Consider the following 121,896-nt stretch of genomic DNA (forward strand, 5'->3'; position numbering starts at 1 on the left):
CACAGTTGCACTTCATGGTTATCAAAAGGCATTCTGCTATTAAGCCAAACACTAACCCTGACCGATATACCGAATGTTACCACCTCAGTGGGTGCTGCACTCCACTCTGCAGCTGCTCCTGAGAGTAACATAATGACACTGATCTCGAGTGCCCAGCTGATATTTACGTGGATTTTTTTTACACGATTTGACAAAAGTGCATATTTAATAGATTCAGTGTGGACAGAGAGCTCTGATGGTATGTGATACTATGTGATAGTCTGAAGCTCGAATTCTTTTAGGATATGGTAACCACTCAAAAGATCGGCGAGTAGCTTACTTGCTATCTTCCTAAGCTTGTAACTTTACTTTATAAAAAAGAAAACACGTCTTATAAATGACACATAATGAAGCCAACAGCAAGTAGCCTAGCTTGTTATTAGCGATGGTCATTTACCAGACACTTTCAGCTCCCTGGCGATCTGTCTCCAGCCAGCCTTCACTTGATGTAGGTTGTAGTGAAATAAGGCGGCATTGTGTGGATAATTCTCTTTATTTCAACTTCATGATTCAGTCGTTACGCATTTATTGCAGCTCTTTCAAAGCAAGCGACAGGAGTTAATATAAACACATGACAAAACTTAAGCTCTAGGCCATGTCTTTCATCAGCTTCGAATCCAAAATGTTGCCAAATTGGTGCCATTTTAGTTTTCTTGAGAGACTAACTCTGCCATGTCTTCTCTTGTCACCCCAAAAAACACATAAACTTTCAAGTAAACAAACATAGCTTGAATTGCTCTGCCTTTCCCACCTCTACTGAAATTTCATCTCCATGTTGCTGTGCTCGGTTCACAGCCGGTCATACACTTTGGTCTCTATACGTTTCTTTATGAACAAACACACTGTCAGAATTTGTCATAATGACAAAGGTTGGTTAAGCCGGTATGCAAAAAATCAAGCAGGTTTGAATTCATACACTGGACTGGACCGGCAAAATGGGAAATTCTGGTTGCAAATCATAAATGCAGTTGAGGAGCTTGAGGCTCGTTGAGGCAGAGCAGGTTGTGTGTTACAGTAAAATATAAGACAAACTAAAGTGTGTGTAAATGTTTGTGTTCATCAGCCGGGACCCCAGAAGACAAAATGAGACTTTTCCTCATCTATTACATCACTGCTCCACAGGCTCCTTCAGAGGTAACACACACACACACACACACACTCACACACACACACAGAGATAACTACAATAACAAGCCAACATTATAAAATGTGTTACAGACAAAAACAACAACAAAAAAACAGTAATTTGAACAAAACAGTCCATAAACAGGTTGAACCACAACTTTTGGTGCAAATTATTAAAAACAAGACGATGTAAAATTAGAAACAGCGACAGATTCGATTTTGAAAAAAAAACAAAGCGTAAAAACTACAAAATCACAGCTTCTTCAGTGCGTACAGTCTTAAAGACATCCATCTCAAAAAGTTCTTGAACCTTTTCAGCGCATGGCTACTAGCAGGATTTATGACAAATAGCTTTTAGCCCTTGAAGCCCTCTGGAGTTACACATAAGCACGACCTTCTCCAACAAATCTTTGAAGCTGTGAAGTGCTGACACATTACGTAGAGAAAGTTGTTCCCATGTGTATCCGACCTCAACATATTCTGTGAAAGAGCTGCAGAGTGTTTCGGGTTTTTTGTGCAGCCATAACAATGAAGTCTTTGACAACAAGCTAAGTGTAACTAATAATATCCATGAGTAAAGTCTGGCTCTTTGAGAACGCAGAACAACAAATATTTTCCATGTTAAGAAACGTGTTTTTATTTTAAATCAGTTCCTCTTTGTATTCACCAAAATGCGAGTGCGTCCAAACCGCTGCTGTGATGGATGTGGACGGTCTGACCTCAGAAGTGTATTATTGGAACTGTCATCGTATTTGACGCTGAGTGAAGTGAACTGGGACCACAGACCAGCGTGAGTCACCAAACCGCCCCTGCACCAGCTTAACCAGAACGTCACACTTGGCTCTGATGTCTCAATTGTTCTCTGAGAGTTAAGTCACATCAGTAATGGACGTTCGGCAAAAGTTCACCTTTTAACATGACGACACAACAACACACAGTTCAGGGGTCGCTTAAGTTGAAGTGGATTTTTACATTATCACAGCGAAGGTATGTTGCTGTAGCTAATTTAATATATGGCCAACGTAAATGCACAGCCTTCTCTACATACTGGAGTGTACCTCATCTCGGGCTGTTTTTCCTAGGGCTGCCCCCGACTAAGTATTTTCCTAGTTGACCAAAAGTCGTCATTACGGTCCATCAGTGGACTAGTCTCCTGCATGTTTCTGATATGACTGTAATGATTAAATGATATATATTGGTGGTTTGAGTTGAAGGTGTGAGAAAGAATAGTATCAGTAACATTGTTAACACTGTGCTACATTACAGAGAAATACAAACTGTACTAATGAACCTTCATTAATATAGGCCTATATTTTATCTACAAGTGCACGTCACACACTGAGCGAGCCGCCTGTTAATGACGCTGTGGGCTAATGGGCATGTAGCTGCTTCCATGTTTCAGATGATACGTCATGTTTGTAGTCGACCAATGAAGATGAGTTTACATATCACCTTGGGTTCGTCCTTCACCTTCTCAAAATGATCCCACACTTTGGATTTCCTGCCTGACATGTTATTAACTAGCCTGTGGAATAACCGCAGGTACCAGCCCTGGAAATTAGGGGCCGTACACATGCTGTATCTTTAACCACCTGGAAGATGTGAGGTCGGGCACTGTGCGCTACTCTTGTAGCTTTTTTGTGCCAGCTTTCGGAGCATGGTGGCAGGTTGTGGCAGCATCGTATAGACTATTTACCTGTCCACATGACTTTCATTTTACAAAATATCTCCATTGGCATGAGAGCTCATTTATGCTCAATGGTAGGTATGGATGGAGCCTTTTGTCTGTACTCTGTTTTCATGTCGTCCGTATTTGTGCACATTTTTTGAAAGCTTACAGAAAAGGACAAATTTGAGCTGTTACCACTGGAGATCGTGGAGGCAGTGTAGTGTAGTTCAATCCAGACACGACCGTAGGAGATGACAAAAACATTTTAAAAATGGGAGAAGGGAACAAATCATTAATACAGTGAAGAGAATTCTCCGTCCACGTCACAATGTAAACTAAGCACAAAAAGTAAGGACATTTGTGTTTAGTAGATTATCTCTTTGTTGTAACAATGCTTCTTGGCAATAATCTTATACCGTTGAAAAGCCGTTTATCTCCCTTTTAAATGGTGCCACATTTGTAAGGAACATGAATTTGTGGGATGAGCAGCAGAGCTGAGAATGTGGGTTGCGCCCATGAAAAATTCACCAAATCTCTGCCTGATTGGCACCTGATTGTCAGCACCTGTGGGCATGGGCCCTGCTACACTGGTCAGTTGTCACTACCAGTGGTGACTACCCTCTAGTGCCATCTGTTGGCTGTATTGGTTAGTGGAGCTGCCAGGGGTGCAGATCTTGGTGGTAGTAGCACATATTCAAACGAGAACTTTGAGGGCGGAAGTGGAGAAGGGTTCAGTGTGAACAGCAGCTGAACATGAGTCAGTCGGTTTTAAGAGCACTTGGAAGTATGAAGGCAGTCACGCTTACATTACACATTACAACATTTGAAACCTACATATATATTTTCGTACATAAAGGGCGTATAATCTCCTAATGCATTAGTCTACTACTAATTCTCTCTACTATTACTCTAGTACGCCACCAAAAGTTAAATTTGTATTTGCAATATTAATTATTTATATAATATAAAATCAATACTATTGATAAAATATTGTGATATTATGCTGTATCATTTTTCCCCCACCCCTACTGATAATAATAATAATAATAATAATGCCGCATACCGTGTAACCAAATAGTGATATTTTCTGAAATGGTGATTGTGACGTGGGAATCTCACCATTCTAACCCTTAAATGAACAGTAACTCAGCACGGCCCTGGTGCAGCTTCAGGAAGCCTGATTTTTCCAAACTACCAACAATAATTTGACTGAAATTTAAATTTTTCTGCAGGACAAACAAGCTTCAAATAATTTCCAGTGCAGATGTTTAATAGGACCTTACTGGTGATGTTGTATGCCTCAGCACATCAGCTACGCAGGGTATAAAGTTTCCTTTCCTCTTGATTGAATCATCTGTTTTCAGATCAATATCCCTTCTTCCAGGCAGCCATTGGTTTCACTTCATTTTGTCGAAAATCAGTTTAAGAGACTTAAAATTTTCTTGGACTTTGCGAGCATTTAAAAAACCTTGCTTGGTAGGTCCGTGTTGGACTGCTCACACATCCAGTAAATGAAAAGTATCGTGGTGTAAAACTGGTGTCAGAAAATTGAACTGAAGACGAACATAGATGTTGTGAAACGAATCTTGTAAATGTCGTCATTTCTTGCATTAAAACAGTGCATCTTAAACTTTGTGCTGCTTTATGACGTCAGTTCAACCCCATCAGCGTAAACATGGGAGAGAGGTACAACATAAATGAGTTAGCATCAGTAGGAAGAGCAGTAGAAGGTGTTTTTGTGGGGATAATAAGCGTTTTATGGGATGTATTAGAAGTTGTATAAGATCAGAGATGATTCACAGTGTGACGTGAGGGTTGTGGTTTGGTGTATCATCCCACTGGCATTTTGTTCTGACAAAATCAAACCTCACACTGAAGAAGAAGAAGAAGACAGTGACTCTTGGGAGAACTTTGTGTGACCGTCCTGTGGTTCAGTATTTACTTCCAAGAACAAAACAGAGACTCTGAGGAACGTAAGAGATCTGAGGAGACTGGGAAATTAAAAACACAGCACAACAATGCTCCTCATTCTTCTCTCTTAGACCTTGAGCTGCGTCAGGGTCAAAGGTCAGGACTCTGTGTTTTATCCCCACATGTGTTTTTGTTAAGATTTAATGTCACAATGAGGGACATGCATACCTTCAAATGGTGTTGCTTTTGTACTGCAGTCTTCCCTGGGTCATGGAAAACCTGGAAGAGTCATAGAATTTCACAGTCTAATTTTCAAGGCCTTTCCAGGCCCCAACAGAGAGGGGACCAAAAAATGGGAACAGTATGGAACACAAAAAATGCGCACTGAACTGAACTGAACCCTGCTGCTCGGAGGAAACGAGGCTTTTGAGACTGACACGTCAACCTTTTTTTAAATAGATAGATACAAAGGGTTTTTGTTGAGCGAACTTTTCTGGGGGACCTGATTCCCCACATCACTAGATAAGCAGGATGTGTGTGTGTTGTCTTCGACTCAATGTCCAAAAAACTAAAATGTCAAACTTCAGCCATGGGGGTTTTTCTGGAGTTTGTTGGAGGGGCGAGTTGTCTCAGTTTTGTATGAGAGGGTTCCACAGTGTCTGACTTTGTAAACCACCGGTCCAAAATAAACACATCATTTCTTCATCGTTGATGGAACAACAAAAATAAAAGCGCTAGGTTTCAGGTCAGGTCTGATCAGGTTTTAGTGAGTTTGGGTCTTAAAAACGTGGGTGCTGGTGGGGGATCCAGAACTCTGCTCAAATTGTTGATCATTTTTCAGGTATTGAACAATCGACCCTGAACTGGCACAGCAGCTCTGTTTAGTTAACTCTAGAACTGGAGCTCCTCATGTCAGTACATTATGTTTATCTCCACTGTTTTTCACTAACAATCTGACAAACAAACAGTGTCTGACTGTGGTTACAGACGTAACTGATACAATAAACTGTGTCTATGATTTCAGGAACATCAGTAACTCGAGGCTGCTGCTGCCTCATCCGTCAGTGAGATTTAAACAAGCTTACATCAGCATTCGCCAGGTGTTTACTGAATTTGCAGGATGACGTTTAATCCCACAAATCTTTGATTAAAGGACCTCCTCACCAAAGTGACTCAACTTCTCTTTAGTCTGAGGCAATGTTAAAAAAAAGAGAACTATTAAAAAATCTTGAAAAAATGTTTGATAGGTGGTTATTAAAAATTATGAATTTGCCTCTTTAGGTAACAGGAGAAATGAATTCCTGTCAGTTATGATCTATTCTAATCGTCTCCAACGGGTTCTGCAGCTTAACCCACTCCTTCTCTGTCCATCTGTATGAGCAGAACTTTTAATGCTAAATACCCAATTTAGCAAAATTTTAATAGCATAAAAGCATTTTTAACTTTGTGTTCATTGTGGCAACGAAGTAATTTCAGGTCAAAAGTTAAAGTCAAGTTGCAACACAGTCATCAGATTTGCAACTTGAGTCTGATTCAAGCCACAAATGGTGATAAATGTATTTCACAATGGCCGTCATTTATCAATGTAACGTACAAACCAGCACAGGTCTGAGTGCAGAAATCATCCAAAGGCAAATTTATACTTGTGTGTCAGCTCTATGCAGACCCTACGCATGTGCCTACACCTCTGTGAGCATTTATACTTGTGTGGTGGTGTTGCTGTGTCACTCTGCAGTTACACCTCCAAAACACTAGCTGAGGGTGGAGGTTTCTGTGAGGTGCTGTAGAGTTTATTTGATTCAGAACACACATTAAACACACATTAAACATGGCTTAATAGAGACAATTTCAAACACAAGTACACAAATCAGCTTCACTATAACTCGCAGCATTCACAGACAAACACTTGTCTTTATCTGGACACATTTTCCCCACAAATACAACATGCTAACATTATTAGCACAAGCCTATGGCATTTTACATTGTATAAATTAGCCTAGCAGCTAGCTGACTTTTCCTCTTCTCATATGAAGCCAGGGACAACAGCAACATTTAACAAATGTTACAAAATTCGTCTCCATTACAGCTCACAAGGTTCACTGACAAAACAACTGTCTTATACTAAACATGTTTTCCAAACAAAGATAACATGCTAATGTTATTAGCACAAGCCTATGGTATTTTACATTGTATAAATAAGCCTAGCAACCAGCAAAGATTTCCCCCCACTCATATGAGAGTTTATTGATCAGATCTGATCTGGTCAGAGTTGATCAGATCAGATCGATGGATGAGAGGAACGGCTGCTGTAAAGGCGAGTGAAGGCAGACTTTTTGACCCTGCACAATGAACAACTAAGTTTTACTTTCACTGCACCTGGAGTTCTGCTGCCCTGTCTGTGCCCAGAGTATGCTCTGCGCTCCAGGAATGTGTTGCAATGACTAACATAACTGCATATACACCGAACAAAAATATAAACGCAACACTTTTGTTTTTGCTCCCATTTTTCATAAGATGAACTCAAAGATCTAAAACATTTTCTATATACACAAAAGACCATTTCCCTCAAATATTGTTCACAAATCTGTCTAAATCTGTGTTAGTGAGCACTTCTCCTTTGCCGAGATAATCCATCCCACCTCACAGGTGTGGCATATCAAGATGCTGATTAAACAGCATGATTGTTGCACAGGTGTGCCTTAGGCTGGCCACAATAAAAGGCCACTCTAAAATGTGCAGTTTTGCTTTATTGGGGGGGTCTGGGGGGGTCAGAAAACCAGTCAGTATCTGGTGTGACCACCATTTGCCTCGCGCAGTGCAACACATCTCCTTCGCATAGAGTTGATCAGGTTGTTGATTGTGGCCTGTGGAATGTTGGTCCACTCCTCTTCAATGGCTGTGCGAAGTTGCTGGATATTGGCAGGAACTGGAACACGCTGTCGTATACGCCGATCCAGAGCATCCCAAACATACTCAATGGGTGACATGTCTGGTGAGTATGCTGGCCATGCAAGAACTGGGATGTTTTCAGCTTCCAGGACTTGTGTACAGATCCTTGCAACATGGGGCCGTGCATTATCATGCTGCAACATGAGGTGATGGTCGTGGATGAATGGCACAACAATGGGCCTCAGGATCTCGTCACGGTATCTCTGTGCATTCAAAATGCCATCAATAAAATGCACCTGTGTTCATTGTCCATAACATATGCCCATACCATAACCCCACCGCCACCATGGGCCACTCAATCCACAACGTTGATATCATCACAACGCCACACACGCTGTCTGCCATCTGCCCTGAACAGTGAAAACCGGGATTCATCTGTGAAGAGAACACCTCTCCAACGTGCCAGACGCCATCGAATGTGAGCATTTGCCCACTCAAGTCGGTTACGACGATGAACTGCAGTCAGGTCAAGACCCCGATGAGGACGACGAGCACGCAGATGAGCTTCCCTGAGACGGTTTCTGACAGTTTGTGCAGAAATTCTTTGGTTATGCAAACCGATTGTTGCAGCAGCTGTCCGGGAGGCTGGTCTCAGATGATCTTGGAGGTGAACATGCTGGATGTGGAGGTCCTGGGCTGGTGTGGTTACACGTGGTCTGCGGTTGTGAGGCCGGTGGGATGTACTGCCAAATTGTCTGAAACACCTTTGGAGACGGCTTATGGTAGAGAAATGAATATTCAATTCACGGGCAACAGCTCTGGTGGACATTCCTGCAGTCAGCATGCCAATTGCACGCTCCCTCAAAACTTGTGACATCTGTGGCATTGTGCTGTGTCATAAAACTGCACATTTTAGAGTGGCCTTTTATTGTGGTCAGCCTAAGGCACACCTGTGCAATAATCATGCTGTCTAATCAGCATCTTGATATGCCACACCTGTGAGGTGGGATGGATTATCTCGGCAAAGGAGAAGTGCTCACTAACACAGATTTAGACAGATTTGTGAACAACATTTGAGGGAAATGGTCTTTTGTGTATATAGACAATGTTTTAGATCTTTGAGTTCATCTTATGAAAAATGGGAGCAAAAACAAAAGTGTTGCGTTTATATTTTTGTTCAATGTATATTCCAGCAGCACTCCTAATGAATGGTCAAGCTCCAAAAATAGGAAATCAATAAATGGTGGCATACAGTGTTATCGTGGTGGGCCACCACAATTAAATGAATGTGTGGGAAACCCTGAACTCTTCGCTCCCAATTAGAAATCGGCCAACATGAACTCAGTTGTCAGTATCTCTGAACAAAGTGAACTGAAATGTTGGGTCAGATGGTTACTCAGGCGAGAGCGTGTTTGCAGCATCTTGCTAAGACCGGTGAAGCATTCGACTCTGGTGGTTTCTCCTAAGTGGATGTAGAGAAGCTGTTTGTTTCTGAGGTTGCAGAAATTCCTCTTGAGATTTGCTTCACTGAACAAAATCAAACAAACAAAAATTCACTTGGCGTCTCAGATGACAGATTCTCAGTTCTTCCCGTCGTCCCGGGCCTGGCTTCTTCACCGTAACTCAGGGGACGCTTACATCACCAGCTGTGGATTGGCAAACAGTAGAAATGGTTTAGACAGATGGTTTCAAGTCAGCTGTGCCCTAATGTCCCCAAAACATCACTATACTAATCAGTAGCCACATTTTGGAAGGCTTTATGAGAAGCATTTTCTTGGCTTTATCATATTCATGATTTCATTTTTAGCCATGATGATAAAAAAAAAGATGATTGAGATGAAGCACCAAGTTCTTCTCAGAAAACAGACCTGGTTAGAGTCAGTGTAAAAGGAGCACAGCTGGATCAGGTTTAGTTTGGCAGAAACCATCTCTCATCCTTTATGAAATGACAGGACTGTGATTGTTATTAGTTTCTTTTTGCTGTTAAAGATCTAATGCACCAGGAGTTCAGTCTTTTTATTCGCCAGTGTATTTTGACAATGTTTACACTTACTCCACAAAGAAGCCCACAAGGTTTCAGAACTCCCTGAACGCCACTAAGTGTTTGAATCAAAACTTTTTTTCTCGCCTCTGAAATTTCCCCAAACCTTGAGAGACAGTCAGTCAGTGGTCCAGGTCCAGGACTCCAGCGGCTGCTGTGGGCAGAGAGCTTTGCTTGTACACCTGCAGAAATAATTTAAAAAATCAGTCTCAATTATTCAGTCACTGATCATTCAGCATCCGTAAAACAGCCAAGATTTGAAAGCACAAGTCATCGTTATTCATCAATAAAGCTGTTGGGCCTCTCCAATAAAAACTCTTGGTTGGGTTATTGATCGTCAGTGACATAAGTGTTGGGACAGAGAGGTTTTCATACAGGTACATATTTCTCAGCTTTTCCTCTATTTTGAAGGTCTTTTTATGTAAACAACACATACTTGGCTGTTTAAGTTGATTATGACTTTATGAGGTTTGGTGAAGTGGAAAACATTTCTGCGCTTCGGTTTCACAAGGAAATGAAAACAAGCATCATTAATTGTCTCCAGGTTGTCGTGCCAGGATGTCAGAGGACATTTTAACCTCCGTTTCCCCACATAGCGCCCAGAGATGATGAATATTGTCACATAATATTGATGAAACATTACTTTAGTTAGTGGAAGATTTTGATGGTTGACAGAAGCTGCAGCCGCGCACATTACTCTTATTTTTTATTGTAAATTTTCGTTTTATATTTATGATTCTTGACTTTGGCAGGAATTGTCCACTTGGACTCAACGATGAACTCATTAGATTTTGGTGGTCATACGTCAAGATTATTATGACTTTGCGTCCGTCTCATTTTCGTGACAGTGATATGTTAAGAGGGCCTTGGGGGAGTTTCTTCAAGTTTGGCACAAACGTCCACTTGGACTCAACGATGAACTGACTACATTTTGTTGGCCGTAGATCAAGATCCTTGTGACCTTGCATCCATCCTATTCTTGTGAACCAGATATCTCAAGAACATTTTTCAGGGAATTTCTATTTTCGTAAACGTCCACTTGAACTGAACGCTGAACTTATTAGATTTTGGTGGTCATAGGTCAAGATCACTATGACCTTGCGTCTGTCTCATTCTCATGACCACGATACCTCAAGATGGCCCCAAGGAAAGTTCTTCAAGTTTGGCACAAACATCCATTTGGAGTCAATGATGAACGAATTACGTTTTGGTGATCGCTGTGACCTTGCATCCGTCTATTCAAATATGGTGGTCATAGGTCAAGAGCACTGTGACTTTGCGTCTGTCTCATTCTCAGGACAGTGTATCTCAAGAAGGCCTTAGGGGAATTTCTTCAGGTTTGGCACAAACGTCCACTTGGACATAATGATAAACTGATTAGTTGATTAGGCAAAGCTTTTGATTTACTGGTCCATCTAAGTCCCAACCCTCACCTATGGTCATGAGCTCTGGGTAGTGACCGGATGAATGAGATCGCGCATACAAGCAGCCGAAATGAGTTTCCTCTGTAGGGTGTCTGGGCTCAGCCTTAGAGATAGGGTGAGGAGCTCGGAGTAGAGCCGCTTCGAAAGGGGTCAGTTGAGGTGGTTCAGGCATCTGATCAGGATCCTCCTGGGCGCCTCCTGTTAGAGGTGTTTTGGGTATGTCCCACTGGTAGGAGGCCCTGGGACAGACCCAGAACCAACAGCCAACATAAGTACCCACTGGTGAATGAAGTAATTCGAGCTTTGCTGTTTCTGAAAACATTGAGGTTAGAAATAGTAAATACATCCACGGAGTCTTAGTTCGTGGTATATTAGACATGCTCTTCTGCAGACGTGGTGTGGCAAACATGTCATGCTGCGTTCGTGCCCCTTGTATTTTGTCCGTGAGGCCTTCGCAGCGTTGCCGTGATTCTCAGCATCTTTTCAGACTTGTCCTCTGCTGACGGATGGTGTGACAGCTTTCTCCTCTGCCAAGAAATGATCCTCCCTTTTTCTTTTATCCCTATTTCACCCACCTGAGAGATGGATCACCTCGGGATTACTCCCCTCACCCTCCATCACCACCCCCTCTTTCCTCTTCCTGTCATCTGTGGCCATCCCTCTCCCTCTGTGACCAGCTCTTGGCCTCCTGTCTGTTTCTTTTTGTCTCCTCTTCCTCTCCCTCCTTTGATCTCTCTCCCCCTCTCAGCCCTCTCTTTCTCTCACCCCTTTCTCCCTCCCTCTATCTGCTGCAGAGGCTTCAGAGTGCTGCTCGAGTTTCTCACTGATGTGGTGGGATTGCATTCCTACAAAAACAGCCTCACACACTGTCTCACAGACACACTATCACGTGGCTCAGCAGTTGTGTAATCCCTCCTGCTGAGGTGCCAGTCAGGAGCTTATTAAAGTGGGCGATACACTCGACGTCACCTTCACTAGCTGCACATAGGAAATAGGAATGTTTTCATAACGTGCAGATCGATGATAGGATATTTTCCTCTGCAAGGCAGAGAGGCCTCTGAAACAACAGATTCAAGCTGGTGTGATGATGAACTCATGACTGAAACCAGTGTTGCTGACACCGTTTGAGGTGGTGTGGCTGCTGCGGTTGCCTCTGTGTGTAGGTGCATGATGGTCAAAAAATCAATTCACAAAACTGAAATCAAGAAAAATCAAGAATCATAAATTTAATATTTGCAGCGGTGTGAACTGGCCGGTCTGAGCTTGACTCAAGTCGGCTGATGGTGTTACCTGACACTCAGCTGGTCAAATCATGTCACCTGTTTCAACAGCCAATCAGCTTGTAGTGAAGTCCGCTGGTCAAGTCAAAATGACCACAGCCAGCGTGTTGGCTTTCTGCGGCAGGTGCTCTGTCCCCACCGAGCCCTCTGTGTCCGCCCTCGCGGTGTGTCGTGTTGGATGGTGGGTTGCTGTTGGTGCTCACTGAATGTGCTTGTGTGCCCTCACATACCCACATTCCCTGGCTTTTCTTGTTGGTATCTGACACGAAAGTCACTGCCCAAGCGGCGGTAATGCACGACTTCAGAATGAGATTAGGTTTTTGAGGTACCTGTTAACTCTGTCTGAGGCTTTAGGGTTTGTTGAGCCAGCTCAGACAAAGAATGCCTGGCTGTGTTGAACGTCTTCGTGTTTCAGCCCTCGGGTTAACTTTCTTGTTTTTTTCTCTTTTATCCCATCTTGTTATTTAAAAGTTTATTGTCTGATGTTGTTGTGTGTTTCAGACGGACCTGGAGCAGTATAAGACGGCTCTGTTGGACGCAGGCTGCGACCTTTCACCTCTCAACTACATCAAACAGTGGAAGTAAGTCTGTCTAATGTAATAAACTTCAAAGGTCTTTGTAGCATCGTCAGACCACAGCTTTGGTTTTGAACAGTTTTGGTGTGCTTCGAGCCTCGACAGTTTTTGTCTGTTGACATGTTTAATTTTAGATTAGAATTCACTGGAACGATTTGATTTATGTCCTATAGTCATGTTTCATTTTGTTCCAACACCACAACCTTGTGTCATTTTTGGGAACACCCTGAAGAGAGCACGCTATAATAACGAAACTGTCACTGTATCAACAAAAAATTTCAAAACATATTGAGACTATCTGTCTCATATACTTTATACTGTTGAGAATATAGTGACAGTGTCAGCAAATGTGACACTGTCACTATATTCTCAACAGTATAAAGTATATGAGAATATAGTGACAGTGTCAGCAAATGTGACACAAAGTTAAAATCACAAAAACCACCAGCTGTAGCTTTAAGTAACAATATTTTGGCTCTATTGTCAGGATAATAAAACTGATGGAGCAGAGTGTAACTCTTTCACGTTTCCTCTCATCTTTTCCAGGGCCTTTACCAAGATGGCCGCCACCCCGGCCAACTATGGCAACAGTGGAGTCAAACCCATGGGGTAAGTTAGAAACATTAGAGGTAATTTTACGACACATGGTGCTCAAAACTTCTTAAATCACCAAATAAACACACACCCAAAATTCTAGAAATTTTGTTAAAATGCAAAAGAGAAAATATTGTGCAGAAAACCTTTTTGTTGAAGATATGAAATGAACCCAGCTCTGTGAGAGGGAGTAATAATTAGTGATTTAAACCCTGAGAAGTGTGTTTATTGGAAAAGTTTCTGTTGTGAATCAGCAGCAGTCGACGTCAGCTGGAAATACGACGTATTACCTCATTAATCTCTCCAACAGCTGAGAAATACGTCTGGAGGCGATAAATACAAAACACTCTGTCTTACTAATATTACTTTTAAAGCAACCTGTGAGCAAGGCACTTGAAAGAATTTCCAAAACTCCTCATGTAGGAAAAATAAAAAATCTACTGTTTAACGTTGAATGGGGTTAAACTGATTTTTAGATAATTAGATTTTGGAAACTCTTTCTTTGTTTTATTTTAGTTCTAGACAGAAGCAGCAAACTCACCATCATCTTATAAATCACATTGTACCTTCTGTTATAAGTCTCATTTGAATTTGTTTTCATCACTTTAATTTAATTAATGTTGTGACTCTTTTAATTCAAAGCAGTTTTAGAAATTCAGCTTTTAGATAACTCCGTTTACTTATAAACACATAAACACATAAACCCACAGGGCTGGGACGATATACTTATCTCCTGATTCAACACTATCATGATACCTAGGTGCTGATTCAATATGTCCTGTGATTTTTATTAAGTAAAAATTCTGCTTTTTATGCCTCCAGCTGGTGATAGCTGTGGGAGGAGGCATTATGTTTTCGTGTTGTCCGTCCATCCTGTTGTCCGTCTGTCCTGTCATTGTGAACACAATATCTTAAGAACGCCTCAAGGGAATTTCTTCAAATTTGGCACAAATGCCTACTACTTGGTGTTTAGGGGTCAAAGTCACTGTGACCTTGCATCCATCTCATTCTCATAAATGTGATATCTCAAGAACGGCTTGAGTGAATTTCCTCAAATTTGGCACAAATGTTCACTTGGACTCAACGATGAACTGATCAATTTTTGGCGGTCAAAGGTCAAATTGCACCTTAAGGGAATTTCTTTAAATTTGACACAAACATCCACTTGGACTGAAGAATTAACTGATTAGAATTTTGTGGTCAAAGGTCACTGTGACCTCACAAAATATGTTTTTGGCCATAACTCAAAAATTCTTACATTAATTATGACATGAAAATTTCACACAAATGACTAACAGGATAAAATAATCAAATTATGACATTTTATATCCAAAAGGTCAAAGGTCAACTTCACTGTGACATCATCATGTTCTGCATAAAACACTTTTCTGTCCATTACGCAGCGTGATAACTCAGGAACAGAAGGGGAGACATTTGGTCAGATACTGAATTGGTGACTCTAATCTTGAAACTGTGCTGATTGTATAGATCTTCTGTGTGTGAAGCATCCATGTTTTCACTGACATGGAAGCTGAGCTCAATTCATTGATTCACACAGCCTCATGTTATCAGGCCATGAATGAGACAAGAATTGGCGAGCTAGCCAACCCTGCACTGGCTGAACTTGAGTTGGTGTTCGAGCAGCTGAAGGTCTGTTTCATAGGACCGTCCGCCATGCCGACTTTCTTGTTTCTGCTTTCTTTTTCTTGAAACACAAATGACGTCACATTACTTAAAGCTTACCACAATAAAAGGAGCAACTTCTTTCCACCCCTGTATTTGAATTATATCGATTCAGGCATTTACAAAATTGTAAGAAGAAAAATGGTGATACTTGGGTGAACCCATTTTTCTTTTCCACTAGTAATAAATAGTCAGTCACCTGTTTATTATTAAAACAGTCATGTGATAAACCCCTTCATTAAGGTTATAATGTTCAGTTACTGTTCTGTTTTAGAGTTCAACAAATACTGTTACCTCGAAATCCACTCACTCACATTTTCTCCGTTTCTTTCACGTGTCACAGTCTTTAATGTCGTGTTGCTTTTGTTCATTGAAGGATTCCTAATTGTGAAATCAGTCCGTCCAGGAAATATATTAGTATTTCCTTTGGAGTCCCGTGTGTTCTCGCCACAAATGAAATTTTATTCATGTCAATATCATAGTGAGCCATGAAAGCACTTAAATGAAAGTTAAAGCTTGAGCACTGAGGGTCGTTGAACTAACAGCTGAAAACTGAGAGGTGAAGACAGCTGAACTGTCTGTTGAAGTGTGTAAGATAAAAGCATTTCAACTACAGCAGTGGAAAGGCCTGCTGAAGTATTTCAGCTGTCAGTAAAAGTAGCAGAAGTGTCAGTTAAAGTGTGACTCCTCTCTAACACAGTTGAAATAAAAACAATAAATCATCATTTCAGTTGACACCAGTAGTTTTTGCATTACAGTTGCAGTAGCAGTAGTAGTCGTAGTATTCACTGTAGCACCAGCAGTACAAAGTGTGGTATCAGCAGTATTATTAGTATCAGTAACAGTATTTTTATTCATTCAGTTGAAACAGGGTTGTGTTCAGACTACCAGTCTAACCCTGTCCTCCTCCTCCTGCTCCTCCTCTCTGTCTTACCTCTTCCTCCTCCTCCCCTCCTACTCTCCCCCCTCCTTTCCTCCCTACTCTCCCCCTCCTCCTTGGTCCTCCGCAGCCTGTTTTCCAGAGTGATGAACACCGGCTCCCAGTTTGTCATGGAGGGAGTGAAGAACCTGGTGGTCAAACAACATGTGAGTAAAATCAGCACAAGTTCATACAAACATCATCTGAACCCGACAAACCTGCATCTATTGAAGCACTTGTACAGGTAAGATGTGACAGGTGGTCTTTGTGGTAGGCTTTTTGTCCTGCTCCTCCTCCACTGTGATTGGATGGGCGCGGGATACGGTGATATTACGATACTTGAGTCGTGAAACAATATATTATGATTACTTGGCGTCCGTGTATTTGATACAAAATTGCCATTACAAAGTTTGTCATACCATGCCATATTAATTATTTCTTCCACCCCAAGTAAAAAGTGACAGTGATGAGTGCAAAGTTTGACTAAAAGTTGAACATTTTTTAACTTTTGGCTACTAGGAAAGAAAAGAAAAGCGTGCAGCACTCTTAGCAGAATAGACGCTCAAGGCGTTGTCACGCTGCTGCTGTTTGTAGCAGAGTGTAAATATGCGGCACTCTCATTACAAAGACTTAAAAAAATAGGTTGTCCTATTAAAAAAAGCACTTTAATTTTTGACGAGTCGAGGAGGAGCTGTCGCTGCAGCTGCACTCGTTACTGTCTTCTACGTGTTGCTGTTCTTCAATGCTGTTAGGCGTTCGACTTCTTTTTGCTGCCCCGTCATGTCTGGAAGAATTACCTAAAGCCCTGTTTCCACCAACTGGTCCCCCCTCTGTTGGGGTACCTAGCACACAGATCTGGTACTAAAAGGTGGAGCTAGAAACCCTGCAGTCTAATTGGTCAGTAGAGGACGCTCACTCTGGTTTTATGTAACCTCTGTTCATACATCAGTAAACTACAACTATAAAAGGAAAGAGAAAAAATAACTTCATTCACTGGGCCGACTGCCGGCAACTTTTAAGGTGGAACGTTAACTTGTAATGTTACTCAATGCATGAGTTGATGACGTGAATCCATCAGCACACCTTAAATTTCACTGTGACAACTTTGACCATCACTTTAGTTTTTATATGACACACACTTTTAGTAATGACTTTAAAAATATAGATTAATTTGGAGCGGATTATGTGAAGGTCATATATTCTAATCCTCACTTCCTGTGGGCTACAGCAACACTAAACCCCTGAGCTTGCCTGAGAAGGACTAAATGCACAAAGCTGCTATTTTTAAATATCCCATGGAGAGAGACTCTCACTGCAGCCTGTTCTATTTTGTTGTGAAAATGTGGGCGTGCAGCCTCGTTCTGTGGACGATAAACCAGGTGCAGACTGATAAAGGAGGAAATACAGTGAATGCTGGATGGAGCAGTGAGTGACAACAACCCCGCCTACATTTAAGAGTGTGGTCTGCAGTGGAAACTTCTAGGTACCATGTCTGAAGGTACCATACTGAAAGTGTTTGGTGGAAACAGGCCTTATGGTACAAGAGAAAAACAAGAACGGTCATGTTTTTAGAATTTCGGCATCGACTTGGTACAGGTGTATCTGTTGTCATGACATCCCTCCTGCAGGCTGTTTTTACATCACAATAATTTGGAAAACACTTTAATCACATGCAAATTCAAACATATACTGTATGAAACATTAAATGACTGAAAAATCTTTCTTCTGTACATAAAGAAAAAATATCTTGTAAATCTAATACTGTCATGAGGCTGTCTGTTCAACCAAATATAGAGAGATAGAGATAATTATATACAGTATATGCTGCATACGTCGTCACTTTGCCCAGCCCTAAATTCAGTCTAAATCTTTTGGCACAAGTCTTTCCCTTCTCTCACTAACTGGTGGTTCTCTTTTCTTTTTTCATCATCAAACTTCTAAACCAAACAAACCCTCAACATCATGAGCAGTAGCTGGAGTGAAAGTTGGGCTGTAATGGTTCATATATTCGTACTGAACCGTCACAGCCCGCTGCATGCAGCCGCACACAGAATACACAGTTTGTAGATTGATGGACATAATGTGGAACCAAACTTCACACAGGCGAGTGACGCCTGGAAACTTTTAGCCGTTAGCAACATGTGCTGAGGTTAACACAACAAGCTGTTTGACTGCGACTCAGTCACACTATGGCGATGAAATGAAACAGTGGACCCGCCTGCAGGTTCCCACTCAGCTACAAAAACAACAGAGAAAGAGAGATGTGTGTAAGATGCGGACGATGTGTGTGTCGCTCTACCATTGTGAATAGAAACACATCCAACATGCTAACGCACATTCAACAGCATCACTCAGATGAGCCAGTCACTGAGACGAGGAAAATGTTCATACAGTTTCTAATGTTCCACTTTTAGAATGAAAATAGTTCCCCAAATTCTTCCCTCAGTCCCCAGCAGGAGGGTTGTGTCTTCTGACGACTGTCTGTTCTGAATAAACCAAAACAAACGGACCTTTGTGCGTTTTGGGTCCCCCCCCCCCCCCCCACTTTACTGAACTCACACCAAGCCGCGACTCCTGTGTACCGTTACACTCCTGAGTGAGAGCTTTTGTGACCAGCCGCCATGTTGGAGGACAAAGACTGTAATCCTCATCTCTTCTCCCTGCTCATAATTTACGGGACATTTTCTTTCTTTTTTCTTCGAGTCATTTTCCCTCGTCTCTGTGTCTTCTCTTCTCCTGTTGACACTTCTCCAACATGGCGGCATGTCCCCACGTAACCGTTGGCAACCAGCCTCGAAACATTCCTCCGTCCCTCAGCTGTACGTCGTCACCTGAGAACAGCAGATCATGCTTTTATTTGACCTGATTTCACCTCCAAAGCATCACCACTCCCACCCGTCTGCGTCTGGCAGGAGGTTAAATCAAGCGTACCTAATGTGACGGACTCTTCCTTCCTGGACAGCAGCAGGGATGATGACAACAAGGATGATGATGGGGTGTTTCAGGGTGAAACTGGCACTAACATGAAGTCATTTATAATCATTACACACACACACACACACACAGAGGGAGGTGGTGTCTGTTTTCTACATACAGGAGCTGAACTGGGACCAGCTGAAGTCGGAGCTCGATGCTCTGCCGAGCTGCCAGAACATTACCGACTCTTGCAGTCTGGATGGAGCTGTTGACACTCTGTCACAGAGGATATTTACAGACTTCTTCCACATTCACGTCTCCAATATTTTGAAAATAGCTGCTTGCTAAATTTTTGAGAACAGAATCCAAATGAAATAAAACAAAGATTCCTGCAGATTAAAACTGAAACTTACAGTTCATCTGAATTTTTTAAACCAACCTGGAGAAGAAAGAGCAAAGACGAGATGACTGTGAGCTTTCACTGTTAAAACCTGGAGCGCAACGGGTGTAAATAAATTAATTACATTATAAACTTGGACATTAAATACTCATATCTGTGGTCGACAGACTGACAGAACTGCAATACCTGTGTGAAGCATCTGCTTTCGTTATGTTTCTCCACTCAACTCAGGTGTTCCTGTAGTTTGTTACCTGCCTGTATATATTTCTAATTGATTCATAAATGCATTGGAGAAACAGATGGCCCTACATTAATTCCCTCCTGGAGACAGGACTGTTTCAATGTGTACACAGATTAAATGTCACACCAAAATAAACAATGTGATGATGATGTATCTTCCAGAACCTTCCAGTCACTCGGATCCTGGACAACCTGATGGAGATGAAGTCAAACCCTGTGAGTCTGTTCATTTTTTCTTTTAGTTGTCATAATATCTCTGAATTTGATAAACATTAGGTAGAGAGTTTGTCTACAGGCCACTGAACATGATTATTTTTACTGTTTACTTCTGCAGTCGTTCCTCCTGAAATCTGCAGTTGTATAAAAATCTGCCTCCTTAATTTGTGCCATGATTGTAGGGCTGACCCAAATGTGTCAAAGCTGCAAACGCTGCGATGGTTATCGACCTCCAAATCATTATTTAAATAGTCCATTGGTGTTTTGGTGGGTGGAGCACGTCAATCAGCGTCCACATGAATCCCAGGACCAAAAGTTTCCCAGCAGACCATCAGGTTGTAACGAGATAATTAATGTTATTCACGTCATCAGTCAGCCAGTATTTTAAATGTTTTGGCTGATCGGTGTATTTATAAATAAGCCCAACAAAAACACAGCCCATAAACTGAGAAACAGTGATCTGACATTATTCAGTCTACAGCAACATTGATTATTATAAGTTATTCTCAGAAAGGATATTTAAACTTAGGGATAGCTTTGTAACTCTGACGCGCTCTCATCTAACGTGAGTCACCAGCAGCACTGAAACTGGGACAATTTGACCACGAGTGATACGCTAGCAAGATGTTGGAAAAAGTGTTGAAATATCTGTGCCAGATATTCCAAAGGAAACTGGCATACTCACAAATCTACAGCCAACTTGGCAAATCACTCGAAAACCATGAGTACAGCTCAGGGCCTGTGTCCACATGGTGTCTTTTCTCAGCACCAGCATCTTTTTTTCACTTGTTCCTCCCAGTGAGGAGAAGCGTATGTGGCCTCCTAAAGAAAAAGGGCTGTGGTCAGCGTGTTTTTCAGAGCATCCGCCTTTGTTGTGCAGCAGCTCTGTCGGCTTCCAGTTGAAAATCTCTCAACTTTTCAGAAAAGAGCTGGTGACGTCACTGCTGCTTCTTTAGCTAAGTTAATGTCTGCTGTCACAACAGAGACAGAAAGGGTCATTTTTTTTGGAGCAAATAAGCCAGCATACACTGGATGTTGCTGGTGAATGTTGAGCTTTTATCACCCTTCACTCTGTAAGCATGTTGCTGACTGTGTAGTCAACCCTCAGTTAGTGTAGCTTGTTGTTACAGAAACATACCCATGCAGAGCACGTAATTAAAGAAGCAGTAAGTAAAACATTACGTCATTAAAAAAGCATTCTTGGAACCCATCGGCTGTATTCAGCGTCTGACTTCTGGCAGACGGCGATACAGCCTCTGGGGGCAGACCCCCGATTTTTTGGCATTCCGGTTTGATTTTGGCGGAGGAGGCGAAGTAAATATACTGAACCATTGCGATGGATTCAGAGTTCGCAGTGACGCCATTTATGTTCCGCCTCGTTATTTCACCGCACGGAGTGTTTAACCTGGCAACAACTGCAGCCGGCTCAAACGTGATTGGTCAATATCATGCGGACTACAAACAGCCTACAACCGGAAACCAGGGCTCTTCTGCTCTTCTTCCAGAGGCAAGATCTCCAGGGTTTGCCTACAGACTCTACATTCACTGAATGTAGAGTCTGTATATAGAGACTATTAAAAAAGTGGCTGAAACGCTGAAGAAAAATGTGGACACAGGCCCTCAGACCTCTTGCAAATTATTTTTTATTACTGATAATGTTATAAAAAATAATCTATAACATTATCAGTAATAAAAAATAATTTATTATTTATTACTGATAATGTTACTGCAACCTGCGTGCTGACAAAGTTGACATTATTTTAGGTCTATTAAATGAAAACTCGTGTTTTAAAAAGTCCTACTTTGGTACTCGTCTGTCATTACCCCCCCACTCAAAGCTTTGATTAATCAGGGATGTTTCTCACTGAAGCTTTGATGTGCAGAAAATGACTTGGGACAGCTCAACATGACTGTCTGTCACTGAGTGGATTCTGATGTAAATATGTTCAATTATTTCAGAAATTTTAGAATGTGTTAGGGATGCACAGTAATGTCAGCAAGTCATAGGTATCAGCCGATATTGGCTTTAAAATTAATTATCAGAATCAGCCAATGTGCTTTTTCTTATTTTGCACTATGTATAAATATTACACACACACATTGAAAAGGATTGTATATTTCTCCATCTGCTGGTGGGCCGTCATGATGTTGATTCCACTACAGAAGAGACTTGATGACCAACCAAAATTAGTGAATTGATTTTGGTTATCGGTCAAATGAGTCGTTATATATCAGCATATCGGATACCGACAAAAAATCCAACATCATGCATCCGTAGAGCTTGTGTCAAGACATGTCGACTGGCATTAAAAATACAACTAAAGAACAAGTCTGGTTTTATTCTAGATTTTCTTCTCATCAAATACCATGTTCAGACTCAACCGACACCATGTTCGTCCATCTCTTGACACTCCCTGACATCCTGTCTGTGTCTCTCAGCTCCGAGCTCATTGGTTCCTACTGAAGATCTTTAAAAACACAAATAGTTCCATCAGTAATTTATTCAAACAGCTGCTCACTGCAGGTTTTATCAAACGAACAGGAGGAAATAGTGACTTTGTTGGGGACTATTTTCAGTGGCGGATTAATCCACATGTGGTGCTCTGGTGACAGCAGGACGGTGTGTGTGGGATTGAGTCAAAATAAACTACAATGTGTGTGTGTGTGTAAGAGAGATAATATCACCAACGCACACACACATAATTGAACTCACTTGTGACCACACATGAACCCATCGACACACAGTTTAACACACACACACACACACGCAGTTTGATGATGATGATGATGATGAAGATGAATGAGTGAAATTTTTTGATTCAGCTTCTTAGCTCATGTAGCCATTTGACCCTGCACACACACACACACACACACACACACACACTGCAGGTTTCTCAGCGTCTGCAGTTACAGACGACCAACAAAGATCTTGTTGTTGTGAATCTGACGGAGGGAGAGAGGAGGAGGAGGAGGAGGGAAACAGGATTGGGATGAAGATGAAAGAAATAGAGGAGCACATTCTCCCTCTATCAGATTATCCTCAGTGTGTGTGTCTGTGTGTGTGTTGTGTTGAGCTAATGTTGAATGCAATAAGAAAAGCGCTGCTGTAGAATATTAAAGGAACAGTTCAACATTGTGACGTGTTAGCTGAGCTTAGCGTAAAGAGTGGACACGGGCAAACAGCTAGCCTTGCTCTGTCCGGAAAACATTCCTGGTTATGTCACACACTTTGTGTTCTCATTTGATTATGTTTTGTAACCTCATGTGTATTTATTCACGTTTGATCCCCTCGGGGCTCCAGACTGAGTCACTTTGTGTCAGATAAACTGTGATGAAGATGAAGCTGCAGGTCAGAGGTTTATCTCTCAGCAGAAACATGTAGCAGATTAAAGACAAATAAATATGGATGAGGGGAAGCAGAGCTGCAGCTGATCCAGTTTAACTCTGTCAGGTTTTATATAAACTCAGAACTGAAGAATTTTACTGCATCATCGTCTTCAGTGAAAAAACACAACACAGACACAACACACAGACAGTTATGGGGCGTTTATATCCGTTCAGTGAATGTTAAAGTATTTCAGGTTCATCCAAAACAAACTCAGATGATCCTGGTGGACGTGACCCCCTGATGAATCAGCTGTTAGCTCCTCTGACTGATGTTTGTCTCTCTGATCTTCCAGGAAACAGATGACTATCGATACTTCGACCCAAAGATGCTGCGAGGCAGCGAGAGGTACCGCTCTGACATGTTTTTAATCCCTGCTCATCACTTCATTTACCTCAAGTGTTCAGGTTCAGTAAAACTGGTATAAAACTCAGGAATGTCTCATCATCGTCTCTCCTCTTCCTCCTCTTCAGCTCCATTCCCAGGAACAAGAACCCGTTTCAGGAGGTGAGTTTCTGTTTCTGGACTAAAGTTTGATTGATGAGATTCAGTTGGAGTTATTTCCAGGACAAACACAGGATGAAAAGGGAATACAAGACGGACTGGAAATGATGCTGTGCGTTAGAAATCTGTCTCTTGAGTTAATTCCTTTTAGGCAGGACTGTGAATCTACCAGAGGTCTGAAACAACCATAGAGAACCGCACAATAAAAGCCATTGTCAGTTCTCTTTGTTTTAGGGCTTTTATTATGAAAAACCACACAAGAGACAGACAACGCTCTGTTTTTTGTTTGTTATTCTGTATTTTTTCAGCTCTGAATGAACAAACCTATGAAAGTGTTTCTGTGCTCCTGCAGACAGAAGCATGATGCTGTTGATGTCTTTGTTTCAGGCCATCGTGTTCGTGGTGGGAGGAGGAAACTACATTGAGTACCAGAACCTGGTGGACTACGCCAAGGTACAGTAACACTGCGAGCACTACTGCAACTACCAAACTGCCACAGAAATCTGCATTATTAAAAAATTAACTGAACTGTTTTAAAGTCATTCAGTCCTCCATGACACCACCTTTGAATGAGTGAAATTCAGAATACAAATGTATGAAGAAACCTTTAATATAACCTTCTTTCACATGAAAAACATCTTTTAAAAGTAACTGTTTCATACGTCTTTTTACTATATATAATATATATATTTATAATTCCCCACCAAAAGCTACGTTTTACAAGATTACATTTGAACATGAGATCTTTATAATTTACCTTCACCCATGCTCACTTTTACTGAAGAGAGTATAAACACATCACAACTTAGCTCAATGCGACCTCTGTTAGTTCATAGTTCCGGCCACCAGCTGCTAACTGCTAACAGCTAACAGCTAACATTAACTAGCTCTCCTCTTGCTGATGTCATCACGGATTTGTCGTTAAACACTAAAACAATAGGGTGCGTCCTGTAAGGGGTCGATAGCGAGTTTACTGTGTTCAGCCGTCCCGACGGTGTCCCACGAAGATGTATGTTTGTCCAAAACACATTTTACATTTTCGTGGGTGGCTGTGGCTCAGAGGGCAGAGCAAGTCGTCCACTAATCAAAATCTTGGCATTTTGATCCCGGCTCCTCTAGTCAGCATGTCGAAGCATCCCTGGGCAAGACACTGAACCCCAAACTGCTCCAGATGGCTGTTCCATCTGTGTGTGGTAGCCTCGGCCACCAGTGTGTCAATGTGTGTGTGACTTGTGATGTAAAAAGCGCTATGCAAGTGCAGTCCATTTACCATTTCTGTTGTCCCGGGACGTTGTTAGGCTGGAGTCCTGCTTTTTAGCCTGCTCAGTATTGATGTGACACAACAGAAAAACAATAACCACTGCTATCAGTGAATGTCACCTTATTTGCCGAGAGGCCAGTGGAGGTCAACAAAGCGAATATCTGCTGATAAATTGGTGCATTCTTATTATTCGGTGTACAATTTATTTTAAATTTGTCACATGAAAATGTCATTGTAAAGTGCATAGATGCACATATCATTTTCATGGATGTTTTCTGTTATGTCTGCTTTTACTGTCACACTTTGGTTAAATATAATAATATTTCATAAACCTGACTTAAGTAAAAGTATGTGGGTTGTATCAGCTAAAATATGTATGTTGCAGTAAAATGTTTTCCTCTTCTGTCTGATGTTTTTGGATGGATATTACTGCTGCATACATGTGTCATTTTACTGCTGTAGATATTTAAGGTTGAGTTCATTTTTACTCCTTAACATTCTGTTGGGTCGTTTAATCTCCAGTGATGCATCATATTCTGTAAGATCATTACATGTCTGTCCTGTGAGAACCGCATATCTCTAAACAGCTTTGTGACGACGACTTTTCCAGCTGATCCAAGACGGTTTTTAAAGAGTTTATTTAGCTTCAGAAGGAGAATTCTCTTCATCCTTCAGTTTATCACAAACATTCAACCTCAACACGTGGAGATACATGGATTTCACTGGACAGGAAGTAACTAAAGCTGCCAGACAAATGTAGTGCAGTAAAAAGTACAATATTTGCCTCAAATGTACTTAGTTACTTTCTGCCGCTGACTTTCTGTGTGTCCTCAGGTCAAACAGGGGAAGAAGGTTGTTTACGGCTGCAGTGAACTCTCCAACGCTGCTCAGTTTGTCAAACAGGTGAGACACAAACACACCTGTCCTCCTGTTGCTCATTAAAGGAGCAGTCTGTCACTTCTTTAACGTGTCTGTTGACCTTCTCCTTTCCTGTCCACAGCTCTCCCAACTCGGCCAAAAGTAAAGCGGACGCCAACGACATGTGAATCTCTCTGTCTCTCGAGGTCCCCTCTGACCTCTTTATTCCAGTTGTTTTATATTAAACTCTTCTTCTGTAAATGGACTAAACATTTCCTGTCTTCACTGTAATTTCTGTCTCTTCCACCCGGCACTAATAAAGCTAATAAACCTGTCTCAACTCACGGCGGCTGCACTCTTTATTTGTATGTTGTCCTGGTGAAGCACCAGTTCTCTGAGTCCTGTTTCAGTTCAACACTAAAGAACTGATTCTCAGGGATCGGACGGAGCTTCAAGGTGATTCAGATTCAACATGAAGTCCATTTTCTTTTTTGTCTGCACATTTCACATGCAGCCAGAAGAGGAGCTGTGGCTGATTTCAACAACAGTACGACTCCTCCAAATGGGGTAAGTGCATGTTTATTACTTAGGAAACAAGCATCGTATAACCTGAAATCTTTTCACCTGAAATCCTGAGTGCAGAGCAGGAGCTGTCCGTGTGACAGATGTGAAGCTCTGGGTAGCCCTGCACTAACATGATCAACTTTCCCGTGTTTATCAGACTGAATATTTACAGAAGAAGGGAAAGATATCTGTTGGCTGTGATTGGTTGGTCTTCGTCACATGGCATGCTGTGCACGCTGCTGCGTTCCAAAAGCTGAACTCTGTTTATCTCAGGGCGCAGCTGTTGCACCCTGAAAAATATGCCTCACAACCCCTCTTTCTCTTTCTCTTGTTTTCTGACCCTCTCTCATATGCGCTCTCTGTCTCTCCCCTTGTTCTCCAATATGGTCATCTCTTCTGTCACTTTCCTTCTCTCTCTCTCTCTCTCTCTGGAAAAGTCATGGAATTTGTATCTTTCTATATAATGACGAAAACTCTCTCTGTGTCTGTGTTCCATGTTTTTCTCCTCACTGACTTGGTCAGTCCATGTGAAATTTGGCACAGTGGTAGAGGGTCATGGGAGGATGTGAATGAAGCAATATTACATCAATCTGGAAATCCATCGGTAAAAAAAAAAAAAGAAAATTTTTTTTTTCCTTCCTTTACCTCTGGAGGCACAGCCCGGATTTTTTCGACTAACAGAAGTGCAGGAGCCTCGGCGATCGCTCACGCTCTTCACTTCCGGCGGTGCCCCCAGGGAATCGTCGTGTTGTTTACAAATACTTCAGGTAGAAAACCAGCAGAGTTTAGCTATACATCACATTTTTCACGTCACTGTTTCACCGTATAGACTATTCTGATGTTTGTTAAGTCTATAAACACAATGATTGAACAAACGTTACTGTTTCTGTGTGTTTTGTAATTAACATGGTTATCGTAGATTAGCTGGGCTAACCGTTAGCTGTTAACGTTAGCCGTTAGCCGTGTCTGTAATAACTATAGACTGTATAAAAATAAGGTAATAACTCAATAAACGGTCCGTGAATAAAAAAAAAATTCCAGCGGATATCTTAGTTACATCATGATTGAGCTAGCAAAGCAGTTTTGTGTTGCTATGTGTGGTATTTATTCAGTTATGGGAAATCACAATGTCTAGAAAGCATCAGTGGCTGCAGCTGACAGGGACAGTTAGCAAAGCTAACATCAGGACGTCATCTGTTAAAAACCTCCCGTTGTCGGATACGACATGAAATAACTCCAGTTAGCTCAATCATGTTGTAAAAAAAAAAAAATTCACATTGATGAGACGGCGTTTTGGGTGGAGCAGTCGCTATGGACGCGGAGCCTGCTGTTTCTGTAGGTATACATTTCCTGGGGACACCTGCACGTCTCAGCCACGCCCCCTCCATTGTGATTGGCTAAAGCGCAGCATCGTTCAAACTCAAAGCCCCGCCCTCCCCCCTGTCTAGTCGTCTTTCACACAGGGCTGCGGACAGATTCTACAATGTAAATTGCAGAATCTGTCTTGAGAGATTAGTCTTCCATCAATTGGTCAAAGGGGGGCGCTATGGCAACCGATTGAAATGTCAAACTTTGAATGGGCATATCTCATGCCCCGTATGTCGTAGAGACATGAAACTTTGCACAGAGATGCCTCTCCTCATGAGGAACACATTTGCCTCAAGAACCCATAACTTCCGCTTATATAGATTTTCCGCCATTTTGAATTTTTTGAAAAACACTTCAAATGGATCTCTTCCAAGGAAGTTTGAGCGATCTGCATGAAACTGGGTGAACATAATCTAGGGACCAATATCTAAAGTTCCCTCTTGGCAAAAGTTGGAAAACTTACTAAAACTGAGCTTCTATAAGGCAATGAATATTGCGGAGGGCGTGGCTCATCACATAAAGGTGTATAACATCTCAAGGGTTTCACCCATCACCACGCAACTTTGTAGGCATATGACCACACATAATCTGAGGGGACCCCTCCATTATTGACCCCATCAAACAAAATGGGGGCGCTAGAGAGCTCATTTCTTATCTAGGCCTAACCGCCATATGGATTTTTACTAAACTTGGTAGATATGTAGAACAGGACGCCTCAAGGTGACTGGAAAAATGTAACTCTAATTGGCAACTGGGTGGCGCTATAACAACAGAAAAATGCTTCAAAATGGCTAAAATGCGACCAATCGCTGTGGCTCCCCCTGTGGACCAATGTTGTTGGGTTTTTTCTAATGTTTGGTATGACTAAGTCATGGTATGGTATGCTGCTGCAACAAGGGCTAGCTGGACCTTTCCCATGTGAACTACCAGTGCGCCCCACTTTTAAGTCAACACAACATATAAACACTTTAACTATCTGCCTTTCAACGTGCTACCTCAACTACTAATGTACAGTTTTAGCCCACTAACTATCCCACTACTGGCAATGGTACTACTGTACTTTCAATAAAGCAATCGTACTATCAAATTCACAAACACTCTGTCTGAATACATTGCTCTTCTTAATGGGTTCAGTTGACTATTTAATCTGCAGTTTCCTATGACCTGTATCCCAAACACACACCATGTCAAACTGTACGTGTGCAACTGTGCACTCAATGGGTATGGACTAGTAATGAAATTATTACAGTAATCTTCTGTGGATAATCTTCCACGTGATGAAACATAATGGCAAATTCATTTTCTGTACCTGTCAACAAGTACGACGTAGCTCGTACATGTATATAAAAGGCATCGATGTGTGACAACATTTTTTTTAGCCTCATGTACATTTTGTCATACTCTCCCTCTCATACTTTCCCGGCAGCTAGCTGAAATAACTTTTGAAGTTTGAAGTGAGTTTGAAAAACGCAGGCAAATGGGGCAAGAAAATAAAATCTTTATTTATGGGTCCTTAGAAACAAAATCATGGAAAAGTTTGGAAATTTTTGTCCATGAAAATGTGTGGGAACCCTGGACGTGGAAGATCTGAGTAATTTTATTGGCGGGAAGCTGAACTTTTTGGCTTCATGTGCTACTGAGCAACTTTGACAGGTGTGAAGGCTGTATCCAGTTCTCTGTATACATCCATAAAGAAAACTGGACACAGAAACAATTCCTGCTCAGGATGTCTTGTGAGCAGATCAGGACATCATTAGACAGTATGATTGACAGAGATTTAAATTGTTCTGTGTCAGTGCTGGACAGACAAATGGACCACTCATCATCATTATTTAGGCTCCCATTTAAAACATATCACAACCTGAACTTCATAATAAAATAAATAAATGATATTACTGGAAAAACTAAAGTTAAGTGCAGCTCTGTTTGGCAGAGACGCTGTTTGTATCATCAGAGAAAATCGAATGCATTTTCATCTGCAGCAGCTTTGCCTCATTTAACTCTCATCAACTGTTTCCTCCTGCAGACTGGAAAGTTTCTCAACTCTGAGGAGGAGCAGGACAACTGTGTGGTATTACACACACACACGCACACACACACGCACACACACACACACACATCATCCATCACTTTAAAGGCAGCCTGGCACAGTGTGGTTCAGCTCTGCTGCTGCGGCCATGTTCCTCCAACACCACACAACCAAAAACAAAGAGATCAATCTGAGGATTATGTCACCATGGCATTTTAATCTGTGTGTGTGTGTGTATGTGTGTGTGTGTGTGTGTGTGTGTGTGTGTGTTTGCGTGTCGTGACTAGTCTGGGAAACAAAAACTTCCAGTAGTCGTGTTGTAAACATCGACGCAGCTGATAAATTGTGAACAAACAAAACTTTTTGGAAACAAGGAAACACTTTGAGTGCGTGGTTCCTATGAAGGTAGGAGTCGTATTTTAATTTTATAGAACACAAAAAAATATTTAGGGTACAAACGTCTGTTTGAAGTGACGATGATGGCACTTAATGAACTCTGTATGTTGTGGACTTTCCCGTGAAAAGAAGCTGAGATATCACACTAGCGGCTGCCGACTCCTGACCAACACAAACATGTTGAACAATAAATCATTTATTGTTCTATTTTTACCAAAAGACATAAACCTGATGTTTCCTCTGAAGGAAACGTGACAGATTCACATTTTAGTTTCTGAAACATTTGCTTGAAATTTGCTGGAGTTCAGCTCAGCGTGACGGCACGATGAAACCCCACGTGTTTCTGTTTCCATTGTTTCCACTGCAGAGACCACCCGCCCACACACACACACACACACACACACATACACACACACACACACACACACAGAGGTAATCCCAGCTCAGTGTCAGTGATGTCGACTCTGTTATGTTGACTTATTGACCCAGGAGCTGAAATAATGAGGAGGAGGAGGAAAGTTAGAAGAGGAGAAGTGGAGGACGGGGAGAGTTTTATGAGGAAGTGACAAAGCTTGGTTAAAAGGAGAAACGTGCAAGAATAGTAGACGAAGGGAAGAATAGATGACTAAATGATCAAAGTGAAAATACAGAGATCATGAACTGGAGTCAAACTTAAAACATCAAACTAAAAAGAGTGCCTCCTCGACAATTCTGACATGTAACACAACAGCGTCGACCTCCAGAGTGACGTATACTTGTTGGCAATGCTTTGTAAACAATAACAATGGCATTACATAGCAACAGCTGCCTTCGCATACTTGGCGTAAAGTCAAACACGTTCTCAGTGGGTGTTGGCCTCCGCCATGGTTGTCCCTTGTCACCGATCCTGTTTGTGATATTCATGGACAGGATCTCTAGGTGCAGCCAGGAGGAGGAAGGGGTCTGGTTTGGGAACCTCAGAATTGCATCTCTGCTTTTTGCAGATGATGTGGTTCTGTTGGCTTCATCACACCGTGACCTCCAGCATGACCTGAGGCGGTTTGGGTGTCAAGTGTTCGGGATGAGAGTCAGCACCTTCAAATCTGAGGCTGTGGTTCTCTGCCGGTAACCGATGGATTGCCCCCTCCGGGTTTGGGGAGAGTTACTGCCTCGAGCAAGGGAGTTCAAGTATCTCGGGGTCTTGTTCATGAGTGAGGGTAGAATGGAGCGTGAGATGGATCGGTGGTTTGGTGCGGCTTCTGCAGTGATGCTGTTCTGTCCATTGTGGTGAAGAGGGAATTGAGCCGGAAAGCGAAGCTTTCAATTTACTGGTCCATCTACGTCCCAACCCTTACCTATGGTCATGAGCTCTGGGTAGTGACCGAAAGAATGAGATCGTGAATACAAGCTGCTGCAATGAGTTTCCTCTGTGGGGTGTCTGGGCTCAGCCTTAGAGATATAGGGTAAGGAGGAGCTCAAACATCCGGAGGGAGCTCGGAGTAGAGCCGCTGCTCATTCGCGTCAAAAGGGGTCAGTTGAGGTGGTTCGGGCATCTGATCAGGATCCTCCTGGGCGCCTCCCATTAGAGGTGTTTTGGGCACGTCCCACTGGTAGGAGGCCCCGGGGCAGACCCAGAACACACTGGAGGGATTATATATCTCATTTGTCCTGGGAACACCTTGGGGTCTTCCAGGAGGAGCTGGAAAGCGTTGCTGGGGAGAGGGACGTCTGGGGTGCTTTGCTCGGGCTGCTGCCCCTGCGACTTTGCCCTGGATAAGCAAACGAAAATGGATGCATGTCAAAGCAACCATTTACTGTCCATGTTATATGGCGACTGATCTCGTCTTCTGCTTGGATGGCAAGGAGCTCCTGGACATCTTTTTTTTTTTTTCACAGTTGGCGAACATTTTTTACCATTGTTCGTCTTCTTTGAGTTAGCTGCTAACTGCTATCAGCTACTTTTTAAATCTCCCGTGGTGGGTCACACACGTAACAGGGTGTTACTTGTCTTTGTGACTCTGTAATAAAGTTAATGATAAATAAAAATTTCCATGATGAGATTTTGAAGCTGATCTCTTGGTTGTGTTTACAGACTCTGAGACAGCTGAAGTGAGAGCACATGTGCCTCAGTCTGACATCACCGTCAGTTTATGTGTTCAAAGGATCAGAGAGTTTCTCCTCTGATCATGATAGTGGAGGTTCAGGACGGAGGATTTCCTCCTGCTGAGTTCTTAGAAAGAGGCCTGAGACTTGTTTCTGCTTCAGTGGAGCCACGCTAACAGTTTCCACCTGCTCCCAGTCTTTGTGCTAAGCTAAGCTAACCACATCCTGGACTCAGAGACGAAACTGATCTCCATCTTCCCTTTAAACACACTGGGATGTTTTTATATAGACACGTGGTCATTTAGGCCTCTTTACACACACACACACGTATCTGCACGTGTAGAGGCACACTTCCAAGGGCAATCATGCACACACACACACACACACATTATTCCTCGTGACTGTCAGCAGCTGCTGATCAACGTGGGAGTTCAGGTTTTATCTGCTGGATGAGAGGAAACACTGTGATGTTCTTATTCCAGCCCGTCAAACCCGCCGAGGAAACCATTAAAACCACTTTAATACTCTGTTAATACCACCAGTGTTCCCAGTTAATTCACTGGAATCATAATAATGTTACGTAAAAAGGTCTTCATCAGGTTAAAGTCAGAAAGAGTCACATCAAAACTCTGAAGTCTCAGCAGCGCCTCCTGGAGGATGTTGCCTGTTTCCTCTCTTCTTGTTTCCTCCCTTCATTTCCCTTTCCTTTTGTTTCCTCTCCTCTTGTTTCCTCTCATTTTTTTCTCGCTCCTTGTTTCCTCTCCTCTTGTTTCTTCTTGTCTCCTCTCCTCTTGTTTTCTCTCATTCCCTCTCCTCTTGTCTTCTCTTCTCCTGTCTCCTCTCTTGTTTTCTGTGGTCTTGTTTCCTCTCTTGTCTCCTCTCCTTGTCTCCTCCTCTCCTCTCCTCTCCTCTCCTCTCCTCTCAGGTGATGTTCTGAGATAAAGACGAGGAGGACAGGAAGAAAGACAAGAGACCAGGTGAGGACAGGTAAGTGGAACCTGACCTGTCCTCTTTTGTTCGTCGGCCGTCAGCTGGACGCCACTTTGTCCCGACAGAAAACTAAAAACACGTTCGAGCCAACAATGAAAACACAACAGAAACAGATCACGTATTTATGTATTGTAACACGACAGAATCACCAAACTCTTATTAATCAGCACAGGAGGAGGAAGCAGTCACACAGCTGCCTCGTCAAAATAAAAGTAGTGCTGCTGCTTTAGCTCAGTTATGATGTGCTCTGATCAGTTGTTTCAGATTGATTTAGATGATTCATCACTGATTCAGCCTATATAAAGCAATACTGGGCAAACTTCCAGACGACCTCTGCACCCGTCTGTGTGTCAGCTCTGGTAGTTTCCAGCTACGCTCCTCCATGTGGTTGCTTTTTAATGAACCCTGGGTTTTAACAGATCTGTGGAAACTGCATTTTCCTACTCTGCACCATGGGTGTGGAACAATCTTCAAAAAGATCTAAAATTAGAAACACTTATATCCATCAATGAATTCAAGGGCATCATGAAGAATGTGGTGATAGAGATAATTCCCTATTGACTGAGTTGCTGCCACCCCAGCTGACAGCGCTGACATCTGATCATACAACCACGAAAGGATGACTGTTTGTCATCGGTGTCTGACGTGGAAATCAGTGACCAAGCGGCGCTATTTGATGACTTCGGAATGAAGTTATTTTTTCTCAGACTCCAGCTGCTGTGAGAGGCAGCAAAACATCCTTTCATTTTATAGTTACAGTTTACTAATAAAACTCTCCACAGTATGAACAGTGGTTACATGAGCCTCAAAACCAGACACAACTCAGCCCTGAGCAGAGTGACCGTCCTCTACTGACCAATCAGACTGCAGTGTTCACAGCTCCACCTTTTAGTACCAGATCTGTGTGCTAGGTACCCCAACAGAGGGGGGACCAAACATGGGGACGGTTAGGAACGGTTCTATTGGTACCATCCACAACTTTTCACTGTGGAAACGGAAAAAAGCGCACCGCCAGTGTTTGGTTTGTCCATTCTGGGCCACTGTAGAAACATGGCGGTGCACCACGGTGATCTCTGTAGCTGAAGACCTGCTCCCTGTGTAGATATAAACAGCTCATTCTAAGGTAACAAAAACACAAAGATTCTTATATTCAGGTGATTATACACTAAAGAAAAAAAAACTTTTTATATTTAAAGCCCCTACAAGGAACTTTCATTTTGAGTTGATTTTGGCGACCCTGTGGACAAAAGCGGTAGTGTTTTGCTGGAATGAAGCCTACATTTCCCATGAGCTCTAGCGTGTATTGTCATAAAGACGCTTACCTGGCTCGCACATGTGTTTGTTTTGGGGATGAATGAAACAACAAGATGGGAAAACTTTGCCCTCGCTCCTATCGGGGATCCCAGCTCACCTCTGCCGCGCCCCAGCTCCACCTCTCCGGCATAAGCGCCACCACCGTCGGGGTAAACGCAGCGGTCGGCTGGTAAGGCTGAAGGTCTCTTTGGCGAGCACTTCCACGGCTTCTTGGACTGAGTATGGAGCGGTGCCTCGCCTCTTTATTTCTCGGCACTCGCTGGACCCTGTCGACGCCTGGCTGGTACCTGTTGTCGGCCCAGATGAGGTGTTCCAGCCCCGCGGCCCCTGCTCTCCTCGTCCCCGCTGGCGCAGGGTGAATCTGTGCAACCTGCGGCCTCTGTGTGTGGCTCCCCGGACAGCTAACGCCGTGGACCCGCCGGCTCCTGCCAGGATTGGGCTGGTAAATGCTAGATCGCTAGCGAACAAAACGTTTATCCTGAAGGATTTCCTGACTTCCCGAGGATTGGATTTTCTCTGTGTGACTGAGACGTGGCTGACTGTTGCTGAGTCCACATGGAACTTGTAACACTGTGGCATTACTACTTTAGGAATACCTTCTCGCTGTTTTCTGTTTTCGTACACTTTGAAATATCTGCCTGGAGAAATCAACTAAATTCGTATAACTCAGGACTGTTTTTAGTGACAGCTGTCGGGTCAGACGTACAGATTTTGTGTTCATTTGCTGAAACGACAGCAAGAAAAAGAAATGAAAACCAAAGATGTGTTTAGATGAGACTATAAAGAAATATTTATCCTCCCAGAAGTCAGAGCAGGAGAAATAAATGAGGAGCAGCGTCAGTAAACACTGTTCGCTGTCTCGCACATTTTGATTCACTTTGTTCTACGACCTCATCCTGACCCATTTTTCATCTCCTTGTATCATCCTGCTGACAACAGCAGCACAGATCCTGGGTCAGCGGTCAGCCTCATAGCGCCACCCCTTTCTTTTATGTAAAACCCTGATTGGCCGGCGTCCTGCTGTGACCTCAGCTGACCATCCACCGTATTATGAAGCATGTAAACACTTGAATGTGTCGTCCTGATCTGATGTCTCACAATGAGCAGCCCAGGCCTGTCGATACAAGGTTTCTACGGGACAGAGATAACATGGTGGTTGACACAAAGAGCTGTTTGTTCAGTGAGGACTCTCTGACACACATGGATCAGGTGTCCGCACCTGAAAGCAGCTTCTCAGGTGATGCAGAGAGCAGCGTTTTATATCAGGGGAAAGTTATTTGGAGCATTTACACTAATCCAGGTGGAAGATGATACAGGTGTTCACTTGTCCCTCAGGCCGCAACAGTTCCTCTCTGTACAAATCAGCCTGCAGAGACTTGAAGCTCGCCAAGAGATCACAGTCGACATGTCATCTGTTTTCCTGTTGACAAAGCTGCATCATAATTGTCTCGTGGCGATGCTGCTGACCGCTCGAAGAACTCTGTGTTGTTGATGCATTCAAGGACACTCTGACCTGCCAGGATTTGTGAATTGGCTGCTGAAAAGCGATGCACTCATGAGTTGTGTTGAAAGAAAGTCAAACCAAGGAGACATGAACTGAGCAAACATAGACGTTGTGCCCTTGAACACATTTCTGCATCTGCAACCTCTTGTTCGTCAGGTTTAGTCGTACGAAGTCAAACACAGCAAACAGATCTGAAGGAGAATTTAAATTGTAAAATACTCCTGTGATATTAAATAAGATTAAGATGACATTCCTGCCATGACTGCTCGTCACACAGGGTGCCCATCTGATAGAAGGCTTACAAAGAAACAAAACTTTTAGAAACAAGTTGGACAGATCCACCAGCTTTATATTAGCAGCTCTGTTCAGCTGTCTGCACTGCAGGAAAGAAAAAGTATACTGAAGATAAACTGAAGAGTTTGGAGTTGTTACAGTTATAATCCTAGATGGCTTTTTTTGGGGTCCGTTGCCAGATTTCACCGCAGACTGATCCAGAATCTGAAGGTGAACTGATCTGAACTGCTGAAGGTTTTATCAGGTTTCTACACTGAACAAAAATTTAAACCCAACGCTTTAGTTTTTGCTCCCATTTTTCACAGGTTAAAGTTAAAGATCTCAGACTTGTTTATGCACTTAATAGATCTGCACTATCTAGATTTATTATCTAAGTTTTGGGAGCATATTGCAAAGACTGGATGGAGGAGGCCCATGAGCAAAAGACGGCCAAATACCTTGAGCTGTTTGAGGCCTGAAGAGAGCGTGGTTGGAGGGCCCGCTGTGAGCCAATTTAGGTGGGCTTCCCAGGGCAATCTATGCAACAGGCATTCAGGCTCCTTGGCATCAGAGGGTTGCAAGACACCAGAAACATCAGTGAGGTTGCAGAAAAAGCCTGAAGGTGGCTGTGGATCAAGAGGGCAGATCTATGGTGTAGTGCGCTGCTTGGGCACAAGCCGGGGACTGATCACCCTCAACTGGGTCGCCCATATGAGGGTGTCTGATGATCGAAGACCTGAAACACCTATGACCCTGAATTCAGGTGTTTCAAATTACTATTTCTCTTAAATTCCATTCATAAATTTGTTAAAATCTGTGTCAGTTTGGGCTTCTCCTTTTCCAAGATCCACCTGACAGGTGTGTCACATCAAGATGCTGATTAAACAGCATCATTCCTACACAGGTGTACCTTGGGATGGTCACAATAAAAGGCCACTCTAAAATGTACAGTTTGATCAAACAACACAGTGACACAGATGGAGCGTGCCATTGGCATGTCAACTGCAAGAATGTCCACCATGGTCAAAAAGGGATGGACACGGTCAGCAACAATACTCAGGTAGGCTGTGGTGTTTAAACCATGCTCAGTTGGTACTAAGAAAATCTCCCCCACACCATTACACCACCAGCAGCAGCCTGAAGCGTTGATACAAGGCAGGATGGATCCATGCTTCCATCTGAATGTGGTTTTTCCAATCTTCTATTGTCCAGTTTTGGTGAGAAAACCCGTGTGAATTGTAGCCTCAGTTTCCTGTTGTTAGCTGACAGGAGTGGCACCTGGTGTGGTCTTCTGCTGCTGTAGCCCATCTGCTTCAAGGTTGGACAAGGTGTTGTTGCTTCAGAGATGCTCTTCTGCACACCTTGGTTGGAACCAGTGCTTATTTGACTTCCTGTTGCCTTTCTATCATCTTGAACCAGTCTGGCCATTCTCCTCTGACCTCTGGCATCAACAAGGCATTTTGGCTCACTGGATATTTTCTCTTTTTGGGACCATCCTCTGTAAACCCTAGAGATGGTTGTGCTGAAAATCCCAGTAAATACTCAGAGCAGCCTGTCTGGCACCAACAACCATGCCACGTTCAAAGTCACTTACATCACCTTTCTTCATCATTCCTAATGTACTTTAGCTTCAGCTCACTTTTGGCAGATGCTTGTGACTGAGATTTTGTATTTGAAATCTCACAATTATGTTTTTATGCTCACAGGCTTTTGGACTTTGTTTTTTTAATCAAGAACCAGGCCTTTATTTCTGACGAAGCTGTTCATCTTTTTTTCTGATGATTCATGTCCATCAGAGACTCACGTTACATTCATGTGGTGTGTGAATATTTGGAAAATGAATTCCCCACTTAGGAAATTCACATGAATGCCCCTTAAGTAAGAACATCAACTCAGAGTCTGCAAAAGTTTTCGTACATGACTTTGACGTCATATTCCCAGAAACATGGCAGATTAAAGTAAATGATTGGCTGATGGTAGAAACTTTTTATTAATTCACATCGTGAGTGACCGAGATTAATTTTAAAAAGTTATTTATTAGCATTAGTTGAGTAAAGCAATATTTAAATGGTTTTAGGGAAAGTACTGGTGCAGCAACGAAGCCTGAAACTGTTTCAGCAGACTTATTACAACACATCTTCTTTGTAGAGTTTGTGTTTCTTCCATATTTTGACGTAAACGTACCAAAGTCGTTGAAGAATGTTAATGCACTATTAATACAAAAGCTCCAAACTCTGAGTCGCCTCATGTTGTCTACAGGGAAAAATGAACCAGACTTTCCTCTCTAGAGACCGAGATCTCTGAAACTTGACGTTGGGACACTGCTGACGTTTTTTGTTGCCTTGAGACTCTGTTGTCCGAACCAGACTACCAAAGTAGAACAGTGTTTTTAATAAAGAATACATGCTCTCTCCCTCTGGGAAAATAAATCAGCCTGGATGATGTTACGCCATTCAGAAACAATAATCGTCCAATGTTCCAACTCTTATCGTTATACAATAGCACCTCTGAGCTCCAGAAAGCTGCACAGCTTTCAGACAAAGATGCTCCTGATACTGATCAGCTCCTAGAAATCTGCCTGGCAACAACACTGTTTTGACTGAAACTTCCATCATACGGGAAAAGATTATTAGTGTTGCTGAGGAGCTGAGACCCAAAACAGACCCACACGAAGAGAAAGGACAAGAAGTGTTTATGAGTTGAATCCCTGAAAACTGAGACCTCCAAAATTCCAGTTGAGTTTCCGTTTGAAACACTGAAGTGCACACTAGTGATTTGTCTTGAAGCATTGTTTACATTTCTATTTCATATCTATTTATCTATGTATCTGTCTATGAAAGCCTTCAGAAAATGTCCTCCTTCGCTCCAGTTACATTCCTCCCCGAGACATTTTCCTCACCCTTCTCATTTTACCAGCTGCATGCTGGGAGCTGGCCAAGCTGAATTCCTGACCGCTGCTGTCTGGTCTGCTTGTATACCTGCACACAGGTAACATTACTGAGCTGGCCCTGAGCTCCGCCCGGCCCTCCACAATGAGCAGAGCTTCAGAGATGATAGAAAGAGGCTAACGTGAAGAGACCTGCGGCTACAAGTCGTCAGAAATGTGACAGAAATAATGTAGGGCTGACTTGAATTCTTCGGTTGTTGCCATGGTAATCAACATCAAAATCAATATTTGAATGATGCATTTTTTTTCTTTAAATATACATATGCATTACCCCAAAAAGCCCATAAATAAAGAGTTATCCAACATTGTTCACTATGCATCAACATGAATTCTCAGACAAGAGCATTCAGACTTGAAACTCAGTTTTATGTGCCGTCACTGTGACCATCAACTAAGAATCCCGCCTACATTGATGGGGCACTATCTGCTGTGGAAAACAAAATCAAGAAAAGTATCTTTTCCCAGTAGGCCGATTATGACACAATGAGCTCCTGGGCCAGATGTTTCTCCTAACTGAGTTTAAGGGCCCATATTGCATAAGCCCCATTTCCTCGAAATGGTCTGGTACGTTCGATTCACTTTGGTACGCAATTTTCCATTTCCACTGAGAAAAGTTGTGGATGGTACCAACGGAAGCGTTCCTTAGCGTCCCCATGTTTGGTCCCCCCTCTGTTGGGGTACCTAGCACACAGATCTGGTACTAAAAGGTGGAGCTGTGAACACTGCAGTCTGATTGGTCAGTAGAGGACGGTCACTCTGCTCAGGGCTGAGTTGTGTCTGGTTTTGAGGCTCATGTAACCACTGTTCATACTGTGGAGAGTTTTATTAGTAAACTGTAACTATAAAATGAAAGGATGTTTTGCTGCCTCTCACAGCAGCTGGAGCCTGAGAAAAAATAACTTCATTCACTGGGCCGACTGCCGGTGACTTTTAAGGTGGAACGTTAACTTGTAATGTTACTCAATGCATGAGTTGATGACGTGAATCCATCAGCACACCTTAAATTTCACTGTGACAACTTTGACCATCACTTTAGTTTTTATATGACACACACTTTAGTAATGAGTGTCTCTTCAAGTGTTTTAAAATATATATTAATGAACTGCATATATTCTAATCCTCACATGGAAGAAAAAAAGCATCACAGAGCTTCGTTCCTGTGGGCTACAGCAACACTAAACCCCTGAGCTTGCCTGAGAAGGACTAAATGCACAAAGCTGCTATTTTTAAATATCCCATGGAGAGAGACTCTCACTGCAGCCTGTTGTATTTTGTTGTGAAAATGTGGGCGTGCAGCCTCGTTCTGTGGACGATAAACCAGGTGCAGACTTCCATCTGTGTCACCGCTGATGAGGAAATACAGCGAGTGCTGGACGGAGCAGTGAGTGACAACAACCCCGCCCACATTTAAGAGGACTGTCTGAACAGACCGAGGGTCTAGGTACCATGTCTGAAGGCTTACTGCTGGTTCCAAAGGTACTATACCGAAAGTGGTGGAAACGCGGCTATAGATTTCTCAGTACTCAGAGCAGCGGATCCAAAGTCCTACAGATAAACCGAGGGGATAGCTATCTCCTGAGGTCTTCTGACATCATAGTTTTTACTTTGCTCCACCCCTGGCATACCTCTGCATCAGTGTGAAGTTAAAATGATGCAGATACGTTGTTCTGAAGGGATTACTTCGGGAGAATCAAATCCCCCTCCTCAGTGTAAAACAGAGTGGACACAATGTCAGCCTGAAGATCAAAACAAAGTGTAACGAGTTGACAATTCTGTTTGCTACCAGGGAACCTGACTTTCCTGATTTGTAGAGTATAAATTGGGCCTAAGGGTGATCCCAGACACACTGCCAAGGCAACTGATCTGCATCGACGTGCCTGTTGATCTAATGTTCTGTCTTGTCCTGATACATGAACAAGATCACATCATCTGCCAAAAAGCGGAGATGCATTCCTATTGATCATGGACACTCTCCACGCCTTGGCAGCACTTAGAGATTCTTTCCATAAAAAAATCACCACCATAGTTGGTGCCAAGGTACATCTCTGACTGAGTCCAGTTCCCACCGTCCAGTCACTTTAACTGAATCAGAACACCTTCACACTGATGGAAAAAATGTCACCAATAAAGTAGAACTCAACATCAGAACCAGCAAACAGCCAAGAAGAATATTAACTGTCACAATTCTCTGCTCTTCATCTTTTTTTCCCACTAACAGAGCTCAAGTCTCAAATTTTTATCTTTGTCAACAAAACAACAAAAAACCCTCCTCAGGAAGCGATTTCGTCACTTTGATCATTCACGTCTTTCAGAGAAACACAACATGGGAGATACGCAGTTTCTTTAGGGACTGTAACAATGTGAGGTTTGTTTTGACCTCCAGATCAACCCTCAGGCTTCGCTGACATCATGACAACAAAACAACTCAAGGATTCAGTGACAGCAGATGATATATGTGACAAATATGTCACTGTCATCTCATACCCTCCACATGCTTTGTTGACCCCTTCCCTTCAATAGAGTCACGTTTACAGAGCTGAGTCTCTCTCATGCCTCACAGCAACGCAGCACCCTGTTTACATTTCCAGGCCTGTTCTCAGATTCACTTCTAGGTTATCATCGTCAATAATCCGATCTAATAAAAGGTGGTCCTGTTTTTAAAAATTACCAAACACAAACTAACTTGAACGTTGATTTAATGTTACACTCTGACTTGGGTATCGATGCAAACAGAGTCTGAATGAAAGACAACAAATAAGGTCATAAAATATTCCAAAATCGTTCTGTGTGTGTGAGGGTGTACTCCGCACAACAAATTCCTTCAGAGGAAGACAATCCAGAAATACTTTGTTTTGCAATAGTGAAAATAGTCATTTTTGGACACCCATGAGTCCTCGAGTGGATACAAGACACTTGGATAATGCAATTTTTTGGAATGTTTTATAACCTTTTTTCTGTCTTTTGTTCAAAAAGATTTGTTGTCAAAATCTGTTTGCACTGATTTTATTTTTCAGGTACTCTGCTCTCCTTGACGCCATTTGATAGAAAAGTTTGTGGGACCACAGAGAGCCTAGGGAGGTGAGTACTATGTACAATTTGTAATGTTTTGGGGTGAACTATTTCTCTAAGTATTGATTTTAATTTATGTTGCTAACGCACTCAAGAAGTCATCGAATCTGACATTGCCAACTTAAACTTGATTATTACCAAGTCAGACTATGACTCATATTCACACTTGAATGTTGAGTCAATTCTTCACTTTTAGTAGACCCATCAAGAGGGGGACAGGATGGGCCATGACCTCCTCTGATACAGTTGCTGGCTCCCCCACTGGCGAAAATAACTGGAGGCTGATATTACTGTGTTTAAGAGGCTGTGGTGTGCTTTTTTTAAGCTAGCGTAAAAGTAGTGGTATCTTGTGAAACTAGACAACCTAAGGGCCCGTACACATGCTGCGTCTTTAACCGCCTGGAAAATGCAAGGTCGGGCGCTTGGCACTACTGTTGTGCCTTTTTTTGTGCCAGCCTTCAAGAGCGCTGCGGCAGGTTGCATCTGAGGTTGCTAAGCAACCTTAACAAGCACTGTACCATAGCCCATTTACCTGAATAAGCGCAGAGATGATCTTCTTCCAGGAGCTGTTTATAAGTGTGTAGGCCCAGTGCTGTAATGGAGGGTATATTCAGGTATATAGGGTATACCCACTTCTTTTTCTATCCAGTGACAGTATACCCACCTATCAGCAAAACAGCCATTGTAATATATAGGAGAGTATGCCCACTTCCTCATCGGTAACCTACCTATCTACCTAGTAGTACACCCACCTCATCAACTACCACTACACCACTGTGTAGGCCTATCATCTGTAGGACAGATGTAAAGCTCTGGGTAGCCCTGCACTAACATGATTAAACATATTTACCACAGACTGATACTTACAGAAGAAGGGAAAGATATCTGTTGGCTGTGATTGGTTGTCCCTCATCACATGATGTGTGGTGCATGCTGCTGCGTTCAATAATTTGAACTGTGTTTATTGCAGGGTGCAGCCACCGCACCTCGAAAAATAGGTGCTTGGGAATGCGTGCGCGCCATGACGGCTTCGCTCTGGCGTATAAGTGCACCTGCTGCGCGTCTACATTGAAAAGGCACAAAAACGCAGCATGTGTACGGTCCCTAAGGCATCCATCGGTACCAACCATGTCGGCATAGCTTGTTGAAAAGGGAGCTAAATAATGCTCCAAATTTTGGCTAAATTTTGGCTTGAACACACCCATTTTCAAAGGGTTCCCTTAAACTTTAGCTCAAGATATCTGAATATTTGGTTTGTTCCTTATGATCAATGTTCTCACATGCAAAAATATTACAGATTAAAACAGGATTGTTGTTGAACCCCACATATTTACTGTAATGTTATATGCACATAATATAATTAGTAATATTAACTGTAAGATAAACAAAACAAATCAAAGTATATTGGTATTTCATCCATTCTGGTAACCTGTTTTTGTCATTGTATAAATTGTATAGATCTGATTGTCTTAAAACCAGGTGGTTATTTTTATTTTTAATGCACAAGTCATTAACTGTCAGAAGTCTTGATCCTAACCAGCTTTCAAGTTTGAAAGGTCCACGCTGGCTTAAATCCTGAAGTCGCTGCTTGCAGTTAAACTTCCTTTTGTTATTTGTTTTGTTAAAAAAGTCAGGGGGATTTTAAATGAGGTTTCCTGCTTTTGCAACTTTAAGTTCTGCTTTACAGTGTCGGGTGTTCAGACAGTAAATGTTTTGTTTAAATTTGTTTGTTTCCAAGATAAAAACTAAACAATAAACATGTAAACAGTAAACATGACTTCACTGTTCAATCATCACAAACTGTGGTTGGTTTTTCATTTTTCTGTTCTCTCTCTGTCTCTCTCAGGTCGACCTGTCAGTGAAGCCCCTCCCACCTCCCAACTGTACGGTGTGTGTGTGTGTGTGTGTGTGTGTGTGTGTATAAGAGAGCTTATTTAAAAGGCTGCCTCACTCTTGCTGGGTGATCAACACCAGCTCAGCATCACCAGCTCACCGCCTGCTGAATCCAGGGAATAAACTCTGAACAGTTTTCCTGAGAGACGACTGCTGAACAAACAGTCAGTAAGAGGGCTGAGTTTACTGCTTTCTCTACACTGAGATCTTTACTGACTGTATGAATGGGTGAATGGCTGTCTGGTTTACTGATGGATTGATTGGCTGATTTAAAACCAATCAAGGCGATTGCTGATTTTCTTTCCTACTGCAAACTACTTTACTGCCTGACTGGTTGAACAGTAATTGGTTTACTAAAGTGGCTGATCGGTTTACTGAGTCACCGATAAAAGCTGTTTGCATATTTTTATTGACTAGCAAACCAGTTAGCTGGTTCAGAAACTGGCTGACTTTTTACAGACAGGTTGATATGTTTACTGAATAACTTTAACTGGTTTACTGATTGTTCAGTGACCAACAGTTTGTGTCTGGCGGGTCAAGTAAATTGACTGACCTCTTTAACTAGTTACTGCCTGGTTTACTGATGCCTTTACTTGCAGACTGGTACCTATTGCCAGCTAGTTTACTGATTGGCTGTTTCACTTGTTTACTGATTGGTTTAATGGCTGAACAATAATATGTTAATGGCTTTAATTGTTAATTAGTTTTTAGATTATTTGCTTCAGTAGAAGTACTAATACCACACTGTGAAAATACTCCACTACAAGTAAAAATACAATACAAGAACCTTACTTGAGTAAAAGTATGTATCAGCAGCAAGTAGTTAAAGTATTTAAAGTAAAAATCAGTATGTTGCAGTTAAACGTTTTCCTATTTCATCTCATGTTTTTAGATTAATATTATTGCTGCGTTAATGTGCATGTGTGTCATTTTACTGCCGTAGATGTTTGTAACACCTTTATATACTGTTGAGTATTTTAATCTACAGTGAGAACCATGTATTTCTAAAAAGTCAGAAAAACAGCCTGTTTTCAGCTTTGTGATGGCGACTTTTCCAGCTGATCCGAGAGGATTCTTTAAGAGTTTATTTAGCTTCAGAAAGAGGAGAATTTGTCATCCTTCAGTTTATCACAAACATTCAACACATCTGGAGATACGTGGTTTTCACTGGACAGGACGTAACTAAAGCTGTCAGACAAATGTAGTGCAGTAAAAAGTACAGTATTCACCTCTGAGATGGAGGAGGAGGAGAAAGGAGCAGAAAATGGAAATACTCAAAGTACATGTACCTTGTATTTGAACCTAGGTACAATACTCAAGTAAATGTACTTAGTTACTTTCCACCACTGCAGTTAAGTGAGTGACTGGTTTGGCCTCTGGTTGAGAGATTTACTGGTTTGGTTATTGGTTTATTATTCCTGAATTGTGTTTGTTGGCTAATTTACCGACTGACTGACTGTGTCTGCTCACTGGTGACATCACTGGGTTACAGTTGATTGATTTTTTTTTCTTTGCAAAGATTTGTTTTTATTACCAGATACTCTAAATCAAACTAAATTACAGCGCAGGAGCAGTTCCAAAAATGTGTCAGGTTTCCATTCATGCATTTCAAAATATTATTTTAAAAAGCAAAAATAAAAGGACAAAGATACTCATCCAAAAACATTGGAAAAGAGGCAAAGAACAAAAACCAAGAGAAAGAATTCAATTAGGGATACTGTTCCTTAAATATATATACAGAGAAGATGTACTAAAACTAAACCTAAGGGACAATTTGACCTACAAACAATTGTTAATAAACTCTCCAATGGATCATAAATTATCAGAGTTGGGAAAGAAAAACAAGAAGTTGTTCAACATCAACCCCTCAACCCATGTAGGGTTCTCCATTTTCTGTCATTTATATGAATATGAAAGACTATGTAACAAAATCAGCATGAAAGTTTAAGTTAAAGTTGGTCCAGAGAGAGTCACATTCCTGTGGTTGGTTAACTCCAAAGACGGCAGGATGTTAATAGAGGGACCCCGAATTTTCTGAAAGGTTGAGGTTTTTTTTCTTTACATTATATAATACTTTCTCAGGTGTGCGGTAAGAGGCAAGTTCATTAATCCATTGTCTTGGTGATTGATCGATGGTTTTAATTAGGGATGCGCCGATTTCTGATGTCTTGAGACGGCCATCGACCTATCGGCAAATATGACATTGATGAAACTAGTTTGGGATGAACAAAGATCTTCCCCAGGACGCTGTCAAAAGCAAAAGGATGCAGTAAACTCACTACTGACGCAGAGGAGGCAATCTATTGTTTCCGTTATAATGCTACGATGTGAACAACAAGTCTGTGTTGACATCAGCAGGAAGAGAACTCCTTAACATTAGCTGTTTGCTGTTTAGAGCTGTCCAAGCCCCCAAGCTTCCAGGTTTCTCCCAGTGGCCACTTGCAGCTTTGCAGCGAGAAGAATCCCTGCAGCAGTAAAACAAATTTTTTTCCCCATAGACCACCATTGTGAAAGAGACGTCTGTAAAACTGTTGACACCTCGAGCTGCAAACGAGGTCAATAATGACTCTTTCTGTTATGAATTTGGAGCCAGGGCGGTTTTATATTTATAACACTTTTAAAAATGGATGATGTCATCACAATGTAAAGTCTATGAGCCAAGTGGGAACTTGTGGGCGGGGCCACAGGAGAAACACGACTGCGTATGTTTGGTGAGCCGCATACTGCAGAAGTAAACCCGGCGTATGCTCCAGGCAAGCAACTCCACTTGAATGAATAGGTGCCATCGTGGTATCGGATATTGTTTTACATCTATGGGGCTAACAGTTTACGGAGGTTGCATTGATGTGTTCAAGCTCTATTCAGTAAAAAGTGTAGAAGTATTGGATGATGTTTTGACGCTTTTTATAATGTGTTCAAATGTAATCTTGAAAAACTTAGTCTTTAAGCAAGAAGCTTGAATAGATACAGCTATATGGATTCAATTATGATATATATATATATATATATATATCTCAAAAAGACTTTTAAAGCAGTTTTTCAAAATATTTTTCATGTAAAAGGTTATATTAAAGGTTATTTCACATATGTGTATGATTGAATATGTGCTCATTCAAATGCAGTGTAATTAATTAATTATGAGTTAATGACTTTAAAACACTTCAGTTAGTTTTTTATATAATGAAGATTTTTTTATTTCCCTGGAACAAAAGGGGGAATAAAAACAAACGAACGAAAAAAAACATCGTCAGCCAAATTGCTATTTTAAACATCGGTATCGGTCCAGAATTTCTTGCTGACTGTTTAACTGTTGTCTTAACTAGTCTACGTATTCTGCACTTGTTGACTGATTTTTTTTTATTAAATATTTACTAACTTTGTTTCCCTGTGTTACTGACTGGTTTTTCAACACTTTATTCTGTCACACTTTACAGTAAGGTACAAAAAATGAGTGGTTACTAAAGAACTAATGATGAACGAATGAGCAACTAACCGTTAGTTAATGGTCGGTTCTTGAGTGACTCCCAGTCAGATGTCATACAGCAGCTAATCATTAGTTAATAATCAGTTAATTGATAATGACTGAGGGAACTACTCGTTTCTTGTGTACCTTATTGTAAAGTGTTCCCCTTTATTCCTGTACCATGTGTATAACTCATTAACTGGTTTACTAACTGAGTGACCAGTCTGACTTAGTGACTGGTTTACTGGAGTGGTTAATGTATAACTGTGTGTGAAGAGTCGACTGACTGGACTTCACAGTGTACAGTATGTAGACAGACATGTCTACTGACTGTTCACATGTGAGCATTAATAATGTTTATTCTCAGTAATCTGAGGTCAGTCTGTGTTTCAGGTGCAGAAATGTCTCAGCTGTCTGTCCTGCTGCCTCTGACAGGTACGCTGCTCTTCTTCTTCTTCTTCTGTTCTCTTTTATTGTGTCAGTCTGTGGTTTAACTTTCTTTGTTTCTTGTGTATTTGATGACGGGTTGATGTGATCAGTCTATTTTTCTTTTTCTCTGCAGGCCTTCTCTTCTTGGTGTCCTCGACATTTGGATCAGAGTCCAGCGGTCAGTCCTGAATGTTTCCTGTCTGTCTCTCTGTCTGTTTCTGTTGACGGTGATAGCTTCAGAAGTTATAGACTAAAAATGGTTCCTGTTGGTGTTAAATACCTGACGACAGCCCTGATCTGTGTGGTCGTGTACAATGGAGATTTTTGAAAACTCTTTCTAAGGTGCAGATTTTTTAAAAATCCCAGTTGCTTTGTCTCCATGTGGATGTGTAAAACTAAGCATTTGGGAAACGATGACATCACCTCCTTCATTCACACATGCCAGTTGTTGCATTGTGTAATGAGCATGCACCGGAAACAACAAAAACAGTGGCAATTTACCTCGACATCCGTCCACACACGAGTCACATTTTGCACCGTGGACTGCGTACCAGAAAGATGCTACGTCATGTCAAATATGTATAAATGAGGAAATAATTGCTAGGGTTGTTTGATTATTGTCAGAGGAAAATAAACTCACTGCATATGCTCAGAATCTTGTTCTCTGGTGTTTGATGTACTGTTGATGTAGACGTGTAGACAGGGCCTCAGGGTAGTCATGGTAATTATCTACATTTTTCGTCTTCCACAAAGACTCAACCCAACAGCGAATGCATCTCCAGACAAGTACAGTGTGTGTATCGACTAACGCTGTAAGACCGTCGTGATGACATGAGCTCAACATTCTGTTTCGCTCTATATCAGTCTGGACTCGATGTCGCCTCGAAGACTTTCAGTGGGTGGGACAAACTCCTTCAGCCAGTCTGCGTCACAAAACACCGGAGAATATCTTCTTCATCGCCAACAGAGCTAGTTGATAAATCAAGTTTTTGCTAAATCCAGTCAGAACAACAGCGAAAAATATCTTCCTCCAAGAAACATGTTCCTATTTAATTGTTATTGACTCTGTCTCTGCAATAACTTCACTGTGCTGTGTTAAGTGACATTAGAGTCATAGCTTGTTGCTTCGGGAGCCACCACTACTGTTCTGCAAGCTTTCAACTTCGGTGCAAATCCCTGATTGGCCCTGCTTGCATTTTAATCTCTAGAAAGACTTTTGTGCGGCATTGAGTCCAGATTTATACAAAGAACGAAACATAATCTTGAGCTGACGCCATCAGGATGGTCTCACCAGGGTATGTGTCTTCAGCCTGATAGATCTTCTTTCTCCATTGTTGTATAAAACACATCAGTGAGCCACACTGTCACTGGATGACATGTTGCTTCATCACCGCGAACTCACACACTGTAGTTTATTTTGACGCAATCACACACACACACCATCCTGCTGCCACAAATACTTGTAAGAGCACCAAATGTGTATTAATCTACCACTGAAAATAGTCCACAAAGGAGTTCAAGTTCCTTTGGTTCTTGTTCATGAGTGAGGGTAGAATGGAGCGTGAGATGGATCGGCAGTTTGGTGCAGTATCTGCAGTGATGCGGGTGCTGCGCCGAACTTTCGAGGTGAAGAGGGAGCTGAGCCAGAAGGCGAAGCTTTCAATTTACTGGTCCATCTACGTCCCAACCCTCACCTATGGTCATGAGCTCTGGGTAGTGACCGAAACAATGACATCGCGAACACACGCAGACAAAATGAGTTTCCTCTGAAGGATGGCTGGTCTCAGCTGTATAGATCGGGTGAGGAGCTTGAAAATCCAGCGGGATCTCGGAGTACAACTGCTGCTCCTTTGTGTCAAAAGGGCTCAGTTGAGGTGGTGATGTCCCACTGGTAGGAGGCCCTGAGGTAGACCAAGAACATGCTGGAGGGATTATATATTTCATCTGGCCTGGGAACGCCTCGGGATCTCACAGGAGGAGCTTGAAAGTGTATCTGGAGTACTTTGCTCAGCCTGCTGCTCCCGCGACCCGGCCCGGATAAGTGGATGAAAATGGATGGATGGATGGATGAAAAGAGTCCCCAACAAAGTCACTGTTTCCTCCTGTTTGTTTTATAAAACCTACAGTGAAATTACTGATGAAACTATACATTTGTTTTCATAAAGATTTATGTCTTCATCTTTGTCTCTAACCCTTAAATCTGATCCGTCAATAGAGGAGCTTTGTATCTTCTTCTTCTTCTTCTTCTTCTTCTTCACTTTGATGAATTAATCCTGTGTGTTGTTCAGAAACAGTGTCTTTCTGTCTCTGGACAGGCAGAGGTAACTTTAAACCTCTCCGTATGACTTGTTGTTGATCCTCGAAACTTTTTTTTAATGTCCGTGTTTGTTTTGAGCCCGAATCATAAAAATGTCTGAAATCTAAACTGTTTCTCTCTAACAGATGAAACAGATGAAAAGCTCCTTTCATCCCGAGTCAGTCCCTTCAAAGAGCAGATTTATTATTCAGAATGAATTACCAACTTGCTCTCATGAATAGTGTTATGAAACAGTAAACCTCTATTCCTCTGTCGTAAAGCCAGTTAGTTTCTCCCAGTTTTTGAGTCACTTCTATTCTTTTCAAAGGCATTCTGTGCATCATTTAGCCTAATCTATATACTTATGATTGACAGCTGAAAACATTAATATCATGACAATAACATGCTTTTGTTTTTCTATTATCCAGTTTCTTTTATCATTTATTTACTTATCTATTTAGGTTTATGTCATTAAAACAAGACTATGCTGCTTCTTTAATTCACTTATTCACTGATCCCTCTATAAACACACTCAGTAGTAAGTTAAGATTTTCATGCATTGGGAAATATTGGAAACTATTTTTGCATTTATAAGTAGAGCTTATATTTTACACTTAGAATTCACTCAAATGCATAAATGTGTTGTACTATAAAGCAAATAGTGATTTCAGCAGCCCTGTCTCCTAGAAGGTACGTTTATATAACTGATTTGCCAACTTGGTTTCACTCTGAAGTCGTTGAAAACTGGTGCTCAGTCAGTGACTTCCGGTGTGAGACACAGCATGATATATTGCTGGTCACTGTTATTGTTTAACGGTGCCCGGCAGCATCAGGGGGAAATGCAACAGGGTGCGGGATGGGTCCAACAACCTCACCCAGGAGGCCTGTGTTCACTTCCTGTAAGATTGTAAAGCCAAAACGTGTTGTTTTTTTACTAAATCCAACCACGTGCTTTTGTTGTTGAAGGAAAAAAATGTCAATTCGCAGCGCTATACTAACATAGTGCTTTTATTTTGAAAGAGACAGTGAGCAAACTGTACATTTCCTATGAAAACAGAATTGAATTTTAAAAACAGACAAAACATGTAACAGGCTGAAGTTGACACGGCGTCCCAGAACATCAACAACCAACACACTCAGGGTACCTTGGACGTCGTATCTGGACGTGGAAAGTCCATGACCAAACGTGGACATGTGACGATAGTTGGGTTTAGGAAAAAAGAACAGGGTTTGGCTTTACAATCATACAGGAAGTGAACACCAGTGAAAAGACAGCTTTTTCCATCTGCGTCTGACGCGAGCAGTCACTGACCAAGTGCCAGTTTTCGACGACTTCGGAGTGAAACTGGGTTGAAAAGACTAGTTGTACTTTTCCATAAACAGACATTGACTCTAAGGAACAAAACATTTATTGGGAACAAGCCCTCTCAAGTTTAGGAGAGACTCGGTACCCATAGAACCCATTTTCATACAGATATCTTGAGGTGAGAGTTCAAGGAACCTCTTTGAAAATGGCCATGCCAGGTGTTCCCTCGCCAAAGTTTAGTCTAATTCTGGGGCATTATTTAGCCCTTTTCTGACAAGCTTTACCGAAATGCTTGGTACCAATGGATGCTTTAGGTTGTCTAGTTTCACAAGATATCACTACCTTCCTGCTAGCTTAAAAAAATGAGCAGGCCACAGCCTCTTAAAGACAGTAATATCGGCCTCCATTTATGTTCACCAGTGGGGGCGCCACCGCTAATTTGAAACTGCAAATTATTTTGAGGGAAACATAAAGCCGAAATATTTCTTTTTTTTTTTATACTGAATGTATCAGCAAATTGTTCACCGCTGTCCACCAGAATAGGCAATCTTGCAATACAGAATACACTCCTACAGCATGTTCTTGTTATCACCCTTTAAATGAACTTTAACCAAAATCATGATCTTTCTCTAACTTTAACCGAAGTACTGATTGTTGACTAAATCTAAGACAGGAGTCTTGACACGAACCCAAAGCTCTGGTGTCAAGATCCTACACTTTGCACACCCGCCATCCTCCCCAACAACCTCACTGCAAAGTGAATGACGTGTTTGTCACCTGAAAGAAATGTTGCATCTGAACATAGCCCAGGCAGTGATTAGATTAGCAGTTTAGTGACATACAAACGTAATTTCTAGGTGACAGGACTGTATTTTGGACACAGAATCTGCAAGGCTGCTGACACAGCAGTGCTTTGAGCTAAACGCCAAAGTCACATGTTAACATCTAATGTCCATGTTGTGTTCAGGTGCTCTGGGATTATCATTATAGAAAATGTATATAGCTTTAGTTTGTGCTGAGGACCAATAGTATTTAAGTTTTAAAAACAAAAGTACTGTAAAATCAGAAAGAAACTAAACACTCAAAGAATAATGTAGATATTTTATTGTTTTGTGTATTTTAACCCTTTTATTGCTGCCTTATGATGAACCTTGATGTGTGTTGTTGATCAGTGCCGTACCCTGTGACCTGTGTGACCCGTGGAGTTGACCTGATGGAGGACAGAGTGGTGGTTTTGTGTCCTCCAGACTGCACCCAGTGGAGGGTGTCGGTGTTCGGGACGGGGATCTACGCCTCCGTCTCCTCCGTCTGTGGAGCTGCCATCCACAGGTAGGACTTTACATTTTACAACTGCTGTCTGTCTTTGTACCTTTATTTCTACTACTTCTTTATTTCCTTTGTGTCTGACTGCCCCTGAACGTCACACCAAAGCAGATCTCTGAAGTCAGGTTGGTCACACAGAGTCGATGGAGGTTTGTAGCCGGTTTGGCTGCAGCCAGGAGTTTTTTGGGTGTAGATTTACAGACACGTGAATCAAACACTCTGTTCTGCTACTGACAGCAGCTGCAGATGTGACATAATAATGAGCAGCGTGAGTCCTGCTGTGTGCTGAACCTCAACAAAACACCAACACCACGAAGGAATGTGCAGGGCTGGAGGATTAAGCTCTCAACCCTGAATGACCTCCTCCTTCCTCTGCAGAGGGCCACAGGGGGAAAATCTCCTTCCTTCATATCTCATCTTCCTCATCTTCCTGTCCTTTCTCTGTTTTTTTTTCAAACACTTTTCTCTGAAGTCGGACTCATTTAAATGTTTTCGCACCGTGCTTCCTGTTATGAGATGGTTTTCGCTCCAGGGTCAGTATGGAGACACCTCGAGAGAAATCTTCCTTTAAACGAAGAGGGACTTAAATTTAAACCTGACTGTGATCAGATTTAGATCAAACAAGCTGAGCTTTTAAAACACTTTATTATACTCCTTACTTATTTGTTAACCTTAAAGGATTCTTTCTCCCTTACATTTCCTATGTTAAGGTCCAGTGTGTAGGATTTAGGGGGATATGTTGGTGGAAATGGAATCTGATATGATATTTTCTTTAGTTTAAAATCACCTGAAAATAAGAATTGTTATCTTTTCATTACCTTACAATGAGCTGTTCATATCTACACAGGAAGCAGGTCCTCGCCTACGGATATTACACCACCATGTTTCTACAGCAGCCCAGAACGGACAAACCAAACGCTGGTTCTAGACAGGGCACCTACCTCGGCCACTGTAGTTAAGCAGCCCCTCTGTGACAAGCAGCAACGGAAAAACACATTTTTTTTTTTTTTTTTTACATGAAACGGTGTTTTTACCAGTTTAAATCACTGGGCCTGTTTGTTTTGGGGAGGAAGAGACCGCTTTAGATAATGAAACTCCTAAACATCTAGATCCTAAGTTATTAAAGTTGGCTGGGCTAGCAGCCTGATCACCTAACAGCATCTGAGAAACAGTTATTTGTAATGTGAAACGTGTTTTTACTGGTTTAAACCACCTGGTCTGTTTGTTTTGGAGGGGAGAGACCTTTACAGACAGTTTGGCACCCAGAAAAAACCTCCTGAATGATGAACATTGAAGGATTTCCAACCAAGCGAAGTTTCAGCTGGTTGCAATGTGCAATCCTCACCACTGGATGTCACTAAAGGTCCTTAAAGCTTACACACTGAACCTTAAATTCTTGGGCCTTATATGATCTTTTCTGCTATATGTCATATTTCCCAAAGTACAAAAATAATAAAATAATGAAAATAAAAAAAAAATAAGAAGAAGAACATTGTACTCATCAAGTTAGCAGCTGAGATCTGTGACACTTTTATGTACTAATATATATATTATGATATATGATATGATATTATTGCCATACTTAAAGGGAAATTTTGGTTTATTTCAACCTGTCTCCTATCGTCCTAAATTTGTTTCGAGTGACTAGTGACATAGAAATAATAGTTAGCATGTTAGCCGTTAGCCTAGATACAACCGGGGCGCATAGTAGCGTCAGACCTGTTAAAACGTAAGTGAACGGGCAACCTTCAAGTGCAAAGTTAGTCCACTAAACAAGCTTTTTTTCCACAAAGACCGCCTCATATCGTTAGGATAAATGTCAGAGAACATGTAGAAAACGACATGTAAACGTGTTGTCTTACCTTACCGGTGTGCTGCCATGTTTGTTTACCATTTAGCTCTGCTTTCCAAAGCGTGGCCGAAATATATCTGGTGAGCTCTAGATAAAGCCCAGCTGGATACTACTCCAGGTGGAGGTGTCTCGTCCTCGGTCACATCCAGACCTTGAAAATAAGGCTGCAACCGGTCCCATTCCTTGCAACAGAGGCATTCCTCTTCTGTGGGCACTGGGGCACAGCATTCACAGGTACACCACCAATCTCCAGAGCTACGCAGCCTTGCAGCAGCCATTCCTCCTCTCTCGTCCTCTACCTGTTGCGCCTCTCTCTTTCTCCTCCTCCGTTCTTCAATTTCACGAAGCTCTTCGTCAGTGTATTCTGGCTCAAATAAATAAGAGTGGCCATCAAAATCTGCAAAATCAAATTCCTCCTCCACAAAGTCTATTCTATAAATCTTTCATAAAATAAATGAATGAACTTTTCAGGCTACTGTCCGGTTCTGCCTTCCAGCTGTTGCTGCTTGTTCAGGCACACTATGAGATTGCTGCTTGTTCTAGGCTAACGGCTAACATGCTAACTATTATTTTTATGTCACTAGTCACTTGAAACAAATTTAGGACGATAGGAGACAGGTTGAAATAAACCAAAATTTCCCTTTAAGTCATAATACAATATTATTGCGATTTTAAATATGTTGTGAAATGCGGAGTATTGGGATAAAATATATTGTGATATATTACAATTTATCACATTTTTTCAACTGTAAATGATGTCCCCAAAGGAAAACTTTGTCAACATTTGTTTTATCTAATAAGATGTTTTCAGTCTGTCCGTCTTAGCAAAATGTGTCTAGTAAAGCAACTGATTATATTACCTTAGTAGGCTGCCAAAAGTTTAATTTGGATTTCTTTTTTTATTAATGATTTATATAATTTAAAAAAAAAGATACTTGGCACTGTGTTATGATATAATATGCTGACTGGCATGGATAGAAACCCAACACCCGGGTGAACGTGCTAATTTTAGCCTCATAACTGCTGAGATCCAATGACGCGCCACCACAAAATACCCTCTGTCTCCTCCCATCAGCACTCAAACATCATTCTAAATTAGTCTGCACTGAGATTGAAAGAGAAACTAAAAAAGTAAGAGATACATAAAAAGAAGTAACCACCGTAAAGTTTTCACAGGCCTCCATGCTGCTTTCTGCTGTTTGCTAACCTGTTTTCCTGCCTGTCCGTGACATACCAAAGGATTAACCCCACAAACAGAAAGGCATACTCATCTGTTGCAGAGCCATGCACACAGCTCTGATCTAATGGCAATGGGAAACAAGTCTATCACCTCTTTCAGTGGGTTTTCAGGTGTTTAAAAAAACCCTGTGTACATGTGCTTATATTGGTAGAGAAGGGGTATAACCTGTTAGTGAGCTCTAGAGGTGCTGGTAGGTTGTAACCTTTGCTTAGTGCTAGGCTAGCTGTTTCCTCCTGTTTTCAGCCTTTATGCTAAGCTAAGCTAACCAGCTGCTGGCTGGAGCATTACATTTACTGGACAGATATGAGAGTGGCATCAATCTGACTCTTATCAAGAAAATAAATTTGTGAAAACCTCAAAATGACAAACTACTGCTTCCAGTTGAATGTAGTAATTGATCTGTGTTCAGAAGGTCTGCAAAGCAAATCTCAGTGGTGGCCCAGCTGCACGTACACAGACACATCTGAAAAACTACAAAAATGAGACCCAGGTGTTATAAACCAGAATTATACTGTAAACTTTGTTCGTCAGCTGACGAAACTTAAAAGTCTATGTTCCGGATGTGTCTCCGCTCTGCAGGGGGGTGCTGCGTCCGTCCGGTGGCCCCGTCAGGGTTCACAAGCTGCAGGGACGACACAACTACATGAGCTCTTACGCCCACGGCATCCAATCACAGGCCCTGCCCCACTGGACCGCCTCCTTCAGCCTCACCAGTAGGTGGAGCCGTTCTGTTCATTGATGAATTGTTTGACCTTTTTTTTTTATTTCATGTGAACCCTTTGGTGAAATAAAAAGATTTTATTATTATTAATATTGAGCATCACTGACATCTTTTACCAAAGTTTAAAGTAAAGGAAATGAAGGAAGAAAGTATACCAGAGATAACTGAGGATGTTTGTTTATTGCATTTACATTAATATACAACCAATTACCCTATCCTCTGTGTGTCTGTGTGTGTGACCAGAGCCTGTTAATGTTCCACTGGAGTTGACCAGTGAGACCAGCACCACAGCTCTGCCTGCAGCTGCACAGCCAGGTAAATAATACACATTATTAGGGTCTGAGCGCTGAGTGGTGTGAGGACCCTAAAGAAATAGCTGTTAATTATTATTTCACAAAAGCAGTCACATTTTTTAGGGGCTAAAGGTGCTCAAAAAGTCATGAAGACAGTTTTGTGTTTTATGGGTTTAGTGTGTGGGTGTGAGAAAATGGCTCAATAGTGCCCCCTAGAATTATTTGAAACTGCTGTAATTTGAAAACCAGCTTTATTTTGAAAATTAGCAGTAATGACGCGGGGGTAAACAAACACTTTTCCTGCTGCTGTCTCCTGCTGTTTTCCTTCTTCTTCTTGTTCTTCTTTTCTCCTTCTGAGGCTTCCAGACACAACAGGAGTGTGATGTTTCCACCAGACAGACTGTGTTACCCCAGCTGACCTTTATGTGTGTGTGTGTGTGTGTGTGTGTGTGTGTGTGTGTGTTGCAGCAAAGAAACCACTGAAGAAGCCATCAGTGAAGAAAGCTCTGACAGGTGGAAATAAAGGTACACTGTGCACTTGTTTGTGTTTGTGAAGGTTTTGCTGCAGGACTTAAAGATTGAACATGACCTAAGACTGTGCAGCTAGAGCTTTACCTGTTAATGTGTGTGCATGTGTGTGTGTGTAAATGTGCAGACTGTCAGATGGACATCGCCATGGTGATCGACAGCAGTAACAACATCGGGCAGCGAAGATTTAACCTGCAAAAGAACTTTGTTGCCAAGCTGGCGGCCATGTTGAAAGTTGGATCAACAGGACCACATATAGGACTGATCCAGGCCAGGTGACACACACACACACACACACACACACACACACACACTCAGAGCGCAAATAATTAATACATTTAGATTTAAAGTGATGTTATAAACATAGCTGTAAGCAGCAACTCCGGGGTTCAAGCCAGCACGGACCTTTAAAGCTTGAAAGCTGGGTAACATCAAGACCTTTAACAGTGTAGAACACCTGGATTAAAGATGAACAACAGGTTTTATGACAATCAGACAGATGCTCATTCAATTACGTCCAAATCTCCACCTGGCCACGCTCTTCTTTTGCAACACTGTTGCTTCTTATTTATCAGTTGCAGAAACATTTTGGGGACATGTTTTAATAGCTTAGTTAAAAATATTCACCAAGTTTAGTGATAACTGGACAAACTATCATTGATTTATAACCAAATTTTCCAAAAGGCCATTGAACCTGTGGCGCCCCCTATTGAACGATAATAATAAGAATTTTACAAGCATGGTTAAACATTATTATAAAACATATCCTGCAAGGTTTGGAATTATTTGACCGAGAATTTCTGATTTATAGTCTGATTTGTACTTTGTATTTTTTGTACTTGTGGCGCCCCCTAGTGGCATATTTGAATGAACCTTTAAGGGTATGTTGCTAGTATTTATGCAGACACTTCCTGCAAGTTTTGTGATGATTGGCCAAAAGGTTGTGGAGTTAGGTCTTTTTATGTGGTGAGCCACGCCCCCTCTAAAGTTCATAGGTCAATATCTTGAAAATGCAATAAGATATCAACAAGTGTTTGTTAACTGTTGACAAGCTTTGTCCAGTGATGATCCACAGAAAATTCGGTACAAATTTAGAGCTGCAGTTTAGGAGATGATGTCAAAAATTTGTTTTTCCAAAAAAAAATTCAAAATAGTGGAAAATTTAGAGCACATTGAGCTGAACTTGTCTGTTGAATTTCAAGTAAATCTGACTTACAGTGTGAGGGGTATAGCCTTTCAACAATTTAATTTTTGGGCCCCCATCTTGCCATTTGGCATCATATTTCTTGAGCAGCATTTACACAAAACCTATGATAAAATACAAAATAAGAGCAATAAAGAAAATTTTCTGGAAAATGGCACAAGAAAAAAAAAATCCCAAAAGTTTTTAACTATCAGGTTTGAAGTTTATTGTGAATTTTAACATAAATTGTGCTCACTTAAAGAAAAAAATACCAAGGAACAAGACTTTTTTAGTAGAAATGAATTTTCTATGGCAGATTCAGTTAATAAATAAAGTACAACATATTTAAAAAAAGAAAAACCAGTTACAGATACTTGAGTAAAGTTGCAATTCCCATTATAAAGTGTGATATTTTAGTACAAAATCCAGGTATTTTACTTGATTTTTTTTTTCATTTTTGCTACTTTATCCTGAAACTGGCGGCATGGTGGTGCAGTGGTTAGCATTGTCACCTTACAGCAAGAGGGTTTCTGGTTCGAACCCAGGGTGGGGGAGCCCTCCTGTGCAGAGTTTGCATGTTCTCCCTGTGTCAGTGTGGGTTTCCTCCAGGTGCTCCAGCTTCCTCCCACAGTCCAAAGACATGCAGGTTAACTGGTGACTCTAAATTGTCCGTAGGTGTGAATGTGAGTGTGAATGGTTGTCTGTCTCTATGTGTCAGCCCTGTGATAGTCTGGTGACCTGTCCAGGATGAACTCTGCCTCTCTTCCAACTGTATGAATGAATTAATTTTTGTACAAAATCAAGGTACCTGAGTTTTTTGTTTTTTTTTATTTTATGCTCCTTTCTCCATCTCCTCTACTACACCTCAGAGATAAATATTGTACTATTTCCTGAACTACATTTATCTGGCAGCTTCAGTTACTTTTAGTTTTTCATCCCCTTCCTGTCCCCTGAAAACCATGTGACTTCAGATGTGTTGATGTTGTTTGTGTTATATAAGTGTGTGTGTGTGTGTGTGTGTGTGTGTGTGTGTGTTTTCGCTTGTATGCCTATGTGAGGACTAATGTGTTAGACCTGGAAAGTGAGGACATTTGGTCTTTACTTCCTAAATGGGCTATTTTAAGGTGAGGTTCAGAATCAGGGTTTGGTCAAGGTTATTGAGAAAATTCTCCCACGTCTTAAGCTAAATAAACTCACTAAAAACCGTCTTGGATCAGCTGGAAAAGTCGTCGTCACAAAGCTGTAAACAGGCTGTTTTTCTGACTTTAGAGATATGTGGTTCCCACAGGACAGCCAGGCTACAAACATAATATGATGTTATAGAATATTATGTATTGCTTTAGATTAAACTACCCAACAGTATGTAAAGGAGTTGAATGAGTAAAAGATTTCACATAGACATTAATGCAGCAGTGATATTAATCCAAAAACATCAGATGGAGCAGGAAAACTTTTTACTGCACTATATGTACTTTTGTTTTTGTTTTGTTTTTTTAAATTTAAGTACTTTAACTACATGCTGCTAATAATACTTACATATTTTTACTTCATACAACATGTTGACTTTCACCTGGCTTGTGTGTGCAGTGATTCTCCCAGGACAGAGTTCTTACTGAACAACTACACTCAGCCTAAAGAGCTGCTGTTTGCCATCAAGGAGCTGGCCTACCTGGGAGGAGACACCAACATAGGTTAAACACACACACACACACACACACACACACACACACACACACACATGTCTGCACTGTACTTGTAAGGACTCCTATTCACCAACAGCATTGACTCTCAAACCGTGGTATTTGTAACACCAGTGGTACGTGGGCTCTCTCTAGTGGTGTGTGGAGGAAATATTTTTACAAAATGAAATACATAAATAATACTGTCAAATGCTACATTTTGAATGAATGTGCTTTAACAATAAGATCCCTGAAATGTAATTTAAAATGCTTTTTGCCTCTCTCGTAGTAGTTTTGTTTCAATATCAGCCTACTGTGAAGTCCAACTTGAATGGAGAGCATACATATGTCAATGATTAGTAACAAGCTAAACTGTGATGGCACAAAATGAATGTTTAAAAAAACATTGAAAGAAAACTGATTTCTTGTCTTGTCACTGACCTCGTGCAGGTAAGGCCATCATGCACACGGCGGAGACCTTCTTCACCCAGGAGAAAGGGGGGAGGCGGGGTCACCCCCGGGTGATGATGGTGCTGGTTGACGGCTGGCCATCTGATGACTTGGAGCAGGCGGCCACGTTGGCCAGAGAGTCCGGCATCAATGTGTTCTTGGTGTCTGTGGCCAAACCGGCACCTGAGGAGCTCCCCATGGTGCGAGACAAGGACTTCATGAAGAAGGTGTGTACTTTATTCACATTTTCTTTCATTTATTCAACATTTAAAAATGAACCTCAGCTAAAGTTATAAAATATATACTACTTTTGAAAAGACCAGAATCAGCTGTTACACTGAATACATGCCCTAAAATGTAATTACTAACATACTTCATGGGATTAGCTAAACTAAGTAACATATTCTAAATCCTTGGATTACTTTTAGAATTCTTCAAATTGTCTTCGTTTGTACTTTTTAAGGCCCAGACACACCAAACCGACTTCAGAGAACTAGTGGCAACGAGGGCCCCCCGCTGTGTTGCCTGATGTAGCAGTGTCTCAGCCAAAAAGTTGCATCTAAACACAAAGACCAGACATTCTGTGTGTGTGTGTGTGAGAAAAAATAACTACTCACACCAGCAGATGGTTGTCGTCTGTAATCGTCATTCATAAAAGGAACTGGAAGATCATCTTGATGCTAGTTAGCCAGTTAGCACATTAACAACTCAATCCAATGTTGAAAGAATGGAGCATATTTATTCATCACCTCCACCATCGCCAATTCAATGAGGACGGCAGATACTCACAGACGGCCCAACTTTAACTTACAGATTTAATGTCAGTTGCATTTTTTTACTTTTAGTATTGTAGATAAGCAAATGTACTCAGTATGATATCCATCAACTTTTATGTCGCTTTATACCTTGAAACCGGTATATTGCTGCAACCCTACTTAGATGCCAGATGTTTTATTGACATTTGAAAAGAAGAAGAATGAAGTGAGTGGATGCCTCCAAAGTGTTTTGTGACAGGGGAGAATACTGTGTGAACCTGGATGTTGAATTTGTTTTCAGTGACCCTCGATCCTTATTGAACCACAAAGGAGCAACTGGGCTCTGAATATTGTGTTTGTCCTCTTAAGTCTACTCAGTGGTTCGATTGAAGAGGTCTGAACTGTCATTTGTCAGTCCATAGTATGTTCAGCTGATATTCCAACAGTGACTAACCTTCTGTTTCTATTGTGAAGTTTGAAGAACTCCAGCTTGTTGGAGGCATGATTGTGAGACAGGACGTCTGCACACATTTCGATGCTAAGCTTCCGGTTTCTTTTACCACTGATTTGTTCTCTTCTCACCTGTTTCTCAGAGGGATCTTTGTCTCTTCTAGTTGTCAGTTTAAACCATCATATGGCATTTTGTTTTCCATGCACAAAACAAGCCCTTCATACTAAGTAACATCTATCTTTATAAAGGACTTTCTATGACCTGAAAGCATCGAACACCTTTCAGACATATAGAGGAGTCTACACCTCATCTGACCAAACACCACCAAACTTTATTGGCAGCAGATTATAAACTTTTCAGCAGTTGTATATAACATGTTTCCATGTGTCTTCTATCTGCAGGCGGTGTGTAAAGATAATGGTTTCTTCAATTATTTGATCCCCAGCTGGTTCAGCACCACCAAACACGTCAAACCTCTCACTCAGAGGCTCTGCTCGCTGGACAGCCTGCTCTGCAGTAAGACACAACCACAACACAGAATGTTGAGTGTGTAGGATTTCGGGGGATATATTGACAGAACTGGAATACAATATAATAAGTATGTTTTCTTTAGTGTATAATCACCTGAAAATAGGAATTGTTGTATTTTTCTTACCTTAGAATGAGCCGTTTACATCTACATAGAGAGCAGGTCCTCATCTACAGAGATCGCCATAATGCACCGCCATGTTTCTACATTTCTGTTTGAACAAACCAAACACTGGTGCTAAATTGGGCCATTTATGTTTCCACGTTGGCCAACATAGTTAGCAGCCCATTAGCAACAAGCAGCGTAGGTAAAAACACTGATTTGTAATGTGAAACTGCTTTAGTCAGGGTTTTCACCGGTTTTAATCACCTGGTCTGTTATTTTGGAGAGGAGGAGACCTCTGTGGATAATTAAGCTCGTGGTAAAAACCTCATGAAAGTCTGGATTTGAAGTTATCAGAAAAAAAGGTGGGCGCACATTAGCAAGTGGTGGTCGAGCCGTCTGTCTCTGACGTGCCAAACGACGTTGGAAAAACACTGATTTGTAACATGAAACTGTTTTATTCAGCGTTTTTACAGTTAAAACCAGCTGGTCTGTTTGTTTTGGAGAGGAGGAGATCTCTGTGGATAATTCAGCTCCCAGTGAAAATCTCTGGAACAATAAACTCCAAGAAATCTAATTGGGAGAAGTTTCAGCTGGTTGCAATCTGCAATCCTCACTACTAGACGCCACTAAATCTCCTTAAATCTTACACACTGGACCTTTAAATCTCAACCAAGCCCAAATAAGTAAAGGATTAGTTTAACATTTACTTGCAGAGTTAGATGACATTAATACCACTCTCATGTGTGTCCCATCAATATGAAATTAAGACAGCAGACAGTTAGCTTAGCTTAAAAGGGTACCACAATCTAAATCTGTTTTTCTCTCAAACTTTGGTCGCAAATTTGTCAAAAAATGTGTTGGGTACTTCAAAAGATTATCCTGGCAAAATGTTTTTCCCTACCTGTGCTCAGGTCATAAATGCAGTAAAGAAAACAATTTAGACTAAACATGGATCACTTCACTGCCTCTCAGGGCTTCTGTGTACTTGACTTACAAAAAGTCATACAAGTGAAAGTACGTTACATTGCCACTTGTTATACTTGATGCGAAATTCATGGTGGTAAAAAGTTGAGTGCCAAGTTGAGAAAATATGTCATCTGAATTTAACGTGTGTTTTTAAGGTAAAACCTGCTACAACTCAGTGAACATCGGGTTCCTTATCGACGGTTCCTCCAGCGTCGGAGAGGGAAACTTCCAGCTGGTCCTGGACTTCTTGGCAGGAATCGCCAGCAGCTTTGACATCTCAGACGTGGGCGCTCGTGTCGGTCAGCTTCACAGGATGAAAACAATTATTTGACCGAGAGATTAACTGATTTGTTAACGAGATGTTTGGCTGATTGACTGTGTGTTGGATGTCCAGGTGCGGTGCAGTTCACCTACGATCAGAGGCTGGAGTTCGGCCTGTTTGACCACTCCAGCAAAGATGAATCCATCAACGCCTTGAGGAGGATCCCCTACATGAGCGGAGGAACATCCACTGGAGCCGCCATCAGCTACACCACCCAGAACCTGTTCAGGTGACACCACACCTGAGTGTTGTGTTCCACTTTACACAACACCCAACCAGGTTTTAATAATTTAAGGATAAGCCTTAACTAGTCCTCTTCTACACTACTGGAAAGAAAAAAGTCCAAAATACACATTTAGGTTTATTTTAGTTCGGATTTCTAATCTTGGAATTAATGCAAAAAAGTTCATATTTAATTAGTTAATGCCTTATTTATATATTTAAACACAGAACTTTAGAAAATGTGTAATATTAGAAAAAGGTCTTAATGTAAGTAATTAACTGAGGAAGTTTCATCATGATATCTGTTTCTTAAATTTACTCTCCTCACCTGTCGTTATTTTTGCTCTATAATGTTAAGAGCTTTACCATACATATAATAAAATAATTGTCCTATTGTGAGAAATCAGCAAGGGAAGTTTCATGGTGGTATCTATTTGCTGAAAAATTTTACCCCATTCACCTTGGGTTTCTCCCCTTTAAAGCTATAGTTCCCAACCTTTTTAGCTTGTGACATTAAAAAATGCAGTAATGTGAATTTTATGTTGAGTTTCACAGGTTTCATTTGTATACAATTTGTGACCAGTTACTAATTTTACAATTATTTCTAGAGGCCTTAGGATGTAAAGTTTTTTAGTAATGTACAAGAAAAAAATTCAGATAAAAAAATCCAAACAACAGAATTTTATGTTGCAGAAATATAATGTTTTTGTTTTCTTACCATGTTAGTCATCTCAAAACCCAGCAAATTTGCTAACAAAATGACAATAAGTTTGATTATTGATTACTAGATTTAAAAAATAACTTTGAAGTGTTAGAAAATCATTGCCGGAAAATGTGAACCCAGTCAGTGATGTTCAGACGGCTGAGGTTTGTCTCAGCAGGATTCATTCTGTGTGGAGGAGGAAAACGCTTGAATCATAAGTAAAAAGTGTAATTTTTTTCTGCCAGGCGGACGGGACCAGGTCGCAACTTCCTCATTGTGGTGACGGACGGCCAGTCATATGATAATGTCAGAGACCCGGCCATGATTGCGCAGAAACAAGGTGTGTGTTAAACTAAAGGCAGCAGTTTTTGTTCACTTCTTACGGATATCCACATCTCTTTCATATCTCCTGTTTCTCCCATCCAAAAAATCACCAGGCATCACCATGTACTCAGTGGGCGTGGCCTGGGCACCCATGGACGACCTCAAAGCAATGGCATCAGAGCCGAAGGACAGCCACACCTTTTTCACCAGGGAGTTTACCGGCCTCGCCGAGTTCGTCCCTCCACTGGTCCGAGGCATCTGCCGAGACTTCACAGAAAACAACTAAGAGCACACGCGTGCGCACACACACACACACACACACACACGTCTTTGTACTTCTGTACTTGTGATGATGACCTTACCTCAAACCTAACTGTTGGACAACATATTAACCATCAAAGCAGCCTGACAATGAGAGCACTGGACAAAATGCCCTCACTTTACAAAATGTCCTCTCTTTAGCAGTAGAGAAACTGTCCTCACACAGATAGAAGTTGTTCTTGTTGGGTCCCTCACTGACAAGCTTAGCCAAGCCCCTAAACCTAAACCAAGTCTTAACCCTCAAACAACCGCTTTAAGAAGTGAAAATGAGACAAAATGTCCTCAGTTGTCAAAATGTCCTCACTTTGCAGGCAGAGTGTAAGGTCCCCACAAAGATAGAAGTACAAAATTTCACACACTCTGTATATATACTGTACACACATTAACCAACCAGTACTGACACATACATATGTATATAAAAGACACACAACATATAAATTCACACATATATACACAAACCCCACCTTTTTAATGAAGCATATGTTTGGAAACCCCCAAACAACCAATGATCATCATCATCAACAGCAGAAAACAAAATCATTCACTTTTCATGAAGCAGTGTGTTCGACTCTGTAATCAGATTTATTACAGTAAATAATGTGCGACATGACAAACTCATAGAAATACAAAAATTAGTATTGTAAACAACTTGTAAAACATTGCTAACTTCATATTAGTCAGCTAAATTGATTTTATTACTTTTAACTCAGCTAACTTTAATAAGAACTATAAGCAGCACTGGTGTATTTGAACTACAGGGTGCATTTAAAGCCAAGGAAGCTAATTTATTTAAAATAGATGCTAACTATGAAAAAAAATCTGTTGAATCCACTTTAAAAAATACATATTTTGCATTTTACATATTAAAAAGAATAAAACTGGATCCTGGGTCTTGCAATTATGACTTTTGTATCTCGTAATCACAAAATAAAATTAGTTTTCTTGTAATTGACCTTCCGCTAAGCCCCACCCCTTTGTGATGGTCTGACAAGCTGTCAGAGTAAGCATGAAGCCCACACTGTAACTAACTGCACTCCCTGAAGAAATATTATCATATTTTGGAAAAATGAAAGAGTGATTCCAGAGAGAAGCAGACAGAGGGGTCTACAGTCTGTGTTTGAAGGATATATCCAGGATGTCAAACTGACTCAGCAGCAACAACAGGTTAAAAAGACAAAGATAGTTAGAAGCTAAAGCCGAACTATAGGCTACAGATCACAGTGTAAAAGTGAACCACCACATCACTGCTGATCGCCACACAAGACAATGAATATAAAGGGAAACTTTGCTGATATTGAACCAGCTGTGTGGCATCGCAGTGTGTGCAGATGAACAGTGTTTGCTGCTGCCAGCACCTGAACCTCCCCTGCCGGACAGGCAGGGATCTCCAGGGGAAGTCAAACAACGCTCATCTGCACACAATGTGATGACACACAGCTGGTTCAATATCAGCAAAGTTTCCCTGCTTCCCTTCACTGGTTCCTGTACAGCAGGGTCGATCTTTGTTTCACTGTTATAATCATTAAAAAGCAAAAGCAGCATGTGTATACATTCAGTAGGCTATATCTTCAGTAGCTAGCTAGCTAACCCTACACTTATCAGGGTTTGATTTTGGTTTTGGAACAGGGAAGAAACATATATCTTTTTCCAACCTCTCCAGGTAACGAGTCTCATTAATACACGATGTGCCCCAGGCACAACATTTAGCTCCAAATCCACAAAACCAGCCTGAAAAGGAAGGAAATCTGAAACAATTGCATTAGAGTCAATGGAGCACAGCTGTGTTGGTGTCAGACCCTGGTCTGAGACGGCTCGATGCTTAATCAAGAATAAACTAGGTCATACTTATGAGAACAGTATCTGGTAATTACAAGAAAATTATTTTGTAATTATAAAACACCAATCTTGTCATTATGAGATTCTGTATCTCATAAGATGTTGTGATTAGGACATATTTTTGTGTTCTAAGGTTGTTAGATCTGTATTCTGTAATATTATTTGTAATCATGAGATCTTTAATACAAGATACTAATTGATTGAGGAAATACAACTAAATTTTTACCTTAAATTTTATAAGCTTTTTTTGGGGTGCTTCCGTAGTTATTCCAGAGTAATTTCTCCAAGTTGCAGAATTTACCCACCATTTCTGAAATTTAATCAAATAAAGAAAATGACCTGAATTCTTGAATCCAGTACTGTGTAATTTATTCTTAGAATCCAGGTGAATTTAATACAGTTTAGTGTCCAAAAGACGTCAACACACTTTGTGAGTGAGTAGTGACCTAGTAAATGATTTCAGACTTACAAATCATCTGGGTGTCAAACCAAGCAGCTCTCATGACTTACAACATGTATCTAAAAATGTTTACCTTGTCTGTTAGTCAAGGATGGAGGTTTTACCAACAAAATCATCTCGTCATGGGAAGTTCTTGTTTGGCAGGTGTATTTTTGATGGAGCTAAGCTACCACCTAAGCAAACCTTGAATTTAGAATATTATGTAACAGAAAGCTTAAACTAATCTGTTATACACAAGACAAAGAAAGATTCTGCAAAATAAACAAAATACACCAACAATTCTCAAATCATTTTCTTGTATTTGCATTTCATTTTTTCATCATTTTCATTTTATCATAAAACACAGACATATCTTTCACTCTTTGCTCTAAGTTTTAAGCTTCATCCTCGTTAACGTTGTAATTATCCTGATGTACATTTGCCAAACCAGTAGATTTTCTGAAACTTGAGTCTGTATTCTTTGTACGAGGACAGAGCTACAGGACGGCGTCAATCATTGTTTAACTTCTCGTTAACTTGAGAGCACAATTTATTAATTCTTATGCATAGATTAGATTTTTTTTTCCTTCACGACACATGCCAGCTTACATAGATTTTAGCTTGTGAAAGGTTTTTTGTTATTAAAAGTTTAAAGACTCTGCGTGTTGATTTCAATAGAAATAAACTGGAGGGAAGTAAATCTAAAAACCGATGTGTGATTTAAAAAATGATCAGCTGGGATGGATAGAATACCAAATTTGTAGTTAAAAGGGTTAAAGTTACCTGCATGGTTCTTTGACTTGTTTGCCAACACGATGTCTGGAGTCTGGCATCATACTCAGAGAAAAGATGTAGAACATTAAAAAAAAATCTGATTTCTGTCTCTGTGTTAATGAAACCTTCTTTGTGATTTGGGTGTTAAATGATGATTCTGTCCTTTTTCTGTATTTATTACCTGTTTTCTTTGTGACTCTCAATAAAGAATAGTTATTTTTACAGCTTGTCCAGTGATGTCTGTTAACTATAAGATGGGGACCTGGCACCACCTGCTGTTTAAACTGCAGATTACAGGGAAACAAATTGAGTTCTTAGAGAAGAAACAGTCAGAGGATAAAACTGTCCACATTTCACACTACCTGTTGATTCACATCGCGTTTAAATCTGTTTTGTGTTAAACATGACAAAAAATTTCACATATACAGTAAATAAGAGGTTTGTTTTGCAAGTCATAAAGAAGTCTAAAGTCTTTGCAAGTCCCAAGTCCTAAATTTGGAATTTCCGGTCCCAAACAAGACATAATGTGCTCTTCACCAAGTGGAATGCCATTTTAACAACAGAGTAAGTGGCTGTACACATGCCGCGTCTTTAACCACCTGGAAAACGCGAGGTCAGGCACTGGGCACGACTCTTATGCCTACTCTGTGCCAGACATGTTGCGTCTGAGGTTGCCAAGCGACCATAACCAGCACCGTATCATAGACTACTCACCAGATATCTTGAGTGCAGAGCTGATCTTTTTCCGAAAAACAATTGAAAACAACAAATTTGAGGGCGTGAAAAATGAAGCACGTGTTCGGCTCCTTATAACGTTAGCTAGGCATTAGCTTAGTATGTTTATATTAGCATCAACTTAGTGTCCTTTGTTGAACTTCAAATGTTTAACAAAGTTGGAAGTTGTCGCGTCTCCATCTGTCATCGACCCACATATACTCAATGCTGAACTTCATTTTTTGTTGACAACCACATAGCTTTTGTACACACAAAATTATTTTTGGTAAAAAAAATTCCAATTGGCCCTCAGTAACGTAACGTTGGTTCTTCACGGTCTTACTCCTGCAACCTGACTGGATGATGTCAGATTGGTTAAAAAAAATGGAACTGCGGGGAATGAATAGCGTTAAAATATGCTGTTTCAGGAAATAAAGGAAAATTAATTGATTCAGGAAACACTTTTTAAAGAACATATTCTTTAATCTTTGGATTTGGGGGTATCAAATATTTTAAGTCAAAAGGTTCAGGTCTAAGTGAAGTCAAAAGTCATTGGTGTTAAAGTTCAAGTTGAATTGCAGGTTGTTTTGATTTTGTCAAGTCATGACGAAAGTCATCAAATTTGTGACAGGATTCTAACTCGAGTCCAATTTGTGTGACTCGAGTCCACACCTCTGATATAAATGCCTCAAGTGCCTCAAAAAAGAAGCGCAAATGGAAATTGGGACTTTATGTTGTTCCCAACTTCCCATCTGTTTTGGAATTTCAAAGTGGATCTTTGTCAAAGAAAGCTACAGTTTAAGCATCTTATAATTTTGATTTAGAAAGTTGAAATGTGGCCTTTTTAACTTTTAATTTTGATTTATCATGAGTATTTTGATTTTCTAATTTCTAACTTTGCATTTCTGTTTTTTTTTCCCTTGGCAGAAATGAGCTTCCATACTTGAGTGAGTTTAATTCCATAGTGTTGCTCTCAATAAAAAAAGGAAAATATTTTGTTGAACTTCAAACCTCAGACCATCCTGTTTGCTCATCAACAGACCTTAATCACTTCTCACTGGGACCTCCCCCCTCTGATTGCATCATGATGACACCATCAGTACCTGTTGTCACTGTAACTAATATTAGAAATTAAATGGGTCGGGATGGTTGTTATATTTGTTACACAACATGCTGTGAAAACCACCATTTATCAGACTTGAAAACAGTTTAAATAGGCTTATTTTTCAGTGGAGTTTGGCATGAGGTTCTCTTCAGGGTCTTACCAAATTTAACCTACTCCTGTGGAGCCAGTGTGTATATGGTGTATTGCCAGACGTCATCCAGCAGAGGGCGCAACAGGAAACGAAGAGACAAATGATGATGACGATGATGATGATGATGAAAGCAGGAGCTCTGAATAACCTGCAGCTACACAACAAAGTTTATTTGTTTAACAAAGCAAACCGCTTTAAAGAGAAACAGAGATTTCCTGTCATCTAAAATCGACATGAATTATATGAATGCCACTTTCTAATAAGTCGCCCTTTAAAATGTTAATGAGAACTAATGGCTTTAATGATGGTTTAATGTTTCAAGAGAAGATAAAACTTTACTTACCCTGAGTAATTACTGGTGTTTTATATATCAGTAATGCGCAAGAAATAACTACTTTGTAGCTGACAAGTTGAGTCAATCATATTAATGGCCTAATGAAGTCAATTTGTCATTTATAATCAAGCTAATAAACTAAACTATGAAGTATGAGTCAGTTATTTGTTTACTATTAATAAAGCTATTCATTGCAACTTACAGGTTCAGCTTTTATAAAATATGAAAACAATTATCACAGAAAGTGAAAAATAAAAAACAAAAAAGGAAATACAGTACAGGCCAAAAGTTTGGACACACCTTCTCATTCAATGCGTTTTCTTTATTTTCATGACTATTTACATTGTAGATTCTCACTGAAGGCATCAAAACTATGAATGAACACATGTGGAGTTATGTACTTAACAAAAAAAGGTGAAATAACTGAAAACATGTTTTATATTCTAGTTTCTTCAAAATAGCCACCCTTTGCTCTGATTACTGCTTTGCACACTCTTGGCATTCTCTCCATGAGCTTCAAGAGGTAGTCACCTGAAATGGTTTCCACTTCACAGGTGTGCCTTATCAGGGTTAATTAGTGGAATTTCTTGCTTTATCAATGGGGTTGGGACCATCAGTTGTGTTGTGCAGAAGTCAGGTTAATACACAGCCGACAGCCCTATTGGACAACTGTTAAAATTCATATTATGGCAAGAACCAATCAGCTAACTAAAGAAAAACGAGTGGCCATCATTACTTTAAGAAATGAAGGTCAGTCAGTCCGGAAAATTGCAAAAACTTTAAATGTGTCCCCAAGTGGAGTCGCAAAAACCATCAAGCGCTACAACGAAACTGGCACACATGAGGACCGACCCAGGAAAGGAAGACCAAGAGTCACCTCTGCTTCTGAGGATAAGTTCATCCGAGTCACCAGCCTCAGAAATGGCAAGTTAACAGCAGCTCAGATCAGAGACCAGATGAATGCCACACAGAGTTCTAGCAGCAGACCCATCTCTAGAACAACTGTTAAGAGGAGACTGCGCCAATCAGGCCTTCATGGTCAAATAGCTGCTAGGAAACCACTGCTAAGGAGAGGCAACAAGCAGAAGAGATTTGTTTGGGCCAAGAAACACAAGGAATGGACATTAGACCAGTGGAAATCTGTGCTTTGGTCTGATGAGTCCAAATTTGAGATCTTTGGTTCCAACCGTCGTGTCTTTGTGAGACGCAGAAAAGGTGAACGGATGGATTCCACATGCCTGGTTCCCACTGTGAAGCATGGAGGAGGAGGTGTGATGGTGTGGGGGTGTTTTGCTGGTGACACTGTTGGGGATTTATTCAAAATTGAAGGCACACTGAACCAGCATGGCTACCACAGCATCCTGCAGCGACATGCCATCCCATCCGGTTTGCGTTTAGTTGGACGATCATTTATTTTTCAACAGGACAATGACCCCAAACACACCTCCAGGCTGTGTAAGGGCTATTTGACCAAGAAGGAGAGTGATGGAGTGCTGCGGCAGATGACCTGGCCTCCACAGTCACCGGACCTGAACCCAGTCGAGATGGTTTGGGGTGAGCTGGACCGCAGAGTGAAGGCAAAGGGGCCAACAAGTGCTAAACACCTCTGGGAACTCCTTCAAGACTGTTGGAAAACCATTTCAGGTGACTACCTCTTGAAGCTCATGGAGAGAATGCCAAGAGTGTGCAAAGCAGTAATCAGAGCAAAGGGTGGCTATTTTGAAGAAACTAGAATATAAAACATGTTTTCAGTTATTTCACCTTTTTTTGTTAAGTACATAACTCCACATGTGTTCATTCATAGTTTTGATGCCTTCAGTGAGAATCTACAATGTAAATAGTCATGAAAATAAAGAAAACGCATTGAATGAGAAGGTGTGTCCAAACTTTTGGCCTGTACTGTATATTTGAACTCAATCCACTGTGAGGGCCACCAGATTCGGATTAAAACGTTAAAACTCAGAGAAGCTGGAACTTGTGTTGATGATTGTTTTATATGAGAGATGATGTGTTGTGTCCAGAACTCCATTCAGAAATGATCAAACTATAAAACTGTGGCATATTCAGGAAACTGACTCCAGCGGCTGTTTCTAATAATAAACAAATGGATGTGTGTGTGTGTGTGTGTGTGTGTGTGCAGGCTGCGTCACAGGGGGAAGGGCGGTGCCCCCAGGTAGGCGCACCAGCAGCGGTCACATCACCACCAACACACGCACACAGAGCCGCGCACAGAGGAGGCAGTGTGCTCAGAGCTGCGGAGACTCTCAGGTGCCAAACACGCACAAACACACACTCAGACACACACTTTCCTCCGCTCGGCCTAGAAAGACGAACTGAGCGACACGGAGCAGAGAACAGTCGGGACATTTGGAAATATCGAAACAGGGAAGTTGGACTCGAGCGCGTCAGTTTCAGTAGTGGAAAAGTGAGTCGGTCATCAGCAGCATGTTCAGCTGGGTCAAACAGGAGCAAGGTGGACGCAACAAGGAAGGAGAGATGTACCAGACGGTGACGGAGGGACTGCAGACCCTCTACCTGAAGAAGCTGCTGCCGCTGGAGGAGACCTACCTCTTCCATGACTTCCACTCTCCGGCCCTGGAGGCCGCCGACTTCCAGAGCAAGCCCATGGTGCTGCTGGTCGGCCAGTACTCCACCGGGAAAACCACCTTCATCAGGTACTAACCACCGCCGGGGTCGCTCCGCAGGCCCGTGTGACACAGTTGAACCTGCTTGTATAACTATTAGTCTCAGCTATAAAGTGGACTGGGGGGCAGAGAGTCACACTTAATGTGCAAAACCACCTTTATCAGGTGTTAGATCCGCTTACACCCCCTACATGTTCAGTGGTGGCACTAAATGCCAGACCTCCTATAAAAATCTGCCTATTAAGGCTCTTTCGCTTAAAAAGAGGAGTAGAGAAGTGGCAGCACATAATCTAATATGTCACACAAATCTTTTGTGTCTTATGATAAATTCGGCTTACATAAAATCCACCAAAGCCGATAATTTGTTTTTAAAAAAGAACAAGTTTTGTGATGTTCACCGTTCTTTCTGCGCCCATGATCAGTGAATTCAGGTTGAAAGCAACACAAAAAACCTACAACAAAATGTTTGTGTAGTCAGGTTTATGCCGAATTGGAAATTGTAACCACTGTAAGTATAAAATTTGTCCAACCTTCTTCTACAATATGTAGAGTTTTGCCAAATAGCAAGAAGGTCTTAAAAATGACATTTTTTTCAGTGGAGTTTGGCGTGTTTTGCCCTTCAGGGTGCTGACATTATTTAACCTTGGTAAGCTGAGAGCAACACTGAGTTTGAATTTATTGTGAAAGTCAGTGACACAGTTTACGAGTGTAATTGTCCACCAGCTTACAGACACATCTGACATGTATGAGCTGTAGCTGCAAATCTAACTTTACTGTGGAAGCACAGTTTTCAGACAGTCTGAGCACCAGCTGAGGCTCATGGGTACTGTAGTACTATTAGACAGGACAGCCTGTCTGATGTATGGGATGGGAGCTTGATGACATTTTCTCTGTGTGTGTGTGTGTGTGTGTTTCTGTGGATTGTCAGCTCTGTGTAAATGATCTGCCATTGTTCAGGTCCTTCAGCCTGTTCTGTAGCAGTTGTGATATTTCCGGCGGTTTTGTTGTTATTGAGTTGGATCTGAAGACGAGGACAGATGCAGGGCAGTGACACAGCTGGGCTGAGATTATATGGTCTTCATCCAGCCTAATGATGATGATAATAATGATGATGATCATGATGATGAATACAGCACGTCATGCACCCCGAAGTGCTCGACAAGATCAGATGAAAATAAACAATAACAATGAAATGTAGCTGCAAGCAGTGATCTTGGACTTCAAGCCCGCATTGACCTTTGAACCTTGAAAGCTGGTTAAGATCGAGACCTTTGATAGTTTTCGACACCTGCGTTAAAGATTACCAACAGGTTTTATGACGATAGGATAGATGCTCAGACTTTTATGTCCAGATCTGTGCTGGGCTCTTATTGGGCAGCACTTTCACTTCCTGCTGGTCAACAGCAGAAAGCTTTCGGTGACATGCTTCGGTGGCTTAGTTAAAAATATCTACCCAGTTTGGAGTCATTGACCTTCACTTAAAGCATTAGAGTGGCAGTCTGACGAAGAATAGGAAGTGGTGAGAGGAATTGCGGATGGTTGTCCTCAGCCACCAACTGTTGTGCAACACTTGATTTGCATCTAGTGATGAGGCTCGACCCGCCGCATTCTGAGTTATTAGTAATTTACAAAAACTGAATATCACCGGTAAAAAAAAACTCCCCATAGATCTGCCATTTATTTATTCATTTTATTTATCCTGCAGTAATCAGTGTGTAGTTGCTGCCATGTTGAGGCAGAGGGTACTGTCTGTAGCTCTGGTTGAGGGTGAGAGGCTGTCAGCAGATAAACAGAGATCTGTGTGGGTACATGAGACCCTAAAAAAGAGGCTGGATCATGGCGAGTACCACCAGTTGGTCCAGGAGCTTCTCCTCCATCATGGACGTTTACAGGCATATTTTAGGATGACTCAGGGGCAGTTTGACAACCTGCTGTCTATCGTTGGTCCTATGAAGCGACTGAGCACCACCCGTTTCCCCTCCATTGTTTACCAACTGTAAACTTGTTGTCATGACCACCACAGAAGGCCCGCCTCTCAAATCATCTGATTGGACAATGGGGGAAAAAAGTGGAGATGGCTTGGGGCACTTTTCTGCTCTGAGTTGAAGTTTTCTCAACCCGGGGAGTTCAGAGTGCTCTGGCAAAAAGAAAGGCACCTGGAGTGCAGAGATGCGAGGTGTGTACCAACTTTTCCACCGTAGCAAAGCATAAAAACTTTTTATGCACACGTGACACGTGTGTCATTGTGTTGTTATTGTGTTCCTCAAATTTGGCACAAACATCCTCTTTGAGTCCTAGATGAACTGATTATAATTTGGTGCTTGAAGGTCAAAGGTTAAGGTCACTCTGCCCTCGTTTGACGCATTCTCGTGAACACGGTATCTCAAGAATGCCTTGAGGGAATTTCTTCAAATTTGGCACAAACATCTATGTGGACTCAACGATGGACTGATTAGATTTTGGTGGTTGAAGGTCATGGTCATGTGACTTCACAAAACATGATTTTGGCCATAAGTCAGGAATTCATACACTAATTATGACAACATTTCACACAAATGTCTGATAGGATGAAGTTAAAAAAAGTCATAAAAATCTCATAGCATAGTATGTCATTAAAAAAAAAAAGAATATTTAAAAAATGATATAGAACAGTATGTCAAAAAATTGCTAAAATGTCATTGTATAGTTTGTCGAAAAATAAATAAAAAATGTCATTATATAGTTTGTCAAAAAAAATGTCATTGTATAGTTTGTCAAAAAAATAAATAAAAAATGTCATTATATAGTTTGTCAAAAAAAATGTCATTGTATAGTTTGTCAAAAAGCAATAAAAAATGTCATTGTATAGTTTGTCAAAAAATAAATAAATGAGTAAATAATGTAATTGTACAGTATGTTAAAAAAATTGAAAATGTCATAATAAAGTATGTCAAAAAATACATGATAGAATATGTCAGTTCATAAAAAATGCCAGTACAGTATGTCAAAATTAGTGTAATAAAAAAGCATGAAAAATGTCAGTATAATATAGTATGTCAAAAAAATTATGAAGTTATGACATTTTACATCCAAAAGGTCAGTTTCACAATGACATTCTGCAGATCTTTGATTGATAGATAGATAGATAGATAGATAGATAGATGTCCAAATGGAAATTCAACTGTCCAGTAGCTCATAAAAAACAACTTAGTGAGAAGTGTGAATTAGGACCAGAGTTTTGTTTGATATACACATATGTTCATATTTTCAAACAAATTTTTCTTTACACTTTATAATATATATAACTGTCAGCCTACCAGTGAGTAATTGTTCTAACCAAACCATTAAGAACCATGAAGCTGGATGTAGGACTGAGACTGACCTCCGTTTTTATAATCCTTGCAGTTTTCTGCCTGGAGGCTGGCACGTTGTCACGAGTAAAAGAGCTGATCAGCACACTGCTGCCTCTCTCTCTCTCTCTCTCTCTCTCTCTCTCTGTCACACACACACACACACACACACACACACACGGGCTCAGGCCTATAATGCAGTCCCCCACACACACACTAAAACATTCACAAAAACACACACCAAGACATTTGCAGCCAGTTCACACACTCAGCCGACAGAAACAGCAACACAGTCGCCCAGTTATATTCACAACCACATTTCACTCTACACCACCCCTCTCACACATCAGTCTATTAATGTTCGGCTCAATATTTCCTCGTTAGCTCAATCAAGCCGGTGACATCACATCCTGTTTTGGAGCTGAGGGCCGGTTAATATGGTTAGACTGAAGGTCAGTTAGAGCAAGGCTTCAGCTGATGGGCCAGAGATGAAACATGAAATGTGTGTTGTACTGTGTACTAGACTTGCACCAATTACAATTTTTTGGGCCGATACCGATTTCCGATTTGCAGAGATGGCTGATTCCGATTTCATTTTTTTCAAACCACTTCATCTTAAACAAACAAACAAAAACAATTACACAGGTTAAGAAACATTTTCCTTTTTGCCCAAATAAAACTTCAGGTACAGTATTAAAATAAATAAGTAACAAAGGCATACATAAATAAAAACATTGATAAATAAAATTAGGGCTGTCCCCGACTAAGAATTTTCATAGTCTAATCTGATTCGACAGATTTTTCCTTTAGCTGACTAATCGTCAAATCGTGTTGTTTTCCCCCTCATTGATTAATGAGCTCATTTGCGTCAGCTTCCGCTCCAGAGAAAAGAGCTAAAACACCCAAATAAACAAATTTAATTCTTCAGTTGGCATAATAAGATAATGATAATACAAGTAAAAGGGTTATCATTTTATCTTTATTCCTTTCACTTCATCAAGGTATGATGCTCTAGAAGAGTGCAGATGTGCTGCAGCCTCATCCGTGTCTTTAACAGGAGTTGTTTCTGACTCGTCAGAACTTGCAATTTCATTCACAAATAAACATCCAAAAACATCATCAAAAGGTTTAGAAACAGTTTTCCTTCTTTCTGACTTCAAGTTACTTCATTAATCAACTCAGGTTCAAACAAGTTCATCCACACGGACCGTGCGTCACCACTCTCAATTGTTTGGCCACGTCGGGCAAAAAGTAGCCAAATAAATAATCAAAGTCCGTCAAGAAAAAAATCAGCGGTGAAATTCATTTCAAGACACTTCAGGTAAACGAATAATCCTTCAAAAAAGTTTGATTTGAGAGCACATACCTCCTCCAAAGTTGTTTATGTGCTCCGCCACAGTAAATCACCGTAGGCCTCGATGCTGCTCTGATGGTCCTGCAGCGCACTCACTCACCTCTGCTTATTTGGATCAAGCATCTGGGCGATTTATTCATGCGTAGTAATGATTATGCCTACTGATTAAATGCACACATCATTTTCAATTTTTCATTAACAGAAATTAGGCCGATGTTTGTATCAAAATAGGCTATATATCATGAATTACTAGAAAACAAATACATTCTATGTCATATCAAGATGTTCAGCAGCACTGAGCACCTCCATATAGTCAGAATGGTACGGTCTTGTTTCATAACCACATTTTGCAACAATTCAACGGCGAGACTGGCAGAATCGAATCACCGAATCATCGACTATTCGGGGTCACCCCTAAATAAAATAATAAGTCTTAGTATATAGCATTTGTGGGTAATTTCCTTGAATAGACAAAAAGTAAAAATATCTCCTGTGGAAAATTCACACAGGTCTTCAGGACACGCCCGCCAGTAAGCGCGCGGACACGCGTATCTTTGGCACGTGCCTCGTCAATTTCAAGTGGCACAGTGCAGCAGTGAGAGCTCCGCAGTTCAGTTTAACATGGACAATTAACAACTTTCTCCTTCTCTCTTTTGGCGTGTGTGTGAATGATTAAGGTGAGAAGCCGCCCATGTTTCACTTCCTCACATCGCCCAAGCCGTGAGTTGTACATGTGCGTGTGTGTGCGCTGCTGATGTTACAGGACGTCAATCACGCGGTGCGCCGGGAATTTGACCGGCATTTTAAATCGGCATATTTTAGACTGACCGGCCGGTCGCAGGTCTTGGCCGATCACGTGAAAACCAGCCCGATTCCGAGCACTGCCGATTAATCTGTGCAAGTCTACTGTGTACTGTTTAATGCTTGTAATGAACTGATCAACCAAGAGAAACCTTAATACACACACACAAAAAAACAAATAATGGATTAATTGTTGGAGTGAAGAAAACAAAAATCTCTGGTTCCAGTGTTATATCATTGTAGACTGAACGTATTTAAGTTTTGGACTGACAGGTAACATCTTCAAGAAACGTCATGTCAGACTTCATATGAAAAGATACATTTTTAAAGATCTCTTGCTCAGCGGGAAACGCACACAAGAGGCAGAAAGTAGGGCTGTGCGATACGGCCCTAAAATAATATCACGATATTACGGTATTTTTGCGATAACGATATTTTTGACAAAGAGACAAATTAGTATAAACATATTTTATGAATTTAAGAACATAGAATTGCAACAAAATCAGTGATCTAGTTTTACAGTCTGCTTCAAATATTCAGTAAAAACTAAAATGACCTCATTTCTTTAGTTTGTGAACAACAACAGTAACTCAGAGTGAGATTCAGATTCTGTTACAATGTTGAATGAGTTCCCTCTGAGCGCTAAGAGACTGTTTCAGTAAAACATTCAGGACGCCACAGTTTATTCCACACTACTGAAGCTGCTCCTCTTTTTGGAACCACCGTGGAGTTGGTAATAATTTCACTTTCAGCCATGCTTGTTGTTGCTGTGGGTAACAGTATGATGTCAACAAGTTGAAATAGCGCGGGTGTCATGAAATGAATTTTTCATACTATATTACTAGTCCATACCCATTGAGTGCACAGTTGCCCACGTACAGTTTGACATGGTGTGTGTTTGGGATACAGGTCATAGGAAACTGCAGATTAAATAGTCAACTGAACCCATTAAGAAGAGCAATGTATTCAGAGTGTTTGTGAATTTGATAGTACGATTGCTTTATTGAAAGTACAGTAGTACCATTGCCAATAGTGGGATAGTTAGTGGGCTAAAACTGTACATTAGTAGTTGAGGTAGCACGTTGAAAGGCAGATAGTTAAAGTGTTTATATGTTGTGTTGACTTAAAAGCGGGGCGCACTGGTAGTTCACATGGGAAAGGTGCAGCTAGCCCTTGTTGCAGCAGTGGGGGTTGGAATCCGGCCTTCGTTCATTGCTGCATGTCTTCCTTGCTCTCTCTCCCATCCTTCCTGTCATGCTCCACTGTCCTGTCAAAGAGAGGCAAAAAATAAAAGGAGGCGTCCTGTTCTACATATCTACCAAGTTTAGTAAAAATCCATATGGCGGTTAGGCCTAGATGAGAAATGAGCTCTCTAGCGCCCCCATTTTGTTTGATGGGGTCAATAATGGAGGGGTCCCCTCAGATTATGTGTGGTCATATGCCTACAAAGTTGCGTGGTGATGGGTGAAACCCTTGAGATGTTATACACCTTTATGTGATGAGCCACGCCCTCCGCAATATTCATTGCCTTATAGAAGCTCAGTTTTAGTAAGTTTTCCAACTTTTGCCAAGAGGGAACTTTAGATATTGGTCCCTAGATTATGTTCACCCAGTTTCATGCAGATCGCTCAAACTTCCTAGGAAGAGATTGATTTTAAAGAGGCAACAGATAGGATTCGTTTTTTTTTTTAGCTTGGCGCCACCTAGCGTCAGCAGTGTTGCTCGCACTGTCGCAAAGACCAAATTGAGCGTGGGGATCAGAGATAATCAATAAAATGTAGGCTGTAAAGCCACCAGTATACCTCTATGTATATGTAGAATGAGAAGGTGTGTGGACACTCTACTAAATAAATGAGTAAAGAGACCGAGCAACAATTATCAGATTTATCTGAAGAAAAAACAAATAGTAATGCAAATAATTATAGCAGAATGCACAGTACCAGTACAAACAGCTCACAGTAAATGATACCAATATGTACAGTATCAGTACAAACAACAGTAGTAGACACGTAAGGGATAATGTATAGTGAGCCGGTGACTGTTGAAAAATAACTCCCGACAGGGGAATGGAACCCCGACATACAGCGTTATTTTTTCAACAGTCACTGGCTCACTATACATTATCCCGCTTAGAACATGGCTTACTACTAAAAGATTCAAATGTTACAACTGGCATCAATATTATTAAACTGCTGGCAGAGTGTATTGACAGAGGAGAGGCGTTCACCAGACAAACAGGAGCGGAGGAGAGGATTTTACTCCACTTCTCCCGGTTGGAGAGGCTGGGTGCCCAGTAGCTGTGGCGGCGGCGGGGGTGGGTGGGGGGGTAATCACTTTCTGAGGGCTGCCGTAGAATGGCAACAAGGATGTCAACCGACCAACACTCGCTACCCGCTCCCTGGTTGTGGTGATTTGCGATGCTGGCCAGCTAGGAGTTAACTAGCAGCCAGTACAGTACAGTCCTCTCTGGTCTAGCTAACATTTAGCCGTGCTAGTTTGGCAATACATGACGCATATCCTGCCGTAAAGCAGATTTTTTCCGCGAAAATTCGTTTCCGGTGGCAGAAGCTTATTGCAAAGATTGCAAAGCCATTAAGTAACCTATGTAAATGCTGATAGTCTGATTTTACTGTGTATACCACCCTGTGCAACCCACAATATTTTCATAATGATATATATAGGCAAAAATGCTGTCTGTTGCTTCTTTAAGTGTTTTTCAAAAAATCCAAAATGACAGAAAATCTATATAAGCGGAAGTTATGGGTTCTTGAGGCAAATGTGTTCCTCATGAGGAGAGGCATCTCTGTGCAAAGTTTCATGTCTCTACGACATACGGGGCATGAGATATGCCCATTCAAAGTTTGCAATTTCAGTCGGTTGCCATAGCGCCCCCCTTTGGCCAATTGATGTAATATTGCTTCATTGGCATCCTCCCATGACCCTCTACCACTGTGCCAAATTTCACATGGATTGACCAAGTCAGTGAGGAGAAAAACGTGGAACTGACACACACACAGAGTTTTCCTCATTATATAGTAAAATATTAAAAATGATACCGGTATTATCATGAACGAGATGATATGGCACACTCCTAGTAGAAATATTCAAACAAATGGATCCAGTGTTGTAGTTAATGTGGCTGATATCAAATTCACCCTGTAGTTCAGTAGCTAAAAGACAGCGACATGTTTTTAATTTGTCTGGTTGCTACACCTGTCATCAGCACAATGTCACAAAAAGTCATAGATAAAATATGTGTGTCGTACTAAAGACTGGACCCTGAATCTGTTTCTGTTATTGAACAGTAAATGTTAAATTGCCAAATAATTAAAATGCTTAAATGGGCAGATTTTTCACAGGGGTTTGGCAGGACCTTCTTTTTGGGCTGTTACATGTTTAACCTTAATCACTGAGGTGTTAAAACAGGCAAACATATCCAGCTTCTTAAATGTGTAAGTTTGCTTCTTTTTAGTTTTAAATAACTGTAAATAACTGTTTCTCTTTACAGGAAAGTCATAGTCAGACCTCGTATGAGAATCCTCCTGTTTAAAGCTCTTGTGCTTTGCAACTAAAATGCACAAGAGGTAGACGTTGGTAAATTTGGCTGTGAAAACATCAGTGGAGCAGTGTTCAATGTTCTGAAGCTGCTGATAACTCCTGACACCTGTGGGACACACTGTGCAAGGCTACAGGTGACGTGTGTTCAGTGTGTCAGCACTCAGAGCTGCATGTCTGTTTTGTCATACAGCTCTGAAGTGTTGAGTTACAGCCAGTTTTCAGCTGGATCATCGACAGCGGAGACGAGCTGTGACCTGCACAGACTCTGATTGTGTGACTCAACTAAAACTCTGAGCTACGTCAGCCTCAGTTAGAGCCCCATAACGCCTGTGCTTGTTGAAACTGAAGCAGATTAACTGCAGATATTAAAGTTTAAACTGTTAATGATTAAGGTGATATTCCTGTTTGGCTGCTTGTGTCAAAGCAACATTAACACTGATGTAATGAGACATTTGGCGCAGTTTGTAGGAGTGTTTCATGCTCCTTCATAAAGTTGTTTTGTGGCCTCGATTAGGTTTGGAGCTTGTGAAATATCGGGTGCCATGCAGCTACATTTTCTTAAATTTCTCTTCAACACCGGATGCACAAAATGTTGTCACCATCCAGATTTGCTCCGACCCAGGTGTGCTGAATGATGAATCCCACTATAGGAAACATATTAGTGTAGGTAACGCCCTCTAAACACTATATAAGGGCACGTGTTGTGCCTTATGCAAATACTCAGACACATGCCAGAGAGTTGGGCTGAAGCCAAATGTGCTGACCTGTGGGCTAATGGTTGTGCAGCCTAATGCCAAATATGTAAGCCAAGAAAATAGGCTGACACACAGTCTCCAGTGTAAGTTGTACGCAGTTTATTTAGTCATGGTCCGTTCCTCATTTACAGACTGGCCTGGATTGTTATATAGAAATGTATTAATATAATTTTAATTCAGTTACAAAACATCACATAGCTCACTTGGCATCTAGCCCCCAAGGTGCTGGGTGTGAGGTGATGATGGACCAGCAGAGGAGGAGTGCAGGGAGCTGGAGGGCGTTGGAGAGATAAGTGGGGGCTGGGCTGTGGAGGGCTTAGAAGGTGAGCAGAAGGTTTTTGTAATCAATCTGGTACTAGAGAGCCAGTAAGGGCTGGGCGATATAACGACTATGTATGATATATTGATATATTTTCAGGTGAGATATAGATACGGACAGCGGTTTATATCCATATAGGGTCAAGTTGCGTTACATAACGTATACCAGTGTTCATCTCTCCTCACCAACAGCTTCTCCATCAGACACAGAGCTGCTTCTCTGTTTCATCTGTCTGTCCATTAGTCTACAGTGTGACATCGGTCTGTAGCACACATACAATACTGTGGGCCTTTTCCACTCTCACTTTTGGCTGGGCTTATTTGCGTTTCCGCCGAGCTGCACCAGAGATGGACCCTCTCCAGAGTAGGTCCAAAAACAGAACACCTGCCCTCAAGTGGGTAAGTGGTGAGTGCTAACCAGAATGCCACTGAAGCTCTTGACTTATCCAGAGAAGGGTACAGCGAAGTTGTCAGTACGTTTGGGACTGTGGTGGTTTGGATTTGGACAGAGTGTTTTTGGAACCTGCGGCACGGTGGGGCAGTGGGTGGCATTGTCATCTCACAGCAAGAGGGTTCCTGGTTTTAACCGTGGGGTGGGGGAGCCCTTGGGTGTGGAGTTTGCATATTCCTTCCTTCCTCCCACAGTCCACAGTCTCTGCCCTGGCAGAGTTAACATGATGACAGTGAACACAGTGTACGTGTGACTGCAGTCCGCGAGGTCTCAGAGGGTGGGTACTTGGATTCAGCCTCGGAGAGGAAGGCGTATTCCCTTTGCGTGTCCTCCCATTAGAGTCCTGTCATGTCTGAGAGCAGCCATGAGACATTTATGTGACAGACACTTCTGTCTGAGAGACAAAAATAAAAGCTTTAACAGATGGAGTCAGCAGTGTCACAGATTCTGTGTCTGAAAAGGACTTTTAGACACTGTTTTGTATCCGAGTGTCATTGAACGCAGCATCAGGCCATGTGGGCTCTGAGCTGAATGACATGTTGATACGTAAACTGACAAAAATATTATGGTGACGACATGTTGACTGTGATTATTGATCTCTTACAAGCTTCACTCAGGTCTCTGCAGCTGAGTCTTTGAAAACAGAATGTGGATTGTATGGTGGCCTGCAAGGAAAGAAATCAATGGTCAGACTGGCTGAGAGCTGAGGTCATCACACTGCAGTTACACTGAGCTTATCTCATGTCTGCAGTGTGTGTGTGTGTGTGTGTAAATATCGGGTACAAACAGTCAAACGTTTTGGCAGCAAACAGGACCAGCAGAGCTGACCTGCAATCAGTTGACGTCCAACAGAGACCTGCAGAGTAATCGTTGCTGCTGTAACAGTGTGTGTGTGTCCCACTACTGAGGCCCCACCCTGCCCTGAGGAATGCTATGAATCATGGGAACTGAAAAGAATGCATTAAGTTGCCAGTAAATTGCAGAGTCGACATATTTCCTTCTTCTCCTTCTTCTTTGACGTAGGTGAAGTGAAACCAGCAGAGTTAACGGTTAAAGGGCTGCGAGCAGGTCATAGTGTGGCCTCTGATTGGTCCACACGTGTAACACATGATCATGGCCTGGATCTGATCTATGACTCTTTTTATGCTTTTACCTTTGGGTTTCCTTATTTCAACCTCTTTTTTTGTGTATTTTATTCTTTAGTCTTCTGTCAGATCGACGCTTTTGTCAATAAAGATTCTAGAAACACGTATCATAACTCAGTATCTGGATATACGATGTAGATTAGGACAAACTCCTGTTAATGCAGGTAAAAATCTGGACTCATTCTTTCCTGTTATCTCAAGCTACCCGCCAGAATAAAAGCCAAAGACGAGCTCTTGCTATGTAAAATCCAGACAGCATCGTCGCTTCAGGAGACAGAAAGGATGCTACTATAGCTATCGCAGCAAAGCTATTCAAAGAACGTGCTGGGACACGCTCTTTGACCCCAGGAGAGCTTTGGAGTACGACACACGTGTGATGGAACTGGAGCTGTGATGTGGGAGGGTTACAGCAGACGGAGCTGGAAATAAAAGGACGATGTCCGTTCAAGTGCTTTTTAGGTCTGTACCCAAATATTCGGATATTCGAATATTCGTTTCTATGGGTTGGTATTCGTTATGAAAATTTGGTATTCAATATTCGTTTTTTTTTTCTTTACTTTTTTTTTCTTTACATGTTTTTTTGGTGCTAAATATAGTCTTTTTGTTGTTGGTAAATGTAGGTTATCAATAAAAATCAAAACTTCTAAATTGCATTGTTAAAAATGTGAAAATATAGTATCGCCTACCAGCTGAGCTTGTGCGCACGGCACGCTTGAGCGCATCCGTCTGAGGCTGTGGATCAATGCCAAGTTTTACCACTTTATCACTATTCCCTCTAACTTGTAGCTGTTTTTTCGTTATCTTTTGAATTTAATATGAATTATGGAACCGTTTTTGTCAACGTTTGTTTCCCCCGTTTTGTACAATGAATTATTGTTTAAAGTTTCAACAAGTTTCTTTTGGAGTGCGTGACACAAGTGTGTTTTGAAAACGACCGTGGACTGTCACCTGCTCAACGTATCAGTACCTTCGGATGCCATGACAGTAACAGCCAATAATGTCAACATATCATTTACAGACCGATTTAACAGACGATCACTGCTGCCCGACCCGCAGGTCCATTTGCGGGTCCCGCAGGTTACGGGTTGACCTGCGCATCACTACTCAGCTCAGTCTATAAAGGCTTTGCTTGTTTCAGCGGTTCCGATTTAATCAGAAGACAAATTAAACAGGATGACTAGCCAATGTGAAAATCAAAAGAAAGCATAGAATAATGTACTGAAGGAGACTGTTGTGCCATCACATTTTTTGTGGTTTGAGAGCAAAGATCCAGTCGCCACTGTGCAAAACTCTGCAATACAATTAGGTCTGAAAAAACCCCCGGAGCCAATCAGTTGTCTCCATGCTCTGTGATAGCGTACCAGCCTTTCGGCGGGTTCGGACCAGATTTTACTCCGCATGTGTTGTACCCACTGACTTCTTCTCTTTTTAACCTCCTTGGACTTGACAGGAAGTGATGTCACAGACCTTTTGTTTTCAGACTGACGTCATCAACAGTCGACTGTAAACTGAATCAAGCCTGCAGCTTTGGGACTATTAAAGGTGCCGATGTTCTGATGCTGATTAATCATTAACGTGAAGTCTGATTTAAAGGGTCAGTTCACCCAAATTACCAAAAACATTTTGTCATTTACTTCCACTGATCTCCAGATTTATTTATCATATTTTAAACAACCAGTGTGTTGGATTTAGGGGCATACGTTGGCAGAAATGGAATGTAGGCTGTTTATAATCACCTGAAAAAACAAATTGTTGTGTTTTCATGCCTCAGTGCTGGTGATAGCCGTGGCCGGAGGCATTATGTTTTTGTAGTGTCTGTCCATCCCATTCTTGTGAATGAGATATCTCAAGAAGGCCTTGAGGGAATTTCTTCAACTTTGGCGCAAACGTACGCTTGAACTCAACAATGAACTGATTGGAATTTGGTGAGCAAAGGTCAAGGTCATTTGACCTCACAGTGTTTTTGGCTATAACTCGGGGCGGCAATAGCTCAGTCCATAGTAACTGTAACTGCAACTTGACTGGTCTGCAGAGGCATACAACTGTGATGTGGTTGTTTTACTGTTGTAATTTTTTTGGTAAAATTTTTTATTTCTTGTCCATTTTTGTTTTTTTGGCTGCGTGGTTCAATCAATCAATCAATTTTATTTATGTATGTTGTATGAAAGCTTCTATATTGATACATAAAGTTGAAGCTGAAGAAAAAATTTTGACTGTGCTACAAGTGAAGGGATGCAGATGAACAGTGGAGGTCATTGTGGTCTGTCAGGAGCCATGGCAACGTTCTTGTTCAGGATTCAGGTCTTACTCTTGTTGCAGGAGTCATCAACAATCAGATCAAACGAAATTAGTTTCTAGGTGATGCTTGCTTACATGTAGACACAATAGTGTCCTGGTCAGAGCTGCAATGATAAGTCAACTAATCAATTATTCCATGGACAAACAATTAACCAGCAACTGCTTCCCTTGGTCTTACATTGTAGTAGATTAAATATTTTTGGGTTGGACAACACAAGACATTTGATGAAGTCACTTACGGCTCCAGGTATTTCTCACTGTGCAGTAATGTTTGTAGACCAAACGACTAGTTGCAGCCGTAGTCCTGAGCGCAGTATTCAGTCAGACGTCCAGCAGCATGTGGTCCGAGGCTTCTGATCATTCTCCAGACCTCAGCTGATAACATCAGTGAAAATCCTCCTGGATCAGCAGCTCAGTGGAAACATGTTGACCGTGCCGAGAGATGATGTGTGACCGTAAACAGAGTTATGATAATAATAATGGCCTCTCTCCCTGTGGTGGTTTTCCTCTCTTTGATGTCCATGTTTGCTGCGACAACAGGAAGCGAGAGGACGGAGACACTGCAGCCATCTTCCATCGCTTCCTTCCTTTCTCACTTTTCTTTAACGAGGGAAACGTTGCGAGAGGTCGATGTTGGGATGAAAGGATATGTGGGAAATGTGTGAGGAGGTGAAGGGTGAGGGGGGATGGGGGAGACACACTGACTGCTGCTAAATAATTAAATCTCTCTGTCTCTCGTCAGGTACCTGTTGGAGCAGGATTTTCCAGGGATGCGGATCGGTCCGGAGCCGACCACTGACGGCTTCATCGCGGTGATGTATGGCGAGAACGAGGGTGTTGTTCCTGGCAACGCTCTGGTGGTTGACCCCAAGAAACCCTTCAGGAAGCTCAACGCATTTGGAAACTCCTTCCTCAACAGGTGAACCACACACACACGCACACACACCTGGAAAACATAAACGATATGTTAGTTTGATGCCTCCATGCTGGCGACAGCCGTGGCCGGAGGCATTTTGTTCACAGGTTGTCTGTCAAATTTGTACCTCTGTACGTCTGAACGTCTCATTCTCAGGAAAGCGATAACTCAAGAACACCTTGAGGGAATATCTTCAAATTTGGCACAAACGTTCACTTGGGCACAAGGATGATCTGATTCGAAATTGGTGGTTGAAGGTCAAAGTTCAAGGTCACTGTGACCTCGCAAATCATTTTTATAGCCATAACTTAAGAATTCATACACTAAGTTTGACAACATTTCACACAAATGTCTAATTTGTGTTTCTGGTTCCTACAAACAGTCACACTAGTTTTCTAAAAGTAAATTAATGTATTTGCAGCTCTAAATTCATTTTAAGTTAAATTAATCTACTACACTGTTCCCTGTTTCCAATCTTTACAGTCTTATACTGTGTATTTTACTTTCACTTTCATGAAGTGATATACTTTATCAGAATATGGAGGAAATCATGAATTGCAAATGCGTTGACTTTTAAACTTTTAACAGCAAATAAAACTTAAATCAAGCTAGGTAAGGCTACGTTAACGATCCTGTTAAGGTCAGACTACAAAGGTGCATTCATGTTATTTTACTTCCCAGTTTCATTAAAGTGTTTTGGCGTATTGGTTTTGTATATATCAGTGCATTTTATTTTTCAGTAGGCCCACGGGACGGTCATGTATTATGCTTGATCATCCAGAGAGTCCCAAATGGGGTTACTTGTCTGAAGGGGATACTCCCACATCAGCAGAGCAATAACTTAATGCACAGAGCACTATATGGCAGGTGGATTGTTTCTAGTGAAACATTATGACTTTATTCTCATTAAATAAAACAAACAAAAATTAAATAACAGAACCATAGCTAGAAATACAACAGATGATTGGCCGACACTTCACCACGCCACTAGAGCACTGGAAAAAGTTGAGGCCTGCTCAACTGTGGTTTGTAGTGCGTCACGCCCATCAGCTGCGATAAGTGTCGGTTCGTAGCAGCGTGTCACTGGCCTCCATTAAAAATTAATTGTAGCCTGTTGCTATGTTGCTTATAGTGTGAACACAGCATGACAACTAAGTGTTTGACATTGAAGATTTCCTGGGGGAGGACCGCCAGGACCTCCGATATGTGCCTCCATCAATGTTGGAATGAAACCTACACCCATGACCCAAACAGAGCCCAAAGAAAATGATCGTTAGTCGCAGCCATGTTTGTGACGTACTGCTGCTGTTGGTCTGAAAAACGTCCTGACTCCCTTTTCGGACCAGCCTCTCACACACACACACACACTTAAATCCTGGCAGCTCTTCACACTCCTGTCACTGCTTTCCTCAAAACATTCACAAACCGGGAAATGACCCCTCCACTCCTGACTGACATGTAAACACACACACTCAGGCTTTTGTAGTGGGGGTTTAAATTTAGCTGAAAACACTCTGGTCCAAACATATTTCCTCTGTCCAGAAATATTTCTAAGATTGGCAGCAGGAAGTGGAGGGACAGTCGACCCTAAAAAAAGTGTGTGTTAGAGTGTGTTTTAATATGTGTGTGTGTCATTGGGCGTGTGTAGTTGAGACATTCCTTTAACCAGGAATCCCATCTCCACCCGGTGTGATGGAGGAACCACAGTAAGTTATTGTTTCCAGGGGGAAGTGTGTGTGCGTCACCACGTGTCGCCGTGGCAGTTTTGTTTTTTCCCGCCGCTGCAGTCTGTCAGCTAAATTTAACTTTAAACTTTATATTTATGACGAGGTGACGGGAAGGTCTCACACACACTCGGACATCATCAGATAGTCGTTTTAGTCTGTACTCAAAAAAATAGTTTGTTTTTCAGTGTGAGCACTGTGAACCGTACCTGGGCACGGTCTGCTGAGTCCACTTGAAAAGATGGTCTTGAATACGGTTCATGTGTACTCTGGTACAGTACGCTTAAGGTAGAAAGACCAACTGTATCAAAACACAGAAGCGGATCGCTATTTTAAGCCACGACAAGAAGTTTTAAACCAATTATGAAACAGACTCAATTTAATACTGATGCCTCTGTATCAGACTCTACAGGATGACGATGATCTCCTGGATCAAACTTTAGAGTTAATAAAGTTCAGAGGTAGTTTGTCACCCATCCTTGAGAATTTGATTTTAATTTTTACATCTTCAACTCAGCTGGAAAATATATTTTAAAAGAACAAAGTCTTGACTGTTTAACGCTGTGATGGGTCAACCTCCCAGTGAATTTTTTCTTTAACAGCACACATGATGGGTGTCAGAGATCTGACGGCATTGACGTCGTACAGAGTCAACAAAAAGTTGCCTATACTCATTCTTAAACCGTAATCCTTATGTAGTTTGGATTTAGAAGGGCTACGGATTTGGCACGTCATGGTTGAGACACACCCGATACTAATATTATTTAATTAATTTACCAGGAATTAAAAAGCTCACCAGAACTTGAGCAGCTTTTCTGCCTTCATTGAAACCAGGAAGTGAGACAGGGGTCCTTTTGATACAGCTAACGTCTTTAATTCCTAATTAAATTATGTTTTTATTGACTAGGGGATGGCTGAAGCATGCAGGGAGAGATGGCAGACACGCCAGTCTGTGTGGGTTTATGAAAGGAAACATATATTAATACATGTCCTTTGAAAGTCTTAAATTTATCTTGGTTTTATCTGTAGACACCCTGTAATACTTAGACAGTACATCAATAGATTTCTCCTCCATTGTTGTTGTCGTTCAGCACTTATACGTGTAAAATGTGACGGTTTGTCTTTGCAGTTTTTGTTGACTAAAACCACTAGCCGCAGGGAAAAAAAATCACTTTGCTGTTAATAAAACTCAATAACAGTGAAAATCAAGGTTGTAAAACAGAAACCTGAAATAAGCAAATTAACAGTCTGACATATCTGTATCACTCTCTCCTGTGTGTGTGTGTGTGTGTGTGTGTGTGTGTGTGTGTGTGTGTGTGTGTGTGTGTTTTCAGGTTCATCTGCTCTCAGATGAACAATCAGGTTCTTCAGAGCATCAGCATCATCGACACGCCTGGTATCCTGTCAGGAGAGAAACAGCGAATCAGCAGAGGTAATGAACTCTGTGTGTGTATGTGTGTGTGTGTGTGTGTGTGTGTGTGTGTCAGCTGACTAAGCTGCTGCCCCTCTGTGTCGTTGTGTAATAGTCCTTGAGATTCTTTCACTTCCTCATATTGTATGAAGTCAGAGCGCGGTCGGCCCCCTGGGATCCAAACTGCTGTTTATTCATTCATTAGTCAGAGCTTCAGTTTAAACACCGGAGACCGAGTGGCAGCAGAGGTCAGAGGTCACAGCATCCTGACAGATCAGGGAGCCGCTCTGACACGTTATAGAGAGAGGTAGTCTGACTCACCGGATGTAAAGTGTGACTATAAACTTGAAATTTGTCGGCTTTTTAGGCCACCATTCTTCCTCCTTTCTACTGTCTGCATGTTACCGTTTTCAAAAGCCCTTTGCTACGTCGACATCAGCCTCTGAGCTGCAACCTACACGCTGACAATGGCAAGCTTTGACCAAGATTTGGTTCGTGCAATAAGGCATGCATGCTTTGAAAACAACTTGTGAACGCGCCTCAGAAAAGCCCAGACTCCGTCTCTCAGGATCTGATCTGTCTAACGCAGCCAGTCGGAGTTGATTTGCCACGTCTTTCAAAATGTCTCCAATCAAACAATACCTGAACACAATCCTTTCTGCGCTGGGATTGATCTCAGACTGTCCCAACCACTGGATCAGCAAACTTTCTGTCCCCACTGTCAGTGGAGCCGCTCTCCCCCGAGAAAGTTCACCCAGTTAGTACGAGCTAACACAGCAGCAGCGCTAACATCCAGCTCTGCATACAGCCCAAAATAACTCCACTAATAAATGAGGTCATCAAAAGTCTGAATCACTAACTGCTGCTGGTCAAACCTATTTGTTCAGAAAGCCTGACTGTCGCAAAACACTGTTCGGTGAATTTTAGTGAGTAAAACTGAGACTGAAAAGTGAAAGGGACAAAAATATATTTTCACAGCATGACAGGGGAAAGTCCCCCCTCCTCACTTTCAAAGAGTAAAGTACACTGAAGGAAAGGTCTCTTCTCAGTCAGTAGATTTAAAGTTTACATCATTAAATGTCCTGATCTCGTTAGTGCTCTGCAGAGGATGAACCCCTCAAATAATTGTGATGACTCCATAACCTTTCCTCAGGACAAACCAGACCTGATGTGGAGGGGTTTTCCACAGCAAAAAGTTTTTTGTGAAATTGTAAATCCCTCTTTTCTCCTGGTTCCTGTTTTATCTCTCGGTCTGTTTCCTCTGATGATTCACTGCTGCGGATGTTTAACCACCACAATTTACAAATGCAGATCTGAAACCAGAGAAACTGATCGACAGCAGTTATCAGAGAAACACTGCTGAGAATCAAACAATTACACATCTGTATTAACTGATGGTGAGGATCGGTGTGTACTCACAGTTTCTCCATCAACACTCAGAGAGACACAGAGCTGCTCCTCTGTTTAATCTGTCTCTTCATTTGTCTTCAGTGTGACATCGGTCTATATGTTGCACAAACTACGCTAAATCAGTCTGTGAGATGGATGAAGTTACTGCAGTAGCACCTGTACAATACTGTGGGCCTTTTCCACTTCTCTGGAGTAGGTCCAAAAATCAGGCCGCCCGCCCTCAAGCAGGTAGCGGTGACGTCTCCCCAACCACAACCAATCCCCAATGACTCACCTGAACAGGCTGTGTGTCTTGTGAGACTCTCCTCCCCTCTGTCTGCAGGAGAGAGAAAGGTTATCAGCCGGATTAGAGCCGGTTCTGTGAAGTTGCTACTCGAAAACTCAACATTTCCTTATTTTGCTGCTTCACAATTAAAGTTTTTACATAACAGAATAATGGGACTTTTATTGTGAAGAATCTACAGGAAATTAGAGGAATTAGCAGAACTTTGCTAGCAGCTTTTCTTCAATAAAGGCAAGTCTAATAATACAGCGAGGAGAAGGGTAAAATCAGAAACAGCCACAGTGAGATGTTGATGAAGAGCTGCAGACAACAGGCTCTTACTGCACCTCTGCAAACAGCTCACCTCCAACAGGTGAACTTCTTTTACCTGCCCTGCTGTGGAAAAACACATGCAGCAAAAATAACAGGGGACTTCAGTGCGTGGGCTACATGTTCAGTTGCAAGCTGATCCACGGCTGAAGAGTTTTCAATATTAAAAAAAGAACTTTCTCTGTCAACTTCAGTTTTATTTCTCAGGAAAGAGAAGCTCAGTCAGCTGCTGAGGTTGCAATATTCACACATTTCAATGAACTGTCCTTTAGTATCATCTCAAAGGAATTCAGCAGTTTTGTCTGAGTGTAGAGTAACTGTAGGAATCTCTCCAGGAAACTAGACTGTTCCTTGATAATACTTCAGACATTTTATATCTCATAGACAGGCACTTTATGTGTGCTGACGGGCTCTCTTAAAAATGCTCTCTGAGTTTTTATTATATTATTAAATTACTCTTACGCTAATTATGACAAAATGTCACACAGATGTCTAACAGGATAAAATGATGAACATTTTATATCCAAAAGGTCAAAGGTCAGCTTCACTGTGACATCATAATGTAATGCAATAAACACTTTTCTGGCCATTATTCAACGTCCTATCTAAGGCGTCACTCTCATTCTTGTGAACACGATATCTCAAGAGCACCTCGAGGGAATGTCCTCAAATTTAGCACAAACATCCACTTGGACTCAAGTGTGATCTGCTTAGAATTTGGTGGTCAAAGGTCAAAGATCAAGGTCACTGTGACCTTGTCAGTCTCATTCTTGTGGATGTGATATCTCAAGAACAGCTATAGAGAATTTCATCAAATTTGGCAAAAACGTTCACTTGGACTCATCAATGAACTGATAAGAATTTGATCGTCAAAGGTGAAGGTCACTATAACCTTGCTTCCGTCTCAGCTTTGTAAACCCGATATCTCAAGAAGGCCTTGAGAGAATTTTTTCGAATTTGGCACAAACGTCCACTTGAACTCAAGAATAAACAGATCAGGATTTGGTGGTCGTAGGTCAAAGTTCCAGGTCACTGTGACCATGGCCTGACCGCAAGAATTCATACTCATGATTATGACAAAATTGGTGATGATGTGATAACATTTTATATCCAAAAGGTCAAAGGTCATCTTCATTGTGACCTCATACTGTTCTTCATAAAACACTTTTCTTCTGGAACAGAAGAGGAGACATTTGGTCAGATACTGAATTGGTGACTCTAATCCTGATTGTATAGATCTTCTGTGCTGTCGGGGTGAAGGTGTGCATGTTTTTAGAGACATGGATGGAAACTGTCAGGGAAAAATGACTGGTTCAATGAGGCATACAACCATGAGGGGGTAATTCAAGGCTCTTTTTTGGAGATAGCATCTAGTGGCCATTAGTAGAACTGCATCTTTAAAGTGTTTAAATTCAGCAGTTAGTTTTGGTTGCTGCTGCTTCAGTCAGTCCTGTGTGTCTGAAAACTTCCACAGAATAGAAACATTGTTGGTTTGCTTTGTGGGATCAATGTTTTTATCAACTCCTACAGTTTGGACTGTTTCCTGGAGGTTTTAAATGAGACTTTAGAGCCAAACAGTTAAAGTAAAATATCTCAAATGCACAGCGTGGTGTTCTGTGGGAAACAGTCCTGTTAGTCCTCGCTGAGCCATTACGAAGGGGGTCCTCCTGGAGTCCTCTTGTGCTTTCAGCAGAGGAACTCTTTTTTTTTAAAAGAGTTTTACTCTTCACTGTGTTGGATGTTCTGATGTGTTGTTGAGGAGGTAGAAAACTGAAGACAGCCCTCGGGAGGAAGCAGAGACAAAGATCCATCTGCTGTAGAAGAGAAGTTGTTACAAATCTGGCAGAGAAAGAGATCTGTGAGCTCGATGACAGCTGGATCTTCAAATACACATTTCTTTTGGAGGGAACATTTGGGATGAGGAGGCAGTAAGCAGAAAAATGCAACTTTTTACAGTGTTTGAATCATTTTTATTTCTTTATACACCACTGTTTATTATCAGCTGTTGATATTTCTCCTCTGCCCTGCAATAATAACTATTTTACAGAAATAAAACCAGTATTTTTCACTTCAGTGCATGTGTATTAAATATTAAATAAATTAATGATGACGGTAGGCTATATACACTCACTGGCCACTTTCTTGGTACACCTGTTCAACTGCTTGTTAATGCAAATAGCTAATCAGCCAATCATGTGGCAGCATTTAGTCATGTAGACATGGAAGACGAGCTGCTGAAGTTCAAACTGAGCATCAGAATGATGAAGAAAGGTGATGTAAGTGCCTTTGAACGTGGCATGGTTGTTGGTGCCAGACGGGCTGCTCTGAGTATTTACTGGGATTTTCAGCACAACCATCTCTAGGGTTTATAGAGGATGGTCCCAAAAAGAGAAAATATCCAGTGAGCCAAAATGCCTTGTTGATGCCAGAGGTCAGAGGAGAATGGCCAGACTGGTTCAAGATGATAGAAAGGCAACAGGAAGTCAAATAAGCACTGGTTCCAACCAAGGTGTGCAGAAGAGCATCTCTGAAGCAACAACACCTTGTCCAACCTTGAAGCAGATGGGCTACAGCAGCAGAAGACCACACCAGGTGCCACTCCTGTCAGCTAACAACAGGAAACTGAGGCTACAATTCACACGGGTTTTCTCACCAAAACTGGACAATAGAAGATTGGAAAAACCACATTCAGATGGAAGCATGGATCCATCCTGCCTTGTATCAACGCTTCAGGCTGCTGCTGGTGGTGTAATGGTGTGGGGGAGATTTTCTTAGTACCAACTGAGCATGGTTTAAACACCACAGCCTACCTGAGTATTGTTGCTGAGCGTGTCCATCCCTTTATGACCACAGTGTACCCATCTTCTGATGGCTACTTCCAGCAGGATAACGCACCATGTCACAAAGCTCACATCATCTCAAACATGACAATGAGTTCACTGTACTCCAGTGGCCTCCACAGTCACCAGATCTCAGTCCAATAGAGCACCTTTGGGATGTGCTGGAACGGGAGATTCTCATCATGGACGTGCAGCCGACAAATCTGCAGCAACTGTGTGATGTCATCATGTCAATATGGACCAAATTGACCAAGTGAAGCATCCATGTTTTAGAATTTGTTGTTTATTGTTTCTTTCTGTCATGGCTACATATGAGTGTGGACAGACCTAGACATAAACTATAGCAACAACTGTGAGGTGGTAATTCTGGTTTCTTTATGGTATGTTCCTCTTGTTCTCTATAGACATTATATACTGTCTCCTGCTGCGCTGTGTCCCTGTTGCTCTTGTATTGAGTCAGCCTGGATGACAGCATCAGTTAAAGACCTCAGCTGGACGGGTGGAGGGGTGGATGGAGGGAGGATTAGAGGGAGGGACTGAGGGCCACAGGAAGCTGCAGCGGGGCGTTCCCTCCATCTGGAAACATTTAGAGAGCCGCTCAGCTGAGGCTAAATTCCTCCTGAAGACATTCAACACACACACACACACACACACACACACACACACGCACAGAGGCAGGCTGACGTCAGCAGCATCACTGACAGATTAAACTCCACCATACAGACGCTGAAGGTTCAGTGAGATCACAGCTACTGCTCTGACACACACACATTCAGTCATATTCAGCAGTCTGGACACCGTCGACATGTTGAAGTGCACATGTGTGTGTTCTGCAGCTGATTTACAGTTCGCATGTGTGATCTGACCACCTGTGTGTCGAGGTGTCGACCTCTGTGTTTGTTTCGTCAGACTGCACGTGTGATTTGCTGCAGAAGAAAGTGCGTGTGTTAGCTGTATGAGTTCAGCGTGTTTTGTCACACTTATGTCATATCGTCACGCTCAGTTTAAGTTTTTCCGATCAGAGTTCATGAATCATGATTGAAATCATAGTTTCAGTGGAATTATTCTGCAATAATAAAGTTGAGAGAAATCCTCCTTCCCGTTCATCATCGAGTAATGCTGAAACTATTTATCTATTAGGTGATCAACAGGAGATAACTTTTATTAACTTATTCACCAGGAAACATGAGACCATACATGACGGCTGTTCATATTAAGCCAAGCAAAGGACTTGTTTATACCGAGTTTTGTCACCAGGTCTCACACTTGACTCTGCAGCTGCTCCTGAGGAACATATTGAACATAATGAGAGACTTTTTCCTGCTGTGTTCACACGTTACCTCGTCTGTTTTTCAGCTCATCTCTATCTACGGCTTCAAACCCAAAATGTTGACATGTTGGTGCAGTTTCCTTTGAGACTAAAGCTGAAAACACAGGCGTCGCCGCAGCCTGTCATGTGACGCACGAAAAGTGCCATTCCTAGCACACACCGGACACGTCGCCCTGCAGCTTGTTAACAGACGACCACGCAGAGTTATTATTACTTTTACTGAAAGATCTGTACGTCCTCCACGTCTGCGTTAGCGTCAAATCATGTGTGGACATCCTCTAATGAAACTCGATTTCTCACCTGAAGAGCCGATCTCCAGAGCTGTGACTCGCCAAGACGTATCTTTTTGGCCGTTGTCTCTATAATGACGGGATTGTGAGTCGTTTAGCTTGAGATATTTCTCCACCTCAACAATGAGTCTCAGATCATGAACGGTGCACAGTAATTCTTAGTTTCATCTCTTGTAGTGAAACCACCGCTGCGTCTGAGACACCTCACGACCTCCTGACAGAAAGTCTAGAAAGTCTAGCAGCCGTCACTTTGACCAATAAGAACACAGAGCAATATATGTTGCTTAGAAGACTGTACGGCAGCAGCACCCCAGGGATATTTCCTCTAGGGATGTTACCACACAGAATTAAAAGGAAAAATGATGGTGTGAAACAGCAGAGGCACTTTATCAACCCTCTGAGTTAACGTTACTGTCATTAGCATCAAGCTAGCAAAGAATGTTCTTTCTTCATAATGGTGGATATAAAGGAATAAAATTAGGGGCCTTTACTCAGCACAACTGCAGAGGTTCCCAGCTTGAAAGTAAAAAAACCCAAACACTGACTGGAGCATCCATGTTGTTCCTTCATATGTTAGCAGTCGAGCCTCTGAGCCGTATGGAGGCTTTTTAAAAATATGTTTCATGGAAACGTTGCTGTTGCATGTTTGGCTGCAGATCGTCTGCAGGGTGGAGCTGCTGCTGTTTGCCCGGTTGGCTGATGTGGTCAGAAAAGTTCAGCCTGGTCTGCTGCTTCCATCAGAGGGTGGAGTCTGTCTGCAGCGGCACGCTTCATGGCGAACAAGGAGGGAAACTTTATGTCTTTATTTAATTTCATGCAGTGACATCACTTGGGTTCATGACTTCAGGAATATCTGGGATGTTTGTCTGTTTGAATTCTGCCTCATCAGAAATAGAAGACACATTCATACATACCTGGTCAGTAAATATGGAGTTTATTAGCTGCAGCCAGCAGCTCTGGTGTGTGTTCTGCTGGTCGGTCAGTCCACAAGAATGTCCCACCCTTTGACAACCAGAGCTTCCGACCTACTGGCTACTGAGTTGCTCACATGCAACTAGTAGCCAGTAATTTACTGTAAATGTACCATTAGATATTTTACTGTATAGAATTTGGACTGTAATTGTGAAGAAGCAAACTACTAACTCAGTACTCTGATGTACAATTTCTGTGAGATTACAGCTAAATATAGTAATTTTACAGGCGCACACTGCTAAATCACAGTAATAAATACATGTAAACTGTGAAGTTATAGGTAAATACAGTAATGTGGTGGGCTTTTACTGTGAGGCTACAGTTAAATATGGTAATTCTTCAGGAGCATACTGCTTAATCACAGTAATATATGGATGTAGCTACTGTAAGATCGTAATACACAGCTGTCATTGCACAATAATTCACTGTAAAAATGATACAGTAATTTACTGTAAAAGCAAGGCAACCGGCCGCCAGTAATTTACTGCAAATATCAGTTTTATTTATTATTACACGCTAATAAAAATAAACCCATTGACCTCGTGTGAGGACATCATTTTTCATGCCTCCAGCCCAGACATTGTTTCCTTCCTTCCATCTGTCCCATTCTCCTGAACGCGATATCTCAAGAACGCCATGAGGGAATATTTTCAAACTTGGCACAAATGTCCACTTGGACTCAAGGGTGAACTGATTAGATTTTGGTGGTCAAAGGTCAAGGTCACTGTTACCTTGTGACTGTCTCAATTTCGCGAATGCAATATCTCAAGAACACCTAGAGGGAATTTCTCTACATTTATCAAAAACGTCCACTTGGACTGAACAATAAACTGATTAGAATTTGTCAGTCCAAGATCAAGGTCACTGTGACCTCACAAAACATGTTTTTGGCCAAACTGCATGAGTTCATACAGTGATTATGGCAAACATTCTCACAAAAGTCTAAAAGCTTATAGTGATGAAGTGACCTTTTATGTCCAAAAGGTCAAAGGTCAACTTTAGTCTGACACTGTCCTCCCGAGACCCTGCATCCTCGTATGACGGCATCACATTTTGGCTTTTCTTGACCGTAAACTTCATTCTTCTTAATTTAGACCTGTTGTCCTCGTCTGTGGACACTTTCTTGTGCCATCTAGTGGTAGTAAGACCAAAATACACAAATCCATGTAAAAACAAGATGGCAGCCATCTCTGCCAAGTCAGTCTGCAGTAGGGCATTAACGACTTTGATTTTTTTCAGGTCAACTTATCTGTCAATAAAGTCTAAGTCGAGTCGACAAGTCATTTGATGTCATCACATTGACACGGCGGAGGAAAGTGAAGTATCTCCACACATGTGATGTGTGTCTGTCACTCTCAGGCCCGAACATACTCGGGCGTACTAGTCATTCGGGCTTTCATAGTCGAGCGCACTTCCGCGTTGTAGTTTCCTGTAAAAATGTCCGTGAAAAATCCCTACAATGTGAAAAATACATGCCGAGCAGTCACTGGTGCGGGAGCGGAGTCCGCGCGGTTGTAAAATCTGAGCTTTGCGCGCACTGGGCTTGCGGACGTCTGCTTTGAGTCTGTGCGGACCTCTGCTGAGTCTTTTCCGCCTACGTTCCGCCCGAGTATGTTCGGGCCTTAAGCCAGTCAGAGGCAGCGATTGCATTCCGTACACAAGCACACACAGAGAGAGAGAGAGGGGAAAAAACACACGACTTGTCGACTCCTCCTGGGGGGTGTCGACTTGTGCCACTGACGTTGACACATCGACAAATCGACTTTTCTGTTAATGTCCTAGTCTGCAGCTGCACAAAAGTGAACAAGGTCCAAAACCTGATCACATTTTATGTTTGACACATGTTTATTTATGATTAATAATGTTCGTAGATTGATATGGCAACAAATTTGACCAATTTTAGCAACAGTAACAAGCTAAGACACTGTTAATTAGGAAGTACTCGTTTAAGGGCATTTAGACTTCTTTTTTTTTTTTTTTTTTTACTCTTTCAGGTCCTACTGATCCCATATAGCTAGGAGAAATTAAAAATGCCTACCAAACAATAGTTCAGGTCTCAGGAGGATATAGTGTTCTGTCCATTACGCAGCGGCATATCTCAGGAACAGAAGAGGAGACATTTGGTCAGATACTGTGTGAAGCGTCCATGTTTTCACTGACATGGATGTAATGTGTAACTTCAGCTTGAGTGATTCGCAGAGGCATCAAACCGCCAGGAGGTAATTCTAGTTTTAAGAAACGATTTACTGTTCAAAGACAATGATTAGTTTTTTATACTTGTTACTCCGTTCTCATCCCAAATAGAGCTAGGAGACATTAAAGATACAAATCAAATGAAAGCTGCAGTCTCAGGAGGTTAGTTTGTAATCATAATCCTTTTTCCCAGATTATTTCTCTTATTTTCGCTTCATTTTTCTCCACTTCACTTTTACCCAGTTCTGTCTTTCCTTGACTTAATTACTTTTCACCTAATTTTCCCACCTTCACTTCACTTTTCAGTTTTTTGTTCTTCTTTTCTTCTCACTCTTCTTCGCTACATTTTGTTTAACTTCTCCTCCCTTCCAATCTATTCACTTTTCACTTCACCTCTATTCATCTTCCTTCTCTTCTTTCTCTCCTCTCTTCTTCTTCTGGGGTTTAAATCTCAGTGTTTCATTGAGTCACTGTTGGATCTGAGCCTAACTTAACTTCTTAAATGTGACAGCTCAGCCCCCTGGGCTTTCAGCCAGTTATCCCTCCCTTCATCCCTGGACTCTGTCCTCCTCTGTCCCACCCACTCCAGTTCATCCAGCCCAGTCCTGGTCTCTGGTTTCACTGGTTTTCTTCAGTCCTGCTCCAGTAAATGAACTCAGTGACCAGCGTGGCATCACTGTTCCACAGAAAGAATACGACTGCAAAGTTTATTTTCTGTAACTTCATTAAAGCCTGAATTCTTTCTTCATGTGCAACATGTTAGTCTGGAGGTTTAAACTGGTGTCCTCTCACAGAGTTGGTGATTCAAACTAAACTTTCATCTCTGTCAGAGAAAACTGATCTGAGTTCAGACTGTTTACTTACAGCACAGCTACACTCACAGATAACTGAGCCTCCTACCTGCCTGTCAAACACCATCAACCCACAAACCTGTGGAGGCCTGCGGGGATCTGCTGGGAAGTCAGGCAGCCAGTGGCTGCTTGCTCCACTGCCGTTTAGCAGCTAGTTAAACATCCTGGCGCAGACTATTTACTGGAGTTTACCAGCCTGTCGCTCAATTGGCATTTGAAGAAAATTACAAGCACGGCCGTTCTCGGCTTTTAATGTCCATTAGTCCACCACGAACATTTTCACCATGTCTTGCCTAGTCAACCAAAATGAAACATAGATTTTGACTTAGTTTGTATGATCAAGGTCTATTTTTAGCTTGTCATCGTCTTGTTTTCGTCATGCAAAAAAGGTCATTGACATAAATTTTTTGTCAGCAAAATTGACACTGATGGAAGGAGGCTAAAGAGCCGCATGTGGCTCCGAAGCCATGGGTTGCCTACTCCTGGCCGAATTAACAACTTCTACACTAGTAAGCAGTGATGTCATATTAGTGACAGTTTCCTCTCATCAGATTCGCTAGCAATATTTAGAAATTTAGTCAAAGCCCAGATATACATGAGAAGGTTTTACGGTGATATTGGCAGCCCCACAGCCAGAAGAACATGTTGCAAATCCACTAACACGTTACATCGATTCTCGGATGCATTGCGATGCAGACGTTGACAATTCGGCATCGATTCACTAACATGATGTTGACGGAACAAAAGAGGTGGAACTCAACTGCGAAGTCAGCGTAGCACTCGGACAGTCTACAGCGCGGACAAGCTGAAGTTAACTTGTATTAATTCATCTTCACAAAAGACAGTGGTTGCAGCTTGTTTTAATTTAATGTCTAAATAATTCCATCTGCGAGGCGAAAATGAAGTATGTTGTGAATACTTCCTTACACCATCACCCAGAGACTAACCTTGACAAGAGGAGCAGCGATCGGCACGTAAACCAGCTGACCAAGACATGCTGCAGCATTAACCAAACAATCAAACATTTTGATGCATTGATAATCATTTTATTATCGAATCATTACCCTCTGAATCATAATGGAATCGAATCGTGAGGTGCCTGCAGATTCCCACCCCTACATATCAATGTTTCTAAAGTGACGTAGTATATAAGCTGCCTTTGTCATCTGGAGGTGGAGGGGATGGTGGATGGAGTGACACCTGCCAAGCTGCAGATCACTGTTCAAGACAAATAAACAACAAAACCAGTTGTGATTAGGGAGTCATTGCTGTGTTTCTGACAGATATTTGGGCACCAAATGTGGGTGTTTTTAGTGGCCTGGTGCTGTTTGCCAGCTGTGGTGGTGCCAAGAAAAAGACATCACTGTGTTTCCAGCAGGGATTGCGCCTCTAAACTGGGTATTTTCAGCCAAAATAAGATATTTTCTTAACCATAACAAAGTGATTTGACCACATTAGCCACAGCAGTGTTGAAATATGAAGTTTCAACATATCCTCTACATAATTATGTACAAATGTAACGGATCTGTGGTTTGCAGAAACATTTTGTCTGGCTCTCTTTGCCGTTCCTCAGTGAGAGACTGTAAGTCTCCTGTTTGTAGTCTGGACTGCCTGTAGTGAAGCAGTTTGGAGTGTTTTAGGAATTATGTGTTTTTCCTGCATTTCTAACCAGCCCCCATTCATTTACCTCAGGTTTCCTCTGTTGAACTCTAAACACATTTTTTCCAAGACGTAAATACAGTGAGTTTCAGCACTGAGAGGAAGTAGTATTGTTAGACTGAAGGTGTTTCCCTTTGAACGGGAAGTGGAACAAGTTAAGTAATCAGTCGTCAGTTATTAAACCCTGCAGGAGAGTTTTCTGTCTGCGTTCAGCCGGAATGAGCCTCGTAGCTCTGCAGGAAATGTATTTACCACTGGTTCACTCATTAACTGACACAGCATCGTCACATCTCCAGGGACAAACACCTGAACCTGCAGGTGTAACGTGAAGCTGAGGAGAGAAGCTGTTCCTCCTCTCAGAGCCGACAGCATGAGGCACCTTTAGACATCATTTATTCATGAAGGGACAATTTCAGGCTGGAACACTTCCCAGCGCAGCTGATTCTGCACAACCAGAGTAAATCCTGCTTTGCATGAGGAGGTCAAAACTCCAGCAACACTGATAGAAAAAAAAAGGAAACGTAATTGTTAAATGTTTCAGCTTGTGGCCTTCGTCAAGGTCCTCATAAAACACAATATGAGCATAACAGTGTGAGCAAACACAGCAGCAGGGCTACCATCAAACACTGAGCCTTTAAACGGTCCCATCAAACATACCACACCGATACTGAAACGGCTCAGCTCCAACCATTAGATAATGTTAGCCATGTGATGCTAACACTTAGCCCTGTCACTGCGTGTGTGTTCCCCCATGACGCTCGCAAGGGCATCATCTGTGATTGGTTTAGAGAAACAAAACAAGTCAGTGTTTTTTCTCAGATCTTTCTCAAGTGCTGGCACAGTGCTGTAGATATAGGTCTGGCTACGTGAGACTAGTTTCCACATGTTGAACCCACCAACAAACGTCTTTTTTTTTTTTTTTTGTGATTTCCCAATATATATAATCTGCATCATATCGACGTCCTGCATCCACAGAATAAGAACTCGCAATACCTGACAACCAAACAAAACATACGACACACATATAAAACAAAGAAGCTCAACATCTTTCATCGTCGATCAACTGTAACTGGAACAATATGATCAGATCTGATCACTTTATCATCATCATGTCCCACTTGCCGACACTCTAAAAACAAATCTAACGTAGGTTTAAATTTAATTTTTTTTGTATTTCAACAGTTGCTGTCTTTTTTGAACTCTAATATATTTCTTTTTCTCCAGCGCAGTCGTGCAGGGAGAGTTGTGGATATTTTTAGTGTTTGAGAAGAAGTTTCTGCTGAAGACAGATTTAATTTTGTTGTGCGTGTTTGATATGAGAGCAGCTCAGTTAGACGAGGAGGGCGATGCATTAAAACCAGCTGACACAGTATTTAATCCAAGCTGATATAATCAGGTTAACATGAGAGGAGCCAGCTGCAGCAGGAGGTGTGTCACTGTCCTGTGATCATCGTACGACATGATGGCATGAGTGTGTGTGTGTGTGTGTGTTGTGTCCACAAACAGTCAGAGGTGTGTCACCCTGCAGTGATGTTATAAGTGTGAACAGCAGTGCCTCCATGTTGATGTTTAGGTTGAAATCTGATGCAGGAGACATGAGAACACGCCGTAGCATCAAAGATTAATTGATCAAAAATGATTTGAAAGTCTGTTTCTGAAGGAGTGAAGAATTGGGATGTAGTTTAACTTGTTTTAATAATTCTGTCCTGAGCTCTGCAGGACTTGAGACGTTCTTTAATTGACAGATTTTCTGTCCATGTGTTGATTTAAAAAGGTCTGATGTCTCTCTTTTTTAAAGATATTTTTTGGGCATTTTTTACCTTTAATGGACAGGACAGTTAAGTGTGAAAGGGGGGGAGAGAGGGAGTGACATGCAGCAAAGTGGCATCCACCGACGCCCCAAAAGGTCTGATGTCTCTGTTTTAAAGCTACAGTTGTCAGACTGCAGTGAAAGTCTGGAGGCTGACGTGTTGCTGTATTAATAAATAAAGCTGCGTGTTTACTGAAGGTGTTTCTGTGTGTGTGTGTTCAGGTACACTGGCTCTATAGTCATGTATGTACACTCCGGCTGGCGTTTGTGTGATTGTAGTGTAAACTGTATTTTAAAGGTGACCTTTAATGCTGTGTTGTCACTATGGGTGACACACACAGCAACAGGCTACAAGTCAATTTCAATGGAAGCTGGTGACGTGAAGCTTCAAACTGACGCTCAACACTGAGGGCGGTGTGACGAGCTACAAATCAAAGTTGAGCAGGCTTCAGCTTTTTTCAGCACTTCAGTGACTCGGTGAAGCATCAACTGATTGTATGGTTTTGTTAGGGATGCATGATAATATCCGACCGTACATCATCAGTATCAGCCAATATCAGCTGCTCTATCGGCCCAGTGATGCAGAAGCAACGCTATTCATCTGAAATTAAGAATCCTTGTGTTTTTGTTACATGAAGCCCAGTTCAGACCAAAGATTCACGACGAGACGAGTTGAAACAGACAGCTAGCTGCAATGCTCCTTTCTGCAACGTTGTAAAAACCTGCTGGTTCACAAGAAGTGACCACGATGAGACATGTATCATCTCTAGTCAACGACTCTCTGTGCTTCTGATCTGTAACGTCGACAGGAAGTGACCACCATGAGACGGCGTGTCGTCTCTAGTCAACAACTCTCTGTGCTTCTGATCTGTAACGCTGACAGGAAGTGACCACCATGAGACGGCATATCATCTCTAGTCAACGACTCTCTGTACTTCTGATCTGTAACACTGACAGGAAGTGACCACCATGAGACGGCGTGTCGTCTCTAGTCAACAACTCTCTGTGCTTCTGATCTGTAACGCTGACAGGAAGTGACCACCATGAGACGGCATATCATCTCTAGTCAACGACTCTCTGTACTTCTGATCTGTAACACTGACAGGAAGTGACCACCATGAGACGGCGTGTCGTCTCTAGTCAACAACTCTCTGTACTTCTGTTCTGATTTGCAGCTTTTCAGACTTATTTTGTGGCTGAATATAATTTGTAGCTTCTTAAAATCTGAATGAGGAAAAAAACTTCCTGAACAATTCACAGTGAAGGAATTCTAACCACGATAAATTTCAGCTGGTTGCAATCTGCAGTCCTCACCACTAGATTCCACTAAATATTCCAAAATCTTAAACACTGGACCTTTAATGAAAGCAAAATGGCTGTTGTCCACTAATAAAAACATAGTTATGAGTATTATGTTCCATTTCTGCAAATAGATCCTCCTAAAGCCTACAGTCTGGAGCTTTAAGGTTAAAAAGTGTTACGCAAGTCCCTTTTGTGCTGTTTGTGTCAGTGTGTGTGTGTGTGTGTGTGTGTGTGTGTGTGTGGCCTGTATGGAGCAAGACTTAATTTTTAAAATCTGGACTCTCAGATGAGACCAGTTTGGATTCACTGATGAGAACATTTTTATTTTCCTTAATCCTGACTCCCATTAAAACTCAACAAAACATAATTACATCACATTTTTTTCTGATGGTTTCACAGACTCATTTCATTCACACCCTACTGTGTGAAACATTTTTATTTTTGTCACATCATGTTATACAGACAGGAGAATGAAAGCAGCAGCAGCTCAGTGTGAACCACTGAGCGTCTGTTTTTAGTTTTACATTTTATTCCGCTAACAATTTGCAAAAAGATCTTTGAAATTGTTTGTGGTCTGAAACAACAGGACTCACAGTGAAGGAGAAAACTAGAGTCGATCACAGATAGAAATCTGAGAAGGATTTTCTGCCAGTAGAAAAGTTCTCAAAGCTTTTGTCTCCATGTAGTTTCCAGTTCAGAGCTGAGTGTCACCCAGTTCTAGAGGAACCACACCCAAACTGCTGCCACATATCACTTTACACGCACACACACACACACACCCTGACACACACACATTTAAAGACATAGTATAGCAGCTGTAATGCCCTCAGTGCTCTCTGTCGTCCTTTTCAGATTCACACACTGAATCTGCATGTTTGCATTTTCCTCTCAGAGTGTTGGAAAGCTTCGTGTTCCACCTCCGCAGCTCCCACCATCAGTGTGAGAGATTTGACATTCAGTAATGAATTCAGTCAGAGGGCAGAGGGACGGGCACCGGGACGATAAATCAGCTGGTCCTGTTCAGAGTTGGAGGGCGTGTGAATCCTGCAGCTTAGCTGGAGACTTTGATTCCACATGTTGAACTCAGGAGATGTGAGGTGTTGATGCAATCACTTCCTCTCAACACATGATGAAATATTCTGGTAAACCTTGTGAATTTCAGCAGTTTACTTTTCAGTTTTCTAGAACATTTTTCATTGAGTTGTTGTGATGCAGATAACAGATACAGATAGTATCAGCGTGCCTCAGATAATGCCTAAAATGCTGAATCAGGTATCGGTAAGTTGATTCATTTTCTGTAAGCGCTTATCCTGGTGGGGGGGGGGGGGGGGGGGGGGTGAAGCCTATCCCAGCTGACACTGGGTGAGAGGCAGGGTTCACCCTGGACAGGTCACCAGACTATCACAGGGCTGACACATAGAGACAGACAACCATTCACACTCACATTCACACCTACGGACAAGTTAGAGTCACCAATTAACCTGCATGTCTTTGGACTGTGGGAGGAAGCTGGAGCACCTGGAGGAAACCCACGCTGACACAGGGAGAACATGCAAGAATTTATTAATAACCTTTAAAGTAGTTTAACACCCACATAAAAACAGCAGTTTTCCCGTTCTTAGGCACAAACGGCCGTAAATCAAAATTCCTCTTCATCTCTCTGCACAGTGCTGTGCAGGCTACCGTTGTGCAGTCGCCAATCTGGTAAAGTGAATGATTTCACTTTACCACACAGAAACCGCACTGCCTTCTTTTTATATGATGCCACTAGTAAACACTTGCTGCACCTTCTTATTGTTTCCAGACAACCACCCCATCACCTCCTGACCCTAACCTCCCTGTGTAATCAATCTACTGCTTATTTATTTTAGTTATTTTATAATAATCAGTGTGTAGTTGCTGCCATGTTGAGGCAGAGGGTGCTGTCTGTAGCTCTGGTTGAGGGTGAGAGGCTGTCAGCAGATAAACAGAGATCTGTGTGGGTACATGAGACCCTAAAAAAGACAGAAGACACAGAAGACCCACCTCTCAAATAATCCGATTGGATAATGGGATGGGGTTTCATTGGTTAAAGTTATTTGAGTGGATCGTTCCATGTGTTTATACAGACATGATTATGAAAGGGTGAATCTTCTGTCTGCAGGTTATGACTTTGCGGAGGTCCTGCGTTGGTTCGGGGAGCGGGTGGATCGGATCATTCTGCTGTTCGACGCTCACAAACTGGACATTTCAGACGAGTTCTCCGAAGCCATCAAAGCCTTCAAAGGACAAGACGACAAGATCCGAGTCGTCCTCAACAAGGCCGACCAGGTGAGAGGATGAGGATGATTCAAGATGAAGAGCTTCATCACTTTCAGAAAGATAAAATAACCTCGTCCTCCTCACCTGTGCTCTCAGGTGGACACGCAGCAGCTGATGAGAGTGTACGGCGCCCTCATGTGGTCATTGGGAAAAGTGATCAACACTCCAGAGGTGGTGAGAGTTTATCTGGGATCCTTCTGGGCCAAACCCCTGCAGAACACCGAGAACAGGTCAGATATTCATTCATTCATTCATTCATTCATTCATTCATTCAAACCCCTGCAGAACACAGAACAGGTCAGATATTCATTCATTCATTCAAATCCCTGCAGAACACAGAAAACAGGTCATTCATTCATTCGTTCATTCATTCATTCAAACCCCTGCATAACACCAAGGACAGGTCAGATAATCGTTCAGTCATTCATTCATTCAAACCCCTGCAGAACACCAAGAACAGGTCAGATAATCACTCATTCATTCATTCATTCATTCATTCTTTCAAACCCCTGCACAGCACAGAGAAAAGGTAATTTATTCATTTGTTCATTCATTCATTCAAACCCCTGTACAACACCAAGAACAGGTCTGATAGTCATTCAGCCATACATTCATTCATTCATTCATTCAAACCCCTGCAGAACACTGAGAACAGTTCACATATTTATTCATTCATTCATTCAATCCCCCTGCAGAATACTGAGAACAGGTCAGACATTTATTCATTCATTCATTCATTCAAACCCCTGCAGAACACCAAAAACAGGTCAGGTATTTGTTTGTTTGTTTGTTCGTTCATTAAACCCTGTAGAACACAGAGAACAGGTCATTCATTCATTCATTCAAACCCCTGCAGAACACAGAGAACAGGTCATTCATTCATTCATTCATTCAAACCCCTGCAGAACACCAAGAACAGGTCAGATAATCACTCATTCATTCATTTATTCATTCATTCAAACCCCTGCACAGCACATAGAAAAGGTCATTCATTCATTTGTTCATTCATTCATTCAAACCCCTGCACAACACCGAGAACGGGTCTGATAGTCATTCAGTCATATATTCGTTCATTCATTTAAACCCCTGCAGAACACTGAGAACAGGTCAGACATTTATTCATTCATTCATTCATTCATTCATTCATTCAATCCCCGTGCAGAACATCAAAAACAGGTCAGATATTCCTTTGTTCATTCGATCGATCATTAAACCCCTGCAGAACACTAAGAACAGGTCATTCATTCATTCATTCATTCAAACCCCTGCAGAACACCAAAAACGGGTCAGATTTCACTCACTCCCTCATTTATTCATTCAATCAGTCAGTCATTTATTCAAACCACTGTAGAACATCAGGTCAGATAGTCATTCAGTGTTTTGTTCATTCATTCAATATTATTATATTCTTTTAACTGTTTTATTTATTAATTACTTCATTCATTCATTAATTTGGATGCCTGCTGTGCCACAGCTAGACAACTATACATAATCCTGCACATTTATTCTTATTCATTCATTCACTCCTCAGGCGTCTGTTTGAGGCGGAGTCTCAGGACCTCTTCAGGGACATCCAGAGTCTCCCGAGAAACGCAGCACTCCGTAAACTCAACGACCTCATCAAGAGAGCAAGGCTGGCCAAGGTGAGCCAGGAAGTGACACGTTGTGTTTGGAGTTAACACGGAGACCTGCTGAGTTTTGATTGGTCCTGGAATTCTGGGAATATCCTGGAATGCTTGGCTGTGTTTCAGAGACAGAAAGAAAGTCAGGAAATTTGATCACTCTCATGAGATGGAAGTTTGAAGGGAGTGTTTGTGTTTTCTCAGGAGTCAGCAGAGAGGTCCTGGATGTTGTTAGCTTAGCTTAGCATAGAGACAGGAAGTGGGGAAAAATACCATAGTAACAGACTTTACCCTAAATCAGTTTCAGTAGCTTTCGTTTTACTTTGAAGAGGAACTAGTTCTTCTGTCTGAGGATCAGAAACAAAAGTGAGGTTATATTTAAAGTCAGAGTGGAAAATGAAGGTCAGACTTCTGTGGTGACCTCAGAGACGCTTCATTCAGACTGATCCTGGAGCTGTCCTCAGAATGAACACATGAATGTTCCGCTGTTCTTTTTTAAACCCTCTGAGAAGGGAAGGAAGGTCGAGCTAATAAATCAGAGGTCAGTTTGAAAGGTGTGGAACCTGAAGGTGCTCCATCAGTCTGACGGTGTTTGAAGTTCAGAGGGTGGAGCTGAATGTTTCTGTTGTTCGACTTCCTCCAGGAAAAACCTTCTTTCTTTCATGTTTCAAAGAAACGTCAGGAGTGATGCTTGTTTTCAGCTCTCAGATATTTAGCGCTTACCTCACCTCCTCCACCTCCTTTACTTCCTTTACTCCTTGCTCCCTTCACATGTTTTACAAACTTAACCTCTGTCTCTTTTACTTTACTGCACCTTCTTTATGTTCTTAACCTCCTTCACTCACTCCACCTCCGTCAACGTTTACTTTCTTCACTTTTCATGCCTCCGTGCCGGTGATACCGATGGCCGCAGGCATTATGTTTTCGGGTTGTCCGTCCATCTGTCCTACCCATTCTCATGAAGGCGGTATGTCAAGAACACCCTGAGGACATTTCTTTAGATTTGGCACAAACATCCACTTCGAATCAAGGATGAATTGATTTGTTTTTGGCAGTCACATGTCAAAGGTCAAGGTCACTGTGACCTTGCATCAATCTCATCCTCTAACTCATCTCACTCTTGTCCGTCTCTTTCTTGTGAACACAATTTCCCAAGAACACCTTGAATTTTTCCAAATTCCCTCAAGGATGAACTGAGTAGATTTTGGTGGTCAAAGATCAAGGTCACCGTGACCTTGCATTCACCTCATTCTCTAAAACAGAAAATCTCAAGAACATTTTGGAGCGAATTCCCTTTTATTTGGCACAAGCATCCACTTTGAGACATGGATTAACTGATTAGAAGAGGCGAAGGTCACTTTGACTTTGCATACATCTAATTTGACACAGATCTGTGACTTTTGACACTCAAGTTTGACACAGACGACCACTTGGACTCAACAATGAACAATAAGAATTTGGTATTCAAAGGTCAAGGTCACTGTGACCTTATGCATGTCTCATTTTTGAACACGATATCTCAAGAACGCCTCAAGGGAATTTCTTTAGATTTGACATGAATGTCCACACGGTCTCAAAAATGATTTGACTAGAATTTGGTGGTCAAAGGTCAAGGTCACTCTTACCTCATGAACACAGTACCTCAAGAACATCTTGACAGAATTAACTCAAATTTGGCTCAAACATCCACGTAAACTTGAGGATGAACTGAGGCATACAGTTTCTAATTCTACTTTCCTCCTTCACTTCCTTTTTATCTCCTCTGCCACTGTTTACTTCAGCCTTACTAAAGCTCAGTGAGTCAGTGGAGTGTTGGACTAAAAGGAAAAGCCTCTTGTGTTTCACCTCATTTTGTATGTGGGTTTTTTGTCCCCTGAAAATTAACTGGATAGTTACTGGTTTGCAGGAGTCGGGCTGTTGAAAGCAAAATGAACCACAACAGACATCACTAGCCCTAACAGAGAACGTAGTACTCAGTGTTTCTGTAATCTGTTAATCTGTCTGTAAGAGGAGTAACTTTTGTCCATATTTCACCCTCATTTATTTTAATTACAAACACAGACGACGTTGAAAAGCATTCATCATGTGTGAATTAGCAGCCTTGTTGTTAATGATTGTTTGTTGTTTCCTGTTCTGAAGGACTTCTTGTTTGTCTGCTGGGTGGAGTTAATGAGAGCGCTGAGAGTATTTAATCAGCCTGGAGCTGCCTGGTGTTTCCGCTGTGGGATCAGTTGGATGTGATCAGTGAGTGTGTCGATGCTGTGTGAATGAAGCAGACACAGATGTGAGGGATAAAGTCAGTGTAAGAGCCCGGTTATTATTATTGAGCCTGTTATTATTCAGCAGGTTTCAGTTCTGGAGGAAAAGAACACTTTTTGGCCGCGGTCCATCAGCAGCTGATGATTGTTTTCTCTGCAGAGTTCATGTTCTCAGAGGGAAGTCCAACACGGTCTGATGCATTCAGACCAGTTTTATCAGGTTTCCTGCAGTTTCCTATATATTCCACCTTTTCCACTGCAGGAACTTTATGTAACACGACACTTTTTCATTCTCGCCGGTTCTGCTTTTGTTTCTCTGTTTGCCTTGTGAACCAGATCCTGGAGCTACATGTGGGCTCAGGTGCAGGTTTAGAGTCTCAGTGGTGTGATCTGTTTGTGGTGTAAAGTAAAACTGAACAGCATGACAGCAGACATGTGATCTTAACATGATGTTAAACTGCTGGAACTGCAGGAAGCGATCTTATAAGTGACATATTTATGAAAAGTTATTTGTTAACTATGGTTTTTATCCCCAGGGGTAAAAAGCTGTTAAAACAGAGGTGTGTTCCGTCATTTATCGGCTCAATAAACTCATCAGGTTCAGTAGCAGCATCAACATTTGTTTTTAATGTGTTTGCAGTCATGGAAAAACCTGGAAAAATCATAAAATTAGTATAAATCTTTGAAAGTTTTGGAAAAGTCATGGGATTTATTTGTGTGTAATGAAACTGTTAGCGGGGGCGGCACGGTGGTGTGGTGGTTAGCACTCTCGCCTCACAGCAAGAGGGTTGCCGGTTCGATCCCGGGCGTGGGAGCCCTTCTGTGCGGAGTTTGCATGTTCTCCCCGTGTCAGCGTGGGTTCTCTCCGGGCACTCCGGCTTCCTCCCACAGTCCAAAGACATGCAGGTTAATTGATAACTCTAAATTGTCCGTAGGTGTGAATGTGAGTGTGAATGGTTGTCTGTCTCTATGTGTCAGCCCTGTGATAGTCTGGCGACCTGTCCAGGGTGAACCCTGCCTCTCACCCGATGTCAGCTGGGATAGGCTCCAGCCCCCCCGCGACCCTCAAGAGGATGAAGCGGTTAGAAGATGAATGAATGAATGAATGAATGAAACTGTTAGCATAATCTTCTGTGGATAACCTAATATAAGAGCAAATTTATAAAAATTTAAACGTAATATGCGTCAGTGTGTGATAATGTTTTGTTTACCATCACATACATTTCTTCATTATCTCCCCACATTCCTTCTCTCCCTTCGTGAAATTGTCTGGTCAGAGTTTGAATCTGATATGTTTGAAAAGTGCCGGGCAAGGAGGGAAAAAAAAAATTAAAAAAATTATTTAGGGTCCTTGAAAAATTATGGATTTTTTTTTTTAAATTTTGTCCATGAAAATGTGTCTGAACCCTGTGTCTCAGCCATGTCACAGAGACACAGGTTTGGTTTGTTCTGTTAACACACGGCTGCACGATATGACGAAGATATGTGATCATGGTGAATATCAGGATAACAATATCACCTGCAAGAAACATTATATTGTATGATATACACAGATCAGCAGTTTGATCCCTGGCTATATTTGAGCAAGATACTGAACCCCAAATTGCTCTCAGTGGCTGTTCCATCAGTGTGTCACTGCGTGTGAATGGTTGCTGAATAGCAGGTGGCGCCATGGTAGCCTAGGCCACCTGTCAGTACGTTTACATGGACAGTTTAATTCCACTTTTAATCGGAATGAAAGGCCATTCCGATTAAAAGTGGTCATGTAAACAGTCATTCCAATAGAAAAATGGTCATTCTGATTGAAAATTAAATCTGATTAAAGGGTAAAGTTCATTCCGGTCTTTCTGCGCATGCTCGTTTCCTTGCCCTTTTGGCGCGATGACATATATAGCGCACATAGCAACGGGCTGCATGGCAACGGGCTGAGATAGAGCTGTCGGACTCATTGCACTCACCGGTTTCCATTCGCCACAGCACGGTCTTCTATCTCCCTTCTTCGACCTTCCACCTCCCTTCTCCTCCTCAACAGACGAAGCATTAGCAGAACAAGGTTGTTGTCGTACTGCTGCTTCAAGAATATAAGCAAAACAAGCCCGAAAAAGGCACTAAGAACGGCGTCCTCAAGCATCTTGTTATCCGGAGTGAGGACTACAGTGTTTTCTTCCGGTAAACACATAACATCCGCCCCGCTCCCTATCCAATCAGAAACCTTCCCTGCCCCAAACCTTGCGCAGACCTGAATAAAGGCGTTTGAACTGATCTCCGTGTAAACCCTCATTCGGAATGAATATTTCCCATGTAAACTACCTGGAAAGACTTTAATTCCGAATGATTTTATTCAGATTTATTTCATTCCGAATTAGAAGCCTTCATGTAACCGCAGCCAATGTGTGGGTGAATGTGACATGTGGTGTAAAAGCGCTTTAAGTTGGCAGGAGACTAGAAAAGTGCCATACAAGTACAGGTCCACTTACCAAAGGTGATTTGAAAATCTGTGTTATCACAGTGTGAAGTCTACGAGCTGAGCAGGAACTTGTTGGCGGGGTGAGGGGAAAAACACTTCTGTGCATATTCAGTGAGCCACATACTGTGGAAGTCACCAGAAGCTAGAAAACTTTATTGCCTTAATCACCAGGTGAGCAACTCCACTGGAATGAATAAGCGCCATCTTGATGTCTACTATCTAGGCATTATTGAAACCTATGGTTATATTTTACCCTTACCACCTACTTGTTTTCACCAAAGGGATCTTGAATGCATCATAATGTAACTCAGTGTACAACCTCCGTTAGCTTTTAATTCTAGCCGCCGACTGCTAACAGCTAGCGTTACCGAGCTCTCCTCATGCTGTCAACATGGATTTGTTGTTCACCGTGTAGCTTTATCAGGGAAACAACAGGGTGCATCCTGTGACATGTCGATAGTGACTTTACTGCTTCCTTCCTGATGGCGTCTGGGGGAAGGTCAAAAACATTTTCTGTTGCCCACGGGACAACAGGACGCTGTTAGTCTGGAGTTCTGCTTTTCAGCCTGCGTAAAATTGATGTGACACAAGAGAAAAACATCATCCACTGCCATTGGTGAAGGTTATTTTATTTGCTGATAGGCTGATGGCAGTCAACCAGGCAGATATCGGCCAGTAATGATGTTCATCCCTCGTTCTGTGTCAAGTCTCACAGTTGGGGTAGTTTGGATAAACAAGCAAAGATTTCTCCACATTTCTCTCATGATTGTGAAGTTTTGTCTCAGGCAGAATCGCTGTGTCTCGAGGGACCGTCCTCTCGGGGTTCTTGGTTGCAGCTCCCAGTCCCACACTGGTTTATAATGGGATGTTCCTGCAGTGTATAAAGAACAGCTCTTATTCACATCTGCTGAAACCTTTTGGAAAACAAATGGTTTATTTTTTGCCAGACTTATTGACTCCTCCGACCGTTGGCTCGTCTGTCAGAGCATATTTTTGTTCTTCCTCCCTCGATTAAATATTGATTAATGACACTGATGTACTCAGAAATTCGGTGACCTCACTCCATCCATTTATACTCCCTCCCTCCTTTCCTTCCTTCCTTCCACCTCCCATAATGCTGTTGGCCAGTGTGAAGGATCAGAGGGTCTCTGCTCTCCTGCATTCCTTCCTCCTTCTGCTGCTCCTCCTCCTCCTCCTCCTCCTCCTCCTCCTCCTCCTCAGTGTAGTTTACCTTCTGACCCTGCGCCGTTCAGTCTCCTGCTGTTCTTCTTCACTCCTGAAACTCCTCCTTCATCACTGTCATCCAGACTTAAGATTATGTTTCTATTCAAGGAAGCAAAAACCTTTTTCCTTTTTATAATTTAGTCTTTCGTCGAGCATTTTAACCCACTGAGACAAAATTATGAGATACTTCAGTGGTGGAACGTGAAAACACCTCTGTAGTGACAAACACAGATAAATCACAGTCAGTTCATTAGTTAAAATATATAACGTTTTAAAATGTTAAATGTCTTTGTCCCTGTTTCTGTTTGAGTGTACCTGTCCTCTGTCTCTGTTGACTTCAGTCTTCCTGTCTCAGCTGTGTGATTGAGGAAACTGATGTATAAACAGCGCTGTTGTTGGACGAAGCTCAGCGGAGGTCTGACTGCAGGCTGTGTGTGTTTGTGTGTGTGTGTGTGTGTGTGTGTAGCCTTCCCTTTCGAGGAACTGTTATCTGAGTTGGAAGAGAAAAATGTTAACGGTTGTAAAAATTGTGCGACTGTTCCTTTAAACACAGCAGCTGATTCTGGTTGATATTTTGTGAGTTATTTTGATGTGCTTTCTGCAGCCGTTGTGACCGACAGCTAACACTCTTCTTCTTCTGTTGCCTCCGCTGTCGTTCCTGCAGGTGCACGCTTACATCATCAGCTACCTGAAGAAGGAGATGCCATCTCTGTTCGGGCGGGAGAAGAAGAAGGAGGAGCTGATCATGAGGCTGCCGGAGATCTACACCATCCTGCAGAGAGAGCATCACATCAGCCCCGGGGACTTCCCCAACGTCTCCAAGATGCAGGTACCAACAAACAAACAGGAAGTGACGTCAGGGCTGCAGAATCACAGTTTACACAAGAATCATACAGACAGAATAAAGTCATAAGAGGAAGATTTGAGGATCATGGGGAGTACCACCAGTTGGTCCAGGAGCTTCTCCTCCATCATGGATGTTTCCAGGCATATTTTAGGATGACTCGGGCAGTTTGACAACCTGCTGTGTATCGTCGGGTCGTATAGCTCTGGGTATCCAGCAACCACTACCACCAGTTTCTCCTCCATTGTTTACCAACTGTAAACTTGTTGTCATCACCATCACAGAGGGCCCGCCTCTCAAATCATCTGATTGGACAATGGAAAAGAGATGACAAAAAAAAAAAAGATGACGTGGGGCATTTTTCTGCTCTGAGTTGAGCTGAGTTGAAGCTTTTTCAACTTGAGGAGTTCAGAGCACTCCGGTGAAAACGCCAGGCGCCTAGAGCAAAGAAACACGAGGTGCATCGAAAATACAGCGAGCAAAAAGTGAATGTCCTTATCTAGAGTCAGTATTTGGTTTCACTGTTCTTGGTTATCATAGAAACACGGCGATCTCCGTGGATGAGAACCTGCTCCCTATGTAGATATAAACGGCTCACTCTAAGGCTCATGTCTAAATCCGACACACTGGACCTCTTAAAGGAAAGATTATGAATGCAGGACTTTAACTTGTGGTATTTGTACTTTTACTTCAGTAAAAGATCAGGAGTACTTCTTCCACCATGAGTTCTCACAGAGGCGTGGATGGTGTCGATGTTAAAATGATCACTTGCGCAGCTTTACGTCACGTCAGTCCGTCTGAACACAAACAGACAGTCTGAGAACAAACTGATCTTCAGATGACGGTAAACACTGTCGCACTGAAGGGAAGTGAGCACTCTGCAGCTGGTCTGTCAGGAGATGCTACACTGCAGGTGTGTGTGTGTGTGTGTGTGTGTGTGTGTGTGTTCGTTCCCCAGCTACACTTGTATTAATTGGATTATTGGCGAGAGAGCATGTTTCAGATTTTTAAGTTCCCTGGTGAGACGTGTACTCTCATGACACACTCACACACACATAAACATGCTCTGACACGTGTTGTGTAGTGTCTGGACTCACGTGTGTGAGTGTGTGTGTTGTTGTTGTTGAGAGGTCAGAGGTCAGGGGAGAACACTGTGTCCAGCTGCAGAGAGCAGGAGGTTTGACTCTCAGCTCGGTTCAGTCTGACCTGCAGTGATGGAAGAAGTGTTCAGATCTGTCGCTGCAGTTAAAGTACAAATACCACACTGTGAACATACTCCACTACATGTAGTAAGTCCTGCATTCATTTGCTACTCAAGTAAAAGTATTTATCAACAAAAGTACTTGAAGTAAAGGTAAGTATGTTGCAGTAAACGGTTCCATGCTGTCAGTTTCTCCCTATTTTATGTGATGCTTTTGGATTAATATTCCGGCTGCATCAATGTGTATGTTGCATTTTACTGCTGTAGATATTTAATCTTGTGCTAATATTTAATTAGTTGATATATTTTATTTTTATAATCTGAACCTGAAATGTAACTAAAACCGTCAGACAAATGTACTGCAGGAAAAAGTACAATATTCCCTCTGAGACATGGTGGAGGATCAGAAGTATAAAGCAGCAGAAAATGGAAATACTCAAGTACTGTACTTTGAATTTGTGCTTCTGTACAATACTCAAGTAAATGTACTTTGTTAAATTCCACCACTGAGTGTCAGGTTACATTCAAGGTTTCAGCCAATCAGCTTTGTTCACCTGTGACATCATCCTGCTGTGACCTGCAGGACACATTTTATTAACTGACTTTAGTTTTGATGTTTGTTGGTTTGTCTTTGTTTTTGTCACCATCTGTCAGTGAAGAAAAGGAACTGCAACAAACAATCAACACTTGAATTATGATACAAATAAAACACTTTTCCTTATAGAGGTCCAATAATGGAAGTGACTCATTGTAAAGTTAAAGACTGAAGTGATAAAACTGATCACGTTTCCTAGTTTGAAAAGACATTTAAGTCATTTTTACAATTAATATAAGATTCACACATTTTTTATTTGATAACACGAAGAACCAAGTCAATATTATTTTTATGAAACGCATGTCTTGTGATTCTAAATAAGATTCTCAATGTTATTATTTTTATTTTTATTGTTAAACATTACATACATTTCAGTACAACACAGTTAGAGCTGCAACATTCAACAGAAACAGAAGAGGATCCATTTGATTTCCATATCAAAAACAGATTGAGTTCCTTTGAAACTTTATCCCAGAAACTAAGTATCAGAGGGCAGCACCAGGTGCAGTGTAAGTAAGATCCAACCTCTTTCTTGCACGTAACACATAGAGGAGAGATCTCAGGATAAAAAGTGTTAAGTGACCGGAGGGTGCGCTGTAATCTGTGCAGGATCCTGTGCTGACTCTCTGTCAGCCTGTTGCACAAAAAGATTTTCCATGACTTCCCATTTCTAATATGTGACATTGTTTTTATGTGAAACTCTGCCCTCTGGACCAGGACTCCCTGTAAGAAGACATCTTGAATCTCAGTTTGACCCTCCTGGATAGATAAATAAATAAATAGATAATAACATTTGTGTGTGTTCCCCTACAGGACATGTTGCAGCACTACGACTTCAGTAAGTTCCCGTCTCTGAAGATGAAGCTGATCGAGTCGGTGGATAAGATGTTGGCCACAAAGATCGCCGTTCTGATGTCTATGATCCGGGAGGAAGAGTCCAAGCAGCCACCGGCGATGGTGTCAGGTGGTGCCTTCGAGGGCTCCCAGGACGGGCCCTTCGGTCAGGGCTACGGCGAGGGCATCAGCGCCGGGGCTGACGCCGAGGACTGGATCGTCAGCCGCGAGAAGCACCGCTACGACGAGATCTTCTACATGCTGATGCCCGTCAACGGCAAGATCACCGGTGTCAATGCCAAGAAGGAGATGATGAACTCGCGGCTGCCCAACACTGTGCTGGGGAAGATCTGGAAGCTCGCCGACTGCGACCGGGACGGCATGCTGGACGACGAGGAGTTCGCCCTCGCCCAGCACCTCATCAAGATCAAGCTGGAGGGCTACGAGCTGCCCAACGAGCTGCCCGACCACCTGGTGCCCCCGGCTCACCGCAAAAACCCCATCGCAGACGCCCTGTACAACCACAGCGAGGACTAGGGCGCCAACATGGGCGCTGGGCTAACAAGAGACTGACTGAGCTGAGAGGAAGTCCAAATGTACAAAGTCACCAACGCTTCTGCTGCTGATGTTCAGCGAACTGACAGAAGGTCACAGTTTAGGATTTCCACAATCGAGGAGCTCGACGATCTTCAACCATCGACTCGACCGCTGATCTCACCTTTAAATAAACCGCCCAGCAACAAACAAACTGAGGAAGTCAAATATTATACGCTTTTATTTTGGTAAGATTTTATATACTGTACAATTCAGCTGATTTCAATTCACCAAACAAGAAAAAAAACAGCTTTGTATTTTACTAACCCTGCTTTAAACTGGACGCTTTTATTTTCAAAGAGGATTGTTTTAAAGACATTTCCTCATATTTAACTTCCTGTCTTAATTTTCCTTCATTCTCCGCTTCAGTTTGTCTAAATGACACAATATGTGAGCAGCTCCGATAAGAATGATTTCCTTGAATTTACTGATTCATAAGAACATTTCTGACCTTCAGAATAAAAGTGGTAGAGGGTTCGGTTGTGGGTTTTTTGTTGTTTTTTTTTTGTTGTTGTTGTTGTTGTTGTTGTTGTTTTAAAATCATTGAAAACAGACAGTATAGTTTAATTTTTTCCAGCCTTACATTTCAGCGCTACTCTAAATTACCCTTTTTATTTCTACAGCATTATGTTTCCCTGCTTTTATTCTGAAGGCCAGATGCGCCAAATTCCAGAAGCTTTACTTCTTACTGCTTCGTAGATCCTCGTCTTCATCACTGTGAAATATTTGCCTTCACACTCCCTCCCTCTCTGCGGAGATGAATCAGCTGATTAAACATTAATGAGGCTGATCAGCAGTCGTTGCCGAGGACAACAGATGGATCAGATTTC

The 121,896-nt window shown here is 41.7% G+C and overlaps 3 protein-coding genes across 3 annotated transcripts in view; all 3 read left to right on the forward strand.

Moving 5' to 3' along the window:
• Positions 1-26,273, forward strand: part of scfd1 (sec1 family domain containing 1) — a 45,664-nt gene extending 19,391 nt beyond the window's left edge. The window contains exons 16-25 of the mRNA XM_033643618.2: positions 1,103-1,173; positions 12,880-12,959; positions 13,500-13,562; positions 16,241-16,316; positions 19,868-19,921; positions 23,602-23,654; positions 23,780-23,813; positions 24,198-24,263; positions 25,906-25,974; positions 26,072-26,273. Of these exons, the coding sequence (XP_033499509.1) occupies positions 1,103-1,173; positions 12,880-12,959; positions 13,500-13,562; positions 16,241-16,316; positions 19,868-19,921; positions 23,602-23,654; positions 23,780-23,813; positions 24,198-24,263; positions 25,906-25,974; positions 26,072-26,095 (590 nt within the window). The 3' untranslated portion in view covers positions 26,096-26,273. The remainder of the gene's footprint in view (positions 1-1,102; positions 1,174-12,879; positions 12,960-13,499; positions 13,563-16,240; positions 16,317-19,867; positions 19,922-23,601; positions 23,655-23,779; positions 23,814-24,197; positions 24,264-25,905; positions 25,975-26,071) is intronic.
• Positions 26,274-44,402: 18,129 nt separating this feature from the next.
• On the forward strand, positions 44,403-66,041 carry coch (coagulation factor C homolog, cochlin (Limulus polyphemus)). The gene is made up of 15 exons (XM_033641978.2): positions 44,403-44,522; positions 48,215-48,256; positions 48,384-48,428; positions 53,025-53,181; positions 56,847-56,980; positions 57,232-57,303; positions 57,750-57,806; positions 57,937-58,084; positions 60,580-60,683; positions 61,122-61,348; positions 62,729-62,843; positions 64,083-64,226; positions 64,322-64,478; positions 65,420-65,514; positions 65,612-66,041. Exons 2-15 carry the CDS (start codon positions 48,223-48,225, stop codon positions 65,782-65,784), a joined length of 1,662 nt encoding a protein of 553 aa, XP_033497869.1. The 5' UTR covers positions 44,403-44,522; positions 48,215-48,222; the 3' UTR covers positions 65,785-66,041.
• Positions 66,042-73,386: 7,345 nt separating this feature from the next.
• ehd4 (EH-domain containing 4) lies at positions 73,387-121,540 on the forward strand. The gene is made up of 8 exons (XM_033642635.2): positions 73,387-73,847; positions 88,569-88,745; positions 91,801-91,898; positions 109,270-109,436; positions 109,524-109,657; positions 110,959-111,070; positions 117,663-117,827; positions 120,452-121,540. Exons 1-8 carry the CDS (start codon positions 73,618-73,620, stop codon positions 121,007-121,009), a joined length of 1,641 nt encoding a protein of 546 aa, XP_033498526.1. The 5' UTR covers positions 73,387-73,617; the 3' UTR covers positions 121,010-121,540.
• Positions 121,541-121,896: the final 356 nt, after the last annotated feature.

Source organism: Epinephelus lanceolatus, chromosome 15, assembly GCF_041903045.1.
Source record: "Epinephelus lanceolatus isolate andai-2023 chromosome 15, ASM4190304v1, whole genome shotgun sequence".
In the NCBI taxonomy this organism is placed as follows: Eukaryota; Metazoa; Chordata; class Actinopteri; order Perciformes; family Serranidae; genus Epinephelus; species Epinephelus lanceolatus.

What these genes read in the sequence shown, in the direction of transcription:
- coch (XM_033641978.2), top strand. Translation starts at nt 48,223, where the DNA reads ATGTCTCAGCTGTCTGTCCTGCTGCCTCTGACAG. An exon ending in GCCTGCAGCTGCACAGCCAG is followed by an intron (nt 57,304 to 57,749) that starts GTAAATAATACA and finishes TGTGTGTTGCAG; the next exon opens with CAAAGAAACCACTGAAGAAG. An exon ending in GGGAGGAGACACCAACATAG is followed by an intron (nt 60,684 to 61,121) that starts GTTAAACACACA and finishes GACCTCGTGCAG; the next exon opens with GTAAGGCCATCATGCACACG.
- ehd4 (XM_033642635.2), top strand. Translation starts at nt 73,618, where the DNA reads ATGTTCAGCTGGGTCAAACAGGAGCAAGGTGGACGCAACAAGGAAGGA. An exon ending in GAAACAGCGAATCAGCAGAG is followed by an intron (nt 91,899 to 109,269) that starts GTAATGAACTCT and finishes TTCTGTCTGCAG; the next exon opens with GTTATGACTTTGCGGAGGTC. An exon ending in CCAACGTCTCCAAGATGCAG is followed by an intron (nt 117,828 to 120,451) that starts GTACCAACAAAC and finishes GTTCCCCTACAG; the next exon opens with GACATGTTGCAGCACTACGA.